This window comes from Anolis sagrei, chromosome Y (assembly GCF_037176765.1).
Source record: "Anolis sagrei isolate rAnoSag1 chromosome Y, rAnoSag1.mat, whole genome shotgun sequence".
NCBI classification, from domain to species: domain Eukaryota; kingdom Metazoa; phylum Chordata; class Lepidosauria; order Squamata; family Dactyloidae; genus Anolis; species Anolis sagrei.
The window spans coordinates 32,340,403-32,476,632 of record NC_090035.1 but is presented as its reverse complement, the minus strand read 5'-3'; the positions used below and the strand labels follow the sequence as shown (position 1 = coordinate 32,476,632).

Genomic DNA, 136,230 nt, shown 5'->3' with positions numbered 1-136,230 from the left:
AGCCAACAGACTGAAAACATTCCTTGATGATATAATTTAAGAGGACCAAACGGGATTCCTTCCAAGAAGACAGATGTGCGAAAACCTTAGAACGGTGCTCAACATAATTGAGTATTATGAAGCCAACACACAAAAAGAACTTGGCCTGCTATTCCTGGATGCAGAAAAGGCTTTTGACGGTGTCAACTGGGATTTTATGTTCCAGATAGCGAAAGAGAAGGATATGGGTTTCCACTTCACCAATATACTAAAAGCTATTTACTCAAAACAAAGCGCGAATATCAGAGTCAACTGTCAACACACAGAAAATATCAATGTAGAGAAGGGCACTAGGCAGGGCTGCCCCCTGTCTCCCCTGCTGTTCATTATGACCTTAGAGATTCTCCTGGAAGGAATAAGAAGTGACGGAGAGCTGAAAGGAACCAAAGTAAGAAAAGACGAATTTCAGTTGAAAGCATACGCCGATGATATTGTGTGCATAATTGAAAATCTTATTGAAACAATCTCAAAATGGATGGAGAAGATCGAAAACTACGGGAAGATTTCAGGGCTCAGAATTAATAGAACAAAAACCAAAATTCTAACCAAGAACATGAAAAAGCCTATTGAAACAATCTCAAAATGGATGGAGAAGATTGAAAACTACGGGAAGGTTTCAGGGCTCAGAATTAATAGAACAAAGACCAAAATTCTAACTAAGAACATGAAAAAGCCAGAAGGGATAGACTAGAGGACATCTTAGTGTCACCAACAAAATAAAGTACCTAGGGATACAACTGATGGCCAGCAACTCGCAACTGGTGAAGAACAATTTTGAGTCAACATGGAAAGATATCTGCAAAATGTTAGAAAGCTGGAGGCAACTGAACCTAAGCCTCTCGGGCAGAATTGCCCTGGTCAAGATGAATCTTCTCCCTAAAATGATTTTTTTATTCCAGATGATCCTGGTGCTCAGAACTAATCACTGTTTCACTCAGTGGAAAAAAGACATGCTGAATTTTGTGCGGTGTGGTTAAAAGGCAAGGATCAAATATAAGATAATGGTGGATGTGAGGGAGAGAGGCGGCTTCAGCTTACCTAACTTACAGCCATACTACGAGGCCTGCGCACTGTCTTGGGTAAAGGAATGATCTACACTAAAAAAGAGAAAACTGTTAAACCTGGAGGGCTTTGACATTAGGAGAGGGTGGCATGCCAATCTGTGGCATGGCAAGGCGAAAATCGAAAAGAATTTTTCAAATCATTTTATAAGAGCCGCCTTGCTAAAAGTGTGGGAGAAACACAAGGAGTGGCTATGTAACAAAACGCCTCTCTGGCTGTCACCCATCGAAGCCTTCCACAAAAGAGAAATTCCAAGCAAAAAATGGCATACCTACAAAGTGCTATTGGAAATAAAAGAGAATTAATAGAAACTAAAATCCCTAGAGTCACTGAGGGAAATGAACCATCTCTCATGATTCCATTATATCCAATTCTCCGACTGCTTCAAGGAGGACCGGAAAAAGGACTTCTCCCCACAAGGGACATTTTGGGATACAATTATGACCTCTATCAGAAGCTACTAGAGTGGGAGACAGAAACAGAACGAATAAAGGAGAACATGATCTCTTGGGCGGTCGATTTTGGGCATACCATCCTGCTTAAAGAGTGGGAAAGCTTATGGAGGGGGAAATTAAAATTTGCAAAATCCGCCAACATAATTAAGAACTGGCAAAAAGTCTTTCACCGCTGGCACTTAACCCCCCCCCCCCCAAATTATCAAAATTCTATAAAGGAGTAAACAGTGATTGCTGGAATTGTGGAGCACAATTAGGCTCCTACTTTCATACCGGGTGGCAGTATAAAAAAGTGAGGAGCTACTGGCGAGAGGTCCATATGGAAGTACAAAGAATCCTTCAGATCAAACTAGAATTTAAAGCCAAATACTACTTGTTGCATTTACTAGATTTTAAGTTAGAGCATAATAAAGACATGTTATTATTCCATCTATCTGCAGCCGCCAGAACACTGTTGGCAAGCAAGTGGAAATCTAGCGTACTTCCAACAATCGATACCTGGCTGTTAGAGACTTTATGGAAATGGATTCTCTAGTGAACATGATATATGATACTAGTAAGAAAAAAAAGGATTGACTGGCATCCTTTAAGACTATACTTAAAACCAGGGGTCCTCAAACTTTTTAAACAGAGGGCCAGGCCACAGTCCCTCAAACTGTTGGAGGGCCGGATTATAATTTGCAAAAAACATGAATTCCTATGCACACTGCACATATCTTATTTGTAGTGCAAAAAAAAAAAAAAACACATGAAAACAATACAATAATTAAAATGAAGAACAATTTTAACAAATATAAACTTAGTATTTCAATGGCAAGTGTGGGCCTGATTTTGGCTGATGAGATAGGATGGTCGCTGTTGTTGTTGTGCGCTTTCAAGACATTTCAGACTTAGGTTGACTCTGAGCGAGGGCCGGGTAAATGACCATGGAGGGCTGTATCTGGCCCCTGGGTCTTAGTTTGAGGACCCCTGCTTAAAACAGAGGAAAAATATTGCCCTAGAGATTAGGGAATGTTCTGTCGCCGCTGGAGCTAAAATTAAATGCTTTAAGAGAGGATGCAAGGCTAGCGTCCAGCGGAAAGCCCGGGGCCCAAGAAGGAGCCTTTAGAGGAACTTTCCCTATTAAGCAGGCTTTAGGAGACTTGAAACTTAAATACAACAGTCTTTAATAATAAACAAGCAGGAATTGTAACATTTCTAAATAGTCTATTGGCTTCTGCAGTCTTGTTTGCAGGAAACAGGCACTATCTGCAAGAAAACTTTAACAGAAAAATTCCCCTTTAAAGCTCCTCCCAAGCTGCTGTGAACTTAAACCTAACTGGTTTGAGTCTGCTACCGGCTGAACTGCGTCTCAGAACCAAAACAGACGTACCATCAGGCTTGAAATCACTTAGCTGAAGATGAAGAGCTGTTATTCCCTCCGGAGGTCCTCAGGGCTGTAAAGCTGTTCCCTGAAACCCTTTGGGAATCCGTAGAGGCCTTCAATCTGTTCTTCCCAGGAAGTCTTAAAAGACGAAACTTTTGGACAGGAGGAATGTCTGTATGCATCCTCTGCCTTGGCTTCTCTTTGCTGTGACAAACTAAAAAATGGCCCTTTCCCTCCAAAAAGCAAAAAAGGGGGCGGGACCAGGAATCCTACCTATAATTGGCAGGTGGCTTACCCTATGATTGCAGCCCAAAGAAGCCACCTATCTGCGGGGTCCCTGAAACTTAGGACTGCAATAAACATTAAATGCAGAAATGCAGCTCCTGGTACAGCTGTACCAGCACAGGGAAGGTGTTTAGAGAAACCAAAAAAGAGTAATAAAGGCAAGCTTTCATTATAACTCTGCGGAACCTTTGGGGAAGTTCAATAGTTGTATGTAACCCCTTGTTTGATATCATTATAATCACCCCATGTCACCCCAATACTACCCTACCTCTCCATCCCCCTTATCCCCACTCCCACCCCATCCCCATTCCATTCCTCTTCCTCACATTGTTGAATGTATACATCTTTACCTGTTTGCTGTTGCTGTATGTGCATGTCATGAAGAAAAAATTCACAATAAAGATTATTACAAAAAAGAAAAAAGAAAAAAAGAAATGACATTTATAACCCAGGAACAAAAATCATGTTACATAGTGTTATTGAAAGGGTTAACAGAACTTAGAAGTGTTTAAGTGCTGAAATGCAAACCTAAAGAGAGGCTTGTCCCTCTCCTCTGGCCTGCAGAAGACCAAAAGCTAAGAGGAGATAATGAATCTGGAAGACACAAGATACTGTATTGTCAAGTTCGCCTAGGGAGTACTCAGGGTGGGTTAACACCCAAAATGCTTATCTGTAACAATAATGTGTGTGTTTACGTAGTTTGTAGAAGGTTAGCAGTTAGAGACACTGAAGTACCAAAATATGAGAAAAACATGTTTTTGAATGGATGATCCGATAAGAGAGGTGTGTGCCCATGACACAGCAAAAAGACATGTATATAAGGTGACTGAAATATCCAAATATCAGAGACAGCCTTTTTTGAAGACACTGGTTTGTCTTGGTTGTTTCTCCCTGTGTGGCCACACTTGAAATAAAGAGATTTCTGCTTTACCTCTGGAAACTAGACACTCTTCATTTTGCTGCCTTCTGTGACGGACTCAGCAAGGACCCCAAGCAGGGGGTCCCCTACATGCTCCTTTGTGCATGAAGGCATCAAATGCAAGCATGTGATAGGAAAGAAGGATGCTCAGTTTGCATCTCCTCTCTACCTTTATGGCCAGGTAGAAATTTAATCACTGGTTGATTGCTACCTGGAGAAGTAGGAAGGAACCCCTGTCAAAATGCTCATTTTCTCCAAAATATTCTGGAGAAAGGGGAGCCTGTATGTGGCCCTTTGGTGGCAGGTGGCCCTGAAAGGTCAAGTGTAACCCATGGGAAAATGTCAACATAAAACCTCTCATAAGCTATGGCAGTGTTTCTCAATCTTCCTAGTGCTGCAATCCCTTAATACAGTTCTTCATATTGTGGTGACCCCCAACCATGAAATTATTTTCATTGCCACTTCACAACTGTAATGTTGCTACTGTTATGAATCATAGTTGGGGGGGGGGGGTGGCATTAAATTTGTCATTTGAGAGTTGTAGTTGCTGGGATTTATAATTAACCTACAATCAAAGAGCATTCTGATCTCCACCAACAATGGAATTGAACTAAACTTCTCACACAGAACTCCCATGACCAACAGAAAATACTGGGAGGGTTTGGTGGCCATTGACCTTGAGTTTGGGAGTTGTAGTTCACCTACATCCAGAGAGCATTGTGGACTCAAACAATGATGGATCTGGACCAAATTTGGCACAAATACTCAATATGCCCAAATGTGAACACTCGTGGAGTTTGGGGAAAATAGACCTTGACATTTGGGAGTTGTAGTTGCTGGAATTTATAGTTCACCTCCAATCAAAAAGCATTCTGAACCCCACCAATGACAGAAGTGGTATTAACTTTTGTCTCCAAACTTCTAACAGAGAACCCCCATGATCAACAGAAAATACTGTGTTTTCTGATGGTCTATGGTGATCTCTCTGACATCCCCTCGTGAGCCCCCCCAGGGGTACTGACCTCCAGGTTGAGAAACACTGAGCTATGGGAATGGCTTCCACAGGACCCTTGGTCAGTTTCATTATAACTATCCCGTGTCCTTTTCCCCCATCCATCACCCCATCCTGTGTGGATCCCTGAACTCCTTAACTCACACGAGGTTATGTCTGTATTGCCCCGGTGTGCATTGTTGGAAATGCAACAAAGCTTTACTCCGAAGAGTGAAGAATGCCTGTTGACAATAGGATCTGATAGCTTGAGGTAGATATAGAGTGAAGTGTTCCCTGCTCTGCCTACCAATCCCTTTTTAATAATTAAATTATGTATTAAGACAGATTAAAACAAAATCTACATACAAACAACAACAAAAGATTAAAAATACTTTTTCTAGAATAATACTACTGCATCCTAAACATAAAAACCCTAGAACAATAACTACAAATTACAAACAATCTATGTTATGTAATCTAATGGCATAACATTCTCTGCCTACCAATCCTGACCCTTTTGTGATGTAAACGAACCCCCTTTACAGGCATGTAGCCGGGGGGGGGCTTCAGCCCCCCCCCCCAAATTCTTATGATGGTCCGTGAGAAGGCCTTACTGGTGCATTATTTAAACTGTTATGTTTATTCATATCATGATCTGATCACCATACTCAATATATCCCATATGCATGGGGGTATTGGGGTAATGATACAAAAGGTTTGCTATAGTAGACCCTCTTTCACTCAGACTCAGCCCCCCCCCCCCCCGAATCAAACTCACCCCCCCCCCCCCCAATCAAAATCTGGCTACGGGCCTGCCCCTTTGGGATGTTCCTCTTCCTTGTCTGGTAGGTTAGATCTGTGTAATTTTCCTATCTTAGGTTATAGAGTTCCTCCGACACATCTTGGTTTCTTTCTCCAAGCCTTTGGTTTGATCTTAAACTAAGATCTCTATCCACTGCATGCAATCAAACATATAAGACATGTAAATGTCATTCACAGGCCCCTTATGCCTTTTGTTGTAATTGTCCTGTTAATTCGTTGTCCAGCCCACTCTGTGGATACTCAAACTTATTACTCATAGAACCATAGAAAGAGACCATCCAGTCCCCCTGCTCTTCTGCTGGGCAGGAAGACATCATTAAGGCCCCCACCCCACCCTGACAGATGCCCACTCAGCCTCTTCTTGAAGACCTCCAGAGGAGACTCCACTGGATTTGCAGATAGTATATTCCACTGTCAAACAGCTCTGACATGTGGATCCTTGAACTCGTTACTCACATGAAGATCTACTGACCTGAAGCCATGCAAACATGACCTATAGGCCTGATCCATCAACCCTTTCCTTGCAACTGCCCAGTGGCCCCTTGCCCTCTGTATTCACATGAGGTTGTGCCTGTATTGCCCTGAGCTGGGCCAGTGGGCCGACTCCACGTCAGAGACGCCGGTGCTCCCAGGCAGCACCAGGACCTTCCTGGCTGAGGTGTGCCATGCACTGCTTGCCAAGTGGCGCCTCTGAGGGCTGACCCAGTAGTCCTGAAGACCATGGTGGGCAGAGTAGGAGGCTGGGTGCAGGCTGGACAGCTGCTTCCATGGCATCTCTGCAAAGACCCGGCGGGGAGAAGGGCTCCGGGGCCTCCTGCAGAGGAGATACAAGTCATCAAAGGGCAAACGATGCGACCTTTGGATTGGCTTCCTCCCCCAGGGTGTTGTTGGGATGTGCTGCCATTTCTCTCTATTACCAAATGGCCTAAAACCCTCCAGGGTCTCTTTAGTCAATCAAATAAGGAAGCAAGGAGATCGTTCAACAGGTTTATTTGATCAAATCACCCTGCCAGGTGAACTGAAAAAGGTGTCATACAAAACTAAGAAGTAGCTCAGTTTTATGGTGAACACATTGAGAATGTGTACAGACTATTTTCAGGCCATTTTCTTCCAATTTGTCCCTCATCTCTATCTCTCCCTTTTGTCCCTTCTTGTGCCAACTCATCAGTATTTCTGCGCCTGCTTTTCAAAGCAGCAGACCTCACCTCCTGCATCTCTCCCTACTATGTCTGCTTGTTACTAGACATTTCCCTTTTGAACTTTCCCCTTTCCTGAGCTCTCTGCTTTGGCTGGTAACTTTCCACTACTATCTTAACCCAAGTCCCTTCAAAAATTGCAAATCCCAAAATCCACCTCCCATCTGCAGACCAACAGAAAATACTGATGGGGTTTGAGGAGGGGAAAAATGACCCTGGATTGTGAGATTTATAGTTCACCCCACATCTAGAGAGCACTGTGAACCCCACGGATGATGGATGTGGAGCAAACTTGGCATACAGAACCCCCATGACCAACTTTTAATGCTGACAGGGTTGAGGGGGATTGATCTTGGAAGTAGGGAGCTGTTGTTCACCCATATCTAGAGGGCACTGTTAACCCAACCAATAAATAATCTGTACCAAACTTGGCATTTATACCCATACTGGCAGTGTTTTGGGGGAAACTGACACAGGATGATGGGAGTTGTAGTTCACTCACCCTTATACATTTTCTAAGGGGAAAATTCATCAAATCTTTAAAAAAACTAATGACTTCTTCTAATATTTATCATTACAAAAGATTTAACTTGAGCATTGCTGGGCATCAAAGCACACACACGCACACACACATATCACATTTTATACAATATCACAATACAGTCATACATTGCAATCTAAAATTCTGTGTCATCCCATTCACTTTTCCATCCCCAGGTCACAGAAATTTACAGACCACTTTCCTATTAGTCCTCTTAAGTGACAAATTGTTCTCTGTTGTCTAATCTTCTTAATAAAAGACATATCTTTCCCTAGTACTGTAACTGAACCAAAATCTCACTCAGTCTGAAAGTGGTTTGCATTTGCTGTTTCTCTGGTACTTTGAGGCCAGTAAGGTAGCAAATCGACTCTGGGTTGGAATCTGAACCTTAAAGAAAGTGTCCAAGGTATTGAACCCATCGGATTTCCAATTTCTGTGTGAGGACCTCAAAGCTGGATATAGAAGAAAAGCAATTGGAATAAATACAACTCTTTTTGAACTGGAGGAAACCCTAAGAATCCTATGGATGGCCAAAAAGACTCATAAAGGGGTCTGAGATCAAATCAAAAGAAACCAAAAGGACTAAACTGAGGATGTTGTAGCTTGGACTTGCCATGAAATGAGGCTTATTGGTATGAATTTGTCAAAAAAAAAAACCCCCTCAGGTCTAGCGTGCATCTACTCAACATAATTGATGCAGTTCCATATCACTTTATGGCTCGATACTGTGGAATGATGGGCTGCGGGTGTTGCATTGACTTTAGCCTTGTGTTGGTATACGTCGAACTACAGATCCCAGGACACCATATCATTGAGCTATGGCAGTTTAAATGGGGTCAAACTGCATTAATTCTACAGTCTAGAGCAATCATGGGCAAACTTTGGCTCTCCAGGTGTTTTGGATTTCAACTCCCACAATTCCTAACAGCCTACCAGTTGTTAGGAATTGTGGGAGTCAAAGTCCAAACACCTGGAGGGCCAAAGTTCGCCATGCCTGCTCTAGATGCACCAAAAGAAGTCGAAGCTAGCTGCGTCTGTACATTTCAGTGGAGTTGGCCTTTTCATTCGAAATGCATTGGGAGTACATACTGAGCGAGGATATAATTCACCACAAAGAGGGCCGTTTCCAAGAACATCATTTTCCTGCTGTTTCTTGGGTGTCTGCTGGTTCTCGATTGTCTGTCTGTTCAAATGAAGTGCAATTGCAGCCCCTCGTTAAAAGCACTGGACTCGGTTTCAGGAATAGCCCGGGTCCCTTGGGTTTGGACTCGTGCCCTTTGCAAAATTATATTCCCTCTGGTTGGTCCAAAGGCAGGCATCGTTCCAGCAGCTGGGCGCTGAGAATGGAGAAGCACCCAGGTCATTTGTGCAGATTTTGCTCCATTTCAAAAGCTGCAAACATTTCCAGAGAAGGATATTTCTCATTGCTTCCTTGGAAGAGAGAATTAGCAAAGAATTGCATCCCTAACATATAAAGATGCCTCTTGGGTGCCTTTGAGTCATTTCTGATTTATGGAAAACCAATCCCATAGATTCTAGAAGCTGAGAGAGTGTGACTCACCCACTGGCCAAACAGGAATTCGAACCCAGGCCCACACAGCTGTGTATTTTAAAAGTTTTTAAGAGTTTTATTTTTAATAGTTTCATGCATAATTCTATTTTAGTATTTATATATTGTAGGTTTTAAAGTGTACATTGTATTGTTTTTGTGTTGTCAAAGGGTTTCATGGCTGAAATCACTGGGTTGCTATGAGTTTTCTAGGTTGTATTGCTATGCTCCAGAAGCATTCTCTCCTGACATTTCGCCCACATCTATGGCAGGCATTCTCAGATTTCACAGCCTCTGAGGATGCCTGCCATAGACATGGCCAAAACATCAGGAGAGAATACTTCTGGAACATACAGCCCGGAAAACCCACAGCAACCCAGTTTTTAGCATTATTTGTCACTTTGCATCTCCTTTGAGAGAATATAAATAAATAAATAAAAACCAGCCGCCACCACAACCACCACCACAATAATAATAATAATAATAATAATAATAATAATATACACCATGTTCATGTAATGAGTATATTTATGTAATATTACATAAATGCATACATAAAATTTACTACTGAATTTTTATAAAGAAAGAAACTACTAGAAGAAGAAACCAAAGACGTACCATAATCAATATGGCATGAAATATGGAAAATATCATACCTTCCAAAGGTACCCATAGTTCCTACCTTACTCCATAATGAGTCAATTGTTTTGATCACTTTGATGGCAGAGGTGACAGCCATTGTAAATAGCCGGCCATTGGTACCCATCACCACAGACTCAGACATTCCACAGCTTCTCACTCCTGCTTCCATTTTGACTCAAAAGACTTCTGAATGGCAGGAAATTATGTACCCTGTTCCCGAAGGATCTTACAAAGCACTCTGGAAACAAACTCAAACTCTTGCCAATCAGTTTTGGAAATGCTGGAAGGCAGAGTACCTGGCTCAACTCCAGAGTCACAGGAAGTGGAAAGACTCTAAGCCCAACCTCCAAGTTGGGGATATTGTGTTACTTAAAGACAAATCCTTACCTTATTTCAAGTGGCCTTTGGCCAAAGTTACAGAGACCTTGCCAAGTCCGGATGGATTGGTAAGGAAGGTAAAACTAAGAGTGTGCCAAAATGGCAATGCTTCTGTGTTACACAGACCAATTTGTGATATTGTGTTGTTATTGAATGGGTAATTATTCATTGCCAAATTAGATTTGTCATTGTTATAGTGTAGATTTCTCATAATTGAGAAATCTAGGACAGGAGTGTGCAGGTACAGCTATACCAGGAGCTCCAATTTTGTTTGGTTTGCATTGAATGTTTGTTGTAGTTCAAAGTTTCAGGGACTCTGTAGATAGGTGGCCTCTTTTGGCTGCAATCATAGGGCAAGCCACCTGTCAATTATAGTTAGGTTCCCTGGTCCCGCCCCCTTTTGGGGTTTTTGGAGGGAATAGGAGCCAGTTTGGGTTCAGTCCACACAGAGAAGTCTTTCCTGCAGGACATAATACCAAGAGCTCCTGTAGAAAGCTTCGTCTTCTATGGCTTGGCCGGGGAGATATACAGCCTACAGCCTGACCGGGGTTGTACAGCCTTACAGCTCCTTTGCTGAAGAACTTCATTCAGCCATCACGGAAACCTGAGTTCTTTCCCCCTGGAAGTCTACAAAGCTCTTGCTTGGTAAGGGTCTCTCACGGAAGCCAGAAGCAGTTGGTACCGGGTGAAGGGGTTCCACGCCAACAGAGGCAAAGACAGACTGCCCAAATTAGAAGTTAAGGATTTCCCCATTAGCTACAGTTAAGAAGATAGTGCCTGTTCCCTGTGGACAAGATTGAAAGAGCCAATAGACTGTTAAGAAAGCCTTAAAACACCTGTTTGTTTTCATTAATAAAGAACTTTGTTGAACCTTTAAGTATTCTAGAGACTGTGTTTTAAGGAAATCCAAAGGCCTTTAATCTGAAGTAGTCCTGGCATCCCGTTGGGCACACAGAATTTATGTCCTGTCTACAATCTGATGCACAGGCCCAGCGTGCGACAGCACACCTAGACACTTGGGAAGTGTCCGACATGTGATCCAATACAACAGCCAACAGAGTGATCTTGTCTGCTGTGGACTCATCTTGTTGTGTTTCAAATAATAATAATAATAATAATAATAATAATAATAATAATAATAATATACTTTCATATTTTAAATAAGACTCAAATAAACAACAGTTAATCTTAAAGGTGCCGCTATGTTCCTCCCCCCCCTTTCCTCCTTTTTAATGCTGAAAGAGACTAAGGACTTTATCAAACAGGGAGACAATTATGGTAGACAAAAGGCACCTCTGTTTGGGATTTATTGCACAAAGTTGTATTGCATTGGGCTTGAATTGCAATATCCTGTTTATTTGCTGTAGACCAGGGGTCCTCAAACTTTTTGAACAGGAGGCCAGTTCACTGTTCCTCAGACTGTTGGAGGGCCGGACTATATTTTACATGGGAATATTATTAAACATTTATTTTCTATATTGTGAAACATTTATTTCTAATTACAAATAAATGAAATTTTGACTTCAAGCATATTGTAGCATGGGTAAACAGGTTAACTATAACAGCAGGGAACCGATGAATATGTTTACTGCTCAGCCTATTGGCCGAATTCCCATGACCTCTTGTCATCATAGTTTGTGGCAGCCACACAAAGTTTTTGGAGGAGAACTTCTACTTTCAAAGTAAGAGCTGCACAATTAAACAGAAAATAACAATTTCAAACCAAATCTCTGTTCTACAATATAATTATGCTTATTTATACACCACTTTTTGCCTTCACAAGGAGACTGTGGGCCCTTCCAGAAATGTCCTATATCCCAGGATCTGATCCCAGGTTTTCTGCTTTAAACTGAATTATTTGAGTCTGCACTGCCAGATAATCTGGGATATTTTCAAACTAAATCTCTGTTCTACAATATAATTATGCTTATTTATACACCACTGTTTGCCTTCACAAGGAGACTGTGGGCCCTTCCAGAAATGTCCTATATCCCAGGATCTGATCCCAGGTTTTCTGCTTTAAACTGAATTATTTGAGTCTGCACTGCCAGATAATCTGGGATATTTTCAAACCAAATCTCTGTTCTACAATATAATTATGCTTATTTATACACCACTTTTTGCCTTCACAAGGAGACTGTGGGCCCTTCCAGAAAGGTCCTATATCCCAGGATCTGATCCCAGGTTTTCTGCTTTTCCTCCTCCCCCTCCTCCTCCTCCTCCTCCTCCTCCTCCTCCTCCCCTCCTCCTCCTCCTCCTCCTCCCACCTCTCTCCTCTTCTTCTTCCTGAAAGCTGCCTCGCTGGGGAAAGGAGGAGGGAGAAAAGAAAGGGATTTAAAAAGGAGAGGAGGCGAAAGGGAGAGAAAAAAGAGGGAGAAAGAGAGAAGGAAGGGGAGAAAGAGAGAAAAAGAAACAGGGACACACTCCCCCTGTCCAGCTCCCTGCGCAGATCATCTACCAATGCGACCAAGGCTGTCTCAGTTCCATGTCCCGGCCTGAGACTGCCATTAACATGACGTCAAAACCTGACCGGATCCGCTCAATTTTATCCGCGAAAGATCGAGCAAATGCTTCACAGCGAGCCACCGAGTTATCCGAGGCCTCGCTTTTTGGCGGATTTAACAGGCCCCTGACAACTCGGAAAAGCTCAGCTGGACGATTCTTCGCGGATGCAATATTGGCTGTGATGAATGTTTTCTGAGCCGCCGCAATTGCCACACCGTAGGACCTTAAAAAGGCATTCAGGTGTGTTTGAGCCGGGTTGGTGGGCTTCTGGCGCCACACGCACTCTAGCCTCCTCTCCTTTCGCTTCATCGCTGCCAGTTCCTCGGTAAACCAAGAAACTGGTTTAGCTCGGTTACTCGAGAGGGGGCATTCTGGAGCGATTGTGTCAATTGCCCTGGTCAACTCACTGTTCCAGCGAGAGACCAGAGCATCGACAGAGTCGCCAGCCAAGGAGGTGGAAAAATCCCCAAGAGCCGTCAGAAAACCATTTGGATCCATCAGTCTCCTGGGGCGCACCATTCTAATGGGTCCACCACCCCTGTGGAGGTTAGAATGCACAGTTAGTCTAAAACTGATCAGATGGTGATCGGTCCATGGCAATGGAGCGATGGTCGGCTCCTCCATCCCGTCACCTTCATCCCATCCCTGGGAAAAGACCAAATCCAAGGTGTGCCCGGCGCTATGGGTGGGACCAGATATTAGCTGGGACAGGCCCATGGTTGCCATGGCGGCCATGAAGTCCTGAGCCGCGCCAGAAAGAGAGGCCTCAGCATGGACGTTGAAATCTCCCAAGACCAGAAGCCGTTGGAAGCTCAACGTCATGTCTGAGACCACTCCTGCTAGCTCAGGTAGGGAGATCATAGTGCAGCGGGGTGGTCGGTACACTAACATAATCCCTATCCTGTCCTGGTCACCTATCCTAAAGCCGGCACATTCAAAGGAAGATGATTGTGGGATGGGACACCTGACCAGGGGGATAAACTCCTTGTAGACCACTGCGACTCCGCCTCCCCGCTCTCCAAGCCTTGGTTGGTGCTGAACAGAATAACCTGGTGGACAGAGTTGGGAGAGATTGACCCCTCCCCCCTCGTCCAACCAGGTCTCCGTTATACAAGCCAGGTCTGCTCGTTCTTCTTGGATTAGATCTTGGATAATGGCAGTTTTTCCATTTACCGACCTGGCATTTACTTATTATTTGCATGTCCCTGACTCCTTCCTCCTTCCTCCCCGTCTCTCTCTCTCCCAATACACAGAAAGAACTTTAAAGCTGTTAAGATTAACTTAACAGTTCAGCAGCAGACCAGTTGCACAACTTCAACGCTTTCCAGTAGCTTCTTCCTGCACAGCTCTTTTCAGTCAACTGCAGCCACGCTGGAACCTTTTACAAACACTTGAGCACATTCCCGGCCATTGTCAGTTTTAATATTGTCTTTCCCCCAGTGTAGATGATATTACAGACTCACCATAGCATGCAGCCATATCTTGTCCTAGCAGACAGGTTCTTTAATTACATATAGCCTTCGACAAAACAACATTACGACACAAAGAGGAATATACACCGTACATGGTTTCCTTATATACAATTCATTTACACATAGCAATCTCTGATTGGTTACCAACTAATTGACCCAACCCAAACCCAGGATTGCATCACTCACAATCACCTGGAGTAGGCCAGAGTACACTCCCCAAATGATTCCCCATATACAATCAATGCATGACTCAGCATTCCCAACAGAAGCCCATTAGCAGTGCATGATTCAGTTTATTATATTACAATACATTGTAAAACCTGACAAAAGCACATACATACGGCAGGCAGGGGTGTTTGAATGACTTCTTTCCTCCCCCTCTTCCAAGCCGGGGAAGAGTGAGAGAAAAGCACGCTGGATGGAAGGGCTGGGGGTGAGCTTTTACTTTTCCTTGGGAGTTTGTCCTGGGATCAGAAACTGTTCAGTCCCAAGTCAGGGGGAAGTGGAGAGGGGGCTGGAGGAGGATTTAGGATCCTTTCCCTCTCTCCTGAGCATAGCTCCCCTTGAGTGGTTTAGTTCCTGGGTTTGGGAGATGCGTTGGTTGGGAAGTTGGTAGCTCATTTTGGCGTGTGCATGTGTGTGCTTGTGTGTGCGTGCTTTGGCAGGGCGCCAGGCTTCAGACAGTGCCAGTTCCTTCCTTTTTCTGCCGCGGCTGTGGGGCGCCTTCCCAACTGCTTGGTGGGTGGGCACGCAAACGGGTCATGCAAAAGGCCCCTTTAATTAAAAACTCCTTTCATGTGACGCTGCCTGTGTGCCCATCTGCCAAACAGGCAGGAAGGTGTCCCTCCCGTGGCCGTTCAGGACAAGCGAGGTCCACATTGAAAAGTGCCTCCCGCCCACCCTGCGTGACAGCCCAGTGCATCGAGGGGCCGGATAAATGCCCCCGGGGGGGGGGGGGGATGCAGCCTGCGGGACTTAGCTTGAGGACCCCTGCTGTAGACGTTGTCAGTAATATGGAGATATAACTTACTGGTTACTTACTTACTTAGGGATATAACTTACTTAGGGTTACAGCCTGTGCTGGATGGGGTCGCACTCCCCTTGAAGGCGCAGGTTCGCAGCTTGGGTGTGATCCTGGATTCATCGTTGAGCCTGGACCCCCAGGTTTCAGCGGTGACCAGGGGAGCATTCGCACAGCTCAGGCTTGTGCGCCAGCTGCGCCCGTACCTTGGGAAGTCTGACTTGGCCACCGTAGTACACGCTCTGGTCACATCCCGGCTTGACTACTGCAACGCTCTCTACGTGGGGCTGCCCTTGAAGACGGCCCGGAAGCTCCAGCTAGTCCAGCGCATGGCAGCCATGTTACTAACAGGAGCGGGACTCAGGGAGCACACAACGCCCTTGTTGTCCCAGCTCCACTGGCTGACGATCTGCTACTGGGCCCAATTCAAGGTGCTGGTGTTGGCCTACAAAGCCCTAAACGGTTCCGGCCCAAAATACCTATCTGACCGCATCTCGGCCTATGAGCCCACGAGGACCTTGAGATCGTCTGGGGAGGCCCTTCTCTCGATCCCGCCTGCCTCACAGGCACGCCTGGCGGGGACGAGGGATAGGGCCTTCTCGGTGGTGGCCCCCCGGCTGTGGAACACCCTCCCTGTAGACATCAGACAGGCGCCCTCCCTTATGACATTCCGCAAGAGCCTAAAGACGTGGTTGTTTGAGAAGGCGTTTGACTAAGTGCTACAACAAATTGGCAATGATGAGTGGAACGGAATATGGATAACGAGATTGGATTGTGATTCTATGATGAGACGTCGCGAATGATTTAGTGTAATGGTATTAATAGTGATGTTGTTATTGTTGTTTATGATATTGCTTTCATTGTAAATTGTCTTTTTATATGTTGTACACCGCCGTGAGTCGCCCTAGGGCTGAGAACAGTGGTCAACAAATGCAGTAAATAAATAAATAAATAAATACTGTCCTACCAAACCGGGTCATTGTAATGTTTCCCTCGAGGACCCATCATGCCACATGCTCAGAACATCAAAAGGGTCTGATGGAGTAATAAGATTATGATTGGCATATTGTTGTGGGGTTTGACTTGGAAAACATGTGCCCAGATTCTTGGCAAGACCATTAAGCATCATGGGGCAAAGAAGATAGTAGCAATGTGTGTTTCTGAATATTCGTACCTTATACTATTGATGATTTCTATAGCACTAGGGGGCTGAATATGCTTCTGATTTTAGTCCGATCTTTCAATAAATGTGCTATGGATTTTAGCCTGAACTTTCAGTGAATATGCTTTTGATTTCAGTCCAAACTTTCAATGAATATGTTATGGAGTTTATTATAAACTTTCAATGAAAACATTTTGGATTGTAGTCCGAATGTTCAATGAAAATGTTACAGTCTTTAGTTCAAACTTTCAATGAATACGCTTTGGATTTTAGTCCAAACTTTCAATGAAAATGTTATGGACTTTAGTTTGAACTTTCAATGAAAACACTTTGGATTTTAGTCTGAACTTTCAGTGGATATGTTATGGACTTTAGTTCAAACTTTCAATAAATATGCTTTGGATTTTAGTCTGAACTTTTAATTGACAAGTTATGAATTTAGTCTGAACTTTCAAGGAGATGTGCAAGACTGAGCACAGCTTGGAGATCAGGTTCGACATTATAAATAAAGCCTTTACAATTCAAACCAAAACCTGGAGTGGATTCACTGCTCCTCTGCCAATGACCCACCCATCCCTGCTGACAACAAATCCCATAATCCTATATCTAGAATATTGTGGATTTTGGGAGTTGCAGTTGCACAGGACTAGCTTTCCCAAATTTAGGGCAATGAAGTGCTGGAATGAAGAAAACCCTTCACTGATTTTACTGTCCTCATGGAGTACATCTACACCACAGAATTACTGCAGTTTGATGCCATGCCCTGGCTCAATGCTATGGAGTTGTGGGAGTTGTAGTTTGGTGAGGCACCAGCACTCACAGGAGACACTGGCTGCATCTACACTGCAGAATGAATGCAATTGGACACCACTTGAATCACCATGACTCAATGCTGGGGAATCATGGGAGTGGTAGTTTTGCAGGGCCTTTAACCTTCCCTGCCCACGAGGACTAGTGCCTCGCCACACTACAGCTCCCATGGCTCGATAGCATTGAGCCAAGGCTGTTTAAGTGGGGTCAAGCTGCATAGACTCTTCAGTGTAGATGCAAATCTTTCCATGCCATTTCCTGAAAGCAGAGAATGAGTTATCTCAGGCATAGAGGCCGGCACCTCTGAGCTTCCTTGAGTCAGGTGCAGAGATGGGATTAGCCCTAATTGGTGGCCCTGTGCCTCTCCCCTGATTACCTGCAATGGCCGCGAATCCCTCGGATTATAGGGATCCCCATAGAGACACACAGAGTACCCTCTCTTTCAGAAAATGTGGCTGCTGTGGCTCTGTCCCTTTCTCCACATTTCAATCTGACACCACATGAACCATGTGAGGGAATCCCAGATTTTGTTGCTTAGACATTTCCTCTTCTCTCTCCATTACAAACTCTGAATCCAAGTTATTTTCTTTTTTTGTCTGGAAGCCACCCTGAGTCCTCTCAGGAAGGTAGGGCAGCCTACAAATAAAGCATTATTATTATTATTATTATTATTATTATTATTATTATTCATACCTCTGGAGCCATTGGAGGGAAAGTGTTGATAAATTTTGCTTTGCAGATGGGGGGGGGGGGTGGATCTTGGGATTTGCAGTTTTGAAGGGACTAAGGTAGTAGTGGAAAGTTACTGGCCAAAGCAGAGAGCTCAGATAAGTTCAAATGGGAAATGGCTAGTAACAAGCATGAGAAGGAGGGGGGAATGCAGGAGGGGGCTGCTGAGGAAAAAGTGACAAAAGAAAAAGATAGAGATGAGGCACAAATTCGAGAAAATACCCTGAAAATGGCCTGTTCACATGCTCAAAGTTTTGACCATAAAAATGAGCTGCACCCCAGTATTGTATTACACTTTTTTCTGTTCACCTGGCAGGATGGTTTGATCAAATAAACCTGTTGAATGATCTCTTTCCTTATAGTGTTTGATTGGATAAAGAGACTGGAGGTCTTTGGGCCCTTTGGTAAAAGAAGGACACAGCAGCACGTCCCAACATTTGGGGGGGGGGGTGAGAAGAGCTATGCTGTTTCGCCAAACAGGCAGCAGTGGATCCCACTGTAGAACAGCCTGACCATCAAGTTATTCCTAATGTTGAGGTGACATCTCTTTTTCTAAAATTTAAATCCTTGGCTCCATTGTGCCCCAGTCTCTGGAGTGGTAGAAAACAAGCTTTGTCTTTCTCAATGGGACATCCTTTCCAATATTTAAACATGGCTCTCATGTCTCAGCCCTCTCTTTCCGAAACTAAATATCCCCAGCTCCTTCACCTGCTCCTTAGAGGGATTCATAGTTTCCAGACCTTTGGTGGCCCTTTGTTGGACACTTTCCATCTTGCCCATATCTTTCTTGAATTCCTTCATTCAGAACTGGATGCAGGGCTATTATTCCTGGTGAAACCTGATCAAAACAGATCAGAGATGATGTCATGTCATCTTTCCAGCTTAGATAATAATAATAATAATAATAATAATAATAATAATAATAATTTGACAAAATCACGATCTGTCAACTGCAAAAGGCCACCTTACTTGGATATGTGCGCACCATTTGAAAATAGATCACAGTCGTAGACACTTGGGAAATGCTTGATTTGTGATTTTGTGATATGAAATCCAGCATATATCTAGTTTGCTGTGACATACTGTGTTTTTGTATCAGAATAATCATAATCATAATCATCTCTTCACCGAGGCTCCCCGAGGCTTCACCGACGGGGTGCAACATAATTAAAACAGCTAAGTAGAAGGAAGCATTATTAAAATACATATAACGTAATAATTTTGTGTAATTTTAAGAGTTTTAAGAAATTGTCATGTTGTAAATGTTTGTGATGCATCATGTCTCTTTATTTAGGTTGCTACTTTATTTTTTATTGAGTCTGTTTTTAAAACATTGGTTTGATTTGTTATTGTTGTTTTGGCATTGAATGTTTGCCACTGTGTTTATTTTGCTGGAAACCCGGTGTCCCCAGGGGAGATAGGATGAGTTATAAATAAAATATATTATTATTATTTGATATACAGCAAGATTAGTACACTGCAAACAAGATGACTATGCTGGATTTTGTATTTGATCACATGTCGGAAACTTCCCAAGTGTCTAGGACTGTGCAATGTATCAGTGAATATTGCGTGCAGATCTGAGTAGGGTGGCTTTTTGCAGCAGATGGTAATTTTGTTAGCACTGATCATTTTTAAGTGCAGGCCAAGATCTTGAGGCATTGGAACCAGTGTGCTGGTTGTGAAGATCCCTTACCTTTGCCAGCCGGGGGTGGCAGGGCCTAGGAAGAGACAGGCTAGGTAGTTTCAGCTTAGAGGGCCTGGCAGAGAGCTGCAGGAGCCATCTTAGTTTAGGGAAGACTCCAGTTCAGAGAGGGGGAGTGGCCTAGGCCTGAGCCAGCCCAGCAACAGCCAGGATTGGTTTGGAAAAGGGGGGCGGAGTTAGCCAGTTGGAGGGAAAGAGAGAGGCTTATTTTGACAGTTCAGTTCAGTTCTGGGTGATGTTAGAGTAGGATTAGAGTTTTAGGAGTCTCTGTTAGGAATAGGCAGCTTGCCTGTAGTTTGCACAGCAAAGTAGGCTGTGGCAGACTGGTTACAGCTATTTTAGAAAAGAAAATAGCTGGGTTTTGTTTAGGAATTGTAACAAAGAATAGAACCATTCTCTCAAGCAACCGTTACGCTTCTAAGAACAAAGAACACTTTAATTGTAACAGCCAAGCCTCTGAACCTGCATTCACTTTTATTCTGTAACTTGTATTCAATAAACTTTTTCTTGTTATTTTTTAAAAATTTAAGCCTGAGTCACGTGCTCTTTGTGGAATTAGTTCTTTTTTTCATTTTATTCAACCTCAACCTGGTTCCCCTCAAAGAAGCCTTGTTGATACACAGTATTTGGTGGTCCTAGAAGTGGTTTAAAAAGCCTTTTAACATTCTAAATAGCTAGAGGGTTCGTGATTCTTCAGTTTATGGTGGCAGCGAAGGTTTTAATAAAGAGACATCCCCTCAAACGCTATAAGTGCCAAAGTGGTGTGAATTCCTTATTAAAGGAGAGACAGTGTTGGGATCTGTTTGCCCCCTGTCCAGTCATATTGTTTGGCCATAAAGACTGCCTTTATAATTAGGGGTAGATGGTGGGAATGATCACATTGCCATCTGCCTGGTTATTATAACTGGTGGGGCAGTGGTGGGTTTGCTTGACCCCCTACCCAAATAGTATAAAGGAGTTTTTATAATTTGGTGGCAGCGGTGGGATTGCTTTACCCCCCTGCCCAGATGGCCAATAAAGGAGTTATTATACTGGTCACCACTGAGATCACCTTTACTGGCTTGTGCCAGAGTTGTTGTAGTTCAGTCTATAATAATAATAATAATAATAATAATAATAATAATAACAATAATAGGACAAGTGTAAATAGGACAAGTGCAAAGAAGCCAGAATGGATGTCCAAAGAACTTCTGTCCTAAGACACAAAAGAGACATGCACAAGAAGTGGAAAAGGGGAGAAATCACCAAAGAAGAATTTAAACAAATAGCCAATACCTGTAGGGAAAAGGTCCGCAAGGCTAAAGCACAAAACGAGCTCAGGGTTGCCAGGGACATTAAAAACAGCAAAAGGGCTTCTTTTCTTATGTCAGTAGAAAAAGGAAAAACAAGGAGGCGATAGGGCCTCTTCGAGGACAAGATGGGGCAATGCTGACGGGGGATAGGGAAAAGGCAGAAATACCTTCTTTGCCTCGGTCTTCTCACAAAATGAAAGTCATCTTCAACCTCAGCAAGATGGAGTGGATGAGGGATTAGAAGACATCCAACCCCAAATTGGGAAACAAGTCATCCAGGAATACCTGGCCGCTCTAAATGAGTTCAAGTCCCCAGGGCCAGATCAACTACACCCAAGAGTATTGAAGGAACTAGCGGAAGTGATCTCGGAACCATTGGCAATCATCTTTGAGAGTTCTTGGAGAACAGGAGGAGTTCCAGCAGATTGGAGGAGGGCCAATGTGGTCCCAATCTTAAAGAAGGGAAAAAAGGATGACCCAAACAACTACCGTCCGGTCAGCCTCATGTCAATACCAGGCAAGATTCAGGAAAAGATTGTTAAGGAAGTGGTCTGCAAACACTTAGAAACAAATGCGGTCATTACTAATAGTCAACATAGATTTATCAAAAAGAAGTCATGCCAGACTAATCTGATCTCTTTTTTCAATAGAGTTACAAGCTGGATAGATGCGGGGAATGCCGTGGATGTAGCGTACCTGGATTTCAGTAAGGCCTTCGACAAGGTCCCCCATGACCTTCTGGCAAACAAACTAGTCCAATGTGGGCCAATGTGAGCTAGGCAAAACTACGGTGAGGTGGATCTGTAATTCGTTAAATGGATGAACCCAGAGGGTGCTCACCAATGCTTCCTCTTCATCCTGGAAAGAAGTGATGAGTGGAGTGCTGCAGGGTTCCCTCCTGGGCCCGGTCCTGTTCAAGATATTTATTAATGACAGATGAAGGGTTAGAAGGCATGGTCATCAAGTTTGCAGATGACACCAAATTGGGAGGGATAGCCAATACTCCAGAGGACAGGAGCAGGATTCAAAACAGATTAGAGAGATGGGCCAAAACTAACAAAATGAAGTTCAAAAGTGACAAATGCAAGATACTCCACTTAGGCAGAAAAAATGAAATGCAAAGATACGGAATGGGGGACGCCTGGCTCGAGAGCAGTACGTGTGAAAACGATCTTGGAGTCCTTGTGGACAACAAGTTAAACATGAGCCAACAATGTGATGTGGCGGCAAAAAAAGCCAACGGGATTTTGGCCTGCATCAATAGGAGCATAGTGTCTAGATCTAGGGAAGTAATGCTACCCCTCTATTCCACCTTGGTTAGACCACACCTGGAATATTGTGTCCAATTCTGGACACCACAATTCAAGAGAGATATTGACAAGCTGGAATGTGTCCAGAGAAGGGCGACTAAAATGTTAAAGGGTCTGGAAAACAAGCCCTATGAGGAGTGGCTTAAGGAGCTGGCATGTTTAGCCTGAAGAAGAGAAGGCTGAGAGGAGATATGATAGCCATGTATAAATATGTGAGACAAAGTCACAGGTAGGAGAGAGCAAGCTTGTTTTCTGCTTCCTATAATAATTATTATTATAACTTTATTTGTACCCTGCTAGCATCTCCTGAAGGACTTGATGCGGCTTACACAGACCAAGGCCTCAAAACACAATACAACAATACAATTATTTATTTATTATTTATTTATTTACAGTTCTTATATTCCGCCCTTCTCACCCCGCAGGGGACTCAGGGCGGATTACAGTAAACACATATATGGCAAACATTCAATGCCAGTTTGACAAACAACATTTAACAGGCAAATACACCGAGGCTATTTAACTTTTTTCTGGCCGCCAGGGGAGCTGCTGCTTTCCATCGTCCATCAACGACACCGATGAAGTTCTTCCACATTCCACATTCCCCGGAGTCTTTTTTCTTTATGGCCTCATAAATTAGTTAAATTTAGCCTAAAGCAAATTAATATCTAAAGCAAATTAATACCTAAAGCAAATTAAAAACAGTTAATCCTAGAGACTAGGATGCGGAACAATGCCTTCAAACTACAAGAGAAGAGATTCCATCTGAACATGAGGAAGATGTTCTGTCGTGTGCTGGACCTGTAAGTGCTGTAATTTTCTATATGACGTATACTTTAAGCCCAGCAGGAAGCCAGAGGGCCTCAAGGAGAGGTTCCCAGGGATTTTTTTGAAGTGATGGTCTTTAGAGTCTTTAATGATACAACAAATGATGATGATGATGATGATGATGATGGAACAAACAACAAATCTTCAATGGTTCAAACAACACTTTAAGCTTTCTTAGTCTAGTCTTCAACAGACTGACACCTGACTTTGATAAACTGAACCTTCTCTCTAGGAAAAACCCTTTTTAACATCTCCCAGTCTGCTTGTAATCTAAGCCTTACTGATGTGGGCTCCGCTACCGGGTTGAACTGCGTCTCGAGCACCAAGTGGACCTACCAGTAAGGCTGTGGCAGTCATTAGGGAGAAAATAATTATAATTATAATGAATTTAAGAAACAGAAGGTCCCACCTTAATGCTGACGATTAAAAAGAGAGATTTTTAGAGTAAGAGAAAATCCACAGATGGTATGAATCAATGCGAGGTTGGGGTGGCTTGCTCCATAAACAAATATTTGAAGAAGCCGAAGGCTAAACATAGAAGGCCAGAGGCCTAATTAGTAAGGTAAATCAATAATATTGATCCAAGACTGGAACATCTAAGGTCATATAGTAAGAAAACGCCATCTTCTATTTTATGTAAATAGCAGGTAATTTCAGACGCATTCTATAAACTGACCAATTCCAGTAAAACAAGATTATGAAAATAATTACAGAAGAATTAATAAGGAAATTACTTTGAATAAGTTTATGTTAAAAGCATATATATGAAGTTATGATTCATTTTAAGATCTAAGAAAATTAGGAACACGTAAACATGTCATCTGGGGATAAGGCTAAAGGTTGATGGATTTGGGGTCATGATGATTTGCCAAAAGTGTTCTTATATAAGAATTCTGGTTAATGATTATGTATTGTGTATGTGGCAGAGTTGGTATACGCATGTGCAAACTGGTAATTCTCTCTATAAATACCGGGCTAACTTGGACAGAGCTTTGTGCTTCATCAGCCATCTTGAGGAGCTAAGCACCCTTACCCGGGTAAGAATAAAATACTGGAATTCTGCCAAGCTGTGTCTCTGCCTTCTTCCTTCCCCATCGAAACCCATGGAATTCTGGAAAATGGTTACCCTGCTGCAACAAGGCCAGTAGATTCTCCAGCTGGAGTTCTTTGGTGAATCTGTTTCCCAGGATGTTCCTTTTTCCTTGGATGGTCTTGGAATTTCCTGGACTTCAGTTTCCCTGGATGGTCTTAAGAAAGGAAGCTTTTCTATGGGACGAGCTGGTCTATGTCCTATAACTTAGCTACCTTGTGTGAGACTGCCCAAAATGGCTCCTTTCCCTCCCAGAAGCCTGAACAAGGGGAGGAACCAAAGCTTAATTAAGACGGACAAGAGGCCTGCCCTATAACTGCAAACTTTAACAGAAAGAAATAAAGTTGGAGCTCCTGGTACAACCGTACCAGCACAAAGAACTTCCTGACTGTGAGAGCCATTCAGCAGTGGAACTCTCTGCCCCGGAGCGTGATGGAAGTTCATTTTTTGGAAGCTTTTAAACAGAGGCTGGATGACCATCTGTCAGGAGTGATTTGAATGCAATATTCCTGCTTCTTGGCAGGCGGTTGGACTGGATGGCCTATGAGGTCTCTTCCAACTCTTTGATTCTATGATTCTATGAATAATAATAATAATAATAATAATAATAATTTTATCATACACACAGGTAAAATACAGCTTAAAATTTACCAGTCACATTGGCATTTTTAGCTGCTGCATCACACTCTTGGCTCATGTTCAGCTTGTGGTTTATGTTGTTGTTGTTCATTCGTTCAGTCGTCTCCGACTCTTCGTGACCTCATGGACCAGCCTGCGCCAGAGCTCCCTGTCGGCCGTTACCACCCCCAGCTCCCTCAAGGTCAGTCCAGTCACTTCAAGGATGCCATCCATCCATCTTGCCCTTGGTCGGCCCCTCTTCCTTTTGCCTTCCACTTTCCCCAGCATAATTGTCTTCTCTAGGCTTTCCTGTCTCCTCATGATGTGGCCAAAGTACTTCAACTTTGTCTCTAGTATCTTTCCCTCCAGTGAGCAGTCGGGCTTTATTTCCTGGAGGATGGACTGGTTGGATCTTCTCGCAGTCCAAGGCACTCTCAGCACTTTCCTCCAACACCACAGCTCAAAAGCATCGATCTTCCTTCGCTCAGCCTTCCCTAAGGTCCAGCTCTCACATCCGTAGGTTACTACAGGGAATACCATGGCTTTGACTAGGCGGATCTTTGTTGCCAGTCTGATGTCTCTACTCTTCACTATTTTATCGAGACTGGACATTGCTCTCCTCCCAAGAAGTAAGCGTCTTCTGATTTCCTGGCTACAGTCTGCATCTGCAGTAATCTTTGCACCTAGAAATACAAAGTCTGTCACGGCCTCCACGGTTTCTCCCTCTATTTTCCAGTTGTCAGTCATTCTTGTTGCCATAATCTTGGTTTTTTTGACGTTTAGCTGCAACCCGGCTTTTGCGCTTTCTTCTTTCACCTTGATTAGAAGGCTCCTCAGCTCCTCCTTGCTTTCGGCCATCAGAGTGGTGTCATCTGCATATCTGAGGTTGTTAATGTTTCTTCCAGCAATTTTCACCCCAGCTTTGCATTCATCCAGCCCCGCACATCGCATGATGTGTTCTGCATACAAGTTAAAAAGGTTGGGTGAGAGTACGCAGCCTTGCCGTACGCCTTTCCCAATCTTGAACCAGTCTGTTGTTCCGTGGTCAGTTCTGACTGTTGCTACTTGGTCCTTGTACAGATTCCTCAGGAGAGAGACAAGGTGGCTTGGGATGCCCATCCCACTAAGAACTTGCCACAATTTATTATGATCCACACAGTCAAAGGCTTTAGAATAGTCAATGAAGCAGAAGTAGATGTTTTTCTGAAACTCCCTGCCTTTCTCCATTATCCAGCGGATATTGGCAATCTGGTCTCTCGTTCCTCTGCCTTTTCTAAACCCAGCTTGAACATCTGGCAACTCTCGCTCCATGTATTGCTGGAGTCTTCCTTGCAGGATCTTGAGCATTACCTTACTGGCATGAGAGATAAGGGCCACTGTCCGGAAGTTTGAGCAGTCTTTCGCATTTCCCTTTTTTGGTATGGGGATATAAGTTGATTTTTTCCAGTCTGATGGCCATTCTTGTGTTTTCCATATTTGCTGGCAAATGGCATGCATCACCTTGACAGCATCATCTTTTAAGATTTTAAACAGTTCAGCTGGGATCCCATCATCTCCTGCTGCCTTGTTGTTAGCAATGCTTCTTAAGGCCCATTCAACCTCACTCCTCAGGATGTCTGGTTCTAATTCATTCACCACACCGTCAAAGCTATCCTCGATATTATTGTCCTTCCTATACAGATCTTCTGTATAGTCTCGCCACCTTCTTTTGATCTCTTCAGCTTCTGTTAGGTCCCTGCCATCTTTGTTTCTTATCATACCAATTTTTGCCTGAAATTTACCTCCAATGTTTCTAATTTTCTGGAAGAGGTCTCTTGTCCTTCCTATTCTGTTGTCTTCTTCCACTTCCATGCATTGCTTATTTAAAAATAGTTCCTTATCTCTTCTGGCTAACCTCTGGAATTGCGCATTTAACTGGGCATATCTCCCCTTTTCACTGTTTCCTTTTGCTTTCCTCCTTTCCTGGGCTACTTCCAGTGTCTCAGCAGACAACCATTTTGCCTTCTTGGTTTTCTTTTTCTTTGGAACGTACTTTGTTGCCGCCTCCTGAACAATGTCGCGGACTTCTGTCCATAGTTCTTCTGGGACTCTGTTTACTAAATCTAGTCCTTCAAATCTGTTCTTCACTTCCACTGTATATTCGCTAGGAATGTTAGTGAGATCATATCTAACTGGTCTGTGTATTTTCCCTGATCTCTTTAGTTTTATTCTAAATTGGGCAATAAGAAGTTCATGATCTGAGCTACAGTCAGCCCCAGGTCTTGTTTTCACCGACTGGATGGATGTCCGCCACCTTTGGCTGCAAAGGATGTAGTCAATCTGATTTCGGTGTTGACCATCTGGTGAGGTCCATGTATAAAGCCGTCTTTTAGGTTGTTGGAAGAGAGTATTCGTTATACACAGCGAGTTTTCCTGGCAGAATTCTATCAGCCTGCGTCCCGCTTCATTTTGTTCTCCCAGACCATGCTTGCCTGTGATCCCAGTTGTCATTTGACTTCCCACCTTGGCATTCCAGTCTCCTGTAATGAAAATAATGTCTCTTTTTGGTGTATTATCCAGTAGGTCCTGCAGATCCTCATAGAACTGATCTACTTCTGCTTCTTCAGCAGCTGTGGTTGGGGCGTATATTTGGATCACTGTGATGTTGAAAGGCTTTCCTTGCACTCGAATTGAGATCATTCTGTCATTTTTTGGGTTGTATCCAAGCACCGCTTTAGCGAATTTCTTATTAATTATGAAGGCTACTCCATTTCTTCGATGTTCCTCTTGTCCGCAGTAGTAGATCTGGTGGTCATCTGATGTGAAGTGGCCCATTCCAGTCCATTTCAGTTCGCTGACCCCCAGAATGTCTATCTTTAGTCTTGACATCTCACCAATAACAACATCCAATTTGCCCTGGCTCATAGATCTTACATTCCAGGTTCCTATGGTGTGTTGATCTTTAGAGCATCGGATTCGTCGTTCACCTCCAGTACCGTCGGCCGCTAGCCTTCCTTTCGGCTTTGAGCTAGCTGCGTCATCACATCTGGGGCTAGTTGAACTTATCCTCTGCTCCTCCCCAGTAGCATTTTGGCCATCTTCCGACCTGGGAGTCCCATCTTCCAATGGCATACCGACATATCTCTGGTTGTACTGGTCCATTTAGTTTTCTTGGCAAGGATACTGGAGTGGTTTGCCATTGCCTTCCCCAGGGATCACGCTTGGTCTGACCTCTCTGCCACAACCGTCCCGTCTTGGGTGGCCCTTCACAGTTTCGCTCATGACATCATTGAGGTGCTCAAGCTCCAGCGCCCCGACAAGGCGGTGATCCTTTGCTGGAGGTTTATAAAGTGGTTTATAAAGACCCCTAAATCCCTTTCCCATTGATTGCTTTCAAGCCAGGCAGGCCCGTAGCCAGGATTTTGTTTCGGGGGGGGGGGGGGCTAGGTCTGAGTGAGAGAGGATCTACCCTAGCAAACCTTTTGTATCATTATCCCAACACCCCCATGCATATGGGATATATTGAGCATGGTGATCAGATCAGGATATGAATAAACATAAGTTTAAATAATAAATGTTATTTATTAACTTTCATTAACAAAATTTTTAGAATACTTTTTGACTTCTTTTCTTCTCCCCAGCCATTTTGTCAATTACTTTTTCTGGTTTGATAGTAATGTCCCGATGGATGGAAATCATTGCTAGTCCACTAAGTCTCTGGTCTGTCATTAAACTTCTAGATACACTTTTCACTCTCTTCATGGTTGAAAATGATCTTTCCACACTGCATGTTGTTACTGGTAGAGTAGCTAACACAGTCAAAAGGAAATTTATTGACCGATAGTAGGTTTTGTCACACAGTTCCAACACTTTAAGTACTTCAGTATTTTTCTTAATTGATAGTGTAATATTACACCACATTATGTACTCAGCCTTGACGGAAGCAAGTGCTGCATCATTTTCAAAGTATTCTGACAGTTGTTCCATATGGTGAACTTTGTTAGACCTGAAAACCCAGGGAGGAGAACCTGAAAACTGGTCAAAATATATTCATTTGACATGAACCTTTCGGTAATATTCTGTATGAGTGAATCAACACATGGTATGAACACCACAACTCTGAAATAATCTTCTGCAGAAATAGTCCCTGGATTTCCCCTATGCATCTGTCTTGAACTTTGCCTTGGAATAGTCAAGTTGCTTTGAAATATTTTTTCAGATGTTGTTCTTGCTAAGTCAAAGAGTTTTACAAAATGATCTTTTGTATCTGCTCTCAAAACTTCTAAAGACTTTAACAGTGACTTAGCGTGGTTTATGGCAGATGCCATATCAAGACTTTTTTCCTGAAGAAATATTGATAGGGGCAAATTAAGTCTGAAGAGTTGTTCACAAACAAACAGGCTAACAATGAAAATACTTTTTCAATTGCAGTCAAAAAGTTTGAAGCTGAAGAAGAGATTATCCATGGTTTCTCTGAGATTTCTTCTAAGGCAACTACAATCAGCTTAAATAGTTCAAAGAATGTCAATACACTATCATGCCTCTCAATGAAATGAGTCTCGCATAAACGTGTCAGTCTTTGTTTCTTTGTTTCTGGCACATGAACGCTAATATTAATCTGCAAAATATTGTTAGCACTTGAACTGTTTCTGAAGAAATTTGTTATTTCTTTTATTGTTCCAAGACAATTTCTGACAGAAGAGTTTGAAAATGTATCACTCAATGCAAGGTTCAGTCAATGACTTGCACAATGAAAATATCTTGCTTTGGGATATGTTTCTCGAATTCTTGTTTGAACTCCACTTAGATGGCCAGCCATGGTGGCAGCTCCATCGTAGCCCTGCCCTACACACTTATTCATGTCCAATTTCAACATGTTGCATGTTTCTAGGATAACTTTAGTGACATTTTCTGCCGATTGGTCATATATGGGTATAAATCCTACAAAATCTTCTCAGATAACTGGTAAGTTTTCATTTAAATCTACATAGCGAAGACATAACGAAAGTTGCTCTGTTGCCGATACATCCATAGTTTCATCAGCCAGAATGGAGAAGCTATCAGAATTGTTGACTCTAGCAACAATCTCTTCTGTCACTAAACTGAAACTGATAGAAATTATCTCATTCTGTATTTCGGGACTTATGTATGTAGCATTTTTGCTGCAGTTAATAACATGTCTCCTTAGATTTTCATCTCCAGACCATGCTCTAAATCGTAGTAAGGCTCGAAATTTCCCATCTTTTTTGGAAGGTTTTTCCAAAGAGAGAGGACCGCTATCTCTATCTCTATCAACTCTTCCTCTGCACAAAAGAGAATTGTTTCAATAATAGGGATTAGAGCAGCTCTGTTTTCCTCCCTCTCCCTTGAAAGTTGTGTGTCTATTTGAGAGCAAATATCTTTTTGTTTTCCTGATTTTTAAGATTTTTATTTTTATTTATTTATCGTGGCATCAGCAACCATTGTATTACAATTCTAACAGAGCAAAACAAACACAGAGATTAAAAAGAAAAAGAAAAAAAGAAAAAAACCACACAGATTTTGCAAATTTGGTATTTGGCTAAATGTCCTTTGACCAGTATCTGGCCACTTGGAGTGCCTCTGGGGTTGCCGCAAGAAGGTCCTCCATCGTGCATGTGGCAGGGCTCAGGGTGCATTGCAGCAGGTGGTCAGTGGTTTGTTCTTCTCCGCACTCGCATGCTGAGGATTCCATTCTGTAGCCCCATTTCTTAAGATTGGCTCTGCATCTCGTGGTGCCAGAGCACAGTCTGTTCAGCGCCTTCCAAGTCACCCAGTCTTCTGAGTGCCCGGGGGGAGTCTCTCATCTGGTATCACCCATGAATTGAGGTGCTGGATTTGGGCCTGCCACTTTTGGACTCTCGCTTGCTGGGGTGTTCCAGCGAGTGTCTCTGTAGATCTAAGAAAACTATGTCTTGATTTAAGTCGTTGACGTGCTGACTGATACCCAAACAGGGGATGAGCTGGAGATGTCTCTGCCTTGGTCCTTTCACTATTGGCTGCTACTTCCCGGTGGATGTCAGGTGGTGCAATACCGGCTAAGCAGTGTAATTTCTCCAGTGGTGTGGGTCGCAGACACCCTGTGATAATGCGGCATGTCTCATTAAAAGCCACATCTACTGTTTTAGTGTGGTGAGATGTGTTCCACATGGGCATGCATACTCAGCAGTAGAGTAGCATAGTGCAAGGGCAGATGTCTTCACTGTGTCTGGTTGTAATCCCCAGGTTGTGCCAGTCAGCTTTCGTATGATGTTGTTTCTAGCGCCCACTTTTTGTTTGATGTTCAGGCAGTGCTTCTTGTAGGTCAGAGCACAGTCCAAAGTGACTCCCAGGTATCTGGGTGCGCTGCAATGCTCCAGTGGGATTCCTTCCCAGGTAATCCTCAGAGCTCGGGATGCTTGTCTGTTCTTAAGGTGAAAGGCGCATGTCTGTGTTTTAGATGGATTAGGGATCAGTTGGTTTTCCCTGTAATAGGCAGTAAGAGCACCTAGAGCTTCGGAGAGCTTCTGTTCTACCATCTCAAAGCTCCCTGCTTGAGCAGTAATGGCACGATCATCAGCATAGATGAAACTCTCTGTCCCTTCTGGCAGTGGCTGGTCATTTGTGTAGATGTTGAACATGGATGGAGCAAGCACGCTCCCCTGAGGCAGGCCCTTCTTCTGTTTCCGCCATCTGCTTCTCTGGCCCTGGTACTCAACAAAAAAGCTCCTGTTTTGTAGCAGGTTTCCTATGAGGCGGGTGAGGTGGTAGTCCTTTGTGATATTATACATTTTTCTCAGGAGGAGGCGGTGGTTCACAGTATCATAGGCTGCTGACAAGTCTATGAAGACAGCTCCTGTGATCTGCTGCCTTTCAAAGCCATCTTCTATGTGCTGAGTCAGGTTCAGCACTTGCGATGTGCAGCTTTTGCCTTTTCTGAAGCCAGCTTGCTGTGGGATCAGACAGGGGTCTATATTTTCCATAATTCTATGCAAAATAAGTCTCTCCAGAACTTTGTAGAGGTGGCACAACAGGGAGATTGGTCTGTAGCTTTTTGGGTCATTACGGTCTTTGCCTGGCTTCAAGATGGCGATGACTCTTGCTTTCCTCCAGATTTTGGGGATCTGACAGGATGCAGTGCAGTTGTTCATCAGCTCCAGCAGCCAGCGCCTTGCTTTTGGACCAAAGTTCTTGATTTGTTCCATCCGTAGATCATTCAAGCCAGCTGCTTTGCCATTCTTACATTTGTTGAGAGCCATGTCCAATTCAGTAGATGTAAAAGGTTCATGGAGGTTGTTGTTCTCAATCTCTGGTTGTCTGGCTATTGGTTTCTTTCCTACTTTGGTGGCAAGGTTGGGTTTCCCATTCTTCAAGAGTTGGTGTGCTATCTGATCTGCCTTTATGTTGGCATGGGTATTAGTTTGTGAGGGATCGTTGCTCAGCCATCTCAGCAGCCTCCACGCCTTCTGGCTGCTCCTGCCCATGTCGACCTCTGTGATCAACTTGATCCACTGTTCTTTCTTGGCTTCAGAGATGGAGGACACAATGCTCTGCACTGCCTGAAGAGTCTGCTCACTAAATGGGTCTTCGTTGTGGAGCCTGTAATAGTTTTCCAACAAGGCAGCTGTTTCAGGAGAAATGCCCTGGAGGTAGTGGGTTCTGCAGCCTCTCGGTATAGAGGCCTGTGAGCAGGTTTTCACTATTTCAATAAAATGTTCGTATTCCTCAGGGATTGGCGCGACCGATGTGATCATGTCGTCTAACATGTCTGAGAATTTAGTCCAATCTGCCTTTCTGAAGTTGTATCTTCGTTTAAATCGAACTTCCTGAGGCCTTATTGTTGGGAACAGTTGGCATATTATTGGTCGGTGCTGTGTGTTTGGGATTGGTGGTCCCACTGATTTAGTGCATTGCTGTACGATGCTGTCACTCACAAATAAGAGGTCTGGGTTATAACCTCGGTGCCATCTCCCGCTGTTGTAGGATGGTGGGAGCTTGCTATCATGGATGAGTGATAGTTTGTGCAGTTCAGACCAGGACAGGACAGCCTCTCCATTTCTGGATTTGTTTGTAGGTTACAGACCCCACCTCAGGATTTCATTTCTTGATGCAGTTTATTGCAAACCATGTTTTTTGTTTTATCATGATGGTATAGGAAAAGGAAGTCACGAGACTCCTGGAAAGTTGGTTATGCATGGTTTTAGAGACTGGAAGAAAGCCAAAGAGACATTTACCTAACACTCTGCTACAGAATATCACAAGGCTTGTGTTGTACATTCAGACAATTTCACCAAGATAAGGTCTCTTCCAACTCTTTGATTCTGTGAATGTCCTTGCAGCTCAAGGCCTGATAGCTTAATTCCTGGGGGAATTTTTTTTTGTTAGGAGGTGTTAGCAGGCCTTGATGGCTTCATGTCTGAAATTCCTGATTGTTCTTCATTTACTCTCCTGAATTTAGAGTTTTTTAATACTGGTAGCCAGATTTTGTTCATTCTCATGGTTTCCTCCTTTCTGTTGCAATTGTCCACATGCTTGGGGGGGGGGGGTGTTTCAATAGTTTCTCTGTGTAGTCTCACAGCAACCCAGTGATTCTGGCCATGAAAGCCTTCAACAACAAATTATATGTTTTATATATCCAAGATTGTTCTACAATATTTACAACTTAACAGTACAAAAGAAGCCAGTGAAACGTACTGTGCCTAGTCATATCATGCAAGTTGTTCATTGAACACACCACACTAGTCAGTGCTGCTCTTGTGGCAAAACAATGAACTTCAATAGGCAAACAAAAATTTGAGGCCTACTAGACTAGTAGGCCTCAAATTTTCTCTTACCTATTGAAGTTCATTGTTTTGTACTAGCCTAATAGATCTAAATGCTATTATAATATTTAAAAAGATGGATCAAAATCAGGGTACATGCAGGTATTAAAAGAAAAAGGATTGAGCAAGCAATGTATGATATATAGTTAATTTAGAGTTATATCTATTAGGGCTGGGCGGTTTCGTTCGTTAATTTCGTAATTTGTTAATAATTCGTTATTTTTCTTTATAACGAAGCGATAACAAACCATTCAGGAGCAACTAAAAAACGAAACGAATTTTTAAAGCTATTTCGTAATTGTTTTGTAATTGTTTCGTTATTATTTCCGTATGTCTGGTGCAAGTTTTATAGTTGTTTCCCTCCCCTCTCCCTGGTTGCAAGCGGTCGGCATTTACCCCACTTCCGGGTCCCTGGCCTCTGCTTAAGGGGTCAAATTCTCCTCTCCTCCTGTCGTCACCTCACCTTGTTCCTCACTCTGGCCTGCATGCATTGGGCAAAGAGACACAGCAGTGCAGCACTGAGAGACCTGCCTGTTGCCTGCCTAACCTCTTTCCTTCTCCAGGTTAAAACTTTCAGTAGTGCTTTGACTGTGCCTTACATGCAGGAAGGCAGAAAGTGGTTTGTTATTATTATTATTATTATTATTATTATTATTATTATTATTATTGGGAAGCGTTGTCAAACCAGAATAGAGATCTCACCCCTCCTCTCTTTCCCCCCTCTTTCCTTCTCCAGGTTAAAACTATTATATTTATTATATTTATTATTATTATTATTATTATTATTATTATTATTATTATTAAGAATGGATGGCCATCTTTCAGTAGTGCAGGGAAGGCAGAAAGTGGTTTGTTATAATTATTATAATTATAATTATAATTATAATTATTATTATTATTATTATTAAGAATGGATGGCCATCTTTCAGTAGTGCAGGGAAGGCAGAAAGTGGTTTGTTATAATTATACTTATTATTATTATTATTATTATTATTGGGAAGCGTTGTCAAACCAGAATAGAGATCTCACCCCTATTATTTTCAGTTGCGCAACCGCGTCCGCCATTTTAACGAATTGATTCGTTAATATTAACGAAATTTCGTAAATATCAAACTTTTTAAAAGGAAAATTTCGGAATTCTTTTAAATATCAAAACGCAAAAACCCCCAAAAAACGAATCGATTTTAGAAACAAATTTTTCCGTTGTTACCCAGGCCTATTATCTATATAAATTAAAATGTAATGTTCGTTTGTGATACCATCAGAACTCAAAAACCACTGGGGGAATTGACACCAAATATGGACACAAGACACCTAACAATTCAATGTATGTCCTTCACTCAAAAAAATTGATTTTGTCATTTGGGAATTGTCGCAGCTGGGATTTATAGTTTACCTACAATCAAAGAGCATTCTGAACTCCACCAATGATGGAATTGGGCCAGACTTTGCACACAGAGCTCCCATGACCAACAGAAAATACTGGAAGGGGTTGGTGGACATTGACCTTGAGTTTAGGAATTGTAGTTCACCCACATCCAGAGAGCACTCTGGACTCAAACAATGATGGATCTGGACCAAACTTGGCACGAATATTCCATATGCCCAAATATGAACACAGATGGAGTTTAAGGGAAATAGACCTTGACATTTGGGAGTTGTAGTTACTGGGATTTATAGTTCACTACAATTAAAAAGCATTCTGAAACCCACAAACGACAGAAATGGGGCAAATTGCCACACAGAACCCCTATGACCAACATAAAATGCTTAAGACCATCCAGGCCAACTCTCTTCACCAGGGCAAGAAAATGTAATCAGAGCCCTCCTGGCAAAGAGCCATCCAGTCATAAATATAGATACATAGATATGATTCTCACACAAAGAGAGAGATATAAGTATCATAGATTTGAAAGAGACGCTTAAAGAAGGACTATGATATGTTGCATATTCCAGAGTAGGCAAACCAGACACTCTCCATATCAACACTGACAAAGAAACAACAAGAAATACTGTTTACTCACAAGCAGAAAGGAATTACCTATATTAGAAACCAACACTTTCTCATTACTTTATTTTCCAGTTCACCAGACTGGGCCACAGCAACGCGTGGCAGGGACCCCTAGTTCTGAATAAAACTTAAATTACCTTTAACTTTAGATGAAATGTCTTGCTCTTTGGGCTTTTTAAAGAATAAAGTTATGCTCTTTTGGCTTTGTTTCATTTTAGCTGTTGTCTTCCTTTCAATTCTAATCTTAAACTAAACAGAAATCCCCAAACAACCAAATCCCAGCGTTCTAAAGCTAGGACTCCTTACCCTTCTCCTACTCTTAAAGATACAGGCTCTAAATTACATATTCTGCCTTTGGCGTTTGGAGGCAGCATATTGGTAGCATAACTAACTTCATTTTAATGTAGAATAATTGTGTAATAATAATAATAGTAATAGTAGTAGTAGTAGTAGTAGTAATAATAGTAAACAGGTTATTGAACCAAGCCAACACTGAATCTGGACCAAACTTGGCACATAGAGCTAATGTGCCCAACAGTGCATACAGGCAGGGATTGGGGAATGATTGCCCCTTTCAAATGGTAGTTGTTATTTACCTGGATCCAGAAAGCACTGAAGGCAGCCAACATCATATCTGGACCAAACATGGCCAACTGTGCATACAGGACAGGCGGGGATTGGGGGTGATTGACCTTGGATCTGGGAGTTGCAGGAGGTATTGAACCAAGCCAACACTGGATCTGGACTAAACTTGGCACATAGAGCCAATGTGCCTGTAGAGAAATGTTTATTATAAAGTATTTATTATACTGTGTTTAAACTGTATTTATGTTTTACATTGGTTGCTATGGCCTAGCTGTGAGAGATAGGTTGCCATGGTGACAAGGCAGAAGAGGAGGTGGGCGGAGCTTAAGGAGAAAAAGGTTTGAAAGCGACAGTTAATTTTCAGTCAGGAGGATGAGACCCTGAGAGGAGGAGCAGAGTCAGATAGGACTCTGGAAAAGTAGTTTAGTCAGGAGGATGAGACCCTGAGAGGAGGAGCAGAGTCAGATAGGACTCTGGAAAAGTAGTTTAGTCAGGAGGAAGAGACCCTGAGAAGAGGAGCAGAGTTAGTTAGGGCTCTGTGGTGTGAAGCAGTATAGATTCAGTTAGTTCTTGGTATTTGTGAATATTTCTTCAGCAAGGGAGCTGAAGGTGAAACCTCGTTAGATTGCTTGAGTTAAAAAGAATCTAACAGAGGGGGTTTTAGGATCGCCAGTAGTGGAAGACTGGGGATCAGTGGTTTGATCCGGCATAGGACAAACAGTGTGAATATTCACAACAGGGAACACTGAAATAATAAAGCACTTCACTGAAGGAGTTTATAAGATTGTAACATCAGAAGCCTGAATGTATCTCAACCAAGCCATATTGTAACCATCAAGCTTGTGCCAAGTTCAACATCTCAATATTGCAACAATTACGCTTTGTTAACAATAAACTTGTTCTCTTTGTATTTTAAACCTGCCTCCTCCATTGCTTTTACGTTTAGTGCATTCCACTCTACCAAAGTTACCTCACAACGCAAATAGGGATAAACAGAGACTTTAATACCAGCGTCTCTATATATAATGGTGGCAGTTTAATCTAGCAGTCTCGGAACTTCCTTACAGTTAATGGTGGCATTAGGAGAATTAATACTTCCTCACATTTAGTGGGATTAACAGCGTCCTTACATTTTTGGTGGCATTGGCACGTCTTTACAGTGCCCAATTGTGCATAGAGGCAGGGATTGGGGAATGATTGCCCCTTTTCAAATGGGCGTTGTTGTTTACCTGGATCCAGAGAGTCCCAGAAGGCAACAGAGGGGCTCCATGCACTCCACCCCCAGCAAGACTTCAATGCACAGGTGCAGAGGCCTGCCGAATGCATGGGCTTGTGGCCTCTGGATGGTCTGTACTGCGGCGGCATCCTCTTTGGTGCCTGGGCTGTCGGCGCACTCCCCTTCCTCTCCAGCACCAAAGGCTGAAACAGGGGCACTAAAAAGGAAAGAGAGTGTGCCCTGGGCCCAGGCGCGGACAAGGACACCACTGTGCCACGTACCAGTAAAGCCTTTTCTTGGACTACTCTGAGAATTTCGGGGGGGGGGGGGGGGCTACATGCCTGAAGCCAGGTGTCATCCATCCTATATCCTTCCATTTCCCTTTTGTTGCCTAAATCTAGTACCATACATTTCTCCCTGGCCGTGAATATCATTTTGGGTTCTGGACCCATCCTTTGGGGTATTAGCTCTCCCTCCAAGTTTGCAAATGAGACTCCTGAAAATATCCCCAAAGGGCCTGACACGGCACCTTTTTCTTCTCTCTGATGCTTTCACAATGCGGGGCTTTTGAAAGCCGAATGATCACCAGTGAAAAAGGAGAAAGGGGAAGCCCCAAAGGAAAGGAGAAAAGGCCCAAATTGAGGTGGTTTTCACCAGAACTGCTGAATAGATAGAGAGGAAACCCTAAAAAAGGAAACCCAAGTAAATCCCAGCAGAGGCCAAGGAGGAAAAGCTAATATGGCAATCCAACCAAGAAGTTGCATTTCTCTTTCTGGACATGTATTTCCCTCCGAGTCACTTGAGGATTTAGGGAAATTCCATGGGTTTTCTTGGGCAAGGAAGACTCAGGGGATTTCTTGGTCTTGGGTCCCTTTGTTTTTGGGGAGACTTTAAATCAGCATCTTTCAACCTGGGGTTTGGGACCTCTGGGGGGGGGGGAGGGGTCACCAAAGAAAACACAATATGGAGTTATCCTTTCCCCCGCTCTTGATATACTGATTTCTGAAAGGAAGACCCAGTCAGGACAAAACCAGTGGCTGCAAGTGTTGCCAAAGCTGTCTTTTGGAGAGGAGTCACTATCGGCCAACTTCCAGGGGTTGAAGCGGTCATTTGTAGAAAGCGAGGCTTACTCTTTTTGCCAAAGAGGAAATGAGGCAGAGGATCCGAAAGGGACTCGGTTCCCTTGTTTTGCATAGGATTTCCTTTCCTTTCGAGAGCAATTGAAAGAGAGGAAAAGAGGGCAAGGAAGGTTACCTAGTAATCTGCAACAACGTCTAATGGAAATCCTATTAGATGTTGCTGTGTGCCTCCGAGTCTTTTCTGAATTATGGTGACCTCAAAGCAAACTGATTATGGGGTTTTCCTGGCAGAATTTGTACCGAAAAGGTTTGCGATGGCCTTTCTCAGAGGCTGAAAAAGGGTGACTTGTCCAAGACTACCCAAGAGGATAGCTGAGTGGGATTAAAATCTAAGTCTCCCAATAACAAATTGTGCGGATTCATCTTTGCTGACTTGGGACAACTCTATATGAGTTTTCCCCTGGCAAGATTTGTTCAGAGTTAGCCTTCCTCTGAGGCTGAGAGAATGTGACTTGCCCAAGGGCTTTCTATAGCTGAATGGGGATTCAAATATGGTTTAGGTTCAGATTCAAATCCCTATATATTTGAAGTTCAAATTCAAAGCACTACATAGTTTAGGTTAAGAGGTTAAGAGGTTAAGAGGCAAAGCCCTATAACGCTGAGGTTCAGATAATAATAATAATAATAATAATAATAATAATCTTTATACCTCGCCCTTTCTCCGCCTTTGCATAATCACTTGCAGGGACCTAAATCCGATGCAGAATTGATGCACCTTTACACCTCTTTAACTGCAGTGGCTCAATGCTACAGAATCCTGTGAGTTGTAGTTTTACAAGATCTTTGGCCTTCTCTGCTGGTTCCTCAATAAACTACAAATACCACAATTCTTTTTTTAAAAAAACAACAACAAGGCACCCGGCCCAGATGGCTATACCTCTATATTTTACAAAAGGTACAAGAATGAGCTAAGTCCCCTGTTACACAAATATTAAACAACATATTGGAAAATAAAATAATCCCCAAATCCTAGGAAAAGGCCTACATAACACTAATACACAAGGAAGGCACGGATCCAACTGAGATTAGAAATTTCCAACCCATATCCCTACTAAACAGTGATTATAAAATATTTACGAGCATTATGGCCAAAAGATTTTTAAAAACCTCTTAAAAATAGGATTTCTGAAGAGCAAACAGGATTCCTGCCCAATCGACAAATAAAAGATAACACTTGGATGCTTATAGATTTTATAGATATCATTGAATACTACGAAAAACATAATGAAAAACAGCTTGCCTTATTATTTATCAATGCGGAAAAAGCATTCGATAAAATCAATTGGGGCTACCTGAAATTACTATTAAAAGAAATTGATATCGGCCACAATTTTAGAAATGCAGTGGAGGCAATTTATACAAGACAAGAAGCCACCCTAATTATAAATGGGCAGGAATCGAGCACATCGATACAAATCAGCCAGGGAACACGCCAATGCTGCTCACTATCTCCACTATTATTTATATTAATAATGGATACAATGATTAAAAACATAAATGATGACCCAAAATTAAAGGAATAAAAATCCAAAAACAACAATATAAGCTAAAAGTGTACGCCGACGATGTAGTATGTATCGTCGAAGATCCTTTAGCAAGTATAAATGATTGGCTAAGAAAAATTGAAGCATTTGGAAATCTGGCAGGCTTCAAACTCAATAAACAAAAAACTAAGATGCTAGTTAAAAATATGGACAAAAAATCTAAAGAACTATTATAAGAACAATCAGGCCTAAAAATTGAAAACAAAATAAAGTATCTGGGAGTGATTATAACGCCAAACAACACAATTGTTCTAAAGAACAATTATGAAACACTTTGGAAAAATATATAAAAAAGACATAGATAGATGGAAGCATCAAAACATCTCCATCCTGGGTAGAATTGCAACAATTAAAATGAATATACTCCCCAAACTTCTCTTTCTTTTTCAATCATTACCAATCATAAGGAAAGATTACCTATTCAAAAAGTGGAATTCAGACATAACTAAATTTATATGGAGAAATAAAAAAGCCAGAATTAATCTTAAAATACAGACAAAAAAAAGAGGTGGATTGGGCCTTCCAAATTTTAAAGCTTATTACAAAGCTTGTAATCTAGTGGGAATTAAAGAATGGACTACCTTAAAAAACAAAAAATTATTAACTTTAGAAGGATTTGACCTTAGATCAGGTTGGCATGGATACATTTGGTACAATAAGAGGAAAATGGAAAAAAAATTAACAACCATTATATAAGGGCCGCATTAATCAAAAGTTGGGAAAAGTACAAACCAAGATTATATAACAAAATACCAATGTGGATTTCTCCAGTAGAAGCGAAGCACAAGAGAGAATTAGGCAGAGAAAATTGGCTAACCTACAAACAAATCTTAAAAATCACTGATGGGAAAAAAACTAACCATAAAATCAATAGAGGAGATAAAACAATTAAATGCTAAACTCATATGGATGCAATATTATCAACTACATCAAAGCTTTAAAGAAGATGAAAAACAAGGCTTTTGCCAAGAACAAGGTATCTGGGAAATAATCATGCAAAAGGAAAAGAAACTAATTAAGATACTATATAAGCAACTTTTATGTTGAACAACCGAGAAAGAACAAATTAAGAATTGTCAAATTAAATGGGCAAAAGATATTGGTCACAGTATTCTCTTAAAGCAATGGGAGGAAATTTGGAACACTAAATTAAAATATACAGTAGCCAATGATCTAAAAGAAAATTGGTATAAAATTTTTTTAAGTGGCACTACTCCCCAGATAAAATTGCTAAATTCAGTAAAACCGCATCAGACAAGTGCTGGAAATGCCGGAAAGAGATAGGGACTTTCTACCACCAATGATGGAGCTGTAAAAAAAATCAGGAAATATTGGAGAGAAATACATTTATCAACCCAATTTTTTTTAAAAAAACTAACTTCCCAGAACTTCCAGAAATGTATCTCCTGGGCATATTTTATCCAAAATTTAATGGAAATCAAGAAAAAATGTTTTTCCTATTAAGTACGGCAGCCAGGATATTGCTGACCAAAATGTGGAAACAGAAGGAAATCCCAACAATTAAAGACTGGATCATGGAAACATTTGACATAATCCAAATGGACTGTTTGTCCCAACGTCTAAACAACTCACCAAAAAAGACGAATTGGATGGGATTCAAAGACTTCATTAAAGCAAGAAAGATGACATTGATAATAGATTTATCCAGCATTTGAAAAAGACTTCCATACCGAAGCAATGCCAGAAATGCAACTGAAGAATGGACTACCGTACATTGTCACCAATGTTAATTGACTCTTTGAAGAATTTGGGAAGTCAGAACACGGCGGGCCGGGTATAGGGTGATTTATGTATATTACGTCTCTGTTTTCTCTTTCTCTCTCTTTCTCTCTTCCTATTTTTTCTTTACTTTTATATCTATTTTAGTTTGTAAAAGAAAAATTTGCACAATAAAAAGTATTTTAAAAATACCACAATTCCGTAGCATTGAGCCAAAGCATTTAAAGTGGTGCCAAACTGCATTAATTCAACAGTGTAGATGCACCCTTAGACACAATGAGGCAGTGGATTCAAAGGATGGGAAATTCTGGCTAAATGCGAAGAAGATCTTCTCAATGGTTGGAGCCGTTTGACTGTGGAAGATGTTGCCTGTGATTCTCTGTCTCTGAGGGCTTTCAGCCAAGGTGGGGTGACCATCTGTTGGGAGGGTTTGGATTGTGAAGGGAGTTTGATTGAATGGCCTCTGGAGATCTCTTCCAGCCCTAGGATTCTGTGAGTCACAGAAACAGCTGGGTGCTACATACAACCGATGGTTCATAATCTTGCATTATATCCGCCTAGGGTTGGACTAGATGGCCTTTGGTGTTCCCTTCCAACTCTATAATTGGCCCACGGGTTGTAGTTTAGTGAGGCACCGGCACTTTTACGCAGAGAGAGTTAAAGACCTTAGAAAACCACATCTCCCATGTTCCATAGCATTGAGCCATGGCAGTTTAAATGGTGCCACACTGCATTCTTTTCACAGTGTAGGTGCAACCAATATCTCATCAAATAATAATAATAATATCTATCAAGGCAGCTAACGGTTAAACACAAATCCCCAATAGTAATCTCACCAATTGTGTTGTTGTTGTTGTTGTTGTTATGCCTCCTTTCTCTCCATAGGGTCTTAAGATAACTAATAAGTAACCACACCTAATAAAACCCCCATAACTACAACTCCTACAATCCTATAGTATTGAGCCCTAGCAGATAAAGGAGTATCAAACGACATCCATTTTATAGTGTGGATGCAACTGATATCTCACCAATTGTGTTGTTTATTTATTTATTTATTTACAACATTTATACGCTGTCCTTCTCACCCCGAAGGAGACTCAGAGCGGCTTACAAGATATATATATACATACAATATACTATATTATTAGCATAGTAGAATATCAGTATTAAATATGACAATATTTTACTATACCGTTATATTGTAATATTATTAGTAATATTAAATGTAATATAAATATATAATTACAATATCATATTATTATTAGTAGTATTATATTGCATTACATCATAATATTATAAATATTATATGTATATATATGTGAAGGAGGGTAAAATTACTGCCATCAATTTGTGAAGGAAAGCCGGGTAATGATCAATATCAGCTTAAGAGTTGGTTTATAAAGGGACTATTAATTACAGAAGGATTTATTTATTTGATAGTGTAGCGTTTACTGTCCCTGGTTTGGTTTTACTTCTTATGCAGGCTGTTTGTCTTAGGAGAAACTGTATCAGCAAGGCTTGAGGAAAACAGTAACAAGTTTATTGGAACAAGCAAGGTATAACAGATTCGATGTTTCTTCTCTAGAGGCACAAATCTTGATAGGCTACATTAGTAAGGTTTCATGAGTAACTTTAGGTACAGACTTTAAGAGATTTCTTTGAGTAAATATATCTTTCTTCAACAAGCATTCTTTTACTACAAATAAGCCACCTGACTTATCTAACTATATTGGCTCACAGCCAAACCCTGATTCTTAATATTAAAGGATCAGTCCCTATAGTTCTCTAACTATAGAATTCCTGCTGGTTTTCCACACACCACAGGATCAACTACCTTCTCCTGTAACTCTTTGGTCACAGACTAGTTCCCACTAGAGATTTCAGTCTTCCCTGTTTATCCCACTAGAGAAATCAGTCCTTTCTGCAACTCTAATGGTCACAGACTAATTCCCTGAATCTCCCACCAGAGATTTCAGTCTTCCCTGTAGCTCACCGGCTTACAGACTGTCTATTTCAAACAGCTGCCCTGTGAAGTGACAGTTGGCTCTGCACCAGTTGCTGTGGCAACTCAGCTCAAGCCAAACCAGCCACCATCTCTAACAAAATATAATCCTACATACTTACCATTTATTAACTACTGTCTAAACAACACATAACCATAAGAATAAAAGTTACACATCGTCACACCATATATAACATTATATTACATTATATTATTAGAATAACACAGGAGACAAGGCCCAGAGCAGCAGTTGGTTGTTGTTGATGATGTTACTATTATTATTATCCCACCTTTCTCAGTCTATAGGGAATTACGGTGATTAATAAATAAACACACCAAATACAAATCCCATAACTACAACTCCTAAAGTCCCATAGTATTGAGCCCTGGCAGATAAAGGAGTATCAAAGGCATCTATTCCATAGTTGAGATGCGACCAATATCGCACCAACTGTATTGTTATTGTTATCCCACCTTTCTCTCCATAGGTTCTTAAGGTGACTAATAAATAAACACACCTAATACAAATCCCCAGACTACAACTCCTATGATCCTATAGTATTCAGCCCTGGCAGATAAAGAATATCGAAAGGCATCTATTCCATAGTGTAGGTGCAACCAATATCTCACCAATTGTATTGTTGTCGTTGTTGCTGTCACACTTTTCTCTCCGTAGGGACTTAAGGTGACTAATAAATAAACACACCTAATACAAATTCCCAAACTACAACTCCTATGATCCCATAGTATTAAGCCCTAGAATTGCTATTACTCCTTTGATACTAAAGGAGTATCAAAACGCATCTATTCCATAGTGTAGGTACAAAAATATGTCACCAATTGTATTGTTGCTGTTTTTCTGTCCCGCCTTTCTCTCCATAGGGACTCAAGGAGTCCATAGGACTCTCCATAGGGACTCAATACTAATAAACACACCTAATATAAATTCCCAAACTACAACTCCAATGGTCCCATAGCATTGAGCCCTGGCAGCTAAAGGAGTACCAAAATGCATCTTTTCCATAGTGTAGGTGCAACCACTATCTCACCAATGGTTGTTGTTGTTGTGGTTGTTTTTATTATTATTATCCTGCCTTTCTCTCCATAGGGACTTAAGGTGACTAATAAATAAGCACACCTAATACAAATCCAAAAACTACAACTCTTACAATCCCATAGCACTGAGCCCTGGCAGTTAAATAAACATAATGACAAGTGGTGTCAAACTGCATCCATTCCACAGTGTAGATAAACCCTTGGATGCCTCACTCTCCAAAACATGAAATCTCAGCATTGGGAGCCCATTCCTCTTTTTGTTGTTGTTCATTCGTTCAGTCGTCTCCGACTCTTCGTGACCTCATGGACCAGTCCACGCCAGAGCTCCCTGTCGGCCGTCACCACCCCCAGCTCCCTCAAGGTCAGTCCAGTCACTTCAAGGATGCCATCCATCCATCTTGCCCTTGGTCGGTCCCTCTTCCTTTTGCCTTCCACTTTCCCTAGCATAATTGTCTTCTCTAGGCTTTCCTGTCTCCTCATGATGTGGCCAAAGTACTTCAACTTTGTCTCTAGTATCCTTCCCTCCAGTGAGCAGCCGGGCTTTATTTCCTGGAGGATGGACTGGTTGGATCTTCTCGCAGTCCAAGGCACTCTCAGAACTTTCCTCCAACACCACAGCTCAAAAGCATCGATCTTCCTTTGCTCAGCCTTCCCTAAGGTCCAGCTCTCACATCCGTAGGTTACTACAGGGAATACCATGGCTTTGACTAGGCGGATCTTTGTTGCCAGTCTGATGTCTCTTCTCTTTACTATTTTATCGAGACTGGACATTGTTCTCCTCCCCAGAAGTAAGCGTCTTCTGATTTCCTGGCCACAGTCTGCATCTGCAGTAATCTTTGCACCTAGAAATACAAAGTCTGTCACTGCCTCCACATTTTCTCCCTCTATTTCCCAGTTGTCAATCGTTCTTGTTGCCATAATCTTGGGTTTTTTTTATGTTTAGCTGCAACTCGGCTTTTGCACTTTCTTATTTCACCTTGATTAGAAGGCTCCTCAGCTCCTCCTCGCTTTCGGCCATCAGAGTGGTGTCATCTGCATATCTGAGGTTGTTAATGTTTCTTCCAGCAATTTTCACCCCAGCTTTGCATTCATCAAGCCCCGCATATTGCATGATGTGTTCTGCATACAAGTTTAAAAGGTTGGGTGAGAGGATGCAGCCTTGCCATACGCCTTTCCCAATCTTGAACCAGTCTGTTGTTCCGTGGTCAGTTCTTACTGTTGCTACTTGGTCCTTGTACAGATTCCTCAGGAGAGAGACAAGGTGGCTTGGGATGCCCATCCCACCAAGAACTTGCCACAATTTATTATGATCCACACAGTCAAAGGCTTTAGAATAGTCAATGAAGCAAAAAATAGATGTTTTTCTGAAACTCCCTGCCTTTCTCCATTATCCAGCGGATATTGGCAATCTGGTCTCTCGTTGCTCTGCCTTTTCTAAACCCAGCTTGAACATCTGGCAACTCTCGCTCCATGTATTGCTGGAGTCTTCCTTGCAGGATCTTGAGCATTACCTTACTGGCATGAGAAATAAGGGCCACTGTACGGAAGTTTGAGCAGTCTTTCGCATTTCCCTTTTTTGGTATGGGGATATAAGTTGATTTTTTCCAGTCTGATGGCCATTCTTGTGTTTTCCATATTTGCTGTCATATGGCATGCATCACCTTGACAGCATCATCTTTTAAGATTTTAAACAGTTCAGCTGGGATCCCGTCATCTCCTGCTGCCTTGTTGTTAGCAATGCTTCTTAAGGCCCATTCAACCTCCCTCCTCAGGATGTCTGGTTCTAATTCATTCACCACACCGTCAAAGCTATCCTCAATATTATTATCCTTCCTATACAGATCTTCTGTATAGTCTCGCCACCTTCTCTTGATCTCTTCAGCTTCTGTTAGGTCCCTGCCATCTTTGTTTCTTATCATACCAATTTTTGCCTGAAATTTACCTCCAATGTTTCTAATTTTCTGGAAGAGGTCTCTTGTCCTTCCTATTCTATTGTCTTCTTCCACTTCCATGCATTGGTTATTTAAAAATAGTTCCTTATCTCTTCTGGCTAACCTCTGGAATTGCGCATTTAACTGGGCATATCTCCCCTTATCACTGTTTCCTTTTGCTTTCCTCCTTTCTTGGGCTACTTCCAGTGTCTCAGCAGACAACCATTTTGCCTTCTTGGTTTTCTTTTTCTTTGGGACGTACTTTGTTGCCGCCTCCTGAACAATGTCTCGGACTTCTGTCCATAGTTCTTCTGGGACTCTGTTTATTAAATCTAGTCCTTCAAATCTATTCTTCACTTCCACTGTATATTCACTAGGAATGTTAGTGGGATCATATCTAACTGGTCTGGGTATTTTCCCTGATCTCTTTAGTTTTATTCTAAATTATGCAATAAGAAGTTCGTGATCTGAGCTACAGTCAGCCCCAGGTCTTGTTTTCACCGACTGGATAGATGTCCGCCACCTTTGGCTGCAAAGGATGTAGTCAATCTGATTTCGGTGCTAACCATCTGGTGAAGTCCATGTATAAAGCCGTCTTTTAGGTTGTTGGAAGAGAGTGTTTGTTATACACAGCGAGTTTTCCTGGCAAAATTCTATCAGCCTGCGTCCCGCTTCATTTTGTTCTCCCAGACCATGCTTGCCTGTGATCCCAGTTGTCATTTGACTTCCCATCTTGGCATTCCAGTCTCCTGTAATGAAAATGATGTCTCTTTTTGGTGTATTATCCAGTAGGTCCTGCAGATCCTCATAGAACTGATCTACTTCTGCTTCTTCAGCAGCTGTGGTTGGGGCGTATATTTGGATCACTGTGATGTTGAAAGGCTTTCCTTGCACTCGAATTGAGATCATTCTGTCATTTTTGGGTTGTATCCAAGCACTGCTTTAGCGAATTTTTTATTAATTATGAAGGCTATTCCATTTCTTCGATGTTCCTCTTGTCCGCAGTAGTAGATCTGGTGGTCATCTGATGTGAAGTGGCCCATTCCAGTCCATTTCAGTTCGCTGACCCCCAGAATGTCTATCTTTAGTCTTGACATCTCACCAATAACAACATCTAATTTGCCCTGGCTCATAGATCTTACATTCCAGGTTCCTATGGTGTGTTGATCTTTAGAGCATCGTATTCGTCGTTCACCTCCAGTACCATCGGCCGCTAGCCTTCCTTTCAGCTTTGAGCTAGCTGCGTCATCACATCTGGGGCTAGTTGAACTTCTCCTCTGCTCCTCCCCAGTAGCATTTTGGCCATCTTCCGACCTGGGAGTCTCATCTTCCAATGGCATACCGACATATCTCTGGTTGTACTGGTCCATTTAGTTTTCTTGGCAAGGATACTGGGGTGGTTTGCCGTTGCCTTCCCTAGGGATCACGCTCTGCCACAACCGTCCTGTCTTGGGTGGCCCTTCACGGTTTCGCTCATGACATCATTGAGGTGCTCAAGCTCCAGCGCCACAACAAGGCGGTGATCCTTTGCTGGAGATTCCTCTTTTTATATTGGCTTTATGGGAGAATATTTTCCCCCTTTTGTATCTCTCCTTGCCTTTGCTTGCAACCCCATCCCATTCTTTTTTCCTGATGGAAGGAAAGGGATATAGGATGTGCAGCAACCCCCTGGTGATAGTTGGGGGGGGGGGCGGTGTCTGACGACAGCCGTTCCCATGGGTACCACGGTAACCTCTCCCTTTCGTCCCCATGGCAACTATTCAGGGGCTTAGAAAGCTTCCTTGTCTATGTGTCGCCTCCCTTTCCCTTCCCATCCAGCAGAGAGAGCATAAATGCCATCAATGTAAGAAGACAGACATGGTGGCTGTGCTTTGGAGCAAAGCCCAGCTAGCAGATCTGTCCCTTTGGGGGAAAAGCAAAGGTTGGAAATAGTGGATTGGTAATAATAATAATAATAATATTAATAATAATAATTCAATTTCCCAATGTTTTCCTCTTTTACATCATGCATGGGAATTGGGCCTCAAAGCTGCGCATGTGAATGCTGATTTCGCATTGGAAGAATGCTTCAAACGTCATACCTTCTGGCGGCTCCCATTTGGCAGGGGCAGTCCCAATTAACCCTCAATAATAATAATAATAATAATTCAATTTCCTAATATTTTCCCTCCTTTCTGACATTCTAGGGATCTGGGTCTCAAAGCTGTGTGTACGAATAAACCACCCCAGTATCCTTGCCAAGAATGTGTAACATTCACCTTTCCCAGTTTGGCAAAGACAGTCCAATTAACCCCTGATTTAATTTAGTATAACAAAAAAGCTTCCATTTCCTAATATTTCCCTTCCTTCCCATCATATGCTTGCATTAGGGGCCTGGACACCAAATCTGTGCATGCGGATGCTGATTTTACATTAGAAGCATGCTGCAAAATGCATGGACTCCAACTGCCCCAGTTTGATAGAGGCTGTCCTAATTATCCCTGTTTTAATGGATGATGATGATGATGATGATGATTATTATTATTATTATTATTATTATTACATTACTATTATAGTATTACTACTACTACTTATTATTATTATTATTATGACTGATACTACTGTTCTATTACTATTATTGTTGTTGTATTACTATTACTATTATGAGATAAGTCTCCCACAGGAGGGTATAACATCTAGGCATCTCTTGGGCAACATCCTTGCAGACAGCCAATTCTCTCACACCATAAGCGACTTGCAGTTTCTCAAGTCTCTCCTGACACAAAAAACCCTCACAATTGTATTGTTGTTGTTGCTGCTGCTGCTGTTGTTATTATGGCTGCTACTACTATTGCATTATTGTTGTTGTTGTTGTTGTTCTTATTATTACAACTACTGTTATCTGCGGCACCCAACTTTACTCAGTTTTTAAGAAATGGTTGGGTTAAATTTGTTGCGTTGTAAAAAGGAACAACCATCAACGTAAACTTTTGAAATGGGTTCTGCATCCAGAGATCCAACCATCTGTGGCTTCAAAATCTTCCCATTTTATACAAGGGATGGCCATTGCATATAATGGGATTTGAGCATCATAAGATTCTGCTATCCCCAGTGTGTCCTGGACCCAAAATCCAGCGGATAGCGAGTATCCACTGCATTGAATCTGCTCCAGGATTTATTCTGAATTTTAAAGATGTGATCCAAAGTGCTGAACCCATTTAGCATTCAGCGCCCTGGACCCTCCTTTGGTTTAGATTAAAACATGACGGTTGATGTCTTGGAAAGAAGAGAACCACAAGCAATTCAAGAAGGAGGAGGAATGTCATCAAATCCAGAACCAAAAAGTTGACAATAGATTCCAAGTGTAGACTCTGCAAGGAAGCAGATGAAACGATGGATCACATACCAAGCTGCTGCAAGAAGATCATGCAGACAGACTACAAGCAGAAGCATAATACCGTTGCTCAGATGATCCGCTGGATAAATACTATCTGCCCAGGCCTGTAGCCAGGATTTCAATTTGGGGGGGGGGGGGTGAGTTTTTTCAGGGAGGCTTTCTGGGAGGGGGCTGAGTTTGGGGGGGGGGCTGAGTCCGAGTGAAAGAGGGTCTACCCTAGCAAACCTTTTGTATCATTACCCCAATACCCCCATGCATATGGGATATATTGAGCATGGTGATCAGATCATGATAGGAATAAACGTAACAGTTTAAATAATGCACCAGTAAGGCCTTTTCGTGAACCACCATGAGAATTTGCCCCCCCCCCCCCCCCCAGCTGCATGCCTGTATCTGCCTGTGACCAAAAACTGATGGGAACACAAGCTTTAAAAAGTTACCGAAAATGAACACATCAACCTACTCTGGGACTTCAGAATTCAGATTGACAGAGTTTTGGAGCACAATACTCCTGACCTTACGATCATAGGGGGGGAAACCAAGTATGGATTGTCGATGTTGCAATCCCAGGCAACATCAGGATTGATGAGGAACTATTGGAAAAGCTGATGCAGTATGAAGATTTTAAAGTTCGAACTGCAAAGATTCTGACACAAGGCAGTCAAGGTGGACCCAGTGGTGATTGGCACACTGGGTGCAATGCCTAAAGACCTTGGCCTGCATGTGCAGGTACAGCTGTACCAGGAGCTCCAATTTTGTTTGCTTTGCATTGAATGTTTGTTGTAGTTCTAAGTTTCAGGGACTCTGCAGATGGGTGGCCTCTTTTGGCTGCAATCATAGGGCAAGCCACCTGTCAATTATAGTTAGGTTCCCTGGTCCCGCCCCCTTTTTTGGGTTTTGGAGGGAATAGGAGCCAGTTTGGCTTTAGTCCACACAGAGAAGCTTTTCATGCAGGATATAATACCAAGAGCTCCTGTAGAAAGCTTCGTCTTCTATGGCTTGGCTGGGGAGATATACAGCCTACAGCCTGATCGGGATTATACAGCCTTACAGCTCCTTTGCTGAAAGACTTCAGTCAGCCATCACCAAAACCTGAACCCTTTTCCCCCTGGAAGTCTACAAAGCTCTTGCTTGGTAAGGTCACTCGCGGAAGCCAGAAGCAGTTGGTACCGGGTGCAGGGGCTCCACGCCAACAGGGGCAAAGACAGACTGCCCTGATTAGAAGTTAAGGATTTCCCCATTAGTTACAGTTATGAAGATAGTGCCTGTTCCCTGTGGACAAGCTTGAGAGAGAGCCAACAGACTGCTAAGAAAGCCTTAAAGTACCTGTTTGTTTTCATTAATAAAGAACTTCGTTGAACCTTTAAGCAATCTAAAGACTCTGTTTTAAGGAAATCAAAGGGCCTTTAATCTAAGGCAGTCCTGGCATCCCATTGGGCACACAGAATTTATGTCCTGTCTACAGTCTTATGCACAGGCCCAGTGAGCGACAGCACAGTAGAAGACGGAAGCTGGTGGCTTCTGCCACCCGGGAGTAGAAAAAAGAACCTTTAGAGCTACAGAACAGTGTTTAAGGGAGCCTGTACAAGCCATTTCCAGTCTTCTTTACCAGTATCCATCTGTTCATGTCTGGGGAGTTTTGGCCATCTTGGAGAGGAGCCCATCTGTTCGTGTCTCTTCATTTTCGGCCATTTTGGAAGACACCCCATGTGACCAGAAGGGAGGGGCTGGCAGTCTCCTTCTTTGCTTCAAGCTCCACCTTCCTTGCAGATAAGCCTGAAAGTCTTCAAAGTTTGCTACAAGTTCCTGTCTTTTTGAAGATCTACTCAGCTAGCTTTGCAAGTTTGCTACAATCTTCCAGTCTTTGCACAGCAGGCCTGCAAGTTTGCAACAATTCTTCCTGCCTTTTTGGAAGTCCTGCAGAATTTGTTATTTTGCAAGTCTCCAGCCAGAAGCAAGGTTTTCCCGCCCTTTTGAAGGAAGCCCTGCTACAGCCTTGTGCAACCTTGCCTTTTCAAATTCCTGGAAAGAAGCCTTTTTGCAATTCCTTTTGGTTTTGCAGCCTGACAGCAAGAGTGTAATGTGCATTTGAATTATTGTGTCTGCTGTGTCTATTCTGCCTTAAAGTGATAAGTTTTGAGTGTGCTAATAACTGCCTTGATATTTGCTTGCTCTATTGTTGTAATTGCATTTATATGCTGTTTGCTGCATCCTATTGAAATTACATTGTTATATTGCTTGCTCTATTTGTAGTATTTGCATTGATACACTGACTGCTTTATTACTGCATTGCTATATTGCCTGCTCTTTGTGCTTATGATTGCATTTTCATATTGTGTGTTCTATTGACTGTTGGTTATTGATATACTGGTTGCTTTACTTGCCAGTTTACCTGCATTGCTGTACTGTTTGGGCAATTTGCTGCCATGGCTCATACCTCAAGTTCACCAAAATCTCAGAGCAGACCTTATGACCTAAGATCCCACAGTTCCTTGCACCCCATGCAAAAGGCATTAGATTCACTTTTGGAGGAGGAAGTTCAGCTCACAGATAAGACTGAAAGCATCTGGCTTTTTATTATTGGCCTGGATAGCCAGCTACAGAGTTCTGGGGATGTAAAGCAGTCACAAGACAACAAAGCAGATCTTAAAGCTTTGATTAATAAGTGGAGAGGTTTAGTTGATGCCATTGCCCAAGTGTTTGGCAAAATAAACAGTCAAGAAGCAAACCTCAGGGCAGTTCAGTTTTTAAACAGGGTTAAGCATAGGGAAACTAGTTATGCGCACCTGTTTGATGTAGCTGATTTTAGCCCCTTTCCCAGAAGGGAAAGGGATGGTCGAGCTTCGCCCACTCATAGTGTGAGTTCAGATCTCCTTAAACTTTCCCCAAAGGCCTTGAGTGCAAACAGGAGTCAGGGAGGTGCTTCTGGTCAAAGCAAGCACAGTCACACCAGCAGGAAGCATAGCAGCAGACATGGCTCCATGTCAGGGTCTTCCGTCAGTAGGAGCAGCTCCTCATCGATGGCAACCCTTTACAACAAAGAAGCCAATCAGATGGAGCTGCAGGGGAAAAAAATCCTTGAAGCCAAAGCTGAGGCAGCAGCAGCTGATCTAGGCCTGGACTTTGAGCAATCTCAGATTGAACTCCAGGCCGAACAAGCTAACTTGGAGGCAAAGCAGAAGTTGTTGCAAACCGAGTTAGAGGCAAAGCAGAAGTTGCCACAAACCGAGTTAGAGACAAAGTTAAAGTTGAGGCAACTCTTTGATTCTATGATTCTATGAAACCTGACACACAGAACTCCCATGGCCAACTCAACATTCTGGTGAGGTTTGGGAGAGAACAGACTATGGATGATGGGACTTCAAGTACCTCTACTCACCTACCAAGATTGCTGCAACCCTCATCTAATGACCAATCAAGACCAAATTTGGCAAACAGAGCACCCATGAGCGACTCTACATCCTGGTGCAATTTGGAGGATGGATCACAGATGATGGGACTCGCACTACCTTAACTAACTTCCTGAGAGCACTGTGAACCATATAAATAACTGATAAAGACCAACCTTGATATACAATTCCTTTCTCCAATAATCCAGGCAGCGCCGGGTCCCCAAGCTAGTATATAATAAAAGTCAAAGTTTGTATGCGGCAGACAAAAGTGTGGCGGTGCAACCGGAGGAGTATGTGCCAGCTTTCTGATTGGCTGCCGCTGTGGTGCTATTTGCATATGGTCTCGGATTGGCCAGCTTTACACGAGCCCCTGGTGGAGAAAAGAGTTCATGACAAGAAACGAAGACATGAAAGAAGGAAATTTGCATATGGTCTCTGATTGGCCAGCCTCAATTCCAAGATTCCGAGATGACAAAGAGAGGGGGAGAAAAAGGCCAGGGGCTGAGTCAGAAAATTACCAATACAGACCAAACTTGGCACACAGAGCCCCCATGACCCACTCTATATCCTACTGCAGTTTGGAGGAAGATGAAGCATGGATGATGGGACTTGCAGTAGCATCACTTACATTCTGTGACCGCTGTTAACCTCATCCAATGACTGATCAGGACCAAACTTGGAACATAGACCTCTCATGACCCACTTTACGTCCTGGTGTGGTTTGGCCGGGGATGGACCATGGATTATGAGACTTGCAGTACCTTTGCTCAATTCTTGAGACCACTGCAACCCTCATCCAATTACCGATAAAGACCAAACTTGGCACACTCAGTTTCCATTACGCACTCTACATCCTGGTGCAATTTGGAGGAGGATGCACAATGGATGATGGGACTTGCAATACCTGCACTCCCTTCCTAAGACCATTACAACTGCCAACAATGATGGATCAGGACCACAATTTACACAGAGCCCACATGACCCACACTACATCCTGGTGCGGTTTGGGAGAATTTAACAATGGATGATGGGACTTGCAGTCACTTCACTCACTTCCTGAGACCACTGAGACCCTCACCAATGACTGATCAAGACCAAACTTGGCACACAGAGTCCACATGACCCACTCTACATCCTGGTGCACTTTCGAGGAGGACAGACCATGGATGATGGGACTTCAAGTACCTCCACTCCCTTCCGAAGATGGCTGCAACCCTCATCTAAAGTCCAATCAAGACCAAACTTGGCACCCAAAGCCACCATGACCCACTCTACATACTACTGCAGTTTGGAGGAAGATGGACCATGGATGATGGGACATGCAGTACCTAAACTTACTTTGTGAAACCACTGAGACCCTGAACCAATGACTGATCAAAATCAAACTTGGCACACAGAGGCCCCATGACATTTGGAGGAGGGTGGATCATGGATGATGGGACTTGCAGTACCTTCACTCACTTACTGAAACCACTGCAACCCTAATCCAATGACTGAACAAGACCAAACTTAACACACAGAGCCCCTATGACCATCTCTACATCCTGCTGCAGTTTGAAGGAGGATGGACTTTGGATTATGTGACTTGCAGTACCTTCACTCACTTATTGAAACTACTGCGACCCTGAACCAATGACTGATCAAGACCAAACTTGGCACACAGAGCCCCCATGACCCTTTCTGCATCCTGTTTCAGTTTGGAGGTGGGTGGATCATGGATGATGGGACTTGCAGTACCTTCACTCACTTACTGAAACCACTGCGACCCTAATCCAATGATTGACCAAGACCAAACTTAGAACACACAGCCCCCATGGCCCACTCTACATCCTGCTGCAGTTTGAAGGAGGATGGACTTTGGATGATGGGACTTGCAGTACCTTCACTCACTTACTGAAACCACTGCAACCCTTATCCAATGACTGATAAAGACCAAACGTGGCACACAGAGCCCCCCATGACCCATTCTACCTCCCTATGCTGACGATGGATAATGGGACTTGCAGTACCTTCACTCACTTCCTGAAACCATAGCGACACTTATCCAAATACCAAGAAAGATCAAACTTGGCACAGAGTGCCCCCTTGACCAACTCAACATTCTGGTGAGGTTTGGGGGAAGAACAGACTATGGATGATGGGACTTGCAGTACCTTTACTCACTTACTGAAATCACTGTGACCCTAATCCAATGAATGATCAATACCAAACTTGGCACACAGAGCCCCCAGGATCCACTCTGTATCCTGCTGCAGTTTGAAGGAGGATGAACTTTGGATGATGGGACTTGCACTACTTTCACCCACTTACTAAAACCACTGCCACCCTCAACCAATGACTGATAAAGACCAAACTTGGCGCACAGTGCCCCCATGACCCACTCTATATCCTGCTGCTGTTTGGAGGAGGATGGACCATGAATGATGAGACTTGCAGTACCTTCACTCACTTCATGAAAACAATGCAACCATCATCCAATAACCAATAAAGACCAAACTTGGCATGCAGAACCGCCATTACGCACTTTCTCTAATAACACGGGCAGCGCTGGGTCCCCAAGCTAGTATTATAACAAAACTCAAAGTTTGTACGTGGCAGAAGTGTGGTGGTGCGATTGGGTATGTGCCAGCTTTCTGATTGGCTGCCACTGTGGTGCTATTTGCATATTGTCTCTGATTGGCCAGCCTGAAAGTTCCAAGATTTTGATTGGTTGCCACTGTGGTACTATTTGCATATGGTCTCTGATTGGCCAGCTCCAACAGGAGCCCCAGGTGAAGAAAAGGGTTCATGACAGAAACGGAGACATGAGAGAAGGAAATTTTCATATGGTCCCTGATTGGACAGCCTCAGTTCCAAGATTCTGAGATGACAAAGAGAGGAAAGGAAAAGGTCAGGGGCTCTGTCAGAAAATTACCAATACAGACCAAACTTGGCACACAGAGCCCCCATGACCCACTCTATATCCTACTGCAGTTTGATGGAGGATGAACCATGGATGATGGGACTTGCAGTACCATCACTCACATACTGTGACCGCTGTTAACCTCATCCAATGACTGATCAGGACCAAACTTGGCACATAGACTTCTTATGACCCACTTTACATCTTGGTGTGGTTTGACCGGGGATGGACCATGGGTTATGGGACTTTGCTCAATTCTTGAGACCACTGCAACCCTCATCCAATTGCCGATAAAGACCAAACTTGGCACACTGAGTCTCCATGATGCATTCCACATCCTGGTGCAGTTTGAAGGAGGGTGCACCATGGACGATGGCACTTGCAATACATGCACTCCCTTCCTAAGACCATTACAACTGCCAACAAAGATGGATCAGGACCACAATTTACACAGAGAGCCCACATGACTCACAGTACATCCTGGTGTGGTTTGGAAGAATTTGATAATGGATGATGGGACTTGCAGTCACTTCACTCAATTCCTGAGACCACTGAGAGCCTTGCCAATGACTGATCAAGACCAAACTTGGCACACAGAGTCCCCATGACCCACTCTACATCCTGGTGCACTCTTGAGGAGGTCAGACCATGGATGATGGGACTTCAAGTACCTCCACTCCCTTCCCAAGACGGCTGCAACCCTCATCTAATGTTCGATCAAGACCAAACTTGGCACACACAGCCCCCATGACCCACTCTACATCCCGACGCTGGAGAAGGATGAACCATGGATGATGGGACTTGCGGTTCCATCATTCACTTTCTGAAACCTCTGTTAACCTCATCCAATGACTGATCAGGACCAAACTTGGTTCATAGACCTCTCATGACCCACCTTATGTCCTGGTGTGCTTTGGCCGGGAATGGAACATGGATGATCGGATTTGCAGTACCTTTGCTCAGTTTTGGAGACCACTGCAACCCTCATTCAATTACCGATAAAGACCAAACTTGGCACACTGAATCTCCATGACACACTCTACATCCTGGTGCAGTTTGGAGGAGGATGCACCATGGAAGATGGGACTTGCAATGACTTTAAGTACTGCAAGTCCCATCATTCATAGTCTGTTCTCACCCAAACCTCACCAGAATGTTGAGTTGGCCAAGGGGGCTCTCTGTGCCAAGTTTGATCTTTCTTGGTATTTGGATAAGTGTTGCTGTGGTTTCAGGAAGGGAGTGGAGGTAGTTGAAGTTCCATCATAGAATCATAGAATCATAGAATCAAAGAGTTGGAAGAGACCTCATGGGCCATCCAGTCCAACCCCCTGCCAAGAAGCAGGAATATTGCATTCAAATCACCCCTGACAAATGGCCATCCAGCCTCGGCTTAAAAGCTTCCAAAGAAGGAGCCTCCACCACACTCCGGGGCAGAGAGTTCCACTGCTGAACAGCTCTCACAGTCAGGAAGTTCTTCCTCATGTTCAGATGGAATCTCCTCTCTTGTAGTTTGAAGCCATTGTTCCACATCCTAGTCTCCAAGGAAGCAGAAAACAAGCTTGCTCCCTCCTCCCTGTGGCTTCCTCTCACATATTTATACATGGCTATCATATCTCCTCTCAGCCTTCTCTTCTTCAGGCTAAACATACCCAGTTCCCTAAGCCGCTCCTCATAGGGCTTGTTCTCCAGACCCTTGATCGATCAAGAATAAAACTTGGCACACAGAGCCTCCACGACCCACTCTCCATTCTGGTGTAATTTGGAGGAGGATGGACCACAGATGATTGGACTCGCAGTACTTTCACTAACTTCTCAAGACCACTGCGAACCATATAAATAACTAATAAAGACCAACCTTGAAACACAATTCCTTTCTCAAATAACCCGGGCAGTGCCGGGTCCCCAAGCTAGTTTATATCTATATCTATCTATCTATCTATCTATCTATCTATCTATCCATTTAATAAAAATCAAAGTTCGTATGCGGCGGACGTGTGGTGGTGTGGAGGAGTATGTGCCAGCATTCTGATTCGCCAGCCTGAAAGTTCCAACATTCTGATTGGCTGCCGCTGTGGTGCTATTTGCATATGGTCTTGGTTTGGCCAGCTTTACAGGAGCCCCTAGTGGAGAAAAGGGTTCATGACAGAAACGGGGACACGACAGAAGGAAATTTGCATATGGTCTCTGATTGTCCAGCCTCAATTCCAAGATTCCGAGATGACAAAGAGAGGAAAGGAAAAAGCCAGGGGCTCTGTCAGAAAATTACTAATACAGACCAAATTGGCACACAGAGCCCCCATGACCCACTCAACATCCTACTGCAGTTTGGAGGAGGATGAACCATGGATGATGGGACTTGCAGTTCCATCACTCACTTTAGAAACTGCTGTTAACCTCATCCAATGACTGATCAGGACCAAACTTGGTACATAGACCTCTCATGACCCACCTTATGTCCTGGTGTGGTTTGGCCGGGGATGGACCATGGATTATGGAACTTGCAGTACTTTGCTCAATTCTTGAGACCATTGCAACCCTCATCCAATTACCGATAAAGACCAAACTTGGCACACTGAGTCTCCATGGACGGGGGAACTTGCAATACCTGCACTCCCTTCCTAAGACCATTGCAACTGCCAACAATGATGTTTCAGGACCACAATTCACACAGAGTCCGCATGACCCACTCTAGAATCATAGAATCAAAGAGTTGGAAGAGACCTCATGGGCCATCTAGTCCAACCCCCTGCCAAGAAGCAGGAATATTGCATTCAAATCACCCCTGACAGATGGCCATCCAGCCTCTGTTTAAAAGCTTCCAAAGAAGGAGCCTCCACCACACTCCGGGGCAGAGAGTTCCACTGCTGAACGGCTCTCACAGTCAGGAAGTTCTTCCTCATGTTCAGATGGAATCTCCTCTCTTGTAGTTTGAAGCCATTGTTCCACGTCCAAGTCTCCAGGGAAACAGAAAATAAGCTTGCTCCCTCCTCCCTGTGGCTTCCTCTCACATATTTATACATGGCTATCATATCCCCTCTCAGCCTTCTCTTCGTCAGGCTAAACATGCCCAGCTCCTTAAGCCGCTCCTCATAGGGCTTGTTCTCCAGACCTTTTATCATTTTAGTCGCTCTCCTCTGGACACATTCCAGCTTGTCAATATCTCTCTTGAATTGTGGTGCCCAGAACTGGACACAATATTCCAAATGTGGTCTAACCAAAACAGAATAGAGGGGTAGCATTACTTCCCTAGATCTAGACACTATGCTCCTATTGATGCAGGCCAAAATCCCATTGGCTTTTTTTGCCGCCACATCACATTGTTGGCTCATGTTTAACTTGTTGTCCACGAGGACTCCAAGATCTTTTTCACACATACTGCTCTCGAGCCAGGCATCCCCCATTCTGTATCTTTGCATTTCATTTTTTCTGCCAAAGTGGAGTATCTTGCATTTGTCACTGTTGAACTTCATTTTGTTAGTTTTGGCCCATCTCTCTAATCTGTCAAGATCGTTTTGAATCCTGCTCCTGTCCTCTGGAGTATTGGCTATCCCTCCCCATTTGGTGTCGTCTGCAAACTTGATGATCCTGCCTTCTAACCCTTCATCTAAGTCATTAATAAAGATGTTGAACAGGACCGGGCCCAGGACGGAACCCTGCAGCACTCCACTCATCACTTCTTTCCAGGATGAAGAGGAAGCATTGGTGAGCACTCTCTGGGTTCGTCCATTTAATCAATTACAGATCCACCTCACCGTAGTTTTGCCTAGCCCACATTGGACTAGTTTCCTTGCCAGAAGGTCATGGGGGACCTTGTCAAAGGCTTTACTGAAATCCAGGTACGCTACATCCACGGCATTTCCCGCATCTACCCAGCTTGTAACTCTATCAAAAAAGAGATCAGATTAGTCTGGCATGACTTGTTTTTGATAAATCCATGTTGACTGTTAGCAATGACCGCATTTGTTTCTAAGTTTTTGCAGACCACTTCCTTAACAATCTTTTCCAGAATCTTGCCTGGTATCGACGTGAGGCTGACCGGATGGTAGTTGTTTGGGTCATCCTTTTTTCCCTTCTTGAAGATTGGGACCACATTGGCCCTCCTCCAATCTGCTGGAACTTCTCCTGTTCTCCAAGAACTCTCAAAGATGGTTGCCAATGGTTCCGAAATGACTTCCTTCAATACTCTTGGGTGTAGTTGATCTGGCCCTGGGGACTTGAACTCATTTAGAGCGGCCAGGTATTCCTGTACGACTTGTTTCCCAATTTGGAGTTGGATGTCCTCAAATCCTTCATCTACTCCGTCTTGCTGAGGTTGAAGATGACTTTCTTTTTGTGAGAAGACCGAGGCAAAGAAGGTATTTAGTAGTTCTGCCTTTTCCCTATCCCCTGTCAGCATTGCCCCATCTTCTCCTCGAAGAGGCCCTATCGCCTCCTTGTTTTTCCTTTTTCTACTGACATAAGAAAAGAAGCCCTTTTTATTGTTTTTAATGTCCCTGGCAAGCCTGAGCTTGTTTTGTGCTTTAGCTTTGCGGACCTTTTCCCTACAGGTGTTGGCTATTTGTTTGAATTCTTCTTTGGTGATTTCTCCCTTTTTCCAGTTCTTGTGCATGTCTCTTTTGTGTCTCAGCACAGTTAGAAGTTCTTTGGACATCCATTCTGGCTTCTTTGCACTTGTCCTATTTTTTCTTTTTGTTGGCACGGTTTGCAACTGCGCCTTGAGTATTTCACTCTTGAGAAACTCCCATCCATCCGTAACTCCCTTGTCTTTTAGTATCTGTGTCCACGGAATGCTGTTCAGTGTTTCCTTCATTTTTTGGAAATCAGCTCTCCTAAAGTCCAAAATGCGGGTTTGCCTTGTCTTAGTTTCGGCCTTTCTTTGTACCTCAAATTGCAGGAGCACATGGTCACTTGCCCCTAAGGATCCTACCACTTCAACCACATCGATCAGGTCCTCCACATTTGTTAGGATGAGATCAAGAGTAGCCAATCCCCTTGTTGCCTCTTCTACCTTCTGGACCATGAAATTGTCTGCAAGGCAAGCGAGGAATTTGTTGGACTTTGTACTCTTGTTGGACTTTGTACTCTTGTTGGACTTTGTACTTTGTACTCTACATCCTGGTGCAGTTTCCAGCAGGATGGACCTTGGATGATAGGACTTGAAGTATCTCCACTGAATTCCCAAGACTGTTCCAACTCTCATCTAATGACCTATCAAGACCAAAGTTGGCACGCAGAGCCCGTATGACCCACTCTACATCCTGGTGCTGCTTGGAGGAGGATGGACCATGGATGATGGGACTTGAAGTATCTCCACTGAATTCCTAAGACTGTTCCAACTCTCATCTAATGTCCGATCAAGACCAAAGTTGGCATGCAGAGCCCATATGACCCACTCTACATCCTGGGGCTGCTTGGAGGAGGATGGACCATGGATGATGGGACTTCCAGTACCTTCACTCACATTCTGAGACCTCTGTGAACCTCATCCTATAAGTGATCAAGACCAAAGTCGGCACACAGAGCCCCCATGGGCCACTCTACTTCCTGGTTCTGTTTGGAGGATGGACAATGGATGATGGGACTTCAAGTACCTCCCCTAACTTCCCAAGCCTACTGCAACCCTCATCTAATAACCGATCAAGACCAAACTTGACACACAGAAATCACATAAGCCACTCTAAATCCTGGTGGTGTTTGGAGGAGGATGGACGATGGATGATGGGACTTGCAGTACCTTCTCTCAATTCCCAAGACTTCTGCAACACTCATCTAATGACCAAATAAGACCAAACTTGGCACACAGAGCCCCCGTGACCCACTCTCCATCCTGGTGCAGTGTGGAGGAGGATGGACCACAGATGATGGGACCCACAGTACCTTCACTAACTTCCTGTGACCACTGCAAGCCATATAAATAACTGATAAAGACCAACCTTGATATACAATTCCTTTATCTAATAACACAGGCAGCGCCGGGTCCCCAAGCTAGTCTCTATAATAAAAGTCAAAGTTTGTATGTGGCAGAGGTGTGGCGGTGCAACTGGAGGGGTATGTGCCAGCTTTCTGATTGGCTGCCGCTGTGGTGCTATTTGCATATGGTCTCTGATTGGCCAGCTTCAAGAGGAGACCCTGGTGGAGAAAAGGGTTCATGACAGAAACAGGGATATGGGAGAAGGAAATTTGCATATGGTCTCTGATTGGCCAGCCTCAATTCCAAGATTCCGAGATGACAAAGAGAGGAAAGGAAAAGGCCAGGAGCTGAGTCAGAAAATTACCAATACAGATCAAACTTGGCACACAGAGCCCCCATGACCCACTCTACATCCTACTGCAGTTTGAAGCAGGATGAACCATGGATGATGGGACTTGCATTACCATCACTCACATTCTGTGACCGCTGTTAACCTCATCCAATGACTGATCAGGACCAAACTTGGCACATAGAGCTCTCATGACCCACTTTACGTCCTGGTGTGGTTTGGCCGGGGAAGGACCATGGATTATGGGATTTGCAGTACCTTTGCTCAACCTTTGCGCAAACCCTCCTTTCCATGCATCGGGCTTTTGTGTTTATTATTCTGTTGTGCTTTCAAGATCTGCTTTCCTTTTTTGGAGTTTAATCATCCAGCTCTACATTCTATACATTTTAGCAATGTGTTTTTTTAATCTGTTGTAAGTCACCTTGAAATTTGAATTGGGGGTGGAGGGAGGGGGAAAGCAAGAGGATCATCTGACTGTTGGAAATCATATAATTCACAGTACAGTTTCTCTGCAAAGTCTCAATTTGTAGGGAAGTGTGCTATGGCATCTGATTGAATTGGGATTGTGGTCCTTCCCTCTGCAAAGAAAACTGACTATTATTCCAAGGAATTAAAAGAAAAGCTGGTGTGGAAATGAGATGGGGATGCTTTAGCAGCAAATCACCGGGGAGGAAAAAGGAGCAAGAATCATCTGAAGTAATTTTAAATGGCTGCCGCCTGGCGGACAATGTCATTTGCACATGGCACAAGGCTGGAGCCAGACTGTCGCTCAGCGCAACTGGAGGCACAATTTGCTCAGCTCTGGAGAGCCGTTGGCCTCCACCTGTTTTTGGTGCATCTGTTATTTCTTGCATTGGCGGCGAGCAGACGCAGCTGGCCTACAAGCCCTATGCACCTCCAAGACAAGGATTATGCAGAGTAGACCAGTGGTTCTCAACCTTCCTAATGCCAGGACCCCTTAATACGGTTCCTCATGTTGTGGTGACCCCCAACCATAACATTATTTTTGTTGCTTCTTCATAACTGTAATTTTGCTATTGTTATGAATCGTAATGTAAATATCTGGTAACCAGGATGCATCAAGAACTTTGGCCCAAAAGCAAGGCGCTGGCTGCTGGAGCTGATGAACAACTGCACTGCATCCTGTCAGATCCCCAAAATCTGGAGGAAAGCAAGAGTCATCGCCATCTTGAAACCAGGCAAAGACCGTAATGACCCAAAAAGCTACAGACCAATCTCCCTGTTGTGCCACCTCTACAAAGTTCTGGAGAGACCTATTTTGCATAGAATTACGGAAAAAATAGACCCATGTCTGATCCCACAGCAAGCTGGCTTCAGAAAAGGCAAAAGCTGCACATCGCATGTGTTGAACCTGACTCAGCACATAGAAGATGGCTTTGAAAGGCAGCAGATCACAGGAGCTGTCTTTCTAGACCTGTCAGCAGCGTATGATAATGTGAACCACTGCCTCCTCCTGAGAAAAATGTATAATATCACAAAGGACTACCACCTCACCCGTCTCATAGGAAACCTGCTACAAAACAGGAGCTTTTTTGTTGAGTTCCAGGGCCAGAGAAGCAGATGGTGGAAACAGAAGAACGGCCTACCTCAGGGGAGTGTGCTTGCTTCATCCATGTTCAACATCTACACAAATGACCAGCCACTGCCAGAAGGGACAGAGTTTCATCTATGCTGATGATCGTGCCATTACCGCTCAAGCAGGGAGCTTTGAGATGGTAGAACAGAAGCTTTCCGAAGCTCTAGGTGCTCTTACTGCCTATTACAGGGAAAACCAGCTGATCCCCAACCCATCTAAAACACAGACATGTGCCTTTCATCTCAAGAACAGAGAAGCATCCCGAGCTCTGAGGATCTCCTGGGAAGGAATCCCACTGGAGCATTGCAGCACACCCAAATACCTGGGAGTCACTCTGGACCGTGCTCTTACCTACAAGAAGCATTGCCTGAACATCAAGCAAAAAGTGGGTGCTAGAAACAATATCATACAAAAGCTGACTGGCACCACCTGGGGATCACAACCAGATACAGTGAAGACATCTGCCCTTGCGCTGTGCTACTCTGCTGCTGAGTATGCATGCCCTGTGTGGAACACATCTCACCATGCTAAAACAGTGGATGTGGCTCTTAATGAGACATGCCGCATTATCACAGGGTGTCTACACCACTGGAGAAATTACACTGCTTAGCCGGTATCGCACCACCTGACATCCACCGGGAAGTGGCAGCCAATAGTGAAAGGACCAAGGCAGAGACATCTCCAGCTCATCCCTTGTTTGGGTATCAGCCAGCACGTCAACGACTTAAATCCAGACATAGTTGTCTGAGATCTACAGAGACACTCGCTGGAACACCTCAGCAAGCAAGAGTCCAAAAGTGGCAGGCTCAAACCCAGAACCTCAACCAATGGCTGATACCAAATGAGAGACTCCTCCCTGGGCACAAAGAGGACTGGGTGACTTGGAAGGCGCTGAACAGACTGCATTCTGGCACCACAAGATGCAGAGCCAACCTTCAGAAATGGGGCTACAAAGTGGAATCCTCGACATGCGAGTGTGGAGAGGAGCAAACCACTGACCACCTGCTGCAATGCAACCTGAGCCCAGCCACATGCATCATGGAGGACCTTCTTGCAGCAACACCAGAAGCACTCCAAGTGGCCAGATACTGGTCAAAGGACATTTAATCAACTACCAAACTCACACATTTTGTATTTTCTGTTTGTTTGCTTTGTTCTGTTAGAAATCTATATATATAAAAAGGGAAAGGGCGTTCAACGGGACAGCAAGATGCGAAAACCTCCTGACGAAAACTCACCAAATTTGCCGTGTACATACCTCAACCCACAAGTTATGCACAACACTCATCAAAATTCCAAACAACATTTCAACAAACTCACAATTACAAAAACCAATTGAGCATGCGCAGTGCCCAGGGGAGGAAGTACACACACAATGCACTCTGGGAATTGTAGTTCTAGAATGCGGCCTACCCAGTGACACTGAAGCCCCGGCCTGGGAGTTGGAGCTCGGCCGGCTGTGTTCGCTGGGGGCCAGGATGCTGCGCAACCAGCGGAGGCTGCCCGGGAGGCCCCCGCTGCGTGCCGTCCTGGCCCGGCCGGGAGAGGCCGTGGTCCATCTCTGCTGAGGACAGCCCATCGGCCACCGCAACGCCCGGCCCAGGCCGTCCCCGCACACCGCCGTCTGGCTCCGCCATCGGTGAGGAAGGAGAAGGAGGGAATTCCACGGGAGAGGGAAGGAAAGACAGAAATGAGGGGAAGGGGTGTAAATAGTAAGGAAGGAAAGAAGGAAGGAAAGAAGGAAGGAAAGAAGAAAAGTGGGAAGGGGAAGGGAAGGTGAAGGAAGGAAGGAAGGAAGGAAGGAGAAGTTGAGAAGATATATGAAACAAGAAAGGAAGAATAGAAAGAAAGGAGAGAAGGAGGATGGGAAAGAAGGGAGAAAGGAAGGAAGGAAAGAAGAAGAAAGGAGGGAAGGGAAGGTGTATGAAGGAAGGAGAAGTTGATTGTATGAAAGAAGAAAGAAAAGAAAGAAAGAAGAAAGGGAGGGAAGGAGGATGGGAAAGAACAGAGAAAGGAAGGAAGGAAAGGAAGGAAGGAAGGAAGGAAGGAAGGAAGGAAGGAAAGAAGGGAGGGAGGGAGTGAGAGAGGGAGGGAGGGAAGGTGTATGAAGGAAGGAAGGAGAAGTTAAGAAGGTATATGAAAGAAGAAAGGTAGGAAAGAAAGAATAGAGAGAGAAGTAGGATGGGAAAGAAGGGAGAAGAAGGAAGGAGGAAAGGAAAGAAAGAAAAAAGAAGGGAAGGTGTCAAAAGGAAGGAAGGAAGGAAGGAAGGAAGGAAGGAAGGAAGGAAGGAAGGAAGGAAGGGGAATTTGGGAAGGGAAAGAGAGGGGAAAAAGCAAATGAAGAAGAGAAAGGGATTGAAAAAAGAAAAAGAAAGAAAAGGAAGACTGGAAGTCAAGAGCCAAGGAAGGAAGGAAAGAGATAGAGAGGGAAGAAAGGAGAGAAAGAGGAAGGAAAATAAAAAGGGAGGAGGAAGGAAAGAGGAAGAGAAGGAAGGAGGAGAGAAGGAAAGAAAAAAGGGAAGGGAGGAAAGACGGAGCAAAGGAAGAAGAGAAAGAAGGAGAGAAAGAGGGAGGGAAGGGAAGAAATAAAGAGAAGGAATGATGGGAGCAAAAAGCCAAGGAAGTAAACAGGTAGAGAAGGAAGAAAGGAAAGAAGAAAAGGAAATGAAGGAAGGACTGAAAGAAGGAAAGAGGGAGAGAAGGTTGGCCACAGCAACGAGTGGTGGGTAAAGCTAGTGTAATATAATTGACTGGCTGCCCTGACACGAGAAATAAAACCAGGATGTATTTTCATTCACTGGACCAAATTTGGCACAAATACACGATATGCCTCCATTTGAATACAGGTGGGGCTGGGTTGGGGGATTGATTTTGTCATTTGGGAGTTGTAGTTGCTCGGATTTATAGTTAACCTACAAAGAGCATTCAGAACTCCACCAGCAATGGAATTGAACCAAACTTGGCACACAGAATTGCCAAGACCAATAGAAAATACTGGGTTTGGTGGGAATTGATCTTGAGTTTTGGAGTTGTAGTTCACCTACATTCAGTGAGTATTGTGGACTCAAACAATGATAGATCTGGACCAAAGTTGGCACGAATACTTAATATGCCCAAATGTGAACACTGGTGGAGTTTGGGGGAAACAGACCTTGACATATGGGAGTTGTAGTTGCTGGATTTATAGTTCACCTAGTTAAAGAGCATGCTGAACTCCACCAATAATGGAATTGAACCAAACTTGGCACACAGAACCCCCATGACCAACAGAAAATACTGGAAGGGTCTGGTGTGCATTGACTTTGAGTTTTGGAGTTGTAGTTCACCTACATCTGGAAAGTACTGTGGACTCAAACAATGTTAGATCTGGACCAAACTTGCCATGAATATTAAATATGCCCAAATGTGAACACTGATAGAGTTTGGGGAAAACAGACCTTGACATTCCTTGACATTTGGGAGTTGTAGTTGTTGGGATTTATAGTTCACCTACAATCAAAGAGCATTCTGAACCCCAACAACGATAGAATTGAACCAAATTTCTGTCACAGAACCCTTATGTTTTGAAGGGACTTGCTGGCGAGCCACCCTCTAGTCTTGCACTTTCCCTCACCAACACATGCGCTGCCATGTGCTTGGAGAAACAGCCCTCCCCTTAGCTGAGAATTGGGCCAATCACAGCGGAGGGGGACTTTTAAAAAATAATAATAATATTTTCATTGAATTTTCTGTGACAATATTAAAAACAGATAGAAAGAGAGAGAAAGAAGAGAAGAAACAAAAACAGAAAAAAGAGAAAAAAGTGTGTGAAAAAGATAGCATAGAAAAACAAAAAGAACAAAAAAATTGAAGATCTTCATGACTTCTTGAGTAATTTGGTGGAGATGTTCTCCTTTTCTCTGTCTTCTATCCTTTGTTGTTATTTTTTTATTTTTTCCCATAATAGGCTTCTCTCCTTCTTCCTAGGGATATAGTCCTTTGTTTAGATAACTGTCCTATATTTTATCTCTTTTAAATAGTCAGTAATTTTTCCCCAATTTGTCTCTTGTGTCGGGTTATCCTTACTTCTGCATATTAGATATTAGCGGAGGAGGACTTCTGATTGGAGCATTCGCTGTCTCTTTCCAAAAAGGAAGAGGACAGCTGGAGAGATCTTCAGCCTTATCTTTGGTGACCCCTCCGAAACCCTCTTGTAATCCCCCCTGGGATCCTGACTCCCAGGTTGAGAAATGCTGTTCTAGTCAATGGGGGAAGGCAACAGTAAGAGGGAAGGCATAGTCCCACTTTCTTCTGCTTTGGTCAAACCTCTCTAGATAATATTGTGCATGTTTTTGGGTAAAGCAATTTAAGAAGGTGATGGACAAGATGGAACGTGTCCAGAGAAGGAAGGCCAAAAGGGTCAACAGTCTGGAAACCAAGCTCTATGAGGAATGACTTAAGGAGAGATTGGTACATTTAGCCCGGAGAAGAAAAGATGAGAGGGAACATAGTGGCCATATTTAAATATCACTATGTAACACGATTTTTGTTCCTGGGCTATAAATGTCATTTCCTAATTGGTTCTATCATAAAAACATGGAAAACATTTATTAAACAACAAAAACTTTGTTTTTGCACGACATCTTGCAGCACATTTTGCTACAGTTTTTCAATAATTATCCCATAGAGTCTCAAGTATTTCAACATAGCTTGTGGCCGTTACAAAAATGAAGTTTTTGGAGTATAGTAAGTACTTTTAAAGTAAGAACCACACAATTAAACAGGAAACAACACTTACAAACTAGGAACATATCCCCCCCCCCCCCCCATTTTGTAATAGAGTGTATTTGAAAGAATATCCCACTGAGGAGGCGACAAGCTTGTTTTCTGCTACTCCAGAGATTAGGACCCAATGGAGCAATAGATTCAAATGGCAGCAAAAAAGATTCCATCTAAATATTAGAAAGAACGGTTAATGATGTTCAAGTGTGGAATACTTTGCTGCCTGGGAATTCAGTTGTCTCCTTTTCTGGAGGTTTTGAAACAGAGGCTGGATGGCCATCTGCAAGGAGGGCTTTGATTGTTAGCCCTAGATCCTGCCAACCTAGCAGTTCAAAAACATGCAAATATGAGTAGATCAATAGGCAAGAGCCCCTCTAGTGCTTCACCGGCGGGAAGGTAATAAAGATGCCAACACAGCCATGCCGGCAATATGGCCAGGAGGTGTCTATGGACAACAACTCCTCAGTTGGAAATGGAACAAGCGCACCTCCCCATGGCTTGAGTTAAGCATCGCTTCTAGAAAGCTAAGATGAAAGGAGAAGTCTTTACCTTTGTTCTGTGTATTTGAATGTCATTGTTATTCCACTATATTAAAAGCATTGAATGTTTGCCTATCTGTGTATGTTATATTCCATTCCGAGTCCCCTGAGGGAAATAGGAGTGGAATATAAATAAAGTATTGTTGTTGTTATTATTGTGACTCCTTGGCTGGTAGAATGGAGTTGGATTGGATGGCTCTGGAGGTCTCTTTCTACTCTATGATTTTAAGGAGCCTGCAGCTATGGGGCAAAGTGGAAAATATTTTAAGGTCTGAGAAAACAACTTTCTTGAATTCTTGAGGTCCTCTAGCAAACTGTTTCTTAAACTGTGGGTCCCGGCCCCAAATGGGATCCCCTGCTCAACAGCAATTCTAGTTTCATGTCTTTGCTCCTGTTTCATGCTTCCAAGCTTGAAGGATCATTCCTGGATTTTTGTATTGGATTTTATGCTGCCTTGTATTTCTTGCATTCCTGTTTTGGATGTCCTGTTGCTTTGGGATTTTGGATTACTCTTGTACCTTGTGGACTATTTTTATACATATAGACTTTGAAGTTTTTACTATTTTTTAAATGGGTTGCTGTAGGTTTTTCAGGCTGTATGGCCATGTTCTAGAAGCATTCCCTCCTGATGTTTCACCTGCATCTATGGCAGGTATCCTCAGAGCTTGTGAGGTCTGTTGGAAAATGGGGTTTATATATCTGTGGAAAGTCCAGGGTGGGAGAAAGAACTCTTGTCTGTTGGAGCTAGGTGTGAATGATTCAATTGGTCACCTTGATTAGCATTTGATAGCCTGACAGTTTTTAGGTATGGCTTGTTACTGCCTGGGGAATTCTTGAGAGGTGATTAGCTGTCATGGATTGTTTCTTGTCTGGAGTTCCCCTACGATTGAGTGTTCTTTATTTACTGTTATAAGCCACACCTAAAAACTGTCAGGGCCATCAAACACTACATAAGCCTGACCATGACTTTCCACAGATATATAAACCCAACTTTCCTAGTTTCCAACAGACCTCATAACCTCTGAGGATGCCTGTCACAGATGCAGGTGAAATGTCAGGAGAAAATGCGTCTAGAACATGGCCATACAGCCTGAAAAACCTACAACCCAGTGATTCCATTCAGGAAAGCCTTTGACAATACTTTGCTGAAGTGCGTTTATATAATTTTCAATAAACCGCTTTGCTGATTTAACTTGGACTGGAGTGCGGTGGTTAAGCACAGAGGTGTTTCCTGGCCTGGAGTGCAACAGGCCCTTGGAATCTCTTCCAATTCTAGGATTCTATGATATACATACCATATATAAATATATAAGATCTACCTATCTCAATTATCAGAAGGGCTTTGACTGTGCATTTCCTGCCTGTCAGAAGGGGGTTGAACTGGATGGCCTTGCAGTCTCTTTCGACTCTATGGTTCTATGATTCTAAGTGTGTCACTCTTATGAAATGTTTTGAAAGCTCTGAGCTCTGCCTCCATGAAGATGAACAAACCAGGCAGAGAGCCGCAAAGAGTACAAAAATAAGATATTTTTCCTTATCATACACCAGTTATCAAAGAAAACGAAAACCAAAGCAGTGGGGAAAAAACACACACACACCCCAGACATACAAAGCTCAGGGCTGGCCTGACTGCACTTTCCTCCAGTGCCATGTGCTGTTCCAGCCCATTCCTGTGTTTCTGTGAGGGGTATTTTGGGGAACTTTTCTCAGGCAGCCACTGGCCCAATGGAGCCAGTGGCTCCCCTGACGCCCCTTGCCCTCTCCTTGTATAAAAACTGTGAGGCCTTCAGTTGAGCTTGGGGTCGGCCTCCCTGGTGGCGGAGTAGGAGTAGGCCTTGCCCACCACACAGTAGCTTGAAGAAGGCATAGCAGTTGCTGAAGAGGATCAGGGCCAGTGAGATGGTCTGGTGCCACTTCTCCGATGCTACCAGCGAGTAGAGCTGGTAGAAGATGACTGCCCCTTCCAGGAGGATCAGGATGTTCAGGATCCGGAGGGATTTGCTAAAGAAGAACTGGAAAGGAACAGAGAGAGAAAATGGAACTGGCAGCAGATTGGAAGTGAAGAAGCATCAACACTGAATGCATTTCATCGCATAATAGTTGCTTCTGTGTAATAGTTGCACCCGCATTTTTGGGTGGCAACATTGGCAGCAGTACTGCAGCCAGAAAAAAAATTCGGGGTGGGTGTTGAAATCATAAAAAGTAGTTCTATAAAACAAATCCTCCTACACAGAAGTGCTGGCCCAGGACAAGAAGGACATGCCTTCAAATCCCCACCAGTTCAATGACTGGCTTTGGGTCTCCAAATCATCTCTCACAGGGGTCTATGTCTGTGTCAAAGTGGATTGGGGTCTTTTATGAGCTTTCTGGAGCTTGACTAGAAATTGGCAGAATGGCTAGAAGGGTAGAAGACTTACATGGAAGCGGAAGTGGGAGACGTCCGAAGGCACCGCCACATTGTAATGGCCCACGGCTTTGTAAACGTTCTTGCTGTGCTTCACCAGTACTCCCTGGGGCCACATGCACTCCTCTGTCCACCTGAACAAGGACATAAAAAATCATGTGACATGGGGAGGAAGCAGGGACCTCTGTCAATCCAGGCCACAGGTTTCCCCCAAGAATGGGTTTGGAAGACAATTCCACAATCACACCTTTAGCCAGTCTGTCATTACCAATAATTTGTTTGTTTCTTATTGTAGAAAGGGATATACCACAATGGGGCATAATGGACTCCTAGCCTGTTCTTCTTCTTCTTCTTCTTTTTTTTGTGAGTTAGCAAGGCCTGTTTAGGTTGGTGGAGCCTAAAAGGTTGAATCTCAGGCCCTTTGGGTGCATTGATTATAATAAACATCACCATCAAGGTGGTTTACAATAACATCATCATCATCCATCTTTATTTCTACCTCATCTTTCTCCCTACAGGGACTCAAGACAGTGTTGAGACCTAGTCTGAGGAGGAGAAGGGGAATCCTCTGGTGGGGCATTGTGTTCCACCACTTCTGTATTACCTCAGGGAGAAAGCAGTTCTTCCCTGGATGATGGGAATGGCTTTACAGATATATTTGCTTTTAGTGAGGGTGTTTCACATTAAATGCAACCAGAGGCTTTGCCTGACCTTGAGAAAGATGTGAGGGAGGTGGAAGAGACTGGACTGTTTCCCACAGCTCGGAGTCTTCAGTTACAGCGAGATAGTGCTAAGCAAGGACGGGTGATATAGAGAGATATAGGAAATGGGGTACATATTCATTTAATTGCATAGGACAAGAGGCGATTTGAGTGATGTGGACCAAGAGTGACTGTGAAATTGACTGTTGTGAAGATAATCGAATCGTATTGGAAAGTTGTAGAAGGTGTGTGTATGTAGGAAGATCTGGAGATGGATTGTTTTTGGTAGTGATGAATGAGTGGAGAAGTTAGTGCACTTGATGGTTAATGGTAGAAGCTAGAGAAGGAGGGAAGGAATAGGAGAGTGTATTGTTGTAGCAGAAAGTTATTGGGTGGTTACCATAAGAAGAATAAGGAATGGATAAAATGGAATCTCATAGAAAAAATGAACTGTCACATTTATATGACCTCTTGGGGAGATCGTTCACTCTTCTTTCTCACCAATTGGAGGCCTTGAGTGAGAAAATTGATCACCTCTTTAAAGGAATGGATCTTATCATCAAAACATCTGTGCAATATGACCCCCCAAGGGCAGACAATCCCTTACATGCAGACTTGATTGAGGACTCATGCTTAATAGGAGTAAGAGGGCAGCTGGACATTGAGAAGGAAGAAAGGACAGAATATGAGAGGACTGTGGAAACAGGCTTTTTGATATTCATAGGAATCAGGATGCTCCCGAGCAGCAGGAGACAATTGCAGACATTTTGTGGACAACTGCAAATCCAACATCAGACTCTATTGCCGATTCCACCTCAAATCGTGGCCAAAAACAACAACTTTTGAGAATGGACAATTTTGCAGTGGAAATCACTGATTTGATGATCAGTAGAGGTAGATGGACCTCAAAGAGGGTGGTCCATAAATCTCTGGCAGAACTATTATCAAAGAGACCATCAGATGTCAGAGTGAAAGCCATAACATGGTTACGTAGAGACTATCAATCGTATGATCACTCTACCTGTCTTTTAATTACATCTGAAGACAACTCATGGCCTGGTGAGCTTTTAGCGAGTCGATCACGCTTAAAGAAGTGGGGCATTACCATCAGGAAGGTGTTTGTGGACCCTTGTGTTCGCCCCCTTGTTGACACACTGGAACCATCTCACCATGTACCATCTAGTTCCAATGATAAATCCACAGTTGGCTCCCCAGATAAGATTCCCCCCCCCCCCCGGGCTGTATCAGTTCGAAACTCCATCCATATCAGTTGCGCCTATCCAATCGGCCACACTCTCCCACCCTAGGACACTCCCCTTTTTAGCCCCCTCAGTTCCCTCGATGATTCCTTTTCTCTCACAACACTGGGAACATCTTTTCATGATCCCCAGAGTAACCCATGTTCAAGCCCTCTGATTATAGAGAGCTGACTAGCCACAGAATCCAATTCCCAGGGAGAGGAAGGAGTTCCGGAAAAGTCAGGTGCCATCCAGGTCGTGTGGGGGTAGAGATTCACTGGTCACAAACATCCCAGGGAGAAGCGCAACAGAGTTCTTGCGACCCTGGAGAAGGTAGGATGTGGTAGACTCCATGGAAGTTCCCCCGGACGTAAGGTCCTGCTCTTAAATGCCAGGTCCGTCAATGGTAAGATTGCTGCTATTCAGGACTTGATCCTGGATGAGAGGGAGGATCTGGCTTGCATCACTGAGACTTGGTTGGATGAGCTGGGGGGTGGGTGGGTAAATCTCTCCCAGCTGTGCCCACCTGGTTTTGGAGTGCACCAGCAGGCCAGGTCCGGGGGACAGGGAGGTGGGGTTGCAGTACTTTCGGCAATCCATCGCTGCAATCAGATGTGCTGTTCCGCAATCACCCAGGTTTGAGTGTGTTCACCCGAGGGTGGGAAACCGTGATAGTTTAGGGATTCTGCTGGTGTACTGCCCACCCTGCGACTTGTCATGCGTTAGCATGAGTAGCATGCAGATTGACTCTAGCCCAGTTAACTGTGTGTGTGATGAATTGGCTCATAAAAGAAAAACACACGAGACTTCGGCTTAAAGTAGAAAAGAAAATATTGTAGTATTGGCAGCATACAAAAACAAAGTAGCAGGATTACTGTTTCCACAAAAGTAACATGAAACAATATCTTCTGAGAGATATCACTACTCAGCTGAGATAAACAGGAATCCTTGTCCTCTTCTCATTGCTGTGTCTTTGCAGGACATCTGCAGCATAGTCCCTGGCTTACACAAAGCAGAACGGCACAGAGGCATAGATGCACAATAGCATAAACGCACAATGGCAAAAAACTAAACACACAGTAGCTATCTTTATACACATGAAAATAACACTCTCAATTAACTCTTCAATTAACTGAAACAGCTGTAGCACAAACAGCCTTGAACCTTACAGCAACTTAAAGTTATAGCACAAACAACATTGATCCTTACAACAACTTAGATAAAGTATGTTGCAACCTCTTAGTAGCAACATGCCCCTTCACTTTTTCTAAGTTACATTATTTACAGTTTTGTTTTAATTCTACTAGGCCTAACTTTCTGGTTGCTTCACCATGCTTTGCTGCCGTTAGTGGTTTTGTAAAAATATCTGCCAAGTTATCTTCAGACCTACAATAAACCATTTTGATAAATCCTCCCTTGATTAAGGTTCTTATATTTTGATACTTCACTGCTATGTATTTTGTTGTATTCTTCAAACTTTCACTTTCTGACATAGCTATACATGTTTGAGAATCATCATGTACAGTAATAGGCAATTTACATTCTACACCTAAATCATCAAATAACTGTTTAATCCAAAGTAACTCATTTGCAGCTTGAGACAACACCGCATATTCTGCCTCAGCCGTAGATACTGCAACAGTAGTTTGCTTTCTGGACCTCCAGCAGATTGGAGCTTTTTCATGTAGCACTATGTAACCACTTATAGATTTTCTGTCTCTTTCTTCAGCAAAAGAACTGTCGGCGTACATTACCAGTTCTTTGTCAGCCTCTTTTGAAAAACACAAACAATAATTAGCAGTACCCTTTAAATACCTGATTAACCTTTTTAATGCTAGCCAGTCACGTACTGTTGGTTTTGATACTTTTCTACTAAGTAAGCCTACTGCATATGCAATATCTGGTCGTGACCAATTTGCAATATGCAAAAGACTTCCAACAAAAGAATGATATAACTTTACATTTTTCAGTTCTCTCGTGTCTTCTAGTCTTAAGAAATCTCCTGTTAAAGGAGTTTGCACAGCATTAGCATCTTGTAAACCTGCTTTAGTGACAAGGTCTAAAATCTTTCTTGTTTGGTTTAGGAATACCACCCCTTCATTGCTAACTACTTCGATGCCTAAATAATGTTTCAAACATCCCAAATCTTTTAGCCTAAAATGCTTTGACAAATACGTATATACAGTTTGTATTTTTGAGTCAGTCTGTGCGGCGATACATAGATCATCTACATAAATTAACACAATTATCTTATCTTTGCCTTCACCTAGTGTATAAATACAGGCATCAGCTACACTTTGTTTAAATCCTAATTTCACCAACACTTCATGTATACACTGATTCCACTGATTCAATCCATACAATGCCTTTCAAAGACGATAAACCTTTCCTGGTTGAATTTCATATCCAGGTGCTTGCCTCATATATATCTCCTCAGTAATAGTGGCATTTAAATACGCTGTTTCAAAATCAAAATGTTTCAACTTAAATCCTTCTTGCTCAGCCAAAGCAATGATAATTCGCATTGACTCAGCTTTAGCTGTAGGGGCAAAGGTGTTATCATAATTTATGAATTGCTTTTGTGCAAAACCTTGAGCTATGAGCCTAGCTTTATATTTACAACTCCCATCAGGTAAGTCTTTCTTCCTAAAAACCCATCTGCACCCAATCACTGGCTTGTCTATTGGTACATCAACAATATCAAACACTTCTAAATTTAACAAAGAATTAAATTCATCATCCATTGCCTTTTTCCTTATTCTTCAGGATTACAATTATCTAAATCCTGGAAGGTTTCAGGTTCCATTTCTGGTTGGCAAGTCATTACACCCTGAACCACAAACCTATCTGGAGGTATACCTTTGTTTGTTCTTTGTGACCTTCTGGGAATTACTATCTGCTCTTCAGCATCACTTTCCTGTAAATTTAACTCAGGCTCTTCTTTTATAGCATCCTCACTTTGTTCCTCAATGTGATTGTCAGGCTCAGATTTTAAATCTATCCCTGTTGGTGCATGTTCCTTTAAATGAAAAAACACTTCACTATTCTGATTAACATGTTCCCAACCTGCATTCTTTTCAAAGTTTGCACTTCTTGAAATCACAATTTTACTATTGTCTTTAATAAAACGATACCCCTTGGTATCTTCCTGGTAGCCGAGAAAACGTAGTCTCTGCCATTTTTTCTGACCGTTTGTCTAGGTACCAGTACATTAGCATAGCTTCCAAATATTCTAAGATGTTTTAGAACTGGCCTTTTCTTATGCAACAAATAATATGGAGTATTATTTACACATGAACTCCAACTTCTATTCAAGATATATGTAGCAGTGGAAATTGCTTCTGCCCAATACCTATTAGACATTTTTGCATCTACTAACATGCAGTCTTCCATAGTTTTCAAAATGCCTATTTTTCTTTCTGCCACACCATTCTCAGCAGGTGAATATGGGTTTGTTTTATGGTGTCTAATTCCTTTCTTTCTTAACCAGTCTTGAAATTGTGTCCCCATAAATTCTCCACCATGATCAGTCCTTAAACATGATACCTTAAAAGGAAATATTCTCTCAACCATGGCTACCCACTCTTTGAACTTACTGAAAGCTTGAAACTTTGATTTCAAAATAATACAATAAGTGAATCGTGAAAAATCATCCACTAACACAAATATAAATTTTGCATTTCCAAGCGAAAGAGGAAATGGCCCTGCTAAATCAGCGTGAACTAATTCAAATAGTCTGGTAGTTGTGTTTAAACTTTTCTTAGGTATTGGATGTGCCTTTACTTTTGCTTTAGAGCACACAGCACAGTCTAAATACTTTTGACATGGCTTTACTTCTAAATCAGTCACTTTTGATAGTTTTTGTAGATAATTAAAGTTCACGTGACCAAAAACTCTATGCAAGTAATGAATACAATCAATATGTATACGTTTGTTATTTACACAGGAAACATTTGGTGAACTATCCTTGTTACTCATCACATATACTTTGTTAACTAATTTACCTTTGGCACACAACTTATTTTCTTTCCATACAGTACACCCAGAGCTATTAAGTTTGATGTCATATCCTTGCAGACACAAACTTGATGCACTTAATAAACAAAAATCAAGTTTTTCAACCAACATAACATTATCTAAATATCTTCCTAAACTAGGAACAAATGCTGAGCCTACAAGCTTGCATTCAGCTAATGATCCATCTGGTAAAGTAACATGATTAATTTCCGGCTTTGTAGTGTCCTTTAACAATTTTAAGTGATTAACACAATGCTCTGCACACCCAGAGTCAAGTAACCATGTGGCCTCATCATACTTAGCCTTTGATAACAAGGTCATTTGTAAGCTCACAGCAGCCGCTCCCAATAACGACACAGGATGCCAATCCGTAATCAATCAGGAACTTTTACTGCTGGACATTCATACACGAAGAAAGCCAGGATTGGCCGGCAGCCGCGGTTCAACCCTTATATACCCTCCCTCACAATTGAATTCCCCTTTCCCGCCAACCGAGAGACCCGCGCAATATTCCCCGCTAAATGCCAACTGCTTCCCCCCAAGGCCACCAGCTGCACATTCTTATCAGCATCACATGTCAGGATCCTGGTTTTTTGCGCCAAGACTCAAGGCCTGGAAACCGGTTCCTGACATGACGTCCTCCTCCTCCTCCTCTTCTTCCTGGAATGGAAATACATGTCACTACTATATTCCTTCTTCATCCAGCGAACCTTGATACTTTTTCAACAAGCTACAGTGAAACGTTGGGTGTATCTTCCCCAAAACCTTCGGGAGTTGTAATGTATATGTGACATCACTGATTTTACTGGAGATTCTAAACGGTCCGATGTATTTGGGAGATAACTTCCTGGACGGGGTATTCAGCTTGAGATTTTTGATGCTCAACCATACCAAATCCCCTTCCTTCAATCTGTCTCCTTCCCTCCTTTTTCTATCTGCAAATAACTTATACCTCCGTTGGGCTTCTCTGAGTGATTTCACTACCTCCTCCCAACTCGCCCTCACCTTGTCTGGCCACCCCTCCTTTCCCCACGGTTCCTCCTCCTCCCAACTCGGCAGTTTAGGCAAAGGGGCTACCTCCATACCGTAGACTATTTCAAAGGGGGATTTCCCTGTGGATGCGTGACAGGCTCCATTATATGCGACTTCTGCATATGGGATGAGATCTGCCCAGTCATTCTGGCAATGATTTGTGTATGTCCTTAGGAATAATCCCAACGTCTGCTGAGTGCGTTCGACCCCCTCATTGGTCATGGGATGGAACGCTGAACTCAGGGTCCTTTCCACCCCCATCAGTTGCATGAACTTTTCCCAGAAACGTGCCGTAAACTGCACCCCTCGATCGCTAATCACCTGATCGGGACACCCATGCAACCGATATATGTGTTTGATAAACAGCTCAGCCAACTTTTTCGCAGATGGTAATTTAGGCAGCGCCACGAAATGTGCCTGTTTTGAGAATAAGTCCATCACCGTCCATATGTAGCGCTGACCCCGGCTATTCGGGAGTTCGCCTACAAAATCCATAGCAATCACACTCCATGGCTTTGACAGCTCTGCTACCCTCTGCAACAACCCTGTTGGCTTTTGTGTGGGTACTTTGTTCTTTGCACATGTGTTACATCGGGATACATATGATTTTGTGTCACCCCTCATCCCGGGCCACCAACATTGGCGTGCCAGTAATTTCAGAGTTTTCGTAACTCCCGAGTGTCCTGCCCCCTTATTGTCATGGCATCTGATCATCATTTTTCCCCGCAGGCTGACTGGGATGTACATCTTCTTGTTTACAAACCCCAATCCACCCTTCCATTCCACCTTTTCCTTGTTCCTCTCCAGCCACTCATCCTCCTTGCATTCCTGTCTTATCTCCTCCTCCCATCCCCCGTCCTTGCTCTCTACCCCCACAAGTCTTTGACTGCGTTCCGCTTGTGCCCTGGTCTGCACCGCCATGCCCCACTGCCGCTCCGAGAAAATACTCCCCTTTTGGTCTTGCCCCCTCTCTTCATCCTCCGGCATACGTGACAACGTGTCTGCCACCACATTTTGTCTCCCCTTGTGGAACTTCAGCTGGAAATCGAATCTGCTGAAGAACTGCCCCCATCTTATTTGTTTTGCTGACAATTTCCTGGGCGAAGTGATATATTGTAGGTTTTTATGGTCGGTCCAAACCTCAAAGGGTATGCCGCTTCCCTCTAACAAATGCCTCCATGTCTCCAGAGCTCTTAGGATTGATAGGGCTTCCTTCTCCCACACCGGCCAGTTTCGCTCAGCTTCGCTGAACTTTTTTGATATGAACCCACATGGCTTCAACCTCCCCTCCGGGTCCCTTTGCATCAACGCTGCCCCATAGGCCCAATCCGATGCGTCACAATGGATTACAAACTGCTTAGTCAGATCGGGGTGGGTTAGGGCAGGTTGTTCTGTGAACCTGCATTTCAGTTCCTCGAAAGCCCTCTGGCATTCTGCTGACCAATTCAATTGTGCCCCCGGGGACCGCACCTTTACTGTCTCCCCCCTCCCCTTTGTCTTCAGCAATTCAGTGAGGGGCAGCGCCACCTGAGCAAAGTCCTTTATGAACACTCGATAAAAGTTTGCAAACCCTAAGAATGACTGTAACTGCTTGCGTATTTTAGGAGGTCCCCATTCCCTGACATCCTCCACCTTTGAAGGATCCATTGCCACCCCTCCCTGGGAGATTCTGTATCCAAGGAAATCTATTTGTTCTTTATTAAATTCGCACTTTGGCAGCTTTGCAAACAGCTTTGCTTCCCTCAATTTCTGGAGCACCTCCCTCACCAACTGAATATGGGGTTGCCTATCACGGCTGAATATTATTACATCATCCACAAAACAGTACACTCCCCGGTACAGTAACGGGTGCAGCACCTCATTAATCATTTGCATAAATGCCCCTCCCAAGCTTTTTAGTCCGAAGGGACACACGGAATATTCAAAATGCCCTAATGCACATGAGAAGGCCCTACCCGCAACTTATGATAGGCCTTAATAAAGTCGATTTTTGTAAACACCCGTGCCTCTGACAGTCTTGACAGTAAGTCCTTGGTTAGAGGCAATGGGTAATTGTTGGTCATGCTCACTGCGTTCAGCCCCCTATAGTCCACACACAACCTCAACGAGCCGTCCTTTTTGTGCCTAAATAGCACTGGGGCCTCCAATGGGGATTCAGATGGTACTGTGAACCCTCGGGCTAAGTTCTTATCAATGTACTTCCTCAGTTCCTCCATCTCCTTCGCCGACATGGGGTATAGCCTACTCCTAGGCAGCTTAGCATCTTTATTGAGTTCGATTTTCACCTCGACCCTTCTTGGGGGAGGAAGCTGATCTGCTTCCTTCTCATCAAACATGTCCTCAAAGTCTCTAAATTCGGGAGGGATCTCCTGCACCCCGTCTGTCGTGCATCCCTCCCCCTTACAACACTCCCCCTTTTCTTCGTCTTGGAAGCTCAGGCTGCCCTTCCTCCAATTAATCTGTGGGTTTGCCTCCCTCAACCACGGCATCCCCAATATCACATTATAAGTTGCCATAGGGGATACCACAAATGTGATGCCGCCTTCCCAATTCCCTATCTTGCACTGCACTTCCCCTACCTCGAATCCAGCCGCCACTGATCCATCCAGCTGTGAAAATGCTATAGGGGCTGGCAAGATGGCTTTCTCACATTTGAGTTCGTCTGCCAATTCAGGGGTTATAATGTTTCTGGAGCAGCCACAATCCATGAGGGCTTTGCAACTGGCCCACTTCCCCTCCCCTTCTAGCCTTATCAGGAACACTAGCATTCCTGGGTTGTGACTCACCAGATCCCCCACTGGGGCCCTGTGAGGGAGGCTCTCTTCCGCTCTCTTCCCAGCGGCCGGTTTAAACTTTGGCTGAGGGGGATCCCCCCCTTTTCGCTGCCAACAATTGGTGGCCCGATGCCCCAAAAGGCCGCACACAAAACAGCCACCTTTCTGCTCCTTGGGTCCTCTGGCTGGGCCTTTCCCGATCGAGCCTCTCTCCGTCCTCCGACTCTCCTCCTTGGCTCTCGTCTTCTGCGGTACCGCCCCTCGATGTCTCCTGACCTGAGCCAGGGTCGTCTCGATGTGGCCAGCCAGCTCAATCCATCCGCCTATCTCCTCTGGATCATCGCGATGAAGCGCCCAAGCTAAGATTTCCTTCCGCAGGCCTTCCTTAAATATCTGGACCTTAGTGGTACCAGACCACTCAGGCACCTTTTCTGCCCGCAACTGGAATTCTTCCACGTATTTGGACACGGAACGCTGGCCTTGGGTTATTGTCTGCAACTTCTCTCTCGCTCGGACTCTCTCAAGTGGGTCCCTGAAGCGTGCTTCCATCGCTGCTAGGAATCGCCTCGTGGATCCCAAGCATGGGTCATGTCTGGCATGGAGCTGGATATACCACGCTGCCGCTCCTCTCCTCAGTGCTGCGCCCACTGCCCGCACTCTGCTTGCCTCCGATCTGAAGGTGAGTGCGTTGTCCTCTAGATAGCCCCTCACCATGGTTAGGAAATAATCGAGGCTCCCGGCTTCACCTCCAAATTCGACTCTCAGCTCCTCCCTTTTCTGGTGGTGGAGAAGGGGCTGCCTCCGGGGGGCAATCCGTATCGCTCTGTGCCGCGCCCAGCTCCGGCCGGGGGCATCAGAAGCATCTGCTGGGACGTTAGCGTTAGGTCCCGCGGCTGTCTTTCCTCCTCATCACTCTCTGCCCCGGCTCTCCAACTCGCCTGCATTTTAGGCCATGCTCCGGGTCCCCAGTCGCTCCTCTCCTCTGCACTCCACACCGATTCCCCCCGGGGTTGTAATTCCTCTACCAAGGGGGCCAGTCGCTCCATCACCCTCGACATCACTGCGAGGGTGGTTTCCATGGCTGCCACCTTTTCCTCCAGATACTCCATCCTCTGTGGAGAGGGGAAGTCTAGCCCACTGCTTTCTCTCGCTGCCGCCTCTGCCCCCTTCACTCGCCTCTGGGTCACCCCGTTGGGCCGGGCATAAGCAGTCGATGAAGCCAAAGCAGCCACTCTCTCCAGCTCCTCCTCCGCATTCTCGAAAGGGGAGTCTGGCTCTCCCTCTGCCGCTGGATTTTCCTCTCGTTCCATAAGGGTACCTCACCGCAGCCGCGGGACGGTACCGGGGAATCCTGGCTTAATGTAAGCTCACAGCAGCCGCTCCCAATAACGACACAGGATGCCAATCCGTAATCAATCAGGAACTTTTACTGCTGGACATTCATACATGAAGAAAGCCAGGATTGGCCGGCAGCCGCGGTTCAACCCTTATATACCCTCCCTCACAATTGAATTCCCCTTTCCCGCCAACTGAGAGACCCGCGCAATATTCCCCGCCAAATGCTAACTGCTTCCCCCCAAGGCCACCAGCTGCACATTCTTATCAGCATCACATGTCAGGATCCTGGTTTTTTGCGCCAAGACTCAAGGCCTGGAAACCGGTTCCTGACAGTCATTACATCAGCATTTCTTCCCCTTGCATTTCTGTCATGCCACCCAGGGTTCCTCTTCATTTCTTCTTTCTTCTTCTTCTTCTTGGGACAGGCCTTGACAAGATGGTTCACATCTCCACAATTGTAGCACCTCCTTACGTTACACACAGCAGGGTTTTTTCTGCATCCAACCCCTTCACAAGCTGCATTTTCTGAAATGGCGTTTGTTTCTTTGAGAAACTGCTTTCTTCTTTCTTCCTCAAGAAGCCTTGCAGAAACCAAATCCAAGGTTAACTGTGCTTCAGGCACACTCTGCATACTGAACACAAAATTGTCCCAACTAGAGTCCAAAGAAGATAACAAAATGAGAGCTTTATGGATTTCTGTAAACACCATTTGTCTATTTTCCAACTCCATCAACAAGTGCCTGAGCTTTTGCAAATGCTCAGTTATGTTGTCACCCCTTTTTAGCTTCAAATTATAAAGCTGCCAGGTCAAAATAATCTTTATGCCAGAAGTTTCAGTTTGGTAAACTTCCTTTAATTTCTGCCAACAGTCTGCTGCAGATATAGTGTCCCTTAAGTAAATTAATTGCCCATCCTCAACAGCGAGAAAAATGCTCGCCCTGGCATTTTGGTCTTGCTTTTTTACCTCTTCACTCGAAGCTTCTGTAGGTGGGGTCTCAACCACAGTCCATAAATCTTCTCTTATGAGAAAACTCTTCATTTTCACATTCCAAGCCATGTAATTGTCAGCATTTAAACACTCAAATGGTAAGCTTGCCATATGATGAGCCATAGCTGCTTACTTTTCTATTTAAGCACAAAAACACACACAAAAAACTCTCCCAAAATCTCAGAGTTATGGGCTTTAGAGTCCTTATGCCGCTATGCTGGGCCCATAACCTATGTCATGCGTTAGCATGAGTAGCATGCAGATTGACTCTAGCCCAGTTAACTGTGTGTGTGATGAATTGGCTCATAAAAGAAAAACACACGAGACTTCGGCTTAAAGTAGAAAAGAAAATATTGTAGTATTGGCAGCATACAAAAACAAAGTAGCAGGATTACTGTTTCCACAAAAGTAACCTGAAACAATATTTTCTGAGAGATATCACTACTCAGCTGAGATAAACAGGAATCCTTGTCCTCTTCTCATGGCTGTGTCTTCGCAGGACGTCTGCAGCATAGTCCCCGGCTTACACAAAGCAGAACGGCACAGAGGCATAGATGCGCAATAGCATAAACGCACAATGGCAAAAAAACTAAACACACAGTAGCTATCTTTATACACATGAAAATAACACTCTCAATTAACTCTTCAATTAACTGAAACAGCTGTAGCACAAACAGCCTTGAACCTTACAGCAACTTAAAGTTATAGCACAAACAACATTGATCCTTACAACAACTTAGATAAAATACGTTGCAACCTCTTAGTAGCAACACGACTCAGCAGTCTCTCTGCCTGAGCTAGCAGACGTGGTCTCCAATTCGGCCTTGGTCTTCCAGCGCTTGATTGTGCTGGGAGACTTCAACATCTACACCGAGACCTCCTTAACAAGGGCAGCTCAGGATTTCATGGTCACCATGAAGACCATGGGGCTATCACAAGTTATATCTGGGCCCACCCATCAGGCTGGACATACACTCGACTTGGTTTTTGTGGTGGATGGCGGATTGGTCAGAGTGGAAGAGCAAAACATCTTTCCATTGTCATGGTCTGATCAACATCTGATTAGCGGACTTACTGTGACCACAAACCTTCGCAGGGATGGAGGATCAACTAAGATGATCTGCTCCACGAGACTGATGGATCCGGAAGGATTCCTGAGGAATCTTGGGGCTCTTCCTGCTGTGGAGCCCGGTGGTCATGTTGACACTCTGGTTGATTGCTATAATAGTGAGATGGCCAGGGTGATAGACTTGATCACTCCCGAACGCCCCCTATCATTGCGCAGAGACACACCGTTTCCTTGGTTCACAGGGGAGCTGGCTGTGATGAAGCGCACAAGAAGGAGGCTAGAGTGCAAATGGAGGAAATCTCAGGATGTGTCTGACCAAGCACGGGCTACGGTCTCACTTAGGGCCTATTCTGCGGCTATATGGGTAGCCAGGAAGACCTTCATGACTGCCTGAATAGCGTCTGCATCTAATAGATCTTTGGACGTGTTTTGGGTCATTGGGGAACTTCTTCACCCCCCTGAGGTGGAGGAGACCTTTGACGACCTGAAACTCGGTGCTGCAAATTTGCGCAGCACTTCGCAGACAAAGTTGATCGTAAGCTGGACTCCAGTTTGAACGCAGTTCCTGGGGAGGTGACCGAGGCATCTGCTTGTCCTGTTTTGTGGGATTCCTTCCGGCTTGTTTGTCCTGAGGACGTGGAGGTGGCCCTTGGGGCAGTGAGAGCCACTACATCGGCTCTGGACCCTTGCCCGTCTTGGCTAATTAAATCGGCCAAGGATGATTTGATTGATTGGTTTATGTTAATCATTAACACATCGTTGGAGCAAGGAACTTTTCCATCAGGCTTAAAACAAGTTGTGGTTAGACCACTCCTGAAAAAGACATCCCTTGATTCCACGATCTTAAACAACTATAGACCAATATCAAACCTTCATTTTCTGGGCAAGGTGTTGGAGTGGGTGGTTGCTGCTCAGCTCCAGGGCTATCTTGATGACATCAACTACCTGGACCAGTCACAGTCTGGCTTCTGGCCTGCCATGGCACCAAGATGGCTTTGGTCGCCTTGGTGGATGATCTCCGCAGGGAGCTGGACAGGGGGAGTGTGATCCTCTTGGTTCTCTTGGACATCTCAGCGGCTTTCGATGCCATTGATCATGGTATCCTTCTGGGATGACTCTCTGGGATGGGCCTTGGAGGCTCGGCTCTGTCATGGCTCTGGTCCTTCCTGGAAGGTTGATCCCAGATGGTGAAGCTGAGAGACGCCTGCTCGAACCCCTGGCCTTTGACCTGTGGGGTCCCACAAGGTTCCATTCTGTCTCCCATGCTTTTTAACATCTACATGAAACCGCTGGGAGAGGTCATCTGGAGTTTTGGAGTTGGGTGCCATCTCTATGCAGATGACACACAACTCTACTACTATTTTCCACCAAACTCCAAGGAAGCCCCTCGAGTGCTAGATGAGTGCTTGACAGCTGTGGCTGTCTGGATGAGGATGAACAAGATGAAGATTGATCCAGACAAGACAGAGGTCCTCTTGGTTGATCATAAACCAGACCGGGATACAGGGTGGCAACCTGTGCTGGACAGGGTTGCACTCCCCCTGAAGTCACAGGTCTGCAGTTTGGGGGTCCTCATGAATTCTTCACTTACGTTTGAGGCACAGGAATCAGTGGTGGTCAGGAGGGCCTTTGCACAATTAAGACTCGTGCGCCAACTGCGACCGTACCTCGGGAAGGCGGATCTGGCCAAGGTGGTCCATGCCTTAGTCACCTCTAGACTGGATTACTGCAATGCACTCTACGTGGGGCTGCCCTTGAAAACGGCCCGGAAATTTCAGATGATCCAACAGGCAGCAGCCAGGTTGTTAACTGGGGCTCCTTAAAGGGAGCGGTCATCCCTCCTGTTCAAGGAGCTCCACTGACTGCCATTCATCTACCGGACCCAATTCAAGGTTCAGGTTCTTACCTACAAAGCCCTGAATGGTTTGGGACCCGCCTATCTACATGATCGCATCTCTGTATATGAACCCACATGATCCCTTCGATCTTTCGGAGAGGCCCTGCTCTCAATCCCACCAGCATCGCAGGTGCGTTTGGTGGAGACGAGGGAGAGGGCCTATTCGGTAGTGGCCCCTTGACTCTGGTACTCACTCCCTAAAGATATCAGACAGGCTCAAACTCTGGCAGTCTTCATGAGGAGCTTGAAGATGTGGCTGTGTGCCTTCCCGGTGTGCCTTCCCGGAATAATGATCCCATAGCACTTTGTCTTCCAAAGCACTTTACATTTCCCTGAGTCGGCTCGTACGCCCTCCACAAACACCAGTATCACCTTTTGTTCATGGCCCAGCATTATTTCCAATTTTAACTCTACATTTGACCTTCTCATGTTTTTAATTATGTATTGCTTTTTGATAATGTATTTTATTGTCTATGTTTTTTAATTGCTTGTATTGATGTTTTACTGCTTGTATTGTTGTGTTTGGGCTTGGCCTCATGTAAGCCGCATCAAGTCCCTTGGGGAGATGGTAGCGGGGTACAAATAAAGTTAATAAATAAAATAAATAGAGGCAATTAAGGTTTTCTCAGTGTTTAAAAGATAAAAAGAGGGATTCCAGGTTTTAGATAGTGTTTTTATGGGAACCAATTCGGTTTAAGCTAACCTCTTGAATTGAAACCTCTTTGAATTGAAATGTACAACTGTGCATTTTCAGAAGAAAAATTCCTTTTCCTTGCGTTCCATGATCAGAGATCCGGGCTTTGCTTTCATGTCACATTTTCCTGTTTGGGATTGGGGAATCTCATTTGTATACAGTTCTTGGTCTAAGTTTTGTGCATTTTGGCTTTATTGTCAGTGCAGGACTGTGTTTATTGATGCCTCAAGAATACTCTGACTATAACCTAGACTTTGGAATGACTTTTCAAGCTTATACTTTGGATGTACTTTCGCTTCTACCCTTTATATATATGCTGGATTTTTTTTTGTACTTTTTACCTTGGAATGTATTTTTGAACTAGTTTTTTTCTATAGTTCTTCATTTTGGGTGAAAAGAAGTCACATAGGTGGCTGGGCTGCAACAGGTGGCTTACAATAATGTGACACAACCCAATAAATTTAAAAATATGACAAAATTAAAAACAATTAAATAGTTGTGCCACGGATGATGATGATAAAAATAATATTTTATTTATTACCTGCCTCTCCTTTAGATTGAGGCAGGGCACGACATATTTAAATACATCTATAAAATCACAGATTAAACACAATTAAAATGCAAGGATAAAAGAATATATTAAAACATACATATACAGGTGCCCCCAGGTTACGAACAAGATAGGTTCTGTAGAGTCCATTTGCACAAGCAATGGCTACCTTTCAGGATTATCCCCTGCAAATGCAAATCCCTTAAAAGAAGATGACACTTGGGGCGCTACTCACTGATGCTGCAAGACGTTGGAGCAAAGGGCCGGGCCGACCTTCTGCCAGCAGCCCAGGTGTGCTGCAGCCTTATGGAGGAGATCACAATACCGGGCCGGGAGGAGGTGCTGCATGAGGATGACGGAGGTGCTGATGGAGACCAGGAGAAAGAACTCGCAGGACCAGCGCTTGTCATAATACTGAGTGCTCTGGGGAAGGAAAAAGGTAAGAGTGCGTCAGAGGGAGAGAAGCCCATCCTTGGAGGGAAGAGACTGAAAAGGAAGGTGGGCTAAGTGGGAAGGTTCTTTTTATACCAAAAGGCAACCAAGCTTCTTCCAAATGTGTACTGTTTTCACATTCCAAAATGTCAATCAATCCAGCCCAAATAATGCTAGCCAATACTGCTTTGTAATGACAGACATTATTATCTGCCATTATAAAGCTAAAGAGTAACCACAACAACCACAACTACAGGCATTGGCTTCTGCAGTTTCCCAGGCTGTCCAAGTGCAAAAGACTTGGAGTTGAAAGCAAACAACCAAGTGCAAGGGAGGCTCTAAACTCTGAAACAACTCAATGGTGTGAAATTTCAGAGACGGCAAGTCTAATGTGATAGATGCTGAGATATTGAAAGTCCCATAAAATATTGAGGGTGAAATGTTTTAATCATTTCAGACAAATTACTGTTCTGGTGATGTTTTCATCTTATGTGTATGTGTTTTTAAAATCATAGAATTGTAGAGTTGAAAGAGACCACAAGAGCCATCCCACCCCACCCCCGTCATGTGTTTTTAATGGTTTTATGTTTTTATCTATGTAGTTTAACTATGTTGTACTCCACCTTGAGGAGAAATAGGTAAGAAATAACATGTACCACCACTACCATCATCATCATCATCACCATCGTCATAATCAGGGTTTTGTTTTTCTACAAGAGACTGCCAGCTTTCCAGGTGATTTACAGCATCCAGCTCCTCTATGTTGGATTATTGAGTAGAATGATGATGATAATGATGATAATAATACATATAATTTGTTACCTGTTTCTCCTAATGACTCAAGGTTGTTCAGAACAAACTCAAAACATATCAACATAAAATACATGCAATTAAATACATATATCAAAAAGCAGACAACCACTTTGTTACCACCAACAACTATATATGGGTTTCTACTTCATGGCTCAAAAAGTCCCTCAGAAAGTTATTCAGAAGCAACACATTTCTGAATGTTTCTAGCTACATTTGTATTAACATTTAATTCTTCCTTATTTTTATGTTAACCCTCTATTCTGCCTTCATCAGACCACATTCTGTGTCAAATTCTGGGCACCATAATTTAAAGGAGATATTGACAATTTGGAATATGTCCAGAGAAGGGCGATTAAAATGATCAAGAGTCTGGAAAACAAGCCCTATGAGGAGTGGCTAAAAGAACTGGTCATGTTTTGCCTGCAGAAGAGAAGGCTGAGACGAGACAAGATGAGGACCAAGTATAAATATGTGAGGGAGGAGGGAGCAAGCTTGTTTTCTGCTGTCTTGGAGACTAGGGTGTGGAACAATGACTTCAAACTACAGGAAAGGAGATTCCACCTGAACATTAGGAAGAATTTTCTGACTGTGAGAGCTGTTCAGCAGTGGAACTCTCTGTCCCAGAGTGTGGTGGAGGCTCCTTCTTTGGAGGCTTTTAAATAGAGGCTGGATGGCCATCTATTAGGGGTGCTTTGATTGCGATTTTCCTGCTTCTTGTCAGGAGGTTGGATTGGATGGCCCATGAGGTCCTTTATGATTCTATAAAGCTTCCTTAAGTTCTAGTATTGGGAAAACTGGGAAGGAGAGTCAATAAAGCTGTATGACAATTTCAAAGAACAAAGGCCACTTGTCCCTTCGCTACTGGGTGAGCATACCTTCACGAACCAGACGGGCACAAAGGCCACGTAGTAGGCACTGAGCATGGAGGTGACCAGCACTTCCTTCATGCGCCAGGTGAAGTCCATTTTCAGGAACTCTACCTCATTACGGATAAGGTCCGGGGAGAAGCAGCAGGTGTGGCTGGGCACGGCCTCTGTGCTGCAGAGCGGGCGAGTGTGCTGTCTCCAGGTCTCCTTGAGGGCCGCAAGGTAGTCCTTTCCACTGGGGCTGACTTCGCCTGTCTCCTGGGGCCCAATGCTGGCCACTTGGAAGAAGAGATCCATCTTGCGGAAGTCGCAGTTCAGCTGCAGGAAGGGGACATACATGCCGAACCTAGGAGAGAAGATAAGAAAGAATCAAGAAAGAAAGAAAGTTGTTCTGAATGGCCTCCTTTTAGTGAGGTGGTATCATCCATATACAGGCAGCCCCAAATTACGAAGAAAGGTAGTTCTGTATGTTCTTTCTTAAATTGAATTTGTATACAAGTTGGAACAGGGACATTTTTAAAGTGTAACTCCAGGCAAATAAATACACATACATGCACACAGAAACTTTGGATCACATAGGGAAGGATGAAAACCCCTGTGGGGTTTCCTTTGCTGTCTGTGCCCCTATTCAGAAGATTCCCCCCCCCCCCTGTCATTTTCTATCCCTGTAATAACACTGGCTTGTTGTCAAAACAAGGATTGGAGAGAAAGCTTCAGCAAATAATAATTCTTTCAGAAGTATATTTTCCTTCCTTCCGAGGGGAAGATTTCTCTCATTTCCTGTTGTCTCACCCCCGTTTTTAACTAGGAGTCATTTGTAAGTTGGATGTTTGTAACTCGGGGATGGCCTGTATAGCAGGATGTCTTAAATGCCTTCTACCCAACTCCTTTTTGCCCAAGAAATTTTGATGTGACCCAGGTAAAAACCATTTACTTATAATAAGATCATATATCAAGATTTGCAAGCCTTGCTAAACAGGCTGTGTTTTCCCTTTTTGTGGAGTACAGCTGAAGCATATTCTGCACAGTCTTGTGTAATTGGACTGCATTAAAAAGGTAAAGGTTTTCCCTGACATTAAGTCTAGTTGTGTCCGACTCTGGGAGGTGGTGCTCATCTCTATTTCTAAGCTGAAGAGCCAGCTGTCCATAGACACCTCCAAGGTCATGTGGCCGGCATGACTACATGGAGTGCCATTACCTCCCCACCAAAGCAGTACCTATTGATCTATTCACATTTCCATGTTTTCAAACTGTTAGGTTGGCAGAAGCAGGGGCTAACAGTGGGAGCTCACCCCGCTTTCTGGATTTGAACTGCCAACCTTTCAGTCAGCAAGTTCTGCAGCTCAGCGATTTAACCCACCGCACCATCATAATGGCATTCGAAACCTTTTTTTGTGGCCCAACATTTCAGGCATCCAACATAGTGCGAAGGAGGCCCCACTTAGATTTAAGAAGCATTGATATATAGGATGTTTTAGAAAGAAGGAAAGGACAGGTCCTCATCTTAGGAGGCTGGCAACATAACAAATACTGCAGAGGAGACACAGGGCCAGCTAACACTTTCCAACAGGGCACCCACCAGGCAGCAATCACCCAGGCTTTGAAGCTACAAGGCCATTAAATGCTAATCAAGGTGGCCAAATTCAACATTCACACTTGCCTCAAGCAGACAAGAGTTCTTTCTCCTACTCTGGACATTATTCCAGATATATAAAACCCACTTGCTAGTTTCCAACAGACCTCACAACCTCTAAGGATGCCTGCCATAGATGTGGGCGAAATGTCAGGAGAGAATGCTTCTGGAACATGGCCATACAGCCTGGAAAACTCACAGCAACTCAGATTACTTAAACAACACACATCTCTGCTGTACTCTTAAAATTACCAACACAGACAAAAATTAGCTTCAAAAGTAGATTTCCAGCTTCTCTTTTCTTGGCTTCTCTATAAATTTAACATTTTTTCTTCCACTTTATATCGAGCAAATTGTTGACTTCTGCTTGTTTTAACATTTACAAGCAAATCTCCAAACCTGGACATAAAGTCTTTCCTTTTCCCTCCAATATACATAGAAATATAGGTAGATAGATGATAAGATTGCACTCTTCTAAGAATGTGTCCAGTGGCTTTTCCTTCAACAGCACTGTTAATCTGTCTATTTCTATGCAAATAACTGCACCTTTGAATTGCCTACATATGAGAGAAAGGTACTCATGGGTAACATAGGAACAAGAGATTGAGGGAAGAATATGTCCTGAAGAGGTGGACTATTGATCTGAAGATCCAACCTGCCCCAGTAAGGACAGCAAAGCAAGTGATCACAAGGAAAATGGATCGCGGCAGGGAGACCTTGCCAGTGTGAGAAGCCTGGGGGGAGCCAAGAAGTGCAAGATAGAAGTCAATTGGCAGTTCTTCCTTCGGAAGAAGGAAAGCTCCACTAAAATAGAGAGGAAAGACCCCCAGCCCTGTGGAATCCCCACTTTTACCTCCTTCAAAATGGCCCCGATCAATCTCCTTGCGAGAACAATAGTCGTTACGGCGAGGACACTGAAGTCGATGAGATGGAAGTTCTGCAAGAGGAAAAGAAATGGAAAAAGTTTGCTGAGTGCAAAATGAGATATCTTGCAAGGAAGAGAGAACAAGCAGAAACTTGCAGTTTGTGAGTTTCTTTGGATAACCAGGATGTGCACGAAAACAAATTAAAATTATTTTAATGTTTGTCTGTTTTTAGGTGTAAATGATATTGAATTGGTTTTATTGTCAACTGTTTTGAGTCTTTTTTTTAGAGAGAAAGCAGCCAACAAACCAAGTTCAATCTCTACTACAACTGTTACTATTACTATTATTACTTACTTGATTACTTAGGCGATCCCTCGTTGGCCGAGTAGGGTAGTCCTCCAGGATCAGAATTCTTGTGGATCCGTAGGTGACTGTGGAGCCCAATTCTTGATCTGCATCTTCTTCCGCAGTGAGAGCATCAGTTTCCAGGTGGAAGGCGGTCCCGGTCGGGGTTGGCTTGACGCGCCTTCCTCTTGGCACGTTTCTCTCTTTCACCCTCCATTCGTGCTTCTTCAAATTCTGTAGCACTGCTGGTCACAGCTGACCTCCAGCTGGAGCGCTCAAGGGCCAGGGATTCCCAGTTCTCAGTGTCTATGCCAGAGTTTTAAAGGTTGGCTTTGAGCCCATCTTTAAATCTCTTTTCCTGCCCTCCAACATTCTGTTTTCCATTCTTGAGTTCGGAGTAGAGCAACTGCTTTGGGAGACGGTGGCCGGGCATCCAGACAACGTGGCCAGTCCAGCAGAGTTGATGGCGGAGGACCATCGCTTCAATGCTGGTGATCTTTGCTTCTTCCAGCACACTGATGTTTGTCCGCTTGTCTTCCCAAGAGATTTGCAGGATTTTCCGGAGGCAGTGCTGTAGACAGTCCATGTTTTGCAGGCATATAGCAGGGTTGGGAGGACAATAGCTTTATAAATAAGCACCTTGGTATCCCTATGGATGTCCCGATACTCAAACACTCTCTTCTTCATTCTGAAAAATACTGTACTCGCAGAGCTCAGGCGGTGTTGTATTTTGGTGTCGATGTTGACTTTGGTAGAGAGGTGGCTGCCAAGGAAGCAGAAATGGTCAACATTTTCTAATATTACACCATTAAGCTGTATCTCTGGCATTGGAAAGGGGTTGGCTGGTGACTTCTGGAAGAGCACTTTGTTTTCTCGTTCAATGACAGGCCGAGCTTTTTGTATGCCTCTGCAAAGGTGTTTAGAGTGGCTTGTAGATCTTCTTCTGAATGCGCACAGATGACGTTGTCATCAGCATACTGGAGTTCTATAACAGATGTTGTAACCTTGGTTTTGGCTTTCAGTCTGCTGAGGTTAAACAACTTGCCATTTATCCGATAGATGATTTCCACTCTGGTGGGAAGCTTCTCATCAACAACACTATTATTATAGTGATGACTATTATTATTATTATGGTGGTGATGATTTTTTGTGTGTGTCAGGAGTGACTTGAGAAATTGCAAGTTGCAAATAACACAATTTGAAGAATTGACAATAAAAGGATTAAAAAAAGAAAATAGCGGGCAATTAAAAGGAACAACAAGTAAAATATATAAAATACTAATTAAAACACAGAAAAAAGAAAAGACTAACATTAAGAGAATTATGGGAGGAGGAAGTAGGAACAACGATAACTGAAAAAGAATGGGAAGAGATATGGAAAGCAAGACACTTAAAAAACATGTTAATTAGAATAAAAGAAAATTATTATAAACTAATTTGGAAATGATATTTAACACCGAGAAACATTATAAATAAGAACAATAATGAAAAATGTTGGCGAAGATGTCAAGAAATTGGAACCTACATGCATATGTGGCGGGACTGCAAATATGTAAAAGATTTTTGGGAATTGATTATAACAGAAATAGAAAATATTATGGATATAAAAATTAGGAGAAATGTTACTTTTAATTTTAAAAGATGGGAAAGATAAGAGGGAATTTTTTAATAGACATGCTGTTAACAGCAGCTAGACTATTAATTGCAAAATATTGGAAAGGGGCAATGAAAATACAGATTAATGAATGGTATAAAATAATCTGGAAAATGGCATTGAACGATAAGCTAACATCAAACTTAAAAGTAAAGAAGGGATTATGTAAAAAATGACTTTGAAAGTATCTGGAGAAAATTTCTAGAAAAATTATTGGAAAAAGAAGATGGGAATTTACCTCCAAATGAAGAACTGATTTTTTGGTGGGACTTTAGGAAAAGAGATGGCTCTGGAGAAGAGGAGCACAGGGATAAGTGTAAATAAAAGAGAGGGAAATGTATAGTATATGTCTATATAACTGTATTTTCTCTTCTCAAATAAGAAAAGAGAAAGAAATTGCAAGTTGCTTCTGGTGTGAGAGACTTGGCCATCTGCAGGGATGTTGCCCTAGGGATGCCCAGACATTTTACCATCTTGTGGGAGGCTTCACTCATGTTCATGTATGAGAAACTGGAGCTGACAGACAGGAGCTCACTCTGCTCCCTGGATTTGAACCACCTTCCTTTCGGTCAGCAGTCCTGACAGCACAAGGACCACTGCACTATCAAATGCTTCTGGTGATGATGATGGAATGAACTACAACAGAAGAACCAAAGCGCTCCAGCTTCTTCTGGATTATAATAATACAATCCCACAGCTGGAAGTGACCTCCCAGGACCATCCAGTCTGACCCACAGACCCTACAAAGCATTTCTTTACCAACTATTGTTAGAAGCAGTATGAGGTCTTCATTTTTAATAAGGCTTTTAGGAAATCTTCATAACACACTGCCATTTTAAGAGAACAGACAGTCCCCAAGTTACGAATAGGATAGGTTCTGTAGGTTTGTTCTTATAGAATCATAGAGTTGGAAGAGATCACATGTGACATCTAGTTCAACCCCCTGCCACAAATTCTTAAGTTGAATTTGTATGTAAGTCAGAGAAAAGACATTTTGTAAGTGTAACTCCAACCAAAAACACATATATTTTTACCTTTGGGTCTCATAGGGAAGGACTAACACCCCTGTGGTGTTTCCTTTGCTGCCTGTGTCCCTGTTCAGAAGATTTTACTTCACTTTCTGTCCTGGTGACAATTGGATTTTGGAAAATTTGGCTTGTGGTGGAAACAATCATTGGGAATAAAACTTCAGTGGAGACCCCCATTTCACCATGATAATAACTCTCCCAAGAGTGGATTTTCCTTCCGAGAAGAGATTCCTTTCACTTCCTGTTGTCTCAGCCCTGTTTTTAACTAGGAGTCGCTTGTAAGCCAGATGTTTGTAACTCGGAGACAGCCTGTATTTGGTGTTCTGAATTCATGATTACAATTTGGCCACTTTGCAAATTGGGGACACAATAAAGAACGATACCCACCAGGGAAGTATGAGAAGGTGGGTGCAAGGGTGGGTACCACCACTCCGTCTTGTAGATATTGATGTAGTGGACGAAGAGGGCAATGAGGTGGCAGAAGAAGAGCTGGAGCTCAAACAGGATGCTCCTCTCGGTGGGCAGCTCTGGGATCCTGCAATGCTGGAGGGGGACCACCGTCTGGCCTGCCAGGGGAGGACTGGATAGGCCCGTCCCTGAACCATTCCTATGGGACAGAAAGGGGTAAAGAGGACTCAGAAAAATAGTAAGACTTACAAAGGAGGTTGTCAGGTAAAATAGAGAACAGTGCTCCTGTACCTTTAACAGTTACATTGTCATAATAATAATAATAATAATAATAATAATAATAATAATAATTTCATTTCTTATACGCCTTCCTCATCATGGGGACTCAAGGTGGCTTAAAATGTCATAACTATCACTATTATTATGCTCATCATCTTTATTTCTACTTTGCATTTTCTCTTTATAGGGACTCAAGGTGGCTTACAGTAACATTCTTTTTTCGTGTCAGGAGCGACTTAAGAAACTACAAGTCACTTCTGGTATGAGAGAATTGACCGTCTGCAAGGACATTGTTCAGGGGATGCCCGAATGTTTTGATGTTTTATCATCTTTGTGGGAGGGTTCTCTCATGTCCACGCATGGGGAGCTAGAGCTGATAGAGGGAGCTCAACCCCTCTCCCTGGATTCAAACTGCTGACCTGTTGGTTAGCAGTCCTGCTGGCACAAGAGTGTAACCCACTGCGCCACCAGGGGCTCCTACAATGGCATTATTATTACTACCACTATTATTATCATCTTTTTTTTTCTACTTTGCAATTCTCCCCATAGGGACTAAAAGTGGCTTACAATAACACTACTACTACTATTACTACTACTACATGGCAAAATTAAAAATAATTATCTATTTGTGTCATGGATAATAATAATAATATTTCTTCCTCGTCTCTCCTTGTGGCTCAAGGCGAGGCACAACATAGCTAAAACACACACCATCATAAAACATTATCTAAAATACACATATTAAAATGTATTTCTATGAAACACAGTACAAGTATAAAAATACACAGAACAAAAATTAAAATGTAGTAAACACAAGGTGTTAATTTAAAAGGCATAGTTAAATCAGACTGGGAAGACCTGTCAGAAGTGTTGTGTTTTAAATTCCAACAGCTCAAGTAAGTAAGCAATGCCAGCTAAAAATTCCCTCTTCTATGCAATTATTACGGGTTTAGATGCCTTCCACATGCGAATGTGGAGAAGAGAATACCACAAACCACCTACTGCAATGCCCTAGAATCATAGAAACAAAGAGTTGGAAGAGACCTCATGGGCCATCTAGTCCAACCCCTTGCCAAGAAGCAGGAATATTGCATTCAAATCACCCCTGACAGATGACCATCCAGCCTCTGTTTAAAAGCTTCCAAAGAAGGAGCCTCCATCACACTCTGGGGCAGAGAGTTCCACTGCTGAACGGCTCTCACAGTCAGGAAGTTCTTCCATCATGTTCAGATGGAATCTCCTTTCTTGTAGTTTGAAGCCATTGTTTCACGTCCTAGTCTCCAGGGAAGCAGAAAACAAGCTCGCTCCCTCCTCCCTGTGGCTTCCTCTCACATATTTATACATGGTTATCATATCTCCTCTCAGCCTTCTCTTCTTCAGGCTAAACATGCCCAGCCCCTTAAGCCACTCCTCATAGGGCTCTGGACACATTCCAGCTTGTCAATATCTCGCTTGAATTGTGGTGCCCAGAATAGTCTAACCAAAGCGGAATAGAGGGGTAGCATTACTTCCCTAGATCTAGACACTATGCTCCTATTGATGCAGGCCAAAATCTCATTGGCTTTTTTTGCCGCCACATCACATTGTTGACTCATGTTTAACTTGTTGTTCACGAGGACTCCAAGATCTTTTTCACACGTACTGCTCTCGAGTCAGGCATTGTCCCCCATTCTGTATCTTTGCATTTCGTTTTTCCTGCCACAATGGAGGACCTTCTTGCAGCAACACCAGAGGCACTCCAAGTGGCCAGCTACTGGTAAAAGGACATTTAATAGAATACCAAGTCTGCAAATTTTGTGTTTTGTTTGCTTGTTTGTCTGTTTTTTAATGCAATACAACTGTTTTGGTTCGCTCCTGACACGGTAAATAAGTAGGGTGCCCTGACCCTTATTGAGCTGGCAATCTCCATCACAATTTTGGGACATGTTAGGTTACGAAAATGACCTTAAGTTGCCAACGTAAACTTTTTGCTCTTTGTGGAAACTCTCGGCACTCTGACATCTTCCACAAAATATCCCCTCCTTCTCGATCTCTCTCCAGCTCCATACACCCCATTCCTCTTTAAACTGTCCTCTTTCAAAACAAAACAAAGAGCCCTATCTTGCTTACACTTACACCGTTGCATTTTTGTAGCTTGCTGAATTTTTATAAAGCTTAATACCACAAGATGCACACTTGCAGGAGAAAATGAATTGCACCTGAGACTAGACAACCGTAATGCTTTACACATTAAGGCTGTGTTTGAAGATGCTTTGAAAGGAGTTGCAAACTTCAGCCGTGACAATGCTTTTGGGAGACAAAAACAGCCGAACTCTCAGAAATATTTGACTGGAAGAGTGACAGTTCAGGAAGAGGGGCAAATTCTCATAAATGCTGAGCATTTTGGGTACTTGTTGACAACTCAATTAAACACAGACTTCAATAACTCAGAAAACTCTGCAGATAGGGACTAGGGTGCATTTAAAGAGGGTGTCAAAGTGTCCCAAACTTAATGCACTTTTGTCATACTTTAATGGCTATGGTTCAAAGAGATGGAATCCTGGGAGGTGCAATTTGGCTAGGTTTTGAGCCTCCTCTGCCAAAAGGGGAAGGTGCCTCACTAAAGCATAACTCCCAGGAGTCCACAGCCTTGAGCCGTGGTAGTTCATAGAGTTGAAAGAGACCCCATGGGCCATCTAGTCCAGCCCCAGATGCCCTGCAGGAAAAGCACAATCAAAGAACCCCTGACAGATGCCCATTCAGCCTCTGCTTCAATGCCTCCAAAGGAGGAGCTTCCACCACATTCTGAGGCAGTGAGTTCCACTGCTGAACAGCTTTTACAATCATGAAGTTTAAGTGGTGTCAAATTCCATGAATTCTACAGTGTAGAGATGCACCTTTAGTTGACATAAGAAAGGTTGCAGAAGCCAATTGCATTTAAGGCCCTTTTGGTTCAATTCTTCTAGGGATTTCATTTCTGGATTTTCTAAATCAGTCTGGATCAGTTCCCTGTAGGTTAGCCATTTTCCTTGGAGGATATTCTCTTTTTTATAATATGCCTCGTGTGGGGACATCCACTCTTTGTGTAAATTCTGTTTTTATATCTGTTCCAGGTATTTAGAATTGGTCTCCATATATAATGATCATTAAATATGCCTGTTGGTTTGGCCTTTTGTATGTCCAGATATGCATGCCATCCGAATGGAAGATTTAGGCCTTCTAAATCGAGTAGTTCATTGTCTTCTAAGGCCACCCATTCTTTAATCATCATCATCAAAATAGTTTATTGTACGGGCCCAAGGCCATGACAAAAAGCACCACACGCACACAATAGTACCCTCAGAGTACAGGCACCAAAGATGCTAAACAGAACCATAATTTGCCCCACAACAAAAACAATGGAAGTTATTAATAGTTAAAATACATTTTAGAAGAGGATCCAGTTAACCCTTAGAATCTCCTTGGCAGTTGATAGCAATTTTATCTAACTCTGTCTTTCTGACCTTTTTTGCAGAGTGAGCAAAAAGGGCTACTTTATAAGTTACATAGTCATTTGTATCACCCAGTAGAAACCGCACTGTTTCTGCAATAGAGTTCCCTTCATCTTGTGTCAACAAGGGTTTCAGGTGTCTTTCCCTTGGGTCACTACACAATGGGCAGACTAACAGATAATGCACAATGTCTTCTACCTGCCAACTCTTGTCACTGACTGGCAACTTTTTTGTCAGTTGCTTCTGTGAGAGGTCAGCTGAATCTATTCTTGAACTTCAGCCACTGAACTTCAGTCACTACTCACTTTCACTTTTTCAACTTCTTCTCAGCACTGGGTAATTCTCACAACAAACAAACAGCAGCGTTTTAAACTGCAGCCACAGGGTTAGGAATGCAGGCAAGGAGAGGAAATCACAGCCTTCCACCCTGTAGTAGAAAAACAATAGTAGAATGGTGCTTTACGGAAACCACAACAATGATTGTAGGACAAGTTATAATACAAATGCTGCTTCAGCTTCCAGAAGCCATAGAAGGCTAAACAGGTCAGCTTGTTTTCTCACCCTTCTTGTTTTTTTCTTTGTTTATTTCTCTTCAGGTTGATTAACAGAGTGTTGCTGGTTAAGTCCAAAACTCCCTCTGAGATAAGAGTGATTTGGCAGTGACTTATCAGTTTGTTGACAGTATTCCTCTCTAATTGTGCTGCTCGATGATTAGCATGCAATCAAAACAGCATGCGTGAAAATAGAGTTGTAGATTTGGAAGAGAAAGACCACCTCTTGTTTTATTGTCATTAAGTATCTTCATTTTTACTCTTGGTTTTTTTCCAGCCCAAATAAACTTTGAAATATCTTTTTGCCAAATTTTGAAGTTTTTTTTCATTGTTGATGATGGGTATGTTTTGGAACAAAAATGTTGTCATCTTGATGGATGATATCCTCCCTAATAGGGAGAGGCCTCGTTTGTTCCATTCCTCTAATTCTTTTCTTATCTCTCGCCACACCTTTTCGTTGTTATTTTTAAATAATTCTGAATTTTTTGTTGTAATGTATATTCCTAAGTATTTGACTTTTTGTGCAATATTGAATTTTGTATTTTCTTTTAATTCTTGTTTTTCCAATTCTGTCAGGTTCTTTATTAAGAGTTTACTTCTTTTCTGTTTACTTTTAACCCAGCTAATTCCGAGAAGTTTGTCAGGGTATTTTTTAGTTCTTCCTTTGAATCATTGGGGTTTTCCAGAGTCAGGACAATGTCATCAGCAAAGGCATGGATCTTGTGTTCTTTGCCTCCTGCACGTACACCCTTTATTTCCTTGTTCTCATTTATTTGTTTTATGAGCATCTCTATGCACATAATAAACAGGAGTGGCGATAATGGACAGCCTTGCCTGGTACCCCATCTTGTTTCAATTCTTTGTGTTTTCTCCCCATTGATTATTAACTGTGCGTATTGGTCTTTATATATAATTCTTATTATTTTTATATATTGATCTCCCATATCATGTGCTTGCAGAATTTCCATCATTAATTCCCAGTATAGGCTGTCTAACACTTTTTCTATGTCTAGAAAAAGTAATGCTAATTTCCTGCTGGGGTTTTTGTCAAATAGTTCAATTAGGTCAATGAGGCATCTTGTGTTCTGTTTGATTTGTCTGTTTGGTAGAAAGCCAGCTTGATCTTTTGAAATTGTTCTCTTTAGAATATTTTTTCAATCTATTTGCTAAGATGGACATGAAAAGTTTGTAGTCTTCATTCAAAAGTGATATAGGTCTATAATTCTTTGGTTGCAGAGGGTCTCTATCTTCCTTCAGTATTGTTATATATGCATCTTTCCATGTTTCAGGTATTTTCCCTTCTTTTCTCGAATTCATAATAGTTTGTAGAGGTTTAATTAAATTCTCCTGGAATACTTTGTAATATTTTGTTATGAAGCCATCTGGCCCCAGAGCTTTATTACTTTTGGAAGATTGTATTGCCTCTTCTATTTCTTCCATGTTGATTGTTTGATTCAAACTTCTTCTATCTTCCTCTGTGAATCTATCTTTAATCCATCCAGATACTTTTTGATTTCTTCCTTATCAGTTGTTTTGCTCTTGTATAGGTTTGTATAGAATTGTTCAAATATTTTTGTTTCTGGGTTTTAAATGTCAGTTCCTGGGTTTTAAATGTCAGTTCATTGTTTTTTTAAAATTTCATGTCTCATATTGTTTTAAATGCTTGATTAGCGTTTAATTGCCTTGCAGCTTCAAAGCCTGGCTGCTTCCTGCCTGAGGGGATCCTTTAATGGGAGGTGTTAGCTGGCCCTGATTGATTATTGTCTTGAATTCCGCTATTTTTGGGTGCTGCTCTTTATATACTGTCCTGATTTTAGAGGGGGTTTTTCCTACAAGTATTTAAAAAACTCTAAAATAAAGAGTGGTGCTCAAAAAACAAGGGAATTCCAGACAAGAATCAATCAGGGCCAACTAACACCTCCCAACATAACATAACATTGTCTATCATAACAATATGGGAAAGATTTATTAACCTGCAAAAACTTTGTTTTTGTGGGAGGGTCATCTTGCAGCATATTTTCCTATGGTTTTTCAATAAATACCTCATCAAGTCTCAACCAATCCAACATCGTTTGTGGCAGCCATAAAAATGAAGTTTTTGGAGTATAGTGGAATCTCTATTTAAGAGCATCCCAACAGAAGAGAGTTTTGAGTTAAGAGCTGTTGCTCGGACCAGGTTTCACCTTGACATAAGAGCAGTGTTTTGAGTTAAGAGCTAGTGCCAGAGGGAGAGCTAGTGAGAGTACAGGCCTTTAGGGCAGGGGTCTTCAAACTAAGGTCCGGGGATCGAATACGGCCTGCCAAGGTCATTTACCCAGCCCTCATTCAGGGTCAACCTAAGTCTGAAATGACTTGAAAGCAAATAACAACAATCCGATCTCATCAGCCAAAAGCAGGCCCACACTTCCCATTGAAATACTAATAAGTTTATATTCGTTAAAATTATTCTTTAATTATTGTATTGTTTTAAAGTGTTTTTTGTAGTACAAATAAGATATGTGCAGTGTGCATAGGAATTCTTTCAAGTTTTTTTCAAATTATAATCTGGCCCTCCAACAGTTTGAGGGACTGTGACCTGGCCCTTTGTTTAAAAAGTTTGAGGACCCCTGCTTTAGGGTTTCAATGGAGCAACTTTGAGCCTCATGCTCTTGGCCCCTTAGAGGAACTCTGGGTTTGTTGGTTTTGTTTTTTTATTTCTGGTATATTTGCCTTCATGAAGAGAGCGAGATAACCTGGAAAGAATACAGTATGAAGAACACGAGGCTTCTGCCTCTTCACTTTATGTTTCTTGCCACAACTTTGTACTTCTACCATTTTAAAGTTCATCTTTTTTTATTGTTCCATGTGAACGTGGAGGTTATGACTTGCTGTTACACTGACCAACACATATTTTGTTATATACTCTGTGTGTGTGTGTATACACATATATGTATAATATACATATATATATACACACACACACATATATATACATACACATAATGTTATATGTTTTATATATATACACACATCCATATGTGTGTGTGTGTGTAAAATACTATTCAATTAATGACACTGCCACAAAATGTAATTGCTAATATACCAAAGTCAAAATATTATCCGAATTTAAGCTATTTGGCCAGAAATGGAAAAGAATAGCACAGGATCCTATATATTTCTAAAACGGTAGAATTGCATGAAGCCCAAAGGAGTGGATTGATAACAAATTGAATACAGGAAAAATTATACTATATTTATTATAAGAACAACAATAATCTATTGTGTATCTATATCTATACACAAAAATATCTATCTACAACAGGTATGTGCAAACTTTGGACCGCCAGGTGTTTTGGACTTCAACTCCCACATTTCCTAACAGCTGGCTGCTAGGAATTGTGGGAGTTGAAGACCAAAACTCCTGGAGGACCCAAGTTTACCCTTGCCTGATTTACAATAGAGGTTTGTCCAATCGCTTCTTCCTCTTTCTGCCCGTCTGGTTTCAAGCACGTACCACACTGCACTATTATTTATTTATTTATATGTTCTGTCGCCGCTGGGTCCGAACAAAATGTCTTTATTCTACAGGATGCACACTTTAAACCCAGTGGGAAGCCAGGGTGCCCGAAGAGAGATTGTTAGAGACTTCCAGAAGTAATGGGCTTTAGAGTCTTTAAAAGCACAACAAAGTCAACAACTTCAAGGCTTTACTATTCAAGTCTTTAAGAGACCGGCACTAACTTGGTTTGACTGTACTATCTCAGCATAAGGAAGTACTCTTTATAATCTCCCCCAGGCCACTTTCTATCTATGCCTAGTCGGCATGGGTGCTGCTACCAAAATCCACATGCGTCTGGGTATCGAGCAGACCTTACTGGCTGAGGCTTGAAGATATAGCAGCTGGAGTTCCGTTGTTCTGTAATGCTGTCATGTGGAAACTTCAGGGCTGTTTCCCCCCCCCTCCCCCGGTGCTGTGAGGCTAAGAGGCTGTGAGCTCTCAGCCAGAGTCTTCGGGACCCTTTCCTTCTGTTTCCCTGGAACTGGATAGTCAGTTTGGACCCCGGATCACTGTTTCTATTTCCCCGGAAGGTTTGAGGAATTAAGCCTTTCCTACGGGACAAACTGATTTGCGTCCTATAGGCTGGCTTCCTTGTGTGACTGACTGAAAAATGGCCCCTTCCCTCCAAAAAAACCCAAAGGGGGGCGGGACCAGGGATCCTAACTATTATTGACAGGTGGCTTGCCCTATGAATGCAGACAAAGGAAGCCACCTATCTGCAAAGTCCCTGCAACTTAGGACTATGAACAAACACTCAGTGCAAAACACAAAATTGGAGCCCCTGGAACAGCTGTTCCAGAACAATATATATATATATATATATATATATATATCCCGCTTTATCTCTCCATACAGAGACACAAAGCTATTTACAATTAAAAACATTACAACTTAAAATATACAAATATACAATAATAAAACACTATTATCATTACATATTATGTATTATCAGTAGTATAACCAATATATTTGTATTATTATATTACAATATTATATATTATTATCTTGTATTATTAGTATTTTATTGTATTGCATTATTATTATTATGTATATACAATATATTACATTAGCACAATATTAGTATTTTATATTAATATTTATTATAGCATAATGCATATACCACCAATATATTATGTTATTAGTATTATATAATATATTGCATGATATCATAAGTTGAAGCATATATTATATATTATATAACATTATGAATATTATTTATATTAGCATTATTATATTATATTATAGCGCTATTATCCCGCTTCAATCACCATGGCAACATTATTCCCAATTTCCAGGTGAGGAGCATTTGGAAACCTCAGCCAAGGAGCCACCTGTAAGCTCCAGTAAACTATACATCCCAGCACTCCAAGGACACTGTTGCTATGGCAAAGCGGACGGTCGCGCAACAACAGAGCGGTGTAGACAGCCTAATGCAGTCCCATTAGAAATGGGTTTTAAAGAGGGATGGGGGGGGGGTTGTCATGGGGCAGACCATGCAGCCTCCCGCTCAGTCCCTCCTCCCCTTCCTCACCCATCTTCTCAGTCCGAGCAGAAAGCTGAAGGTAGTAAGATGGTGGGCAGCGAGGAGGGAAGGTGGCGATGGTGGCCTAGCAAGGACAAATGGGTTCCTCAGCGTTGCCAAGAAAGGCGAAGTGTGCGCCACTACGCAGGCTCGGCAGGGAACACAATGTGCGCGCCACTGTGCAGGCTCGTCCGGGAACAAAGAGGCCTGGGAGGTAGCTTCTGCATGTGGAGTGAGGAGTCAGCCAAGAAGGCTGGCTTTCCTTGCCTTTCCTTTTCTAAAAGAGCATGAAAGGAAAGGCGAAATGTAATGGCTGCAGGCTCCAAAGAAGCAGGCAGCAGCTGGGATCAAGTCTTATGAGACTCTCTTATCATTTCTCTCTCTCTCTCTCCCCCCCCCCTCCCGATTTGTGGAATTTTTGCAGATGCATAGTGAAATATCATGTAGTTTGGACAAATATCACAACTATTGAACCTGATTCACCACATAGAGAAGCGACTTTCAGTTTCTCAGGTGCTCCTGACACGACAAAAAAAAAAACACAAAACAAAACAAAAAACACATAGATGATTTTGAAAGGCAGCAGATTACAGAAGTTGTCTTCATAGACCTGTCAGCAGCTTATGATACTTTTTTTTTGTCATGTCAGGAGCGACTTGAGAAACTGAAAGTCCCTTCTGGTGTGAGAGAATTGGCCGTCTGCAAGGACGTTGCCCAGGGGATGCCTGGATGATTTGATGTTTTTATCATCCTTGTGGGAGGCTTCTCTCATGTTCCCTCATGAGGAGCTGGAGCTGATAGAGGGAGCTCATCCGTCTCTCCTCAAATTTGAACCTGCGACCTTCAGTCCTGTTGGCACAGGGGTTTAACCCACTGCGCCACGGGTGGCTCCGCTTATGATACTGTAAATCAAGTATAATATTATAATGTAATGCAATATAATACTACTACTACTAATATATTTATTTACAACATTTATACGCCGCCCTTCTCACCCCGAGGAGGACTCAGAGCGGCTTACAAGTAAAAATTAAATACAATCTATATAAATAAAAATGTAATGTTCGTTTGTGGGATTAACATAACTCAAAAAACAAAAAAACAAAACACTGGATGATTTGACACCAAATTTGGACACAAGACACCTAACAACCCAATGTATGTCCTTCACTCAAAAAAAATTGTCATTTGGGAGTTGTAGTTGCTGGGATTTATAGTTCACCTACAATCACAGAGTATTCTGAACCCCACCAATTATAGAATTGGGCCAAACCTCCCACACAAAACCCTCATGTGAGCCACAGCAACGTGTGGGAGAGGACAGCTAGTATATTATATTACCATAGCTAATATTAATATTATATATTACATTGTACTATAACATTATACAATAATATTATTAGTAATATTACATTTAATATAAAATATATAATTATAATATATTATTACTAGTAGTAATAGAGCACCTGATGAACCAACCTGGACACAGCATTTTATTTGAGAACACAAAAATGCTGGACCACTCCCACAACCACCATGTCAGACTACACAGAGAAGCCATTGAAATCCACAAACATGTGGACAATTTCAACAGAAAGGAAGAAACCATGAAAATGAACAAAGTCTGGCTACCAGTATTAAAAAATTCTAAAATTAAAACAGCAGAGAGAAAAACAGGCAGGGACATCTAATCACCTTTCAAGAAGAGTTTGCTCCAGGCACAGTCAGCCCATTGTATGCTAATCAAGGTGGTCAGTTGAAAAGATTCACACCTAGCCCAACTTACAAAAGCCTTTTGTCTCACCCTGGTCATTCCACAGATATATAAACCCCTTTTTTCCCCAGCTCCAGCAGACCTCACCCTCTGAGGAAGCTTGCCATAGATGCAGGCGAAACGTCAGGAGAAATGCCTCTAGAACATGGCCATATAGCCCAAAAAAACCCCACAAGAACTGAGTAGTATTATATTTTATTGCATTATAATATCAATATTATATGTATAAACAATCATATTATATTATATTATATTATATTATATTATATTATATTATATTATATTATATAAGCACAGTGCAGGAGACAAGATGGAACTGTCTTCCTGGGCCCTCTTTTCACTCTGATCTCAGAGCAGAGATTGGTGCTGGGGTGTGTGTGTGTTCCCAACTGATGACATTGGAGGCAAGACAGAACTTTCTTCCTGGCCCCTCTCTTCAATCTGATCTCAGAGCAGGGGTTGGTGCTGGGGGGGGGGGGGGGGGGCTCCCAACTAATGACAATGGAGGCAAGATAGAACCACCTTCATGGCCCCTGTCTTCACTTTTATATTACATGTACTATTACTAGTAATATTACAATAGTATAATACAATATAGTAATAATACTGATATTGTACTATGCTAACAATATAATATACTAGCTATACACGTTGCTGTGGCCAACCTTCTCTCCCTCTTTCTCTCCTTCTTTACTTCATTCATTTCCTTTTCTTCTTTCCTTTCTTCCTTCTCTACCTTTTACTTCCTTCCTTAGCTTTTTGCTCCCATCCTTCCTTCTCTTTATTTCTTTCCTTCCCTCCCTCTTTCTCTCCTTCCTTTGCTCTGTCTTTCCTCCCTTCCCTTTTTTCTTTCCTTCTCTCCTCCTTCCTTCTCTCCCTTTTTCCTTCCTCCTCCCTTTTTATTTTCCTTCCTCTTTCTCTCCTTTCTTCCCTCTCTTTCCTTCCTTCCTTCGCTCTTGACTTCCAGACTTCCTTTTCTTCCCTCCCTTTCTCTTCTTCCTTGGCTTTTCCCCTTCTCTTCCCCTTCCCAAATTCCCCTTCCTTTCTTCCTTCCTTTTGACACCTTCCCTTCCCCTTCCTTATTTTTCCTAGCTTTCTTTCCTTTCCTCCTTCCTTCCTTTCTCCCTTCTTTCCCATCCTCCTTCTCTCTCTGTATTCTTTCTTTCCTACCTTTCTTCTTTCATATACCTTCTAAACTTCTCCTTTTCCTTCATACACCTTCCCTCCCTCCCTCCCCTTCCTTCATACACCCTCCCTTCCCTCCTTTCTTCTTCCTTCCTTTCTTCCTTCTTTCCCATCCTCCTTCTCTCCCTTTCTTCTTTCTTTTCTTCTTTTCTTGTTTCATATACCTTCTCAACTTCTCCTTCCTTCCTTCCTTCCCGTTTAAGGGCGGGGTGGGGGAGGGTGGGGGCGTGGCGTGAATGTGGGAGGGTGGCGGCATGGCTTGAACGTGGGGCGTGGCTTGAACATGGAGGGCGTGGGAAGGAGAGGCAGGAGGTAAGGTTGGCGCATGGGTGATTGGGGGCGTGGCGTGAACGTGGGAGGGTGGGGGCATGGCTTGAACGGTGGGGGGCATGGGCGGGGGAAGGAGAGGCAGGAGGTATGGTTGGCGTATGGGTGTTTAGGGGTGTGGTGGGGGTGTGGGAGGGTGGGGGTGTGGTGTGAACATGGGGGGCATGGGCGGAGGAAAAAGGAGAGGCAGGAGGTATGGTTGGCGTATGGATGTTTAGGGGCGGGGGAGGGTGGGGACGTGGCGTGAACATGGGGGACATGGGCTGGGGAACATGGGCTGGGGAACATGGGCTGGGGAAGAAGGTGGGTGCATATGAGAGGGTAGGGGCGGGTCGACATTCGATGGGGGCGTGGCTTATGCAGAGGGTGCATTGGCCGGCCATGTGCGTGCGCTGGGGGACTTGCGGTGGGGAGCCTTTGCACATGCTCAGTTGCTTTTTGTAATTGTGGGTGTATAGAAATGTTGTTTGGAATTTTGATTCGCATTGTGCATACCTTATGGGTTGAGGTATGTGCTTGGCAAATTTGGTGTGTTTTCGTCAGGGGTTTTTTCGCGTTTTGCTGTCCCGTTGAACGCCCTTTCCATTATATATATATAGATTGTATGTATATCTATCTAGTAAGCTGCTCTAAATCTCCTTTGGGGTGAGAAGGGTGGCATATAAATGTCATAAATAAATAAACAAGTAAATAAATAAATGCCTCTTCCCGAGAAAACATAATATCACAAAGGATTACCACCTTATTATTACAGAATTATTTCCTATTTATTTCATTTATACAGCATCAGATTATATATTCATGACAGTCCTTCAGGAATGAAGATTTATAACACTGGGATATGAAATATAGTCTTTTCTATTAATATAGAAGCAGCAAGTCTTCAAAACGATTCCTGATCATGACATAAACCAGTTTTTGAGAGATTAAGTCCACGTTTCCTCAAAATACAAACCTCTATTCTCTGACGTTATTCTTTGATTCTAGATGCCGTTGTTCATCTGCCGTTTTTTATTACATTTGCATATATTCTAAGGAAACGTTGAGAAATCTCATTTCGATAATTGCATACAAAGTAAGTAAATTTCTTTGGTAGTAGAGCTTATATTGACCCTTATCAAATCCGTGTGTTGTTTATATTGGGGTCTTTTAAGGGTTACGACATGTCTGTCTTATTAATAATAATAATTTCATCATTAATAATTATTATTTATATCCTGCTCTTTCTCTAAAAAAGGTACCCAAAATATACATGTAAAGTCTAAAAAACAAACACTAAAATGGGATTAAACATCAAAACTATTAAAAATACAAACCATTAAAAACGTATTAACATACCCCAAAACTCTATACACCACTTACTGGTTCCGTTTTCAAAATTTTCTTCTGTAAAATCCTGCCTCAATATAAAGATTTCAATCTATATGGGGTTGGTTTAACCTCCGGTTTAGTAGTAAAACCGAATAATGAGGTGCATTTTGAAGTCAATAATTGCATCAAAGCACAACTAGAACCAGCTGAAGAAAGGCATGGCTGAAGAGAAGAGTCTTGAGGTGATGGAAGAATGGAAAATAAAATATGTTAAGTTTCTATCCCTGAGGCTTCTGGCTTCTTTGTGGATCAAAAAATGATTCTAGTCCTTATGGCAGAACCGGGCAACACAGGAGTCTGCAAGCTGCATGGAAGCCCCAATACAATTTTTGCAACCCTTTCCCCAAACTGCACCAATGAATCTTGGAGGTCAATGGCTATCACAACATTTAATGTGAACCTTAAGGCAGGGACGAACAAACTGTGGTCAACAGTTTCCCTTTTTTGATACCCCTTTTGGGTTCTAAAAAGCTTCCACTTACAAGGATTTTTGCACTCCTGGTTTGAAACCGCAATAAAATTCATTCATAAAAGAAAATGGCACAGACTTCCCAATGTGATCCAATCCTGGGGCTGAACTGTAACCTGGAAACTGAAAATTCCAGTGGAAGAAGGAAACAAGGCCAAATGAATGATTAAGGCATGACACTGTTTACAAAAAGAACGGCAGTATCTTTATTTAAAAGTATTAGAAACGACAGCACATGATAATGTTTTCCATCCCGGCCACAAACAAGTCAAGGGACAGTTGGGAAAACAAATACCCTCCAGGAAACCAGCCATGAGATGGGCACCCAGTAAAACTGTGTCACTAGGTCAGCATCTGCCCCAATTGTTCAGAGACGACATTGACACTGATGGGATTCACTTGTGATGATGTGATGCGAACCTATGCCAGCAAAGGTACAAACCCGACATGTCATGTGAAAGGGTGTCATGTTTATGCCCCCCTCCTCCTTGGCAATTCTGAAGACCTGTTCTAGAGGGACTTCTAGTTGTTTGGAGCAAATTTTTGAAAGTATGAAGGAGGATGCAGTGAGTGGGAGGGATTTGAAAGCTTCCCTCCAGTATCTGCCAGCAACAGTGGCAAATGAATCATTGCATCACATATTTTGAGTATTTATCACTCCCAGTTTTTAGGACTAGTCGCCAAACTCAAGTGTGTTTTAAATGCATCTCATATACACACAGACAAAAAATTATGTATGTATGCCTGTCCCACATAGGGTGTTTCTAGGTCAGGTGGCCCTCTGTGATGTCACTGGATGGGTTTTTGCTTGGTAAATGATTGGCTGTTGCTAATCTTGATGTCAGCAGGAAAGAAAGTGACCTGTGAATGAGAGGGAAGGAAGGAGGAAAGAAAAAAAAGAAAAAAAGGGAGAGGAAGAAAAAGAAAAGGGAATGAGAGCATAGAAAGAAAAAGGAAAGGAAGGAAGAAAAAGGGGAAAAGATATGAGGGGAGGGAAATAGGAAGAAGGTTGAAAGCAAGGGGGCAATGGCCTCTCTGAACATCTGTTATATACTCTAGTTATAAAAATAAACCTCTGAGCTCCTAGTAAAAATAAATTGGCCAGTGATTTAGAAATTGCCTGTAGTGCACCATTCCCCTCCCTTAGCCATCTTCTTGGTTTTGAGATTGCCTCTTGTCGAAAGAAAAAGACGAGAAAATTAGATGAATGTAATCTAACCAGCAATTATGGATTAACACCTAGATTAACAAATTTCTTGAACAATTGTTAATGGATCATGCTTTTGGTGCATCGTTGAAAGGCAAAGTGGAAGAGCGACAGCGGAAGAATCAACTTGCTTTTCAGTTTAAATTCTGAGATTCAGCTGGTCTCCTCAGCCCTGCAAAGAATACAATGTAGATTCTCCTTCCTATTTAGGAATGCACTTGTAGTTTCAAGTGGAGAAAAGGTTAAGTTCTATTATTTTGGAGTAATGTGTTGTCAAAGACTTTCATGGTCAGAATCACTGGGTTGCTGTGAGTTTTAAGGGTTCTATAGTGTAGTGAATCTTACCTAGTAGGCCGGAAAAGAAGCCTGGATAACTGTATGGCAAACATCCATTTTAAGAGTGTATGCCAGGGGAAGCAGCCATCTTGAGTGTGGATAGATAGAAGATGGGAGGAGTTTGATATCTCCTGGGATTGGCTAGAGCAGATGGGAGGAGCCAAGTCTTAGGAGGGAAAAACATTTCCAGCTTCTGATGAGATGAGAACTGGGAGCTGGTGAGGAAAGTGTTTTTTTTTTTAAACTAGGTTTTCAGTGAGAGAGCTTCTGTGTCAGGGAGGGCTGATTAGCTGACAGGAAAGGTCAAACAGCAACCTGATTTCTTGTGAGAGATAGCACAAAGGACTAGCTCTCTAGACTGAGTTATTTAGCCATAAGAACTCTGGGGAGAATTAGCTAATAACTCAGGGAACCACCTAGGATAGGTTAGTCAGAAACTAATTCCTATTTCTCAGAAGTAGAGTGAGGAATTTTTGTAACCAGCAGCTAGATGTTTAATTAGCTCTGTATGTAACTAAGTGAAGGAACTTATTTTAAGCAACCATCAAGCTATATACTACTTTTGTAACAATTAAAGCGTTTTGTGCCTCTCTGAAGAAGTTAGTTGTCTGTTTTTATTAATAAATCTTTTTCTATTTAACTTTCAAAAAGGTCTCTATTGTTCCTCAATCTATCAGCAATCCTTTGTAATAATTCCAGTCATGTCAACCTCATATTTATTTATCGTGCCAGGTAACCGAACAGTTGTATTACATTTTCGACAGAACAAACAAACATACAAAAGACACAGGGTTTGCAAGCTTGGTAGTTGATTAAATGTTCTTTGACCAGTATCTGGCCACTTGGAGTGCTTCTGGTGTTGCCGCAAGAAGGTCCTCCATTGTGCATGTGGCAGGGCTAAGGTTGCATTGCAGCAGGTGGTCAGTAGTTTGGTCTGAAGAGTGAGGGATTTTTGTAACCAGCACCTAGATCTGTTTAATTAGCTCTGTATGTAACTAAGTGAAGGAACTTATTTCAAGCAACCATCAAGCTATACTACTTTTGTAACAATTAAAGCATTTTTCGCCTCTCTGAAGAAGTTAGTTGTCTGATTTTATTAATAAATCTTTTTCTATTTAACTTTTGTAACAATTAAAGGTCTCTATCATTCCTCAATCTATCAGCAATCCTTTGTAATAATTCCAGTCATGTCAATCTCATATTTATTTATCGTGCCAGGTAACCGAACAGTTGTATTACATTTTTGACAGAACAAACAAACAAACATACAAAAGACACAGAGTTTGCAAGCTTGGTAGTTGATTAAATGTCCTTTGACCAGTATCTGGCCACTTGGAGTGCTTCTGGTGTTGCTGCAAGAAGGTCCTCCATTGAGCATGTGGCAGGGCTAAGGTTGCATTGCAGCAGGTGGTCTGTAGTTTGCTCTTCTCCACACTTGCATGTAGTGGATTCCATTTTGTAGCCCCATTTCTGAAGTTTGGCTCTGCATCTCGTGGTGCCAGAGAGCAGTCTGTTCAGTGTCTTCCAAGTCGTCCAGTTTTCTGTGTGTCCTGGGGGGAGTCTCTCATTGGGTATCAGCCACTGATTGAGGCTCTGGGTTTGAGCCTGCCACTTTTGGACTCTTGCTTGCTGAGGTGTTCCAGCGAGTGTCTCTGTAGATCTTAGAAAACTATTTCTTGATTTAAGTCGTTGACGTGCTGGCTGATACCCAAACAAGGGATGAGCTGGAGATGTCTCTGCCTTGGTCCTTTCACTATCGGCTGCTACTTCCCGGCGGATGTCAGGTGGTGCAAGACCGGCTAAGAGGTGTAATTTCTCCAGTGGTGTAGGGCGCAGACACCCCGTGATAATGTGGCATGTCTCATTAAGAGCCACATCCACTGTTTTAGTGTGGTGAGATGTGTTCCACACTGAGCATGCATACTCAGCAGCAGAGTAGCATAGCGCAAGGGCAGATGTCTTCACTGTGTCTGGTTGTGATCCCCAGGTTGTGCTAGTAAGCTTTCGTATAATATTGTTTCTAGCATCCACTTTTTGCTTGTTATTCAGGCAGTGCTTCTTATAGGTCAGAGCACGGTCCAGAGTGACTCCCAGGTATCTGGATATGCTGCAATGCTCCAGTGGGATTCCTTCTCAGGTGATCCTCAGAGCTCGGGATGCTTGTCTGTTCTTGAGATGAAAAGCACATGTCTGTGTTTCAGATGGATGAGGGATCAGCTGGTTTTTCCTGTAGTAGGCAGTAAGAGCACCTAGAGCTTCGAAGAGCTTCTCTTCAACTATCTCAAAGCTACCTGCTTGAGCAGTAATGGCATGATCATCAGCATAAATGAAACTCTCTGTCCCTTCTGGCAGTGGATGTCATTTGTGTAGGTGTTGAATATGGATGGGGCAAGCACGCTTCCCTGAGGCAGGCCGTTCTTCTGTTTCTGCCATCTGCTTCTCTGGCCCTGGAACTTACCAAAAAAGCTCCTGTTTTGTAGCAGGTTTCCTATGAGGCGGGTGAGGTGGTTGTCCTTTGTGATATTATACATCTTTCTCAGGAGGAGGCAGTGGTTTAAGATATCATAAGCCGCTGACAGGTCTATGAAGACAGCTCCTGTGATCTGCTGCCTTTCAAAGCCATCTTCTATGTGCTGAGTCAGGTTCAGCACTTGCGATGTGCAGCTTTTGCCTTTCCTGAAGCCAGCTTCAATCAATCAATGATTTATTACGGTCTTTGACCAGCACAGTATAAAATGGGGCACAGGTGCCCAAGGAAGGGAATCGCAGTTCCTAAGTAGGTCAAATAAAAAGCAGATTAAGAACATGTTATAAAAGAGACAGATTAAAAAGCAGACTAAAGTTTAAAGCAGACTAAAGTTTAAAGTGCATGTATGAATCTAAAACAGGGGGGCGGCTAATAACAAATATCAGACAACTGGGAAGCTCTAAAAAGGGATGAGAGGGGAGCATTTATAGCATTTCAGTTATTACAAATCATTCTAACTATATTCCCGGCAGGAAGTTGCCTGGTGGAGTCAGTCATCAGCCATCTAATGTTAATTGCTGCTCCACAGAACTTGGCAACACTATAGGTTGTCGCAGAGCAAGAGTCCGAGAGCAACAGGGAGGTGTAATATCTTTCAGTGCGGCCTGGATGCTTTAAAAGCCATGGAGTGATGAAATTAGCTCTAATGTCTCTATAGAATACACATTGGAGGAGCACATGTTCAGTTGTTTCAATGTAGCCAGACTCACATGGGCAAAGTCCCTAACCCTAACCCTAACCCTGGGCAGGGGTCTTCCGGTATCTCCTCTCCAGTACTGCTGATGGAAGGGCATGGAATCTTGCCAATGTGAAAGCTCTTCGGTGTTTAGGCACCTCCAGGTTTGCTAAGTAAGCCCTGGGAGCGATGAGATATCTGTTATCTTCGCTAATGGTGAATGCTGGAGAGCAGGCTAAGTCTGGTTGTCGCTCTATATCCAGGATCCGTTGTCTAATAAGAGCCTTGGCTTGGTCCCATCCCATACCTAACAGTTGTCCTTGAGAGAAGCCTAGAGTTGCGATTTTGATTGCCACTGCCTTATTCCATGTAGACTGAAATTCATCTCTCAGAGTTAACGGAGCAAGGCCACCTGTTGAGAGAGACAGATGCAGCCAGTAATTGAGGGTGGCTGTCCACACTCTCGCCTCCACTCTCACGAGGCCTGTCTCTAATCGCAGGGTGGCGTTTGAAACACATCTGGGGACCTGCATCGCCAATCTTAGAAATTTTGATTGTACTTGCTCCAGAGGGGCATAGTTTGAGAAGGGACCGAGTTGGGCTCCATACATCATTTGTGCTATGGATTTTGCCTCAAAGAGCTTAAGTGCTGCTGGTATGTAGTGGCCTCCTCCCGTTTTGAGAAACTTTAGGATAGCATATGAGCTCTTTTGCGTTGCCTCTGCTTCGTAATCCACATGTACTTCCTTGTTTCCAGTGCAGTGATAGAATACTCCTAGGTATTTAAAGCTTGAGACCTGTTCAATATTGTGTCTGTTTAGTCTCCAGGTATGATGCTTGGGCCGTTTCGCAAACACCATAATTTTGGTTTTTTAAAAATTAAGATGAAGTTGTTCTTCATTACAATATTTTGTTAGGGCTCTCAAGGCTCTTTTCAGGCCTACTTGAGTTCTGGATAGTATCACTGCATCGTCTGGATAAAGCAGGGTAGATATGTGTCTTCCTGCCAGTTTTGGAGGGTCATAGTCCAAGTTGTAAAGGTGCTCCACCATGGAGTTGATATAAAAGTTAAATAGTAGTGGAGCCAGAGTACATCCCTGCTTGACACCTTTCTTAGTTTCAACAGCCCTAGTGAGATGACCTTGAGGGCTGCATCTTATTTTCAATATGGTCCCTTCATGTAATATGCAAATTAATTGCAATAGTCATCTATCTATTGAAGCGGACCCAAGTTTTTCCCATAATTTGGTACGAGAGATAGAGTCAAAAGCTGCTCTAAAGTCTATGAATGCAGCATAGAGGGAAGATGTTCTATGGGAGGTATATTTTTCTATAAGATGCTGTAAAACTATGCACTGGTCAATGGTGGACCGACCTTCCCTGAAATCGGCTTGCTCCTCCGCAAGTATGTTTTCTTGTTCCATCTGTAGAGAAATGTTTATTATAAAGTGTTTATTATACTGTGTTTAAACTGTATTTATGTTTTACATGGGTTGCCATCGCCTAGCTGTGAGAGATAGGTTGCCATGGTGACAAGGCAGAAGAGGAGGTGGGCGGAGCTTAAGGAGAAAAAGGTTTGAAAGGGACAGTTAATTTTCAGTCAGGAGGAAGAGACCCTGAGAAGAGGAGCAGAGTTAGTTAGGGCTCTGTGGTGTGAAGCAGTATAGATTCAGTTAGTTCTTGGTATTTGTGAATATTTCTTCAGCAAGGGAGCTGAAGGTGAAACCTCGTTAGATTGCTTGAGTTAAAAAGCATCTAACAGAGGGGGTTTTAGGATCGCCAGTAGTGGAAGACTGGGGATCAGTGGTTTGATCCGGTATAGGACAAACAGTGTGAATATTCACAACAGGGAACACTGAAATAATAAAGCACTTCACTGAAGAAGGAGTTTATAAGATTGTAACATCAGAAGCCTGAATGTATCTCAACCAAGCCATATTGTAACCATCAAGCTTGTGCCAAGTTCAACATCTCAATATTGCAACAATTACGCTTTGTTAACAATAAACTTGTTCTCTTTGTATTCTCATTGCTTTTACGTTTGGTGCATTCCACTCTACCAAAGTTACCTCACAACGCAAATAGGGATAAACAGAGACTTTAATACCAGCGTCTCTATATATAATGGTGGCAGTTTAATCTAGCAGTCTCGGAACTTCCTTACAGTTTATGGTGGAATTAGGTGGATTAACATACGTCCTTACATAATTTTGGTGGTCCCATTTAGGTGACATTGGCACGTCTTTACATTTTTGGTGGCAGACAACGGGATTCGTGTAACAACTGATCGAGTGCCTTAAGTTTGATTTAGAAATAAGTTGTGAGGTAAAAGTTACTTTAAAAATAAGTTGTGAGGTAAAAGCCATATTTCAACAACATGGCTACCAGGCGGCAGAGAAAGCTGGCTGAGGAAAGAGAGGGAGACCAAGAAGAAAGTTCGGGCTCTGAGGCAGAGACAGAGCCAGTGCCTATGTCAGAAATGGCTTTTAAGTACAAGTTAGAGATGAAACGATTGGAGATGGAGGCAAAACAAAGAGAATTTGAAGAAAAACAAAGAGAGAGAGAGTTTGAAGAAAGACAGAAAGAGAGAACAGGAGATAGAATTGAAGAGAATGGAGTTTGAGCTAGAAAAGCAAAGATTGGCTTTGTCTCAAACATCCAGTGATGTCCAGGAAGGGAGATCTGGAGTGGATACCCCAGATTTGACGAAGAAATTCCCAAAATTTACCAAGGACGATGACCCAGAGAAATTTCTAATATCTTTTGAGAGATGTTGTCGAGATTTTGGGGTGGCTAGGGAAAAATGGATGACATACCTTAGGCCTCAGATAAGTGGGAAACTTTTGCAGATTTATGGACAGATGCCTGAGGAGTCTTATGGAGACTATGATCTGTTTAAGAAACAGATTCAACAAGAGTTTAGATTGACTCCTGAATATTACAGATTTAAGTTCAGGACATTAAAGAAAGATAAAACTCAAAGTTTTGCTCAGGTGGCCTCAAAATTATCTCAACTGTTCGATAGTTGGATAAGGACGTCTGAGGTAGAAGATTTCCAACAGCTGAGAGAACTCTTAAAGCTGGAACAGTTTTTTCAATTAGTGCCTTATGATATTCGCTGGGTGATTCAAGATCGCAAGCCATCCACTATTGTAGAGGCAGCGGGTATGGCAGATCAAATAACAACCTTAAAAGAAGGATTCAAAAGGGAAGATCTGCCAAATGACAAAAGAACAAACAGGCAGCCATTTTATCCACAACAAACGCGCCCACAGCCAGAAAAGGGTTCTGACTTAGAGAACACCATCTATAGGAGGCAGAGTGTAACAAGACAAACTGCTCCTGAGGTAAAAAGACGGTGCTTTCAATGTGGAAAATTGGACCATATAAAATATCAATGTCCCCTGTTAAGGAAAGAGAAAACAACCCTCTTTGTGAATAAAATGAAAGAAACACCAAAGGCAGAACCAGATACTGTTTCAAAGGAGAGTTCAGGCTCAGAGCCTCAAGAGAAACAATGTTTGTTCATCTTGTCAGGCAGCCCATCTAAGGATTACTTAGAAACCATTTGTATTGACAACAAAGACAGGAAAGGACTTAGAGATACAGGTTCCGAAGTGTGTATAGTGCACCCCGAAATAATACCTCAGAAATTTCAGCAGCCAACCTCTGAAATAAGATTAAAAGGTTTAGGACCTGCGATACCAACAGCAGTGGTGACTTTGCCAATAGAATATGAAGGATGGAAGGGTATGTGGGATTTTGCAGTCAGTCCTGACATACCATACAAATGTTTAATTGGAAATGATTTGGCTAAGAAGATTGAGAGCTGGAGGATGGCGTGTGAGGAGAAAGAATGTAACAACGAAAGCCCTGAACAAAAAGCCCTGTGTTTTGCCATACAACAAGATGGGGATGAGAGTCCGGAATCCAGCGCTACGGTTGCTGAGCTTGTTAAGAAGACGGGAGGAGTTGAAGAGATTCGGCAGGAACAAGGAGCCGATGGTTCTCTTAAACCTCTATTCGCTTTAGCTCAAAACCCCACAGTATCGGCAAAAGAACAGCCCTCCGAGTTTGTGCTAAATAATGGTGTCTTATATAGAGAAACCAGAAGTGTGAACTCGACAGAAGGATCAGTGACATGTAGTCAAATTGTAGTGCCTCAAAGTTTTAGAGAACAGCTGATGAGGGTGGCACACGAAAACCCTCAAGGTGGACATTTGGGTGTGAGGAAAACCACGAAGAGGATCACTAAGAACTTTTATTGGCCTGGCATGTTCCAGAGGATCAAAGAGTTTTGCCAATCTTGTGACATCTGCCAGAGATTGAGTACTGGAAGGGATAAAGTTAAAGCTCCTATGATTCCTATGCCAATAATTGGAGAACCATTTTACAGAATAGGCATTGACATAGTGGGTCCTCTTTGTAAACCAAGCAGACGTGGTTACCGATACATTTTAACCATGATTGACTACGCCACAAGATATCCAGAGGCTGTAGCTCTGACTAACATCGAGACAACAACAATTGCAAATGCCCTGTTATCCATTTGGGGAAGAACTGGTTATCCTAGAGAATTGGTTTCGGATTTGGGAACCCAGTTTACTTCCAGGCTTCTGTCGAAATTGCTTGAGTTATGTGGAATTAGACACCTGACTTCAACAGCTTATCATCCACAGACAAATGGACTAGTTGAAAATATGAACAAGACTTTAGTCAAAATGATAAAGTCTTACAGTCAAGAGAAGCCATACGACTGGGACGTCAAATTGCAACAACTGTTATTCGCCTACAGGACCGTCCCTCATGACAGTACTGGCTACAGTCCATTTGAATTGCTATATGGAAGGAAAGCTCGTGGTCCGTTAGACCTGATAAGAGAATATTGGGAAGAAAGTCCGGCGACAGATCCAGTTCCAGTGTCGGAGTATTTAAAGGATCTTCAAGCAACAATGCAGCTAGCTAGAGACATTGCTCAAGAACATTTACTTGTGGCTCAGCAGAGACAAAAAGACTATTATGACTCTACTGCTAAACCAAAGATCTTCAACATCGGAGATGAAGTTTTATTTTTATCTTCCAACAAAACCAACAAACTTCAATTGGATTGGTCTGGACCCTGGAAGATCATCAGAAAGCACAGCCAGATAAACTATGATATTTTTGATGAACATTCCAATGTAGAAAGAAGAGTCCATGTAAACATGTTAAAGCCTTATGTTGTAAGGTCTGCGAATGTATGTTTTGTTGTTTCGGAAGAGGAATCCGGTCCCTTTTCTTTTTGGGAGGGTGATCGTGAACAATACAAAAATTTAGATCGAGTAGATATGAACATAGAATTGTCCCAACCACAGAGAAGAGAGGTTGTGGGAGTTTTAAGTAAAAATTGGCATTCTGATAAATGTAGTATGTCAACAAATGAAAATGGTTAGATAATGTGAAAGGTTCGAATAACAAATTGTTAAGATGGAGTTTGTGTTTACAGGATTTTATATTTGAAATTAAACATGTTTCAGGTAAACGAAATTTAGTTGCGGATGCCTTATCTAGGATTCCATAGGTTAAAGGTTTGTATGTATGTGTAATTGAAATGTACTTAACCATAATATGTTTCCCTTTCAGAATTGGTGTATATGTATTTATTGTTGAATAATATGTGGAATTATTTTTGCCATTCTAGGATTGAGAATGGTCCAAAAATAATTTTTCTGGGGGGGAAGGTGTAGAGAAATGTTTATTATAAAGTGTTTATTATACTGTGTTTAAACTGTATTTATGTTTTACATGGGTTGCCATGGCCTGGCTGTGAGAGATAGGTTGCCATGGTGACAAGGCAGAAGAGGAGGTGGGCGGAGCTTAAGGAGAAAAAGGTTTGAAAGGGACAGTTAATTTTCAGTCAGGAGGAAGAGACCCTGAGAAGAGGAGCAGAGTTAGTTAGGGCTCTGTGGTGTGAAGCAGTATAGATTCAGTTAGTTCTTGGTATTTGTGAATATTTCTTCAGCAAGGGAGCTGAAGGTGAAACCTCGTTAGATTGCTTGAGTTAAAAAGAATCTAACAGAGGGGGTTTTAGGATCGCCAGTAGTGGAAGACTGGGGATCAGTGGTTTGATCCGGTATAGGACAAACAGTGTGAATATTCACAACAGGGAACACTGAAATAATAAAGCACTTCACTGAAGAAGGAGTTTATAAGATTGTAACATCAGAAGCCTGAATGTATCTCAACCAAGCCATATTGTAACCATCAAGCTTGTGCCAAGTTCAACATCTCAATATTGCAACAATTACGCTTTGTTAACAATAAACTTGTTCTCTTTGTATTTTAAACCTGCCTCCTCCATTGCTTTTACGTTTGGTGCATTCCACTCTACCAAAGTTACCTCACAACGCAAATAGGGATAAACAGAGACTTTAATACCAGCGTCTCTATATATAATGGTGGCAGTTTAATCTAGCAGTCTCGGAACTTCCTTACAGTTTATGGTGGAATTAGGTGGATTAACATACGTCCTTACATAATTTTGGTGGTCCCATTTAGGTGACATTGGCACGTCTTTGCACCATCCAGTCCAACAATTTCCAATACAGATGCCTTGTGTATATTTTACTAATGGTATTAAGGAGCCTAATGGGCCTGTAGTTTGCTGGATCGTCCTGCCTCCCTTTTCTTTCGTATATTGGTACAATAATTGCCAACCCCCAATCCTTAGGAATTTGGCCATATTTATCTATACAGGTAAATAAAGATGCTAGGGGACAAGAAATCCAAATTATTCTTGATTACCTCGGGCGGTGTCTTTCCCGCTTTTAGTTGGGCTACTAGTCTCTCTATTTCTGCGGTGGTCATGGGTGGCCAGGTAGGGAGGTTTTCCATTGATGTATTAGAACAAGAGTTTGTGCCCGTGTTGTCTGAATAGGTGTCCCTGTATAGCTGTTGGAAATATACTTCCCAGCTTGCTGGCAGGATTTGGGAGTCAACTGCAGTTCAGTCTCAGCTTCGTATGTTAGATGTAATGCGCCAGAAGGTGGTTATGTCCTTTGCCTTAACAGCTTGTATGAGCCAATCCCAATTGTTTTTCATAGCCTCTCTCTTCTTACGGGTCTATAGCTTTTTGGGTTATTACGGTCTTTGCCTGGCTTCAAGATGGCAATGACTCTTGCTTTCCTCCAGACTTTGGGAATCTGACAGGATGCACTTGTTCATCAGCTCCAGCAGTCAGCGCCTTGCTTTTGGACCAAAGTTCTGGACATGAGAGAAGCCTCCTCACAGGATTGCAAGACATCCGGGCGTCCCCTGGGCAACGTCTTCGTAGACGGCTGATTCTCTCGGTCCAGAAGCAACCAGAAGCGACTTTAACCTCCTGATACCACAGAAAAGTCTCTTATCTAAACAGTCATTTTGGGAGCCAGGGAAAGCTGAGTGGGCAGAAGTGGGAAAGGTTTACCTCAGAAACTCATTTTAAAAATCCTAATACATCTTGGGTTGGTGGCAGCTTTTAAAACAAAAGAAGACTAACAGATTAGCAGTGTTCATTCTACCATTACACACATCTAACATCAACTCGCTACCATACTATTGTCCAGTGGTGTAATATTACATATAATCATTTACAGTGATGTTCAGCTGTGGGATATATTAGAGCAGTGGTTCTCAACCTGGGAGTCGGGACCCCTAGCAGGGTTGCCAAGCCATTTTCTGGGGGTTGCGAAGGCTCCTCAGTTGGCCCCGCCCCTTCTGCCTCTCCAAAATGGCTGCCAGCCAATGGTTGGCTCCTCCTCCTCTTCCCACAAGGCTGCAGGGAGTCAGGAGGAGGAGCTTGGAGGCAAAGGCGAGTGCGGGAGAAAGTACGCTGCTTGGCTGTTGCCTCTGCTGAGCAGAGAAGGCTTATACTCCAGTGAATCCTGGTTGGGAGGGGTGGGGCTGAAAAAAGGGCCAGCTGGGTGAGAGAAAGGAGAAGAAGACAGTGCCGAGAGAGCTCGAGCTCCAAGAGGAGGAGAGGAAGGGGCGCGTGGTTGCTGTGGGGAGAGGGTGCCACGTGCCTGTGCTGGGCTCTCTCAAGAGCTCTTTCTGGGTGCTTGCCTTCCTCTCCCACCACAGTCTAGTTTCCCACTTCCTACCCCAGTCTTAACTATCCTCATTCCCTCTCTCCCACTTTTCCAGCTCCCTTTGCATCCCAGCCTTTCCCAAGTTCCAGCCTGTATTTCCCATTTTCCTATCTTGCTGCTTGTCCCACTCAAGTCTTTCCCACTTTTCCAAGCCTCTTTCTCTCTCCATTCCAATCTTTCCAGCCTTCCAGCCAACATTCTGCCGAGGAGAGAGGGATTGGGGGTTTTTGGGACCCAGGACTCCTGTGGAGCTGCCTGCCTGCCTTCCTGCTCTCCTTCCTCTTCGGAGCCAGCAGCAGAGCAGCTGCCTGGGGAAGATTGCAATATGAGCAAGACTGGGGTGCAAAAGGGATTTTGCACCCAGACTTGCTCGTTTTGCTATCTTCCCCAGGCAGCTGCTCTGCTGCTAGCTCTGAAGAGGAAGGACACCAGGAAGGCAGCCGCAGTGGGAGCCCTAAAAACCCCAGTCCCTCTCCGCTTGGCAGAATGTTGGTTGATTTGAAGTGGAAGAAGGGAGAGGGAGAAGCAGGACATGCCTGCTGGGTAATGTAGTCTCTCTCCCTCCAAGGCAGCTCCTGTTCCTTCAGGAGGCTGGCCCCTGCTCAGATTCTGTGTGTCCTGAAGGAGGGAGAGAGGAAGAGGAGGAGGAGGAAGATTTGACACCACTGCCTTTCCAAGGGCAGAAGCAACCTTGGAGGCAAAGCGGAGATCTGGCTTGGCTCCTCCTTTCTCTCTCCCTCTCTCTGCAAACATCCCTTTTCCAGAGAAAAACAGCCTTGAAGGTGAGCAGAGGGAAGAGCCATCCAGTTACACCTCCTGCCACTTAGAGACACACAATCAAAGCACCCCCAACAGATGGCTCTGCATAAAAAAGCCCAGAGTAGAAAGGAGACTCCACCATGCTCCAAGGCAGCATATTCCATTACAGCTTGGTTCCCCTCTTTTCTCTCCTGTCTTTTGAGGAAAAGTTGGAGCCCCTTTGTGTCTCTTTAGGGTTCCCAGAGGGGGAGACTGGGCTGGTGGAGGTGGGGATTGCCATGCTCTATTTATGATTGTTGTTATTACATTTATTATTTTACTCTGTTATTATTACATTATTTTATTCTATTGTTATTATTACATTTACTATTCTATATTATTATTATTATTATTATTATTATTATTACAACATGTATTGTTTTAATCTATTGTTGTTATTATTACATTCATTATTCTACCCTTACTATTATTGTTATTACATTTATTATTTTAATATTTCATTGTTATTATTACATTTATTTTTTTACTCTATTTATTATTACTGGAAGGATATGTACTGGTAAGCACATATACATTGAAGAAGGTTAGAATAATGATTTAATCAGAGTTAGAGTGTTTTAAATTACAGTTTTATGTAAATATTCAAAAACATTTAAACTGCTGATGCCTCAATTAATGTAATTTTATTTTTGAAATTTGCCAGTAACTGCTGCATTTCCCACTCTTGGCTTATATTCGAGTCAGTAAGTTTTTAATGATAAAATTAGGTTCCTCGGCTTATATTCGGGTCAGCTTATACTAGAGTATATACAGTACATTACAATTCTTAACAGTAGCAAAATTACCGTTATGAAGTAGCAACAAAAATATGGTTGGGAGTCACCACAACATGAGGAACTTAATTTAGGGGTCACAGCATTAGAAAGGTTGAGAACCACTGTATTAGAGTATATCGTTTGATCCTTTATACTGGTGGCAAGCAGTGTGATTTATTATGGTATAAACGTCATACTTTTTTTTATATGTGGAATGTTCCCGAAGCATTCTTTCCTGATGTTTTGCCCTCATCTATGGCAGGCAAACACTCAAAAAGCAGGGGAATTCCAGACAAGAAACTATCGGGGCCAGCTAACACCACCAAACAAAGGATCACCCAGGTAGCAATCAGCCAGGCTTTGAAACTGCAAGGCCATTCAATGCTAATCAAGGTGGCCAATTGCAACATTCACACTTGCCTCAGACAAGAGTTCTTTCTCCCACCCTGGACATTCCATAGATATATAAACCCCACTTGCCTAGTCTCCAAGGGACCTCACAACCTCTGAAGATGCCTGCCATAGATTGGCAAAACATCAGGAGAGAATGCTTCTGGAACATGGCCATACAGCCCAGAAAATTCATAGCAACCCAATTTGGAGTAATTTAAACTGTCTCAGAAGAGAATCTGGCAATTTTCAAACAAACTGAAAAGCACAGAAAAAAAGACCTCCTCTTCCAAAAACAAACAAACAAACAAACATATTTTCCTTTTGGAGGCCTTTGAACAAATATCAAATGGACAATAGTTGTGTATTCCTGCATGGCTGGCAATTGGGCTCAATGACCTTCTTCCAAGCACAACTCTGCGACTTTTACAAGCTTTCCCTATCCTTCTAGTTTCCCATCTTCATATTTTAAAGCTCCAGCAAACTCTCCAAAGGAGAATAAAGAAAACAAAACAGAAATGACCAATGATTGTTCTGCAGCCACTAGAGGGAGCTCCTTTGCATGCCTCATTTAAACAGCAGCCTCCCATGTGCCTTCCAATCACTGGTCTACTTAGAATTTCACAGGGCTTTCTTAGACAAGGAATACTCAAGAGACGGTTTGCCTAACCCTTTTAAGACAGGTAGCTCACAGCACTTAGTATTCCTTGGTGGTCTCCCCTCCAAGCACTAGCCATGTTTAGCTTCCTAGACCAGAAGGGAAGGCCTGCCTTATGTGCATTTACACAACATCAGCAAGACTTTCACTTTAGATTTAGGAATATGAGATTATTCAAAATCTGCAGTATCTTCTCTATATATAAAAGTCAAAGCATATGTTTGCCTGTTAGTACCAGAAAAGCTGTTGCTAGGTGAAGTGTCCCTTTGTGATGGGAAGAAAGGTGACATGTATGAGGGGAAGGAACAAAGAAAGGAGAAAAATTGAAAGAAAGGAGAAGAGGAAGAAAATGACAGAAAGAAAGAAGAGAAAGGAAAGAAAAAGGTATCAGATAAAGGAAGGGAAGGAAAGAAAAAAAAAGGAGGGGGAAGGTGTTGAGGGAAATGGAGGAAGGAAAGAAAGTGCCACAAAGACAGCCATGTTGCCATGGAGACATTATGAGGAAGGCCCTTTTAGAGCTGAAGAAGGGAGACGGGAAGGGAAGGAAAGAAAGAAAGAAAAAGAAGGGTAAGAAAGGAATGGAGAAGGGAGGGAGGGATGGAAGGAAGGAGGGGAAAGAAAGAAAAAGAGGAGGAGGAAGGAAGAGAAAGGAAAGGGGAAAAGATAGGGGAGGGAAGGAAAGAAAGAAAAAGAAGGGTAAGAAAGGAATGGAGAAGGAAGGAAGGGATAGAAGGAAGGAGGGGAAAGAAAGAAAAATAGGAGGAAGAAGGAAGAGAAAGGAAAGGGGAAAAGTCAGGGGAGGGAAGGAAAGAGAGAAAAAGAAGGGTAAGAAAGGAATGGAGAAGGGAGGAAGGGATAGAAGGAAGGAGGGGAAAGAAAAAAAGAAGAGGAAGGAAAGGAAAGGAGAAAAGACAGGGGAGGGAAGGAAAGAAAGAAAAAGAAGGGTAAGAAAGGAATGGAGAAGGTATAGAAGGAAGGAGGGGAAAGAAAAAGGAGGAAGGAAGAAAAAGGAAAGAGGAAAAGACACGAGGGGAGGGGAGGAAATAAAGAAAAAGGGTAAAAAGGAATGGAGAAAGGAGGGATGGAAGAAAGGGGAAGAAAGAAAAAGGACAGAGGAAGAGAAAGAGGAAAAGACGTGATGGAAGGGAATGAAAGAATAGAAAAGAGAGGGAGGGAAAAGAGATAAATAAAAGAAAGGAGGAAGGAAAGGGATGCATAAGGGAAAATAAGGGTAGAAGAAAAAAGAAAAGAGAGGGTGAAGGTATATGAGGGAATGTAGGTAGGTAGAAAGGAAAGAAAGAAAGACCCATAAAGTGGGTTATGTTGCACGGATAAATTGTGAGGAGGGAAAGGAAGGAAAGAAGAGGGAAAAATGAAAGAAAGAGGATGGGGGAAATAAAGAAAAATAAGGTAAGGAAAGAAGGGGAAGAAAAGTGGAAAAGGTATGAGGGAAGGGAAGGAAAGAAAAGAAGGGATTAAAGCAGGGGAGCAGCTGCAACTGCAACTTGTTTCAAGCCTTGCTCATTTACTATTGTCTAAATACTATCAGCCAGTTTTAAGCATGAATTTTAAACTTTGTTTAATCTGTATTTTATTGAAATACAGTTTTAATATGTATTTTTATATAAATACTAGCTTGGGGACCCGGCCCTGCCCGGGTCATTTGAGAAAGGCATTGTGTTTCAAGATTGGTCTTTATCTCTTATTTATAAGGCTCGCAGTGATCTCAGGAAGTTAGTGAAGGTACTGCGAGTCCCATCATCTGTGGTCCATCCTCTTCCAAACAGCACCAGGATGGAGAGTGGGTCATGGGGGCTCAGTGTGTAAAGTTTGGTCTTGATTAGTCATTGGATGAGGGTCACAGTGCTCTCAGAAAGTGAGTTAAGGTACTGCAAGTCCCATCATCCATAGTCTGTTCTTCCCCAAACCTCACCAGAATGTTGAGTTGGTCATGGGGGCTCTCTGTGCCAGGTTGGTCTTTATTGGTATTTGGATGAGTGTCACTGTGGTTTCAGGAAGTGCGGGAAGGTACTGCAAGTCCCATCATCCATTCTTCGTCCTCCTCCAAACAGCACCGGGATGTAGAGTGGGTCATGGGGGCTCTGTGTGTCAAGTTTAGTCTTGATCGGCCATTACATGAGGGTTGCAGCAGTCTTGGGAAGGGAGTGGAGGTACTTGAAGTCCCATCAACCTTGGTCTGTCCTTGTCGAAAGTGACCAGGATGTAGAGCAGGGGTCCTCAAACTAAGGCCCGGGGGCCGGGTATGGCCCTCCAAGGTCATTTGCCCGGCCCTCGCTCAGGGTCAACCTAAGTCTGAAAGAACTTGAAAGCACACAGCAACAACTACAATCCTATCTCATCAGCCAAAAACAGGCCCACACTTCCCATTGAAAATACTAATAAGTTTATATTTGTTAAGATTGTTCTTCATTTTAATTATTGTATTGTTTTAAAGTATTTTTTGCACTACAAATAAGATCTGTTCGGAATGCATAGGAATTCATTCATGATTTTTCCAAATTATAATCCGGCCCTCCGACAGTTTGAGGGACTGTGACCTGGCCCTCTGTTTAAAAAGTTTGAGGGCCCCTGATGTAGAGTGTGTCATGGGAGCTCTGTGTGCCAAGTTTGGTCTTGATCAGCCATTGGCGAGGATCTCAGTGGTCTCAGGAAGTGAGTGAAGTGTCTGGAAGTCCCATCATCCATTGTCAAATTCTTCCAGAGCGCACCAGGATGTAGAATGGGTCATGCGGGCTCTCTGTGTGAAATATCATCTTGATCCATCATTGTTGGTAGTTGTAATGGCCTCAGGAAGAGAGTGCAGGTATTGCAAGTCCCATCGTCCATGGTGCATCCTCCTCCAAAGTGCACCAGGATGTAGTGTGTCATGGAGACTCAGTGTGCCAAGTTTGGTGTTTATCGGTAATTGGATGAGGGTTGCAGTGGTCTCAGGAATTGAGGAAAGGTACTGCAAGTCCCATCATCCATGGTCCATCCTCCTCCAAACTGCAGTAGGATGTTGAGTGGGTCACGGGTGCTCTGTGTGCCAGGTTTCATCTTGATCAGTTATTGGATGAGGGTCACAGTGGTCTCAGAATGTTAGTGATGGTACTGCAAGTCCCATCTTCTGTGGTTCATCCTCCTCAAAACTGGACCAGAATGTAGAGTGGGTTATGGGGGCTCTGTATGCCAAATTTCATCTTCATCAGTCATTGAAGAGTGTCGCAGTGGTCTCAGGAAGTGTGTGGAGGTACTTCAAGTCCCATCATCTGTGATCCATCCTTCTCCAAATTGCACCAGGTAGTAGAGTGGGTCATGGTGGCTCTGTGTGCCAATTTTGGTCTTTATCGGTCTTTTTGGGGGGCCACAGTGGTCTGTGGGAACCAAAGGGTTTGAAAGTACTAAAAATCCCATCATCCGTTATCTCTCCTCTTCCAAACCAGGATGTAAAGTGCATCATGGGGGTTATGTGTGCCAAGTTTGGTCCAGGTCCGTCGCTCGTGCAAGTTTCTGTGGCCTGTGAAAGTGAGAGTCAATCAGAAAGCTGCCACATAACTTCTGTCCTCCCTTTCTCCCTCCGCATACATACATACATACATACAAAAACTCTCTTTTATTATATACTAGCTTGGGGACCCGGCGCTTGCCGGGTTATTTGAGAAAGGAATTGTGTATCAAAGTTGGTCTATATCAGTTATTTATATGGCTCGCAGTGGTCTTAGGAAATTAGCGAAGGTACTGCGAGTCCCATCATCTGTGGTCCATCCTCCTCCAAACTGCACCAGAATGGAGAGTGGGTCGTGGGGGCCCTGTGTGCCAACTTTTGTTCTTGATCAATCATTGGATGTGTCACAGTGGTCTCAGAAAGTGAGTTTAGGTATTTCAAGTCCCATCCTCCATAGTCTGTTCTCCCCCAAACCTCACCAGAATGTTGAGTTGGCCAAGGGGGCCCTCTGTGCCAAGTTTGGTATTTATTGGTATTTGGATAAGTGCCTCTGTGGTTTCAGGAAGTGAGTGAAGGTACTGGAAGTCCCATCATCCATCGTCCGTCCTCCTCCAAACAGCATCGAGATGTAGAGTGGGTCATGGGGGCTGTGTGCCAAGTTTGGTCTTCATCAGACATTAGTTGAGGGTTGCAGCAGTCTTGGGAAGGGAGTGGAGGTACTTGCCATCATCCATGGTCTGTCCTCCTCGAAAGTGCACCAGGATGTAGAGTGAGTAATGGGGACTCTGTGTGCCAAGTTTGGTCTTGATCAGGCATTGGCGAGGGTCTCAGTAAGAGAGTGAAGTGACTGCAAGTCCGATCATCCATTGTCAAATTCTTCCGAAACCACCAGGATGTAGAGTGGGTCATGTGGGATCTCTGTGTAAATTGTGGTCCTGATCCATCATTGATGGCAGTTGTAATGGTCTTAGGAAGGGAGTGCAGATATTGCAGGTTCCATTGTCCATGGTGCATCCTCCTCCAAAATGCACCAGGATGTAGAGTGCGTCATGGAGACTCAGTGTGCCAAGTTTGTTCTTTATCGGCAATTGGATGAGGGTTGCAGTGGTCTCAAGAATTGAGCAAAGGTACTGCAAGCCCCATAATCCATGGTCCATCCCCAGCCAAACCACACCAGGACATAAAGTGGGTCATGAGAGGTCTATGTGCCAAGTTTGGTCCTGACCAGTCATTGGATGAGGTTAACAGTGGTCTCAGAATGTGAGTGATGGTACTGAAAGTCCCATCATCCATGGTTCATCCTCCTCCAAACTGTAGTAGGATGTAGAGTGGGTCTTGTGTGCTCTGTGTGCCAAGTTTGGTCTGTACTGGTAATTTTCTGACAGAGCCCCTGGCCTTTTCCTTTCCTCTCTTTGTCATATCGAAATCTTGGAATTGAGGCTGGCCAATCAGAGACCATATGCAAATTTCTTTCTCTCGTGTCCCATTTCTGTCATGAACACTTTTCTCCACCAGGGGCTCCTGTTGTAGCTGGCCAATCAGAGATATGAAAATAGCACCACAGCGGCAGCCAATCGGAATCTTGGAACTCTCAGGTTGGCCAATCAGAGACAATATGCAAATAGCACCACAGTGGCAGGCAATCAGAAAGCTGGCACATAACCCTCCGGTCGCACCGGCACACTTCCGCCTCATACAAACTAACTTTTATTATATACTAGCATGGGGACCCGGCGCTGCCCGGGTTAATTGAGAAAGGAATTGTGTATCAAGGTTGGTCTTTGTCAGTTATTTATATGATTCGCAATTGTCTCAGGAAGTTAGTGAAGTTACTGTGTGTCCCATTATCTGTGGTCCATCCCCCTCCAAACTGCTCCAGGATGGGGAGTTGGTCATGGGGGTTTTGTGTGCCAAGTTTGGTCTTGATCGGTCATTAGATGAGTGTTGCAGAGGTCTTGGGAAGTGAGTGGAGGTACTTGAAGTCCCATCATCCATAGTCTGTACTCCCCCAAACCTCACCAGAATGTTGAGTTGGCCATGGGGGCTCTCTGTGCCAAGTTTGGTCTTTCTTGGTTTTTGAATGAGTGTCGCTATGGTTTCAGGAAGTGAGTGAACGTACTGCAAGTCCCATCATCCATCGTCCATCTTTCAAACAGCACCGGGATGTAGGGTGGATCATGGGGGCTGTGTGTGCCAAGTTTGGTCTTGATCGGTTATTAGATGAGGGTTGCAGCAATCTTGGGAAAGGAGTTGAGGTACTTGAAGTACCATAATCCATGGTCTGTCCTCCAAACTGCACCAGGGTATAGAGTGGGTCATGGGGGCTTCGTGTGCCAAGTTTGGTCTTAATTAGTCATTGGTGAGGGTTTCAGTGGTCTCAGAATGTGAGTGAGGTTACTGCAAGTCCCATCATTCATCTCCAATTTTTTCCAAATGACACCAGGATGTAAAGTGGGTCATGAGAGGTCTATGTGCCAAGTTTGGTCTCGATCAGTCATTGCATGAGGTTTGCAGCGGTCTCAGAATGTGAGTGAAGGTACTGGAAGTCACATCATCCATCGTCCGTACTCCTCCAAAACTGCAGCAGGATGTAAAGTGGGTCATGGGGGCTCTGTGTGCCAAGTTTGGTCTTCATCAGATATTAGATGAGGGTTGCAGCAGTCGTGGGGAGTGGAGGTACTTGAACTCCCATCATGCATGGTCTGTTCTCCTCGAAAGTGCACCAGGTCATGGGGACTCTCTGTGCCAAATTTGGTCTTGATCAGTCAGTGGTCTCAGGAAGTGAGTGAAGTGACTGCAAGTCCCATCATCCATTGACATATTCTTCCAAACCGCACCAGGATGTAGGGTGGGTCATGGTGGCTGTGTGTGCCAAGTTTGGTCTTGATCGGTCATTAGATGAGAGTTGCAGCAATCTTGGGAAGTGAGTGGAGGTGCTTGGAGTCCGATCATCCATGGTCTGTCCTCCTCCAAACTGCACCAGGATGTAGAGTGGGTCATTGGGGCTCCGTGTGCCAAGTTTGGTCTTGATTAGTCATTGGCGAGGGTCTCAGAAAGTGAGTGAGGTTATTGGAAGTCCCATCATCCATCTCCATTTTTTTCTAAATGACACCAGGACATAAAGTGGGTCATGAGAGGTCTATGTGCCAAGTTTGGTCTTGATCAGTCATTGAATGAGGTTTGCAGAGGTCTCAGAATGTGGGATGAAGTTACTGGAAGTCACATCATCCATGATGAACCCTCCTCCAAAATTGCAGCAGGATGTAGAGTGGGTCATGGGGGCTCTGTGTGCCAAGTTTGCTCTTGATTGGTCAGTAAATGAGTTTTGCACCAGTCTTGGGGAGTGGAGGTACTTGAAGTCCCATCATCCATGGTCTGTCCTCCTCGAAAGTTCACCAGGATGTAGAGTTGGTCATGGGGACTCTGTGTGCCAAGTTTGGTCTTGATCAGTCTTTTTTTTTTAAAAGATATTTTATTATATTATACACACAGATCAGTAGGCCAAATTCCAAGTGTTACACATATAAAACCTGAATAATTCAACAAATATTAAAGATATTATACTAATTTACACTGGTGTATATTACCTTATCTCCAGCTTCCCCCCCTCCCTCCCACCCTCCCTCCCTCTTCAACCACAGTATATTTCTAGCCAATCTTGCAGATCCAGCCACTGGTAGAGTCTTTGTGTTTTTTCTTTGATGTGATCGTTGGCTCCTCCATTTTTCACCCAGTTGAAGTAGATCTTCCATCTATTTGTAATGATCTTTTCTTTGTCCATTCTTGGTGTTTGCTTGGTCATAATTCCCGTAATGTCTAACAGCACTTGGTCATACATATAATCATTCCAATTAGTTAACGTCCATTTCGATTTGTCTTTCCATCCTCTGGCAATCACTGCATGGGCTGCTCTTATTGTTACCTTAAATAACTCCTGGCAATTAATTATTATACTCGGATGATCTAACACTCCCCAAAGTAGCAAATCATTATTAATTTGAATTCTTATCTGGAATATCTCCTGAATTTTTACTTGTATGATTTGCCAGAATTTTTTTATTTCAGAACACTCCCACCACATGTGTGAATAAGTACCTTTTTCTTTATTACAATGCCAACACTTCGAATTCTTTCCTTTTAACATATAATCCAGTTGTTCAGGAGTTCTATACCATCTTAATATCATCTTTTTTTCTAATTCATTATATTTTTCTATTTTTATTTTATTCATGTTCCTAATTATTTCCTCTATTTCTCTTGTCTGTAATGATTTAAATCCATCCCATTTATTACTTATTACTCTAATCATAAACTCTTTATCTTCTACCATTAAATTATATATTTTTGCCACTGTTCCTTTACTTGTCTTTTCTCTTGCATTTAGCAATTTATCTACCTTTAGTTCTTCAGTGGGTTTTGCACCCTCTTTTTTTACTTTTTCCCAAATCCCTCTTAATTTTACAAAGGTACTGCTAGTCCCATGATCCATGGTCTATCCCTGGCCAAACCACACCAGGGCGTAAAGTGGCCAATCAGAGACCATATGCAAATTTCCCTCTCTCATGTCTCCGTTTCTGTCATGAACCCTCTTCTCCACCAGGGGCTCCTACTGAAGCTGGCCAATCAGAGACCATATGCAAATAGCATCACAGTGGCAGCCAATCAAAATGCCGCATTTCTGCGGCATTTCTGCCTGCCACGTACAAACTTTCTCTTTTATTATATAGATAGATAGAACTATAGATGTGTATTTATATAATTTTTACAATGTTTATGTGTTTTAATTATGCTATAACTCACCGTGAGCCATGAAGAGAGGTGGGTAAGAAAGAAGAAGAAGAAGTAGTTGCCAAAATCGGCTCTAAATCAAGGACCAAATGGATGGTTACCTAAATGCAGACTTAAAATGTTACTAGGGGTCTTTTAACTCCTTTCAATTGAATGGAAAGAGTAGAATCACTTACCCAGTAAGTGATTCTTCAGCAAAACAGACGTTCGCACCACCAGCAGAGCACCTCCTGCAAACAGAGAAATAGAGTCAGTCTCTGCAAAAGAACACACAAATTGAAAGAAATGTACACAAAACTCTTGCATGCAATTTAAATATTCCATTTAAAAGAAAACATGCAATATAATATCTAAGGGCTAAGGCAATTTTTAAAAACAGTGACCAGCAATATTGGGCCAAAAAGGGTTGAGGTTTTACTTGAATAACTGAGATTTTGTTGGCAAACACAGAGGACTAGCTATGTCCAGTTTTTGATATTTAAAGTTCAATGCTTTGGCTCTTGTCACTATTTTGCCCAAGTTTTCATGTTTACATTGACAAAAAAGGGCACAAGTATTAAAACATTATTGCTAATTTATTCAGAACCAGGTGGATGTATTTTAAGTTATCTCTTTTTAAAAACCATCTTGGGTTTTTCTTTGGTTTAAAGAAAAACCAACGTTTTACATTTAAAATTTAACATTTGAAGAACTGGTTCATTAATAGAGAAATAAATAAATAAGTTTATGCAAGTTGCTGTCACAGTTTAATGTAAAAGAAATGTGCTATTAAAATCAGACATTTAGGTTACCTTTTTGAGATTTTCGGTGCATGTTAGCTTTAAGACATCCTGATTTCTCCTGCGATAATTTTCCTTTAAAAGGGGGGTTTTGGGTGACCTTTTCATCAAGCAAGACATTAAGAGCCTTGAAAGCGGACTCCAAACCGTTGTTGAAAATTCCGTTATTTACATGGTTTTTTTAATATAAAAAATATTACAATCTACAAAGACAACTCTCTTCTTTTTGTTGTTTGCTTTTTTTTGGTCTGGCTTTTAAAAGTAGTTTCCCTTCAATATATAAGCAATTTTTGACAGTAACAGTGGATTCTTTTTTTTTTTTTATCATCCCCCAGCAGTTTCAGTCCCAGTGAATTCCCAATTTTAAATCCTTCTTTGTTTTTGGTGCCAAGAAGACAAACCAGGTGTCCCAACCCTAACAGCCATCTGTGCCACCATTATGGAAAACTTGGAAACAGTCATTTGGTCAGGATGCCTGTAGGGAGTTTGATCAGCGCTTCCCAAACCATGTTCCGCGGAACCCTGGCGTCACACAGGTTCTGTGAAGAAGTCTTCTAAAAAATCAGATTTAAGGTGGATTATAACTATAACCACCATAAGGCCACCTATTTGTTTACAATCTCCATAACAACTATCTTGTGCTGCAACTTCTGCTATCCAGTATACAGTTACTGGCTACACATTTCAATATTTTACGAGGCATTTTCTTACGTTTCTTTGAGAATGTTTTCTTTCTTTCTTGATATTGGGAAATGATTCATAAGATATCAAGAATACAACTGACTCAAAAATTTGACGTTATATAAAGGAAATTGAGATAATTTTTCATTAAATGATCCAGAATATATCTCTGCACAGTGCAGTCTTTTATAGTGG

At 43.0% G+C, this 136,230-nt stretch overlaps 1 protein-coding gene, 1 long non-coding RNA gene and 1 pseudogene across 2 annotated transcripts; all 3 read right to left on the bottom strand.

Moving 5' to 3' along the window:
* Positions 1–71,378: 71,378 nt before the first annotated feature.
* On the bottom strand, positions 71,379–90,823 carry LOC137095074 (transmembrane protein 39B-like; annotated as a pseudogene).
* LOC137095075 (uncharacterized) lies at positions 74,793–84,674 on the bottom strand. Its single transcript, XR_010908782.1, has 2 exons — positions 83,481–84,674; positions 74,793–75,750 (listed from the first exon to the last, which is right to left on the bottom strand). It is a non-coding gene; the product is annotated as an uncharacterized lncRNA (long non-coding RNA).
* A 1,819-nt stretch (positions 90,824–92,642) lies between the features above and the next one.
* On the bottom strand, positions 92,643–134,825 carry LOC137095581 (transmembrane protein 39B-like; the record flags this gene model as incomplete). The annotated part of the gene is made up of 4 exons (XM_067462361.1): positions 92,643–92,816; positions 92,936–93,019; positions 96,363–96,582; positions 134,752–134,825. Coding segments are annotated over 4 exons (534 nt in total), but the record flags the coding sequence as incomplete, so codon positions are not given.
* Positions 134,826–136,230: the final 1,405 nt, after the last annotated feature.